This window comes from Mchenga conophoros, linkage group LG10, assembly GCF_057382185.1.
Source record: "Mchenga conophoros isolate Kocher_MC1m ecotype Shallow Benthic linkage group LG10, M_conophoros_male_GT1.1, whole genome shotgun sequence".
NCBI lineage: Eukaryota > Metazoa > Chordata > Actinopteri > Cichliformes > Cichlidae > Mchenga > Mchenga conophoros.
Window position 1 is genome coordinate 17,085,262 of NC_140535.1, and position 115,764 is coordinate 17,201,025.

The window sequence follows — 115,764 nt, forward strand, 5'->3', positions numbered from 1 at the left end:
TCCCTCAAGCAATCTACAGCTCCAGCTGGTCATGCCTGGAAAACCTCCAAAAGAAAGTCTCCCAGATGGTATTCTAATCAGACGCCTGAGCCATCTCGTCAAACTCTTTCTGAGCAAAGGAAAAGCAGCTCTATCCTGAGCTGTGGATGTGCCAGATCCATGGACTATTTGTGAGGCTGGGTCCAACCACCAAAGCCAGGTAAAGTGTTTAAAGAATCCCTCCAGACCTAATTAGTAAAGTGGACGTTTGGAAGGTAGATTGACCGCTAAATCAATAGCCTTGCCTCCTGCTCAGCATCCTTTCTGTGACAGTTTTCAGTGACTCACTGGTCGACCTGTCCAAAGGCCTCTTAGAAGGCAGCAACTCACTCACAACCCAGAGGAAGCAGTCCACCGTTTTCCAACAGTGAACCATGGTCTCAGACTTAACACTACTTTAAGACTTAACACTCACTTTCATACTTTTATACTGTAAGCACATAGAGTAATTTCCACCAAGAAAAAATAACCCTTAAAAAAACAGAGGCATGATATTGTTCTTAAACTGGACACTCTTCTCACCCTGGCTGTGGCCTGGGCTCATATCACAAACAGGAGCAGAGACAAGTGGAAAGTTTGTCAGACTCCAAGCACATGCTGAAAACCTGACTGACCTTGTATGGAGAATACTCACAGATTTCACTCCACTGCAAGTAGGACAGAGGTACTGATAATGTTTAGTTACTTTTTTTTAACTTTAAAAAAACCCAACTTAGTGCATGAACAAAGAGAGAATATTAAGAACAGTGTTAATTACAAACTCTCTTGAACCTTGGCTCTATATGGGCCTATAAGGGTATCAGTGAAGTCACACACAGGCTTTTATGACTGTCTTAAGCTGCTGCTGTGCCAGGAAGGTGATTAAGACTGCATGCATTTACACAAATAGAAGGAATTTGATTTCACTTCATAAGTGACTTGATTGGTGAGCAGCCACAGTGAAAAAAAAAACAGTCTGTTGTATTTAATTTAAATAAGAGAACAAGAGAAAATTCAAAGAGTGATGATGTGACCCATGCATTACAGTAGTTACCAAACAGCGTTAAAGCTATTTTTCTCAAGAAGCATAGCTACCTCAAAAATAGTCACATCACTGCAAAGCTACACTATATATAGGAAGAAGTCTAGTTTTGTTAACTAATGCTTCTTATTAAAAGCGTTTTAAACTAAAAAAGAAAATAATGGACAAAAATGTACTTTTAGTGCCTGTGTTACTTTAGTAACTATGTAATGATAAAAAGTATTAACAGTATTAACAAAAAAGAATTAATATGTGTTATTTAGCTTTCAACACAAATTACTGAAGAAACTGTATATACTTTATGTATTGCATACGTAGAATGGTTAAATTATTCTAGTTATAACTTATAAGAAGCACGTTGTGAGCAGGGACCTCACTCCTGCCTGATGTGTCACACCATCAGGTGTCCTCTGACATAGCTTTAGTTCAGGTATTACCAAACTGCCAGTCAGTGGGAGGTTTATTGTCTTTTTTCATTCCCTGCTCCTTTTTTTGTTTTAATTTCAATTTAATTTGGCTTTTATTGAGTTTGTTGGTTTCAGTTGAATGCAAAATGGATATTCTTTATTAAAAGTATTTGCAAGAAATTCAGTTTAGGTGGTTAGTAACTAACTGCACAAAGAGAACAAGTAGAACACATTTCCACACAAACCTTTTATTCATTTAAAGGAAATGAACTCAGACAGAATTACTTTGAATGTAACATAAATCCAAGGACAATTAACAGCTGAATGTTCGAAAGGAACACAGTACCTGAAAAAAGATTAAGAGGAGCTCTAGTAGTTTGTCCTTGGTCAATGTATCTATTACAGATGGATTTTAATCCAATCTGGGTTATTACATAATTTTTAAGACTCTTTCAACACTACGCACAAATGGTACTTAAGTGTATCATGCTATCAGTCTTCAATTAGTGCCCATAATATCCAGAGCCTCCATTAAACACAGAGGAACATTTAAACCAAAACAGCAAATAATATTCTTCCACAGGATGGAGTCACATGTGTTATTAAAGTTGCTGTAATTGATGTTTTTTATGATAAATGATAGTGACAAAATAACACAACAATAAAATGATGAACCTCAGTATTATTGCCTAAATGCACATCACATTTGTGTCAGTGTTGAATTCTCACTCACTGCCACTACACCCATGAGCAACAATGCTATTATTGCAGGTTTACTGACTGACATTCAGGATTATTTTATTTATCCCTTAATAAAATATCCTCACATGGTTTTGTCATTTTGACAAAATATGTGGGAACAACTTGTTCAGTACCATTAAATATATCCGTATCCACAGTCTCCAACAAGCAGATTATTAGAAAGTAAATCCACCACAATCAAAAGCGTCAAAATCAGAGTCTGCCACTTCAAAGTCAAAGCTGTTAAAGTGGGCGGAGTCGAGTGCAGGAGTGCCAGTGTGGTACCCTCCTGCTGGTCCCATGCTGGAGAAATCTGTGCAGAGTGGCAGATCCGGGGCTTTGGCTTCCAGATTAGAAGATGAGCATGTGCCTAAATAACCCATGGCAGAGGAAGCAGCAGCCCCTCCCATCAGCAGATAAACTGCCTTCATTGCTTGAGCATTATTGATAGTGCCGTGACGCAAACAGCCTGCTGAATATGCACCTCCTTTATGATACTTAGTACGGGAAGAATTCCTGCCTGTTGAAATGAACAGTTTGAAAAACATGTTTTAATAAACTATCTATGCAATATTTTTTACATGAAAATAGAAGAAACACCAGTGCTCACCTTTCTCCTTCGGGGAAGCGCCAGTCATTGGCCCAGGGGAGGATGACTCTGTGTCGCTGACAGGTGGAGTTGGTGGATCTTTATCCAGGATTTGTTCAGGCACAAGATCTCGGAGAGTAATACGTGGTTGTGGCATCTGATGTCGCTTGCAAGGACTGAGAGGTGATGAGAGACTCTGTGGAAAAGAAAATGGAGATGCTGTTAAAGAAAAATAATGTTCCCAACACAATGTCTGCCAGGAATTCAAAGAAATGAATTAATCGACTGATTAAAACACTAAAAAAAATCTAAGGATTAAAAGATTATCTGAAAGCGCAGAGCACATTCTTTATGTAAATCAATCAATCTAATTTCCAAAGAGTCCATAGTGTAGTGTATAGTCTGTGTGTGTACAGAAAATATGATTTTGCATGCTAATAGTGATTTCTCTGAAAATATATTCACACTTTTTCTTTTTCGCCCCACTGACTCTGGTGATTCACAGCCTTCTTTCTAACACCACTACAAGGTCTACATCAGGGGTGGGCAATCTCAGTCCACGAGGGCCGGTGTCCCTGCAGGTTTTAGATCTCACTTTGGGTCAACACACCTGAATCACATGATTAGTTCGTTACCAGGCCTCTGGAGAACTTCAGGACATGTTGAGGAGCTAATTTAGCCATTTAAATCAGCTGTGTTGGTTCGAGGACACATCTAAAACCTGCAGGGACACCGGCCCTCGTGGACTGAGATTGCCCACCCGTGGTCTACATTCATTGTTTTATGTGAAACATCTCTTTGATACATACATTTAATGAATAGCAATGACATACACCAGGCAGAAACATTTAAACTACATGTCTATTGTGTAGGTCTCCCTTTTAATTTTAAAAGCTTTGACCGTTGTGACATGGACTGCCTGCACAGGTGCCCTAGCAGGCGCTTTCAGTACGTATCTCTAAGCTCTAGTTTTTTCAGCACTTGCAGATACATACTTGACTTCAGGAATCCCGATTTGGGGGATTTTAAGGACAAGTCAGCACATTGAACTCTTTTTCAAGTTTCTCATCATTTTTTTCAGTGTGGCTAAGGAAATCCTGCAGCATCCAGGAGTGTAAATAGTCTGCAAGAAGGTTTGATAGGTGGTATGCACCAAAGTAGATGGGGTCACCATGGCTACTCTGACCAATCTGCCATACAAAGCATGGTGTGATGCCCCATGTTCTTTGACATGGGGCATCACATCATTTTTCTTTCATTAATGTGATCAAGTTCATCTATTTTGCTTGATAACAAATTACAATTATTAATAATGATGGTAAACATAGATGGTGAACATAGTAAACATTATTGTAAATAATTATTACACATAATTATAAATAATATAAATATGTTATTAACTTACCTTTTTCACTTTTTTCAGCACGTTCACCCACTGGCTGAAAGTGAAAAAAGCGATTGTTATTACCTTTACGCAAATTCATGTACAACAATGGAATACCTGGAAATTTTGGAATGTGTAGCTAATGTGTCTTTCACCTGACATATATGTTTCAAAATAGTCAAAAAGGCATATTCCCCAAACCACTCAAACTTTGTTATATTAAACTTAAATGTGTGCAGCATTAATCTAAAACAAGGCCCAAGAGTTAGCAGAGAAAGCCCCACAACACCTGCACTCTGCAGAGGTTTCCGCCAGCAGCAGCAGATACTTATTCTGGGGCAGGATCAGAGCAAAGCAGCAATCTCTGCCCCCGCCAGAGGGTAATTTAGGTAGGTCCAAGATCTCCTTGCCTTCCACAATCGCCTCACAACTGTTTTGCAAGAGTACCAGCTGGCTGGGAGGGGATGATGCATCATGGCACACTAGGAGACTGCCTTCAGCAGTTATAAGGAGAAATCTTTTCTTCCACTGTTTGAAAATAAATCCACCTGAACCAGAAATGCAGAGAAAAAGTCAACAGTCATTGTGTAGAAAATGCTTGTTGACAAAATGACAATGTGATAAACAATTCCAATCAGAATCACAAAACCCCCAGAGGATACTGAGAGTGATCAAGATAGCAGAGGGAACATTGTACACGTGGATTAAAGAATGAACACTGTGTCATTCCATCATCCCAGCAGATTAAAGGCAGTCAGATGGTTGGGGGATCAAGCATGAATCAGATCCTGTTGACCACCGTGTGCACATCATATAGTGTAATCGCACGCACACTTTGTGTTTACTTGTTCTATATGCAAATGGTAAACAACATATGGGTATTAAAATACCAACTGTCTAAGCATCTTTTTAGCATTTTTTTCAAACTACAGCTTTAGGTCATGTTTCTATCAACATTTGTCACAGCTTTGGATCTTGAGTGAAACAATGTATATATAGATTCGTCTGTACTTATTTGAAGAAAAACTCATAATATGGTTGCTAATGGATACAAAGATGAGAAGACTGATAGGTTTCTCTTATTAAAATTGTACTCAAGAGCATTGCTAACTTGTCCTATTTATCATCCTTTTTTAACACCATCTCCATGCCATGAGATAATGATGGAAATTATACATGAATATATATAAACAAAATCTGCATTTGCAATAGCATGACAGAAAGTACACAACAAACTGGAAAATTACCGTAAGCCCTACAAAAAGCAACACATACCAACCGCTAGAAAGATCCACACCTGAAGTAAAGATCCGACTCACCATACATCCTGAGCATGCCCTGATGTATCCCCGAGATGTTCATGTTTACAGTCGATGTGTGACTCCAGTGGGCTGAGAGAGAAATGTTTGCACACAGAATGGCCAAAAAGCACATGAGGCTCAATGTGAGTTTTTAATGCTCAGCTTTAATCCCCAGTCAGCTGGGATGCTCCACAGAGTCAAAGTTCAGCAGCATGGTATGAAAATGGGTTGTGATGAGAGAAAGAGTGCTGTAGTGCGTGCAGAGATACTGTGTAAATCAGGATGATTCGACTGTTTTTGAATGTTTGTTTTTAATACCCATTTGCTTTTACATACACCAAATGGATATTACAACTGAAAGTCATTTTAAATCATCAAACCATCACCAGACATCCATTTCTTTTATTAAATACACACCATGAATAGTAAGCCAACAATATAATTAATCAACCAGAGGTTTTGTTGCTGTCATGAAAATAAAAATAATAACATTTTGGGGGGTTTTGGGGACAATTTAGTGCATTGTCATCTTAAACTGTGAATATTTATCAACCTGTGTCTAATCAGACAATAGTTTTTTTGCACTTACATTTACTTAAAAAAAGTAAGTCCACATTTAAAAAAATTGTAGGTTTATTGGAACCTACCAGGGTTTTAAATAGCTGGTTTTAGTAGCTGAAATGCAAACTAACTTGCAATGACTTTGCAAAGTTGCCAACAAATAATCTAAATGTTATCCTTTAATCGACTTTTATTATATAATCTAGTAAAATGCATCCATTGAAAAATAGTTAGAGTAAAGGTTAACTGGTGGGATGCACACTTGGGGATTCAGTGACAGCGAATAAATGCATTTATCATTTCAGGCTAAAGAGGATTACTGTCTAATGAATGGTGAAGTGCTTGATAAAAAACTTTAAAAGCTTAAAAATGGTTGAAGTGAACATTAACCTGGTTTTAATTTTTCCGTCTTTTTCATTCTTTTTGAATTGCAGCTTTCGCTTGCTGCATTTTTGTGTGTGTTTATTAATTGTGTTAAATACAATAACAAAGGCTACTCGAGCCACTGCTGATCAAACTCATCTTTATTACACATACTGTTTAATGCCAAGTCCAAGATCAACTAATAGTGATATTACAGTCAAGCTTACCCTAATGTAATGTACTCTAATGTTTTCACTATCCCAGACTTTTAAATTAATTTAGGAAAAAACATTAAATAAAATTCAACATAAATACTGTAGTATGTGAAGAAATTAAAACTGGAAAAAATCAGCTGTTCTAACAAATAAATATGCTAAAGTTCCAATGATGCCACAACCACCAAAGCATATAATTGAGACTGAATAGTATGTAAGTACAATTAATATGCATGTTTGATATGTGTGGTAGTCTGCTTGAGTTACTGCACATTAACTGGTAAGTTGCTTTCTTTGAAACAGGTTAACTGTGAGTGACATTAGAAAACTAATGAGCAAAATCCATAAATTCTCTAAATTTGTGTCAGAGGCAATGCTTTACAAATAAGTAGCTAAATGACTAAACTTTACAAAAAGACTGGCATGAATTTCCCTTCTAGGGCAAATTCTTATCCCTTCTTATTCCTAATTATCCATAGAAATTATTAAAGTTTTTATTAATAGTCATCTTAATAGTTCACAAACAGGATTTTCTTGATTTTTCTAGACAATTCCAGTTTGCTGTGATATGACATGACAACCTCATTTGTAAAATATTTGAAGGAAATATTTTAAGAGAGCTGATCCTCAAACTGTTTTCTGAAACAGTCTCCAGCTGGGAAGAAGTCCCAACAGCGCTCCTGGTACATCTTCCACACATATGACTCCTGAAAAGACACGATATAAGAACACAAGAGGTAATGTGAGGCCTTGAATGGAGCACACTAACTAAAGAAAAACTGTAATAAAAACCTTCAGACTGACCGGCCCAGTGTGCTCGGTGTCATCTTTGTTGATGAGGTACATTAAAAAGAACCTGAAAAAAAAAGATCCTGTGAATATTTTCTTATTTGTGCATCCATGTAGAGATATACTACAGTTAAGCCCATAAATATTTGGACAGAGACAACTTTTTTCCTAATTTTGCTTCTGTACAATATCACAATGACTTTTAAATGAAACAACTCAGATGTAGTTGAAGTGCAGACTTTCAGGTTTAATTCAGTGGGTTGAACAAAAAGATTGCATAAAAATGTGAGAAACCAAAGCATTTTTAGCACAATCCCTTCATTTCAGGGCCTCAAAAGTAATTGGACAAATTAAATAACTGAGAATAAAATGTTAATTTCTAATACTTGGTTGGAAACCCTTTGCTGGCAATGACAGCCTGAAGTCTTGAACTCATAGATATCATCAGATGCTGGGTTTCCTCCTTTTTAATGCTCTGTCAGGCCTTTACTGCAGCAGCTTTCAGTTGCTGTTTGTTTGTGGACCTTTCTGTCCAAAGTTTAGTCTTCAACAAGTGAAATGCATGCTCAACTGGGTTAAGATCAGGCGACTGACTTGGTAATTCAAGTATATTTTACTTCTTTGCTTTAATAAACTGGTTGGTTGCATTGCCTATATGTTTTGGGTCATTGTCCATCTGTATTATGAAACGCTGCCCTATCAATTTGACTGCATTTAGCTGGATTTACATAAACAGTATGTCTCTGAACACCTCCGAATTCATTCGGCTGCTTCTGTCCTGTCCTGTGTCACATCATCCCAGGGCCACTGGGAGCCATGCATGCCCACACTGCCTTAGCCGTGTTTTAGATGATGTGATATGCTTTGGATCATGAGCTGTTCCACAACTTCTCTATACTTTTTTCTTGTCATCATTCTGGTAAAGGTTTCATTTGTCCAAATAATGTTTTTCCAGAGCTGTGCTTCCTTTTTTAGATATTTTTAGCAAAGTCAAATCTAGCCGTCTTAAGGCTTATGAGTGGCTTGCACCTTGCAGTGAACTTTCTTTATTTGCTTTGATGCAGTCTTCTCTTTATGGTAGACTTGGATATTGATACGCCTATGTCCTGGGAAGGAGTGAAAGAGTTTCTTTTTAACATTGAAATGATTCTGCAATAATCCACAACAGTTGTCTTACTTGGACGTCCAGGTTTTTTGCATTGCTGACTTCACCAGTGATTTCTTTCTTTCTTTCTGTCTCAGGAGTACCAAACTGTAGATTTTGTCACTCCTAATATTGTAGTCATTTCTCAGATGGGTTTTTCTGTTTTTGCAGCTGAAGAATGGCTTGTTTCACGTGAATGGAGAGCTCCTTTGACCACATATTGTCTGTTCAAAGCAAAATCTTCCTAATGCAAACACCACACCACAAATCAACTCCAGCCATTTTATCTGCTTGATTGATATTGATATAACGAAAGAATTGCCCACCTCTGCCTTTGAGTCAATTGTCCAATTACTTTTTTGACACCCTCCCTTTAAAAAGAGAGTAGTACATGCTAAACAGATGAAACTCCTAAACCCTTCACTCAATTTAAATGTTGATACTCTCAAGTGAAAGCAGATAGTCTACACATTATGCCCACACCCATACTATAACTCAAATATGTTTTAGGAAATAGGTAAAAAAAAAAAAACTTTTGTCAGTGTCCAAGTATATATGGACCTAACTGTATACAAGGTAAGACAGAAGAGGGGCACTCACATGTAATTGGCCAGGTTGTGTTCATCAAAAGTGTGAGTCTCAAAGCCATGCGGCGTTGTATCAAAGTAGTCACTTCCAATGCCACATATGAAGCATTTCGTCTGCACAAAAAAACAGTGGTCAATGTGGCATGATAAATGTGTGAAAAATATAAACACTGACCACGACTGTACCTCCATGTCTTCCTTGACTTGCTCTTGTTGGTCTCTGAGTTCTCCAAAGGCGTCAATGATCAGACCTGCAGTACACAATAACACAATCATCACACATGTATATAAAATCTGAACGTGTCCTAAAATCACTTTTCTGTGCCAACAGTAATCCAGATGTTCCTCACACTGTCCCATTGTGTTTCTTTACTTTTAGTTCAAACCAATTATACAATTATAACATTTGATGAGTAATGAAGGATTTGTCTCCCAGGAGAGGATTTTCTATACCCTGAATGATGGCCAGCAGGATAACAATGACGAAGAAAAAGAAAGTAATATCAAAGACCACTCGATAAAGCTCGTATTCATCTCCAGCTGGGTCTTCAATCTCATCTCCAATGCCTCCGCCTGCTCGGACACCCACATACATGTGGAACAGATAACACTGTAAAGTAAAAAAAAAAATGTGGGGAGTGGCAAAGTTGAGAGAGGAAGTACAACGTTTGTTTATCATCCACAATCACGTACAGTCATCATATCGTCACATTTCATATCTGGTTCGTCTTCATCTTCACTCTTGTTGTAAAACTTGCGGAAGAAATTGAAGGCAACTACGGTGTAAAGATACACCACCACAGCCAGCAAGCCCACTGTCATCATGAGCTAGCAGGGAGAAGAAGAAAGAAGAGTGAGCAAAGTGAAGCTTAAACAACATTAGTGCAAGTGAGTATTTCCTGCTCTTGCCTGTTTGCCATTGTGTGTGACTGAGGACAGGATAGTGCGAAGAGTCTTGACACCCATCGCAATATCCAGCAAGTGACAGGCGAAGAAGAAGTTGTTGTAATGCCCAAGCAAAGACATCACCAAGTACCAACAGAGATAAAGAAAAGTCTACAAAGAGATGTGTAAGTATAATTTAGTACAATGTAGTGCAGAAATAGTATAGTATGATATAGTATATAGGTTTGCTTACACCATCTGTGAACACCACACCAAATTTCCAGATCTGGTACTTGATGTCAATAGAAGTCACCCTAAAAGAGACAACATTCTCTTTAATGTGCTTGTTTTAGTTTTCAGAAATCATGCCAAATGTGCATCTGACTGTATACGGTACCATGCAAACACAGAGTTATCTGGTTCTTCCTGTTTCTTCTCATGTTGTTGACTCACATCCAGGGAAGCTAAATCAACCCCCAGGAGCTCAGCAATTCTTTCTCTTCCATAAATGTCTCCGTATTTATCCAGAACCTGGACATGGACATGCCATTACATGTGAACATGCTGTACTGAGCTCAAAGTTAAGACCACTTGAGTCAATCTTAACTCACCTTTCGCTTGACAAATTTATCCCAGTAGTTGTTTGGGAAAGAGCTGCAGGAAAATAGGATCATTTGTCAATTACATAAAGAAAAAAGCTTTTCAGAATTTTCTTGTGAGCCTGCTTCTCACTATTAAAAGCTGTTTTCTGTATCTACGTACGGTGTATTCAGGACTAATCTGTCCCACTGGCCCTTGATGTCATCATCCTCAGGTTGCTCAGTGATGTAGAGGCCATCAAATTCCAGCTTTCTCGCAAGTTCTTTCTCTCTTTTAAAAATAACCAGGGGAATCTGGCAGAAACAATAGCAAGTGCTGTTTCACTGAGGTATGCGGATGATTCAATACAATTGATCAAAATCTGTCAATATTTATGAAGAAATAGAGATGGGAATTGATAAAAATTTAGCAATTCCATTCCATTTTTTTTCCATTATCGACTTTCTGATTCTCATTCGATTCTCTCTGACTTTGCTTTGAGAGTCACCACAATTGCTAAGCAGTATAATTAATTACTCCCAAGTTAAAATTATTTATTATACTACTCTTTATATTACTTTGCTTTCTCTGACCTGAAATGTGCTGGATCATAATTACTACTTAACAGCAGACCTAACAACATGCAGCCCCATACACCAACACAAATCCCAATCCTAATGAGGACTGTGAGATTATTCTGTTATCATATGTTATCTTATATCTGTAGTTAAAGTAGTTGAATTATGTTAACTGCTGTAGGTCATATAATATCCTTTAGTCTAGATTGGGTGCTGTGTATGTAGCTTAGTTTCCATTATATTTTTGAGTTAAAAGAATGTGACCTTTTTTGGATTTGTTAGACAGGTGCGCATTACCCTGTACCCTTGATCTGCTGTGAATGTGTTACACTGTTTCTTGACATTTCATACTGCTGAATCATGAAGAGAATGTTGTGTGCAGAGGACCTTGTGCCGATAATAGAAGAAACAGACCACATTCCATACCCCCACCTTTACAGAGAGCAGAAAGACAGGGAGCCGAGGTCATTACTTAGGTGCCGTAACAGAGAAAGAATGTGAATGTTTAGGCTTTTACAACTAGGTGGGGGCCACTAAAGGCTATAAGAGCTTGAGTAACCCTCCACCAGTTTGAGACATGCTGTGACCCTTTGCAAGCATCTCTCCCGTCCGGACGTTCTTATGCTCTTAAGTGTTGAATTGTATGGAAATAAATGATTGTTGATTGAGCATTTATACACCGAGTATTGTCCTTCCTTCAGCCCAAAGATTAAAAGAATTGGGAGATTTTAACAGGACACATACATGATCTCATTATTTAGGTATGAACACAAAGCTGACAGCACAAAGCAACATTGAAAACCAGCATCAAGAGACTTTAAAGCCATCGCCACAGTATTTCTGCTGTAAGAACATGAACAGGTAGTAATGGAGGCATCAGCCTGACTACTCATCTGTTTGTTACCTGTTGAAGTTCAGGGTCTAGTTACTGGGCTGGGGTCAGCAAACACAGCTTTATCATCACTCTGGGTTCTTGGCTAGCTTAGCATTAGTGTTGATTATTATGGACCTTAGACCATGAGATCCAGTATTTCAAATTCTTATATGTAATTTTGCATATTATAATGTTTAATTAAATACTATTCAAACTACTGCCTCCTCCTAGACTAGCTAAGTAAATGCAACAACAACCATGGAGAAGACTACTGACAGTTCTGCAGATAACAAACATCAACACCCTCCACAGGAAAGCTAAGCTGCATAAGGTCAGTGCTGAGAAGGCTGATATTTTGCAGTGCACTGTATCAAAGCCTATTATTGATAATGTGCTAGGAAGAAATGCACAAGCAACTGCAATCACTGAAGCCTTGAGAGAGCTCTAAATAAAAGTCCACTCAAAAACTTGGGAGAACTTCATAATGAACTGAGGCTGCTGTCAATGCATCGAGAGCAACCACACACAGATGGCTTGGTAATGAGCTATAACTGTCGCCTTCCTAATATCAAGCCACTCATGAACTAGAGACATCGTCAGAAATGTTTACAGTTTTTTCTGATTGCTTAAGCACATTTTTTGTAACTATTGGCTAATTTTGCAAAACTCTTCACACAAATAAGAAAACCTGTCACCCAATAATCAAAACATTGTAGTTCTCTTGCAAAAGCAAACACAGCTAGATTACAGTTTTTTCTGAATGCTTAAACCCTAACTGTGATTCCTGTAGCACAATCTCTAAAACTATTCAGACTTATAGCAAAACCACTCACTGAGTTTGCAAAACTAAAAGCACAAAAACTGCTTTGCACTCAGTTTGCAATTTTGTAACACACACTTTGCAAAACTGTAGGCACAATTCACTGCACAACACTCAATTACCAAATTTCCAACACACTCCTAGCAAAAGTATACACATGTATGGCTATCATTAACACTAATTTGCCAACTGTCTGGCACACTTTCACATGTGAAAACTTTTTTAGATAATTAGTTCACTTTGCAATCAGCCTAAGCACTATAATACAGGTAAGCTGTGTGTGCGGAGTACAATGGAGGGAGCAGAAAGAGTGAGAAGTAGAGGAGGCCGAGGAAGAGGACGTGGAGGTGAAGAAGTAGGATGAAGAGGACGACAAGGACAAGGAGGAGCAAGAGGAAGACGAGGAGGGGGGAGAGGAAGATGAGGAGGGGGGAGAGGAAGATGAGGAGGGTGGAGAGGAAGGGTAGGAAGAGTAAGAAATAGAATTGCTGATGACATCAGAGCTACAATAGTGGACCATGTAATCAACCGTGGAATGACCCTGAGGGTAGCTGGCCAACGGGTCCAGCCTAACTCGAGCCACTACACTGTAGCAAGTACCATAAGGACATCTTGAAATGAGAATCGGTTAGTACAGTCACTTTGCACAAAGATTTGTAGCACTGCCATATGCCAATGAGAAACACACCAACACCATTGATGTAAAAATACTGAAATTGTTACTTTACAGAATTGCTAGATGACCAGATGCTGGGGCAGAGGAAGCATGTTCACTGCAGACCAAGTAACCCATATAGTCATTATGGCGATTGCAAATAATCCTATACTTGGAAATAAACACTTGTGTTTGTTTTGATGTGTTTGAATAAACACCAGTACTTGAAGTTTGGATCCCTCTATGCTTATGGATCTATGACAGAAGTATGAGCTCAAACTGACATAGCCTACCTTGTGCACAGAGAAAGCAAAAGCCAGATGTGTTTTGTATTCATACCATCAGTGTGCAGTTGGCGCATTGTGTGCTTAGTAGATGATGGCTTGTGTGTACTGTTTGATACGGAAACACCATTTTTACGAAGGTGTGAAGAGTTACAGTTTTTTCTGATTGCTTAAGCACATTTTTTGTAACTATTGGCTAATTTTGCAAAACTCTTCACACAAATAAGAAAACCTGTCACCCAATCATCAAAACATTGTAGTTCTCTTGCAAAAGCAAACACAGCTAGATTAACTCTTCACACCTTCGTAAAAATGGTGTTTCCGTATCAAACAGTACACACAAGCCATCATTTTATGTTTATTCAAACACATCAAAACAAACACAAGTGTTTATTTCCAAGTATAGGATTATTTGCAATCGCCATAATGACTATATGGGTTACTTGGTCTGCAGTGAACATGCTTCCTCTGCCCCAGCATCTGGTCATCTAGCAATTCTGTAAAGTAACAATTTCAGTATTTTTACATCAATGGTATTGGTGTGTTTCTCATTGGCATATGGCAGTGCTACAAATCTTTGTGCAAAGTGACTGTACTAACCGATTCTCATTTCAAGATGTCCTTATGGTACTTGCTACAGTGTAGCGGCTCGAGTTAGGCTGGACCCGTTGGCCAGCTACCCTCAGGGTCATTCCACGGTTGATTACATGGTCCACTATTGTAGCTCTGATGTCATCAGCAATTCTATTTCTTACTCTTCCTACCCTTCCTCTCCACCCTCCTCATCTTCCTCTCCCCCCTCCTCATCTTCCTCTCCCCCCTCCTCGTCTTCCTCTTGCTCCTCCTTGTCCTTGTCGTCCTCTTCATCCTACTTCTTCACCTCCACGTCCTCTTCCTCGGCCTCCTCTACTTCTCACTCTTTCTGCTCCCTCCATTGTACTCCGCACACACAGCTTACCTGTATTATAGTGCTTAGGCTGATTGCAAAGTGAACTAATTATCTAAAAAAGTTTTCACATGTGAAAGTGTGCCAGACAGTTGGCAAATTAGTGTTAATGATAGCCATACATGTGTATACTTTTGCTAGGAGTGTGTTGGAAATTTGGTAATTGAGTGTTGTGCAGTGAATTGTGCCTACAGTTTTGCAAAGTGTGTGTTACAAAATTGCAAACTGAGTGCAAAGCAGTTTTTGTGCTTTTAGTTTTGCAAACTCAGTGAGTGGTTTTGCTATAAGTCTGAATAGTTTTAGAGATTGTGCTACAGGAATCACAGTTAGGGTTTAAGCATTCAGAAAAAACTGTAAACTGTTTGAATTGTCTCAGCTGAAAATAAATGTTGTATTTCATTTGGAAATTGGATCCCAAAGTCTGTAGGAAGAATGCAGAGGCACAGAAACCAGTATTGTGTGAAGTCCAGTGTAGCTTCTGCCATCTATGATGATTTGGGGTACCATGATATTTGCTGGTGTTTTTGGTGGTTGGTCCACTGTGTTTCATCTAGTCCAAAGTCAATTTAGGCATCTAGAAATTTTTGGAGTAATTCATGTTTCCATCTGCTAACAAGCTTTATGAAGACACTGATTTCCAACACCTAACACCTATCCATAGTACCAGAAGTACCAGGGTTTTCTGATAATGTTATGGATTGGCTACCCAATGCTGTCCTGACCTTCCTGTTAGGAGGAAGATGAGAAACACCTGAACCAAAAATACAGATGAGAGGAAGGCAACTATCAGAGCAACCTGGGCTTCAAAAAAGACGTCAGCCTACCGACGTGTGTCCAGCCTACCTTCAGGCAGTTGTAGCCAATGATACAGATGAATGAAATGACTGTGTGAAGGATCGCAAGAAAGGACAAAGTAGGCTGCATGTATCCAGTGCTCTCCTCTAAATAGTAATAAATTGGAACATCTTCCTCATCTTCATCTCCTCCACCATTAATTCCAGATCCTTCAAGCTCTTCGCCTGAGCCTTCAAACAACGCAGACCCTTCAAACAGCCCACTTCCCTCAGATAGTCCAGAGCCTTCCATCTCTTCACCCTCAGGCGGGCTGTCCGACACCTAAGAGTTGACAGGGTAAAATGATCAAAGAACAGACAGTAGCCACATTAAACAGACTCATCCCAGTTTCCAGGCAAAAAAGGGATAGATTAAATTAAAGATATTTCTTTTTACCTTATAGAAAAGAAGAATGAAGTTCAGGGCAAATGCGAGGAACAGAGCCAAAAAACGCAGGTTGTAGAAGTTTCTGGAAAGATAGTTCTATAAAAGACAGATAAATATTCTTCAACTGATCAATCACTTGATACTGACATTAAAATTGCACAACAAAATCACTTTTGACACAAATACTACCATAAATTTATTCCTTTGGGTTTCCAGCTCAGTCCAGATTTGAAAACCTCCATCCTTTTTCAGCTTCTTTTCTTTTTTGGCTGCTGATTTCTTTGGTTTTTCTGGTTCTACTTCTTCTTTGCTCTCACATTCTTTCTCTGTTTTCTCTCCAGTTTCAGCACTAAAAAATAAACAGTCTTGAGTTAATGTCATATCAATTCATTCCATCAATTTAAAAATCATGGTGCACTAAAACTTCCATGATCTTTTTCTTAGCTCGGGAAGTTGCTTCAATGCAATGAAAACCAACCCTTTTAATAAAAATGTGCATTCAGATAATCATTAACCTCAAACTGTTCAAAGTTGTTTTTTGTAATCCTCCTGGATTGTCCTGGCTAAAAGGTATAACCTGATTTAGAGCCATGGAAGGGAGAGGGAAATGCTTGAAGCACATTAGTATAGACACAACACCAACTAAAGAGTCTTACTCAGCCTTTTCAGGCTCCGTAGGAGGTTCTTCTACAGGAGGAGGTTCTGGTGGTTTCTGACTAGCATCAGTCTCTTCTGGTGCCTGTAGAAAAAAGAATCTACTGCACAAGACCTGATGTTTTCTATCCACATTTTTGGTAGATGTATAATCACAAACGACTGATAGAGAAGACCAAGCTACTCCTTACCATTTTTCTCTTTGTTATGGGAGTTCCTTCAGGAGTTGGAGGTTCAACTGGTGCCTCCACACCCATATCTCCAAGTCCACCTGGAGCATCCATTCCTGGTATCCTCCCACCCTCTTTTTCTTGGGTATCCTCCTCTTCTTCCTCTCCACTCCCAGTCTCACCAGTATCTGTTACACCTCCAGTGTCCTGTTCCTCCCCTGTCCTTGGCTCCCCTGGTCCATCGCCATGCACATCGTCCTGGGTGGGATCTGGCATGCTGGCTAAAATCTCAGTGACTGTGATATTTTTGGCTCCCTCTACCAAGCCACCTCCAAACAATGTTTGCCAGATGATCATAAAGATACCTTTGCATACATTGTAAATGAAGTGTAGTATACTCATCAGTATGGTCCAGAAAAAAGTGGACAAGGCCACTACAATCTCCTTGAAGGTCATCTTTCTCACTCTACGATACTGTCTGCGAAGGTTGCGGAAGGTGAAAATGCCGAGGAAGCTTAACATGCTGTTTATAAAATCTACAAAGGCAGAGGTTGATTCATGTGGACCTTCCCTTCCATTATTATCCTCATCTCCTCCTCCATTTCCTTCCCCACCTCCTCCACCCTCACCTCCTCCTTCTTCCCCTTCATCTTCTTCTTCCCCCTTTTCCTCTTCCTCCTGCTCTGAAATTTGTGAGGCTATATTCATCTCAAAGATGGTGTCTTCACAGAAGTTGACAAACATCTCCATCTTCTCTGATTCGCCACCCTCATTGACGACATCAAAGATGAACTGCCGTTTGGACTCTCTTACTTGAGGCATCTCCCACTGTCTGCGGTTAACCTCACTGATTTCAAAGTAGATGCGTTCAATCTTTCTACTGGCTCCCATTATTTCAATTCGCCCCAAGAACGGACGGAAGTAGTTCAGCACACTCTCTGCTTGTCCCAGGAAGTTCTGTAGCCTGGTGTCATGAGGGACGTGCTCAGACAGATTGGTGAGCAGCACGGCAATGTTGAAGCCAATGTCTTTGGCGGGTTCCTGGAAGCGACTGGCAAACTCTTCATAATTGATCATGTCATTTTCATCTGCTTCTGAGCAGGACAAAAGAAACTGAATCTCAGAGGGGGAGTACTGCTTTTGACTGTCCATCGCCTTCTGGAAGTCCTTCTTTGAGATCAACCCTCGAGGGTCTGTCACATAATCACGGAAAGCATCTGAAGCCACGATATCTTTCAGTTTGAGGAACATGTCAAAGAACTTGAGTATCATCTCCACATTGCTGGAGGACTCTACCAACATGTCGACCATCTGGCGAGCGATTGTACCATTTACCACATTTCCTGAATAAATACAAAGCAGAATTTAAAAAAACCTGAAACTGGAAAAGGATAAAAAGATGAAAACTGACATAAAAGTGATGAGAAAGTTATTTTACCCTCCAATAAAGACAGCAACATAACAACCATATCTTTCTGTAGGTCAAGAAGCTCCTTCAGCAGACCAATCTGGCTGGAGTCCTGTGACCATGAAAGAAGAACAAGACCTTACAGTAATGACAACAATACTGTCTTGAAACATTAGAGGTTTACATAAAGACACAGTCTTTGGTAAAGTTGAAAGCACAAGTTATACTGTAAGTGTCAGGAACCCAAAACCTTGTTATGATAAGAACTGGACATTCAAAATACTGTGTGTTGTATACAATCACATTCATAACAAAGGAGGATGTTAATGAACCAAATCGTCATGCTGAGAGAATTTATCAAAACGTAACAATGGTTTTTAAAGATGCCATAATGTGAAAATTTTTTCCCCATTTTTGTGATAAAACAGTGCTTAAATCTCATGTACCCCTTTGTGAATATTACATTTCTATGACAGTGAGCATTAGAAGTTAAAGCAGAAGCTTGTGTGTAAATGTAGAGTTAGGTCCATAATTTACTGGACAAAGATACCATTTTTGTAGTTTTGCCTCTGTGTACCACCCCAGAGAATTACCATTTTTATACACAGCTTCTCAGATACTCAAAAGTAATAGAACTAAGGAATATAATTTAACATTTAACGATTGATTATGATACCTGGATTAAAATAATTTACAGACAATGACTCTGTTGCACTGTTCTTGAGTGTAACTAGTGGTAACACTTGTAAACTCTCTGTATTTACATTCAATAAGGCATCTCTTGATTGCAGAGCTTAGGAGTAATGCACTGACTGTGAGTGTTCTTGATTGGGTTAGATGTTGTAAAGTTGTTTTTCTTCATCAATAAGGAAATGCTATCATCATTCACATCAGTTGTCTTTTGTGGTCTCTCAGGCCTTTTGGTGTTGCTGAGCTCGCCACTGCATTCCTTCTTTGTAGGTTTGTACCAGATTTGATTTGGATTTGTCCTAAAGGATTATGTTATTTCTCTGATATGTTTACTTTTTTTACCCTAATGATGATTTTACTTTGATTCAAATCACTTTGAATCAACTTCAGATATCATATCTCCTACATTTGTCATGGAATAGGGAAGGACCAAACCTCACCTGGCCATAAAACTGCTTGTCAGGTAATTATCCAGTACATTTTGAGACAAAGTCGGGACTGTGTAATTCGTCAAGAGGTAAATCCAAATTGTTGTAAAACCCAGTGAATTAAAGCTGAAAGCCAGTTTGATGTAAACTGCACTATGATGGTGCACAGAGGAAAAACTGCAAAAAAATTCATAGATATATAGTTATTTTAAATCGAAGCAACACACAAGCCACAGCTCAACACACTGTAAATGAAAAAAGAAAAAAAAAGTTAAAAAATTGTAATTTCTGTTAAATGTGTGCACACGAAGTAGATGTCACATTAAAGTGTATATACAAAGACAAAATAATTTCATATTAAAGTGTATACTCCAACAGTTGAGGTTAAAAGTCAGGCCCTCCCTCAGGAAGTTTTGTAGTCACCTGCTTCTTTGTCACAAACTGCCTAAGTATAAACTATGTTTATTTTTTAATTATAAGGCCGTTACTTTAAAACTCATGGTGCTAACATAATTCTGAAAATCGCTTTATAGGGTAAAAACTAAAAACAAAAAGACTATTGCAGTGTCTGAAAATATACCGTTTGCTGTTCATGAGGCCTAATGTGCTACAGAAAGGTTTAGTTCACTGTATAGTGTACTGAAAAAAATAAAATAAAATCTGATATATATATCAAACTGTTTTTCTATTTCCTTAAATGACTCAACGTGCTAGTATGTCAGTTTTGTTTGGAAATACACTGTAATCAGCATTGAGTAAATACTGACTCTTACTGAGTTCTGTTTAAAGCAGGTGGATATAAAACAGCCTGATAAGAGAAACCAACACTGAATAAATGAAAAACTAGTAAACACAATACTGCATTAATAAATAAAAAAGTAGATACATACTTTACCCTGCATTGACCATGTGGAAGACAATTTCAATAATAATAAATTATTCAGGTGTTAAACAAAATACACTCACATATGTTTTTTTACATTTTGCGTGTGTGCTTTCTTTCATTTGACAGCAAAACAATGCACACGTTTGATGTAGACTTTGAAACACAATGATAAATGTAAAACAGAGAAGCTGACTGTGAGACTATCAGCTGAAGAGCAAAAGCACATGGTAAGGTAATTTGTTTTAGGTGCGTAATATCTGTTAAAATATGCTGAGCTGGGAACTTACAGATCAAGCATGGATCATCTCTTAATCTGGCCACATGTTTAAAAAGATTATGCATGCAAAAGCTATCAATGATAAATGTTATTAGCCTCAGTTATCTGCAGAGGATTAATGCACTAAACAGAATGGAAATGTCTACATATGTAAATATTTTGACCTTTTGTTTATAGCACTAGCATCACAAATAGCTTTGTGGATTTTAAAAATCATCCAATCAGAAAACGCTTTAACACTGTGTATAGTTATAATAATTCAAAGCAACACAGAAAAAAAATCATGCTCATTATTATATAAAATTTCATTTAAAACTCCTGGTGCTAAACATACCTCTGGCAATAAACAATAGTTTGCTATTTATGTGGTCAAGTATAGATAAGAATTTTTGTTTGGTGTGAGATTTTTGATACTCAACAGTTTTCAGCCTCCTTCATAAACCACACAGGTTTGGACCAGAGGCCTGCCTGTACTCCATTGCTCCTAAGCACTTAAGCACTAATACATGACATAACCCGATACATTTTTAAATGCAGAGCTGCTTAAGGACCCAAAGATCTTCACCACACGACTGGTTTTCAGCTTTGTCTCTAGTGTACAGAGATGTCTTTGGATTCTCTAAAACTTTTAATGCCGTTATTTTCTGTTGATGATGAAATCACCAAATTTAACACACTATTTACACACCAACTATTTCACTGACTGTTGAACGTTTCTCTAACTTATTAAAGTCTGAAAGACTTAAGGAACTCTCTCTGTAAAGCATTTCTTTTCCTTTGTCGGACAACATATAAATTCAATAAATCATATTATAAATAAATTTTTTAAATCGTAGTATTTGATTTACAGTTCCCTTTTTCCCATGTTTTGAACAGTAGTCCAACTTTTTAGTACTTAATTCATAAATAAGTAACTGACCTTTAAGTTCATTTTAAAGTATAACTATATGGTATAGTTTTAAATTAAAATAGTAAATCGTATAGAATCAACTGGGCAAGTCTTATTATTAAATCTCTTAATGTGTATTATATTTAATGCTGATGAACTCTATTTTTTACACCAGGCAATTCACAACAGGAAAAAGTGCAGGTAGTCAAATAACAATGATCTCCCAGAAAGGGAAACCATTGTCACGGAGAGCCTGCATAAATAATACCATAACCCTGAAATGTAAGCAGTCACATGAAACTCACAAAATTATAATTTAATCTTTTACACTAATACTTAGGCAACATGTCAAAATATGACCAAAATGACCAATCAAATACATAATGAAATAAAATCAATTTTTAAGAAATTAGAAATTGTAATATTTTCTGTAATATTGAGGTGTACTGTAAGGTGCTTCTGTCAATTGTTTCACAGAAAAGTTTATGTGTTTACTGTCAGGTTTATAACAACAGAGCTTTTTCATGTGCAATAAAGGAAAGAACCGTTGTAAGGTATAAAACCAGGGGAGGTACTTCAAAAAGATTTTCTTGATACCACGTCTACACTGGGTACCAAAGTTTAACATACTATACAAACAGAATCAGTGTAAAGCAAAAGCTTTTTTTTTTGTAAAGCTGAAGCTTGATTTGGATTTATGCAGAAAATCTACGTCCTAACTTAGGTAGTAACCAGGAACTCATATTTATCCCTACACTGCAACCTTCCACGCCATTTAACTCGTTGTAGTATGCATCCAGCAGACGTGTAGCTACATTTCTTGAAAGGCGCACGTCAGGTTAGGCAGAAAGTTGTGGCGTAGGGTTAAAATGCGGTTGCATTTTATGGCATAAGTTACAGCATAGATGTGATGCAGAAGTATAATTCACATGTAATGGGCATCACACCTTTTATGTTTACCACTGACTTTCTTTCATGGTCACTGAAAATAAAATGCAGCATGAGAGGTCAGGAGGTCAATTGATGATGTTACAGAACAGAGGCAACATTGTCTTCACCTCTACAGAGAAATAAATACATTTAATTTGGAATTAATTCGATTGATTGAATTATATGTATATACCTGTGCCAGCTTCATCATCATGTGGGCAAAGACATGAAGAAAGCCAACAATAGCATCCCACAGCCTGCTGTGGGCTAGGGACTGTTGGTTGCCATTGCATGGACCCTGAAATAAGAGACTATGTGTTATAGGCAAAACAGCAAAAGCATCCAATCTGTATAAAGGTCTGATCTGCTCCAGTGTTACCTGGATATATTCAGTTAGACTGTTGAAAATCTGTTTTGCCACTGTCATAGCTTTGGAGAAATTTTTTTTGCCTGGTTCATCGATGACATCCTTCCCAGAGTAATACCAGTAGAAGTCACTTATAGACTCCTTGAATGAAAAATACCGGTAAGGGGTCATTAGAGAAATTTTGATACCATACTGCAAACACACTTTAGAAGTAAAATTATTGCACAGTTTAAAATGCAATAATGTTTAAAAGAGAAACTCATTTTATGATATTTGTGGCTTCGCAATATCACAAGTCCCACCATAGCCTTAAAACCTTTATTTTCAATCTGTATATGGTGCACTAACTGCAGCCAGTGTACCTGGAGACGGAGAAGGTAGTCCACTGTACAGATGATGACATTGATGGTAGTTGTGCTGCCTGTTTGAGTCCGCAAGTAGTTCTGAAAATCTGCATTAAAATAGACATCATTTTGAATAAGAAGATATGTGCTTCATGAGTGTCTCAATTTATTGTTACTCTCATTTGACACATGAGTAATTCCCACCATTATTGTGACCTTCACAAAGCAACTGCAGGAAACGGAAGAGGTCACAGGTGAACTCATCATCTGACATCACTTTCTCATCTAAAAAGATGAGACAAATGAATGAATCAAAGAGATACATTCGAGCTAAATCAGATTACACGTAACGGTAAAGTCTAACAACTTATCTGAGTATAAGAAATGTGAGGATAATAACTAAAATTCATTACTGAACTTACCATCATGAATACAAGGATTTTAGTATCAGGCACCTCAATAACCACCTCTGACTGAGTGCTGCTCGTTTCAATAAAATTAAGGCTGACTCTTTTTTTTTTTTTTTTCAAATTCAACCCCATTTCCTAAAAAACGTGGGAAGCTTTTTAAAATGTCAGGAAAAAAGACCCTATTCTATTTAATTGGTTTACTTTACAAAACATATGAAATGTTGAAACTGAGATTTTTTTTTAAACATAACTTTTAGAGAACCCTTCAACTTAAGAAAACGCCAGCAAATAGAAAAACAATGCAAAAGCACACAAAACACAATGGAAATTTAATAAAGCACAGTGGAAGTAGAAAAATACTGGTGGCCGTCAGTTCTACACCTCAGCGTACTAGCAGATACACGTGTGGTATCCATTTCAAAATCCTGTATCACATTGTTCTCGAGTTATCGGATTCACAAGATTTTCAGAAAACTTGACCTCTGACCTTATTGTCATTGTTTGTCTGTTAGGTAATTGCTTTGGTGTATTGTGAAGGGCAATGGGGATGGCCTTATCAATAGGAAAAGCTGTAAAATAAAAAGTTCTAAATCTACAAACTTCTTCATATTCTTAAAAGTTGTCCAGCGGGCTGAACTGGAGTCTTTGCTGGGCCAATTCTGGGCCCCAAGCCTTATGTTTGACACACCTGCCATAGCGAAATGTGTGCTTTGCTTGCTAGCCATTGGCTTGTCACCTTCACACTTCTGTGTATTTTGTGAGGTTTGTGCACTTTTGCAGCTTGTATGTGTGTTTTTTTTTAAATTTCCATTGCTTTTATATGCTTTTTCATCGTTTTTCTATTTGATGGTAATTTCTTAAGTTGTAGTGTGTTTGACCTCTCAGAGCCACCATACTTTTGGATGTCATGACTGTCAAAGCTTTGATAGAGTTTAGCAGAAATGTTTATCACAAGTAACAATGTTAACAGTTTGAGTTTGGGAACTGATAACATAAATAATTTTGCATCAGTTCAGGATCTCCTTCGATTGTCTATAAAACTTTTCTTCTTTTTTCATAACATGCTTTCACTGAAGTGCACCCGACTCTAAAACTGAAACTGAAAAGGAACATCTAGAAAACACTGTGTCTAGTTGGCAGCATTGGCTGCTTCAAATTTGTAAATATTGTTCCATGTTAGAGCTGAGGCTTTGTAATGTGGAAAATCATTGGTTTCCACGTTCCCTATTGTACCCCCCCAAACCCTAACAGATGCTGGCTTTATAATTTTGTGCTGAAACAAGCCAGATGGTTGCTCTCCTCTTTAGCCTAGAGGACTCTGCTTCCTCAGCTCCAAAAATAGTTTCTAATTTTCACTCGATAGATCGAGGACAGTTTTTAACTAAACTCCATATTAAGGCCATCTTAAATGTTTGTTTTATTGGGGGGTTTTAAACATGGTTGGGCTATAACTAGCATTTGTAGGTTCAGTTCACTGACAACTGTTTTCAGAAATGCTTCTGAGCCCTTGCAGTGACTTTCATTACATAATCACGCCTGCTATTAAAGCAGTGTTGTGTAATCCATTGTCACCAGAGGGACTGAAGATCACGTCCATTCAATCACAGTTTTGACCCTTGTGAACAGAGTTTTGTGGAGAGTTGCGAGTTTCAATGCTTTCCCTTGTGTTCTCGGGATGCTTCAAATCTTTGAATAACATTAAGTACTGCAGATGATAAAATCTTTTTTTGATAAAATTCTTTCAGTTTTGAACCATATCTCCATTTTCTTTAAGTTTCTTTAGTGATATCATGCATCTTTTTCAGCTGTTTATTGTTGTATCCCAACTTTTTAATTTATTTATTGCTAAAATAAGATTCACAATGAGGATTAAAAAAAAAAAAAGAATACAATTTCTCAGTTCCAAAATTTGATTGCACTCCTTTTGTTTCAGTGTTTAACAATATTATACACACTGTCCCAAATTTTTTTGGAAACAGGGTTTTAATATAAATCAAAGAAATACAAATGACTGCGGTTTGACAAAGTCTGACATACAAGCACATGTCAGGCACCATACACGAGGCCATCAGCATCACATGCATACACTGAATTTAAAGAGAAAAAAAAACAAAAAAACTGAGACAGTAACAAACATTTGGTCACAACATGTATAAACTGAGACAATGATATAGGACTCTTGTACAGACAGAAACAAAGCAATAAAGTGAAATGTTAGCAGCAGTCAGAGGTGAACCCACGATATTACTTGATTTATTAATTTTCTCTTTTCTTTTCAATTTCCCGTTCACCGCTGGCTACATGAAACAAGCACACAAACGCAGAATCATGCAGGATATACAAGCTTCTAAGGTAAATGTCAGAGAGGTTGGGGTTTTGTCCAACAAAAGGCTGAAGGGAATCCAGTGCATGATAGAGTACATCCGAGAAACCACACATTTCTTGTCACATGAAACTTAATTCGAAGGAGATATGTATTTGGATGTGCCACATTTATTCATAAATGTGCCGCAAATTGAAAAAAATAACAATCGAGGAGACTTTAGTTCAATATAGTTTCGTTTATAGCATCTTTTGTGGCCATGTTTCAAGATAGGAATAGCCTCTTTATAAGTCATGTGATTAAGAAATGTGCGAGAAGGTATTAGGGTTGAGAAATGAGGAACTCTATCACTATTCATAACAAATATCGTTCATGAAGGTTTCATTCCCCGTTTGAATAGTAGTTCATGGGCAGAAAAGACCGGATTCCATCCGAGGCTTTTTGGAATGAACAAGACACGTGAGGAAGGGTGCGAGCTGTGAGCATGAAAGATGGAGAGGCATCCAATCCTCTCTTCAATGTTAGAAAGAGAAATGAGGGAGCAAAAAAGGACAGGGGAGTGAAAGAGGAGCAGCAGTAGGACAGAGAGGCAGATGGACAGAAACATGATTTACCCCGATCTAGGTTCAAGTCTGAGGGCCATGAAAGGAGGGACAAGGGAGAGGTGGCAGTGATCGTGGGGAAGGGAGAGAGGATCAGTGTGTTGACAACAGAAGAGGACTAAGAGATGAGGAGGGGGAGATTAACAACATTCCATGGCAAATTCATTCAGCTAGAACTTTAAATTAACCTCCAGAATTAGATGACAAAAGTAGGTGACAAAACTACTAAACATACAGAGGAAAACATTTGAACCAATTTAAGTTAAATCATGAATATGTAATTCTTTAACAGTTATCCAAGGGTTAATAATACTTTATGTTAGGGAACTAATCACTCAATAAATGAAAATTTGTACTGTAATGGCACAGATGGATTTAAACAAAGATGAATTAATAGATGCTTAAAATGTCTTAAATCTGATCATTCATGTGATAAAATGAGCAATGGCATGAATTGGTACTCACTTATTCTTCAGTTGAATTACAGAAAGTGATTTCTCTTGACCTTTCAAAACTCCTTTGAGTCTTTTTTACTTTGCTATTGTGGTTTACACAGGAAAAGAGTCTAAAGTATATGCATTTGATTCCTCCAGTGTCTTTTTACTACTCAAAGCGTATATTACTGTGTAATGCGATGGTATAACAGCAGTATTAACACCAACACCATAATCTGCATTTATAAATGATTCTGATCATCGACTATATAACAGCAGCTGCAGTGTAACAGCTTTTCTGCTGTATCTTCAATGTGAAAAGGTGATGCTTAAGAAAAACAGCATGAAGACTTACTGGTGCCTTCCTCTGAAACCATGCCCAGCCCCTCTGCCTTGTTCTGCCTCTCAAAGGCATTTAGATCCAGGACACTGCACAGAACATAAAGCTTTTTTCCCCCCTGTTTACTATTAAAAATTATAAACCACATTTACACTTTTGTTGAATATTTGAAAACTGACCAGCAAGTCTGCATCAATGCCTGGACACTCAAAAAGAAGCCCACATCCTTCTTGTCCTTTAAGTACTCCAGCATTTTCTGTCAACAAATAAGGGTAATTCAATAAAGGGTCTTCTTTAGAGGTATCTCCAAATTTATAATTACATGTGTTTATATTAAAAAGGCATACCCGCTGAACCTCACTGTTCCCGCCGTTAAGGATAGAAATACCCAGCTTGAGGGTTGTAGACACCATTGGGCCCGTTTCACCTGCAGGAAACAGGAAGCCATGAACACAATGCGGGTAAACAAAGCTGACCAAAGATAAGGATAAAGACTACCTTTGCAGGCACTGATCATTTGCAGGACCATTTCTGCAGCGCCACGATTATGCAGTCTAGACTGCTGGTACAAGAGTCTTTGTTTCTCCATTTCTTTTTCCTGCGGTCAACACAAACATTATGAGGATTTGCTACCATTATATGTCACAGAGAGAAGGTAAAACGATAGGATGGACTATAGAATCAAATTACAAATATATATACAGTGCTGAACAAATCTCTTACACCCAATGTAGGATTTATGCCACAGCTGCTCTAACTGAACAGTATTATTAATTACCAAAATATTTTTATGTTTCTACAATGGTTAATCCACCAGTATGCACAAGCTCTTAAACTGAAATTACATTTTTAATACAAAATTACAATTATTGTTGTTTTCAATCTACTTTTTTTAAATGCATGTTTTTAAAGAAAAGCAGAAAGAATAGAAAATTGTTATTAGCATTTTTATTTTTTATTTTTTTTTTACTAAGATGCCAAATTGTTATATTGCAGAATTGCAAAGAAAAAATCGTTTTACTGATTGACTGTCATTGTGATTAATATCTGACAGTTCAGTTTGTTTTTTGATTAATAAATGTCCACATAATATTTAGTTTTAAACAATTTTTTGACAGATTTTTAAAACATTTGTGTTATCTTTTTTGTGTGAGAGGTGCTAATAAATTTGTTAAGTGCTGTATATATTTGCTAAAAGTCGTAAAACAGTGGTTCATCAAAAAAAGTCCATTCTATCAATTAAGATTTACAATTTAATTTCACATTCACTTGCCTTTCACACAAATCCCTACCGCTTTAAATCATCATCACCAATCAGTTTAACAGTTTTTTTCACTCTATGTTTGTAGAAAAATGAATGTACCTCTAAAAGAAAATCTACATTAATCATTAACCTTTGTGAATTACCAATTAATTATTAATGTCCTTTCATGGATTTACAATAATTTTATCAAGATTCTGATTTTCAGTGTCAATTCAAAACCTGACTCTTGCACACATTCTCTCAATTCACTTCATTAGTCACAGGGTTGTTACACTACTTCTTCACGTTTGCTGGCTGGAGCAAGCGTTAGACTACAGGAAACAGTTCGACTGGCTTAGCATTTCAGCCATGTAGATACCCAAAGTTTCTTAAATGCAGCGGTCCTGCAAAGAAGATACTTTGGATCAAAGCCTTTATTCCTCTGTATCAGAGATATTTCTTTGGCTTTCCATAGCAGTCTGTGCTTACTTTGAGAAATGACTTCAAATATTAATGCAAAATAAACATAACATTTTTCTTCAGCCCTTCTTCTTCTTCTCTCTTTTCTTCTTTAAATCTAAATGGCTTTCAATATTCATCTTTATTCATAACACTGAGCCAATCGCATATTAAATGCCATTTATGGAAAAGAAAAAGAGCAAATGAATATCTCTGAATCCAGAAGGCAAATTGACATTACTCTATCTATCAGCCACGTTATATATCAACTTGTATCATAGTGACCCTAAAACAACAACAACCACTGCTCCCAAGCCCCCCTCCCTCCCTCCCTTCTCCCAACCACCCTCCCCACTCCCAACCACCCTCCCCGCCACCCACGTATGCCTAGCCGAGCTCTACCCGCTATGTGTCGTGCAGGTGGACCTCAAACTTACCCTGCAGTCCCTGACTCTCTAGTGAAGCCTGACTGTGACTTGTGCACTATGTGAATTAAACTTTAAAGCTACGACTATGTGTACGTAGATACAGCTTTTAGTGTTGTATATTCTACACTGGCTTTCACTGTAGTCTGTCAGTATGCTATGTGAGTGGGGGAAGGGAACATTGAACACAAGCATTCAGTTAGCAAAGACTGGTGTTATGAAGCTGAGACCAATTAGATGGAACAATGAGGAAAGAGAGACGGAGAGAAACAAAACAGACAGCTATATAAACTGGGAGGAATGACAGTGTTATAAAATGAGTATATGTTTTTTTAATAGCCATTGGAATTTAAGTGGACTTTAACAGGATATCCAATGTAATTTTAGGTCCAGTTTCTGTATGTCTGACTCCCCAGTTTCATATAACACCTCACAAATGTTTTGGAAGGCATTTTTGAATATTATATACAATATTTTAGTAGTTTAAAGCAATGATACATAATGATGAAGCACAACATCAATGAGCAAACAAACACAGCTCACTGGAAGTATATAATGGTTCAGTGGCAGTTTCTTCTAAGAGCACAATCAGCACTGGGGTATACAATGAACTACTGTGTCTGAGACGCTGTGCACAACTGGACGCAATGAATGTAGTAAAGCCTGCACAGAGCAGCTGCTACTGCCTGTCAATGTTTAAAAATAAATCCCAGCTAGCCTACTCTAATACTTTATAGAGTACCAGAAAATCAGAAAAAGCTACACTTTACTTCTTTACTTGATCTGAAATAGGAGGAATTGTTCATCAACCTGAGCTGATAATGATTTACAAATAGATTAATTAACATCATGATTGTTAATTTGAGTTAGAGTTATTATTATTGTTGATGTTAATTTTACATTTATTAAATCTAATTAGATCCAATCCAGGCGCAATAAATAGTAAATGGTGCATGAAAGTGACTGTAGTCGAGTTGTTTTAAGTTGAAGCATAATAACATTTTGTTGCTGATGAATTTAGGGAGTATACAGTAATTTACACAACTAAAGCATACCTGGATTGGAGCTTTGAGTTTCTAAGTAAAGAAACTCAGAATGAATGAAGCTTAGCATACAAACAAAAGAAACAGCAGAGACAGAACATAAAGAAGCAACAAGACGATACGAGAGAGAGACACAGAGACAGAGAGAAAGAGAGATGTGGTTGTGAATAAATGCTCCAATGATGAGGTCACTCAATGCGTCGAGAGCTACCGCTCCAATGTGTTCCTGGTCCCCAGCCCCTGGCCGCCCATTACCAGTTCTGACTGTCGCACCTCAAAGGACATCTCATCCTCAGCATTTTCTCCCATTTCCTCTCCACCTTCTTCTTCCTCACCAATATGACAACTCTAAATACACAAAGAGGGGAGAATAAACATGGGTGTTTCAGAGTACACAATGCTGTAGTTCTTTGCAAACTTCAGCGCACTTCAACACCTTCTGCGATGACTTACCTTTGCCATAATATCAGCATATGCCATATAAAGATGATCAGTATCCAGTTTACTGAAATGACAGAAGTGCAGATCACAAATTAGAAATAACATGCTGATTTTTTTTCCCACAGGTGCACCACGTCTCTGCATTTCACTGCTGTTGTATCAGTGAGGATCTAACCTCTTCTCTGTAAGAGCAGTACGACTAAAATGGAGAATTAGCTGATGAAGGGGATCTGGCTTTGTTTCCTTCTCCTCTTCCTCATCTCCCTCCTCTTGCTCCATTGCTTTCTGGGATGTTCAATAAAACAAAAGTGTGAGTAACGCTAAAAGGAAAACATCTGTAGATGAAACTACATATGGCACTCACAGATAAGTCGTCTATCATTCTGTCTTCAAATGAGAAGCCTTCAGGATGAAGCCAGTTGCGCCTGTATCCCTCAAGGAACATGTTTGAAGCTCTGTGCCTGAAAAGCCAAAACCAAAACAAAATAGACTAGATACAGTATAGTGCCTTGTGGTTGCATGCCTTCTCCAATCACTCAGATTTAGACCTGGGTCTTTTCAGATTCACAAACATAGAGACGACTTGGATGGACTTAAAATGGATATTTATTGTATTTATACTTAGCTTTTTTTTTTTTTTTTTACATACATGGCTCCATAGCAGTTGCTTTTTTACCTTGGAATGTTATATAGTGGTGTCATCCTAAAGCAAGCGACCACAGCTCTGCGTCGTTGCTTGGACAACAGTTTGTGCCACACCATCTTCTTGGATTTAAACGGATGCTCCGTCTATCAGAAAAGACATGCACTTGTAAAGTGATCAAAAAATTTCTAATGGTACCTGACACTTCCAATTGATTTATATTAACAATATACTTTTTACTTTTTTCCATAACATAGAACTTTCTAAGGTATCTAACCTTATTCTGAGTCTGACAGAATCTTCTAACTTCTGACCAATGCTGCAGGGCAGGAATATACAACGCATTTCACATTGTGGACCGCATGCATCCCACTTTGATTTTAATTGGGCCAGATTGGTGATAATCCCTTTTCTCTCAGAACTTTAACTGCGTATTTAATCTCTGCAATATTGCAACAGAAGAAAATGAAAGAAATCTGTTAGCCCAACTCGTTGAGCTTAAGTTGTAAGTAAGTAAAAGTCTGACACCTCTGGCCTAGACTGACCTGTAATTATAAAAGGTTTTTTTTAAAGTTACAGAAAATGTCCCATTTTATTTATTTAACTTACTGTGGATGTAGTTAAAAACTGTAATTCCTATAGCAGATAATGGAAAAACTGGAACTTTTCTGTCATTTAATTGTTCATCTATTACTTCCTTATATTGGTGTAGTTTGTAGTCTTTGCCAGACTGGTTATGTCTGACACCCCCGCTACAGGAGGAGTAGCAATTCTTTTAACTTATGAAAGAATGGATGGAAACCCGCAATGCCGTGCCATAAGCTTACCAGTATTTCACCCACATAAGCTAAAAACTACTGAGACTAGTAACACCTGAAATTGTTTCAAGTCTTATCCTTTCTTTTCTGTTAGGATATGCTGCCTCTGTTATCCCTGTATTCATATCTATGTAGTACATGCTGTGTAGGCATCTTTGTTGTGTGTATTTTTGAATATCTATATTTGAGACATAGTGCACCTGCTGCACTATAAATTACCAACACTCACCACTTCAAGGTGGTAGAGGACCGCAGAAACCTCCTGCACTCTCTTAACAACTTTCGGTGGGGCATCTGCATCTTCAGCCTTCCCTGCCATCTCCTTGTACAGCGCCATCTGCCAGCGCATGGATGGGTTGTCCACCTTTTCACAACATATGGATACAGAGTTTTCTGAAATATCTTGAGACTGATTATCTGTAGTTACAAATCTCATCCCTGCAGCTATTTTACTACCGGTTCTTTAAGTATACCTTGCCCTGTAGATGCAGGTTATTCTGCAGGAACTCTCTTACTTCTTCATCTGTGTCTCTCTGTAAAGTAAAACATTTTAGCGATTGTTTTCCTCCGTGTATATCATAATACAAATCATACTTCAGATGTTTACTAGAACAAAGTTCAAAATCAGAAAAAAAACTACCAAAGAGTATCGGATCTTGGCCAAGTTGATAAGCTCCTGATCAGCAGGAGAGCACATGTTTAGGCCTATGGGGAGCATCTTTTTCAAGGCAGCCACAATAAGTGAGGTCTGGACTGAGTAACGATCTCCCCGTTTCTTCTTCTTGGTACGCTCAGTATCTGAGCCTCCACCCTGTGAAAAGGACGATAAGGCAGAGAGCATAAACAATATCTAATAATGTGCCAGCAGTACAACAGCTCAGACAAGGACTGATAAGTTTGAATATTTATGTCCTGTTAGAATTGACACTAACTTAACAAACTGATTTAAAATACTGTCTTGAAAAATTACAAAATATTCTGAATATAAGCCTGAATAAAAATATATAAAATGATTGTGATGATACAGCCAATATTCTTTACAACTCGTGATGTGACTGTATTAATGCTAAATACTGAAAGTCATTCAACATTAGCACCAGCTGAGCAATACACAGTGCTGGAAATGTTTTTATTATGCACTGTAGGTCTCTCCAAGTACAAACACACTACTACATCTACTAATAATATAACTTAGAAACATGTTAGAGTCAACAATCGGCACTAAAAAGACAAGTGCCCATATTTAAAGGTCAGAATCCGGTTGTTCCCCAACTATAGTTGTTTTTTTTCTCTGAGCCCAGACTGGTAAGTAGAGGAGAGAGTGAAAATGTATAAGAAAGTGGGAGTATTGCTGCTTTTTGAAGGGGAGGCTGAAAGGAAATGGGTCTTAGAATAAAGTCAGTCAGTCATATTGCACTAACAACGTGCAAGAGAAAATATTTCATTCAAGTCACAATCCATTCAAAGTTCCATGAAAAGGACAGCTAAACAAAACAAACTCACTTTATACTGTAATTGTAAATGAGATTTTCTAGGAACTGTAGCCCTTGGTGAAAGCTCAAGATATTAGATGATGTTAAAGAACAAGATCCTCAGAGTTAGACTTATTAGTAGCATGCTGTTAAAATCACACATCTACAATTAAACAAACTAAAGGAAATGTCTCTTCCCTGTATTTGAGCTCATGCCCTGCTTCTGTGAGAGTTCAGTCCTTCTGTTAGCTGCTCTTTCTAGAGTCCTCCAAAATGTGCAAATGGATGCTATTGCATGAAGTATATAAATACCTTTCATAATATTAATGTTTAGTCTATTACATATTTGCTCTAAGAATTCTACTTTACAGGGTATTTCTTTTTGAACCACAAAACTGAACTGTGTAGATGATTCATATTGATCCTACCCATATTATAGAATCTGTTTCTAGGAAGACCGGTATCATTGTGCTGGTGATTATTTATGTAAACCCTTATCCTGCCTTGTGAAAATAAACGATTGATTCAAAAGACTTGAGCCGTCCTTCATTTCTTTCTATTTTACTTTCAAGATGACAGACTTTCTTGTAATTGGTCTGGAATAATAATTCTCTAATAATCATCTGAGGGTCGTCCACTTTTTTTATTTATTTTTTTTTGGGGGGGGGGGGGGGGGGGGGCAGTGGGTGCTTTTTCCACTTATTTTCAGAAAAACTGGTAGGCCTAAAAAAAGCTATCTACTGTATAATAACACTGTGTAAATGTCATGTCCTTAAGAAATAGGAAAACATTCAGCGAAGAGCTGACACAGGACCTGAGAGATGCATTTTATCCTTCAGTTAATCAATCTATTGTATGTAGATGCATATGGAGGTCAGGAGAGAGGCACAACAGAGCCCAGATCTCAACATTATTGAAGCAATGTGGGATCATCTTGACAGAGAATGGAACAAAAAGGCAGCCAACATCCAAACAAGAGCTTTGAATGTCCTTCAAGAAGCCTGGAGAACTATTCCTGAAGACTAATTAAAGAAATGACAAAAAGTTTGCCTAAGAGAGTTCAGGCTGTGTTGAAGAATAAAGGTGGTCATGTCAAATATGGATTTTCAAGCTTGTTAGAATTGAGAGAATAGAACTTTTTTGCTCTATAAACTGTATTTCCATGTTTACACATACATTAATCACCTATTTTCCTAGCAAAATACATAGAACTGAGGGGTGGCTCGGGACTTTTGCACAGTACTGTACATAAAAGCTTAAATCTTTTTATTAAAGGGGTTTTGCTGAGGCATCACGGTTAGACATTAAAGTGGTCCCAGATGACCAATTTTTTTCATTTTTAATGAAATAAAAAAAAACTCTAAGTGTAAGGTGTATGTTTGTTATGGTGAAGTAGTTTAGAGGATGCAAAGCATTTTGGGGAATATTTTAGGAAATAAGTGTGAATTAATATGTTGGTTAGGTTCATGGTACTTTGAGCACTTTTAAAAAGAGAACCTAACAAATGTTTCAGTAAATCTGCTTCAGTAAACTTTTAGCGTCAAGCTGTGTGTTAGTGTGGGTACTAGGGAGCATAAAAGAAACTAAAACAATGATGTACCATGGCATTTTAAGGGAGGAGATAAGAAAGAGCACAGAGAAGACTAACACCATCCCCTAGTGGACAAAATGCTACATTACAAATACCTACAGCTAAACCATCTTCCATGAAGAGAAACAAAAGGCATACTAGAGGACTCCAACTCAGCTATGATCAAAAAAGAGCAAACTCAGTGACAGCATGATGGCACTGTGCTCCCACTTCCACTTTGATATTTGTGTAAAGCCCAGTGCCATGAGCTGAACTGTACAGCTGAGTACTTTCATCAAACGCCTCCAGACTCCCCCCCACACACACTGGCAGGACTGGGGAAAGCCCGCAGGTGGGGCCTGCCCATTAGTCCAGTGATCCTTTATGAGAACTATATGAGTATCTTTTCCCAGCTTCCCTTATGAACAATTCTGCACTAAAGTCTATGAAGAGATACAATATAAATGAATGATTTTGTGTAAGATATTGTACATTGTACTGACATTGTGTCAGTGTAGACTTAAATCTCAATATAATAAAGTTAATGCCAGTGTAAGTGTATCCAAACCAATCGATAATGAAATATATGGCTAAGACCTTGACTTTTAATTAATATAAATGACCAGATGTGTGTAGTAATAAATTCACACCAGAGTTTTGCTTCATTGCTAAGAGGCTGCAAATCAAGACTTTGGAGAAACAACTACACATAGAGGCCCTTAGAGGTCAGTGGCAGTGAATTAATTCCACATCTCGCTGATTAAAATCTGCAGGATTTTTTTTGTGTGTTTCTGTGTACACAAGTTACGTGTGTTCACATGTGTTTGTGGATATGTAGTGAGTGTACTTTTGTGGATCAGATGTGCCAGTGTGCTGGGGAGGTTGATGAAAAGCTCCCCCAAAGTGAGGTGCCATGCGGTCAGCACAGCGGTCGTGCAAGAACAAAGTCTAACCTCTGTGTCCCCGCCCTGGAAACCCAGCCGCAACACGAAAGAAGAAAACAATGGACAGCCAAAGAGAGAATATCATTAACACAACTGCGAGCCTTCGCAAAGATCTGAATTAAAAATCAAATCTCAAAGAGGTTACAGCAGCTTTCACTATGTTTAAATAAGACCAAAAAACAAAAAATGGTGCGTAAGTGTGTTTTTGTATTAGACTGCTTCCCCGGCTTTCAAATAATTTTTTTTCCCTAAAGCTATTACCATTATGCTAAGAATAACAAAATGCTAATTAAATGACCAATTATAAGTGGCTGAAACTGGTTGGTAATGTCATGAAATCTTCAAATTATACCATAAAATATGGCCACGAGGGAAGGAAGACATACAGTTGTTAAACAATATGTCCTAAAGTTGCCTGATTTGACATGTGGTCTACACTAGCATGTGCTGCCTTTCACTAACTCACCTTGCTCATTTTACTCTTGCTGTCAGCGGTGAGGAATGACATGTTATTGATCTCATTCATCACCACAAAGTTTTGTTCCTCTCGCTTGAAGTTCTGCAGGAGAGAAACAGAAGCATAATTATTGGATGGATTAAGTTTTTATAAACACTTGCAAACAAAAAGACCAAGTGAACATACTCACATGAGATTTGGACCAGAAAATAAAGACCTCTCCAACCATTCGGAAGAGCTCTTCTGCATCTGGGTCAGGACATGTCAGCCACCTCGCTCTGTAGCAGAGTAAATTATTATAAGGCTAAAATCTCTTTATCACAAGTTTATAAAGATTTATATATTGCAATTTTGTCAATATGAGGCAGGATTCATAGCTTGGTGACTCTAACATTATTCTACCTGTTATTGTCCACATAGCGAATAAGTAGAGGGTAAAGGGCATACAAGTCTCTACAGAGGACAGCAAACTCATCACGTATAGTGCCATCTTCCTCATCTCCCTCTGATTTTCCCTCCATCCTTAAATGGTCCTCCTCAGCCACTACCTTTGATGTGCGTTTCTTTAGTTTCTCCATTGTTGGGATGAAGTGAGACTTGAGCATTTCTGGCTTTGCTCTGCTAACAATGGGCTGTGAAAACACTAGTGGAGAAAAGAACTCGTTTTAACAGCCTTGCAAAGGAAACCAAAAAAACACTGGCATGTGAGCAGAGTTTAAAACAGCTCCCACCAGCCAATCTCTTCATCCAGGAGGCTTCATCTATTCCCAGGTTGTTCACTACAATTTTCATGATGCTTCCTAGCAGCTGATTAAGTTGTTCTGACGTGACCTCGGTGCACAGTCGGCCCTCCATCTCAGGAAAATTTTCAGGTCCTCTCTCCCACCAGCGAATGAGGTAGTTACAAAGCATGGGTAAAGTAATTTCAATCACATGAGGCATCTCAGTGTAACGAGCCCCCGACTCTGCCAAGTCCCCAATCTCCTTCAGCAGAGTATCCAGCTCTGGGATGTCTGGACATAATTCCTGGACCTCATTGGGAAGGCCCAAGACTTTAATCCAGAAGAGAAATATTGAAAGATAATTCAAAAACAAGACTTTGCTAGAATTTAAAAAAAAAAGTGTGACAACAGTATTGCACTCACTGGCTCTCTCTCTGGGAGTCTTTGTGGTGTACACAGAGAAAGCATTGAATTCATTTAGATGGGGTTCTAAGTAGGCCACCGGCATAGCTGCTGCAAGGTGTGCCAAACACTCTCCAAGAGCTGGCCTCTGCCTGTAAAGGTAAAAGGACGAGTGCAGCAAATGCTCCAAAATGATCAGTAGTAAATTACTTTACATCTTAAAAAATATGGAGTCACCTCTCAACATGTAGATTTTTCACTGTCCCCAGGGAGTAGATGCTGCACATGATCCGATAGCATGACATCTGCAGATCATCCACTGTATGCAAAAACACAGAGAGACAGAGAGTGTCAGAATTATTAATGAATAACAACGAGGATACAAAACACATGTCGAGACTAAATGTTCTCCCTTGGCCTGCGTGAGTTTTGTCTTAACTTCCTATCACTATCCAATAAAGACTTTAAAGTGGCTGTAGGTGAGTAGTTGTCTGTCTTTCTTTAGTAGTCCTGTGATAGACTGGCAACCTGTTCAGTATCACTTGAATTGGTCACTGGAATTGGATAAGTGGTTAAAAGAACAGATGGATGGAATATAAAGCATGAATAAGCACTCACAGATGACATCATCTCCAAATTGATGCTGAGCAATGTGATCAAACAGGGAGGTAAGTACTGGGAGCAGTGCAATGGTGGTGTAGTTGATGTTCTGAGAGACGCCTTTCACTTGCTGGAAAAAAGAGAAGCAGCACACGATTATGGACTTGGATATATGAGTTCTAATTTGTGAATGCCCATATTAAACATCATGTACCTGATTGCCTTTCGAAACTTTGCCCAATTTGAGATTTTCAACCATCTTCTCAATATCATCAGCAGCACTCTCAAAGAACGATCGTAGCCCTGCTTTAACAATCTCAGGTCCTGACTTCATTACCGTCCTAATGAGGCAAACACAAAAGGTAAAAGGAAAAACATGAAAAATAACTATAATACAGTTTTATAGTGTTATTAAGAAAAAACAAACAAACCTTGCATCCAGTGATCGAGCCAGAATGTGAAGACAGTTAACAATTGCTGGGGCATCCGTTCCTGCAAATATAGAAATAAATCCACGTCATCAGCTACTGTATATCCATAAAAACATGGAGCAATGGGATTTAGGCTAACCCGGGTGACAGAATGGTGCATTGCAGCTCACAAAATACAGAAACACACATAAAAAGAGAAGAGAGAGAAAAGATTCAGAAAGAGTGGTGCTGCAAGTTTGCCATCTTACCAAAGAGAGAAACTCTGTGCCTCACCAAAGCAGACATTTTACAGAAGATACTACAAAGTGAAAGAAAGGAAAAGGAAGAAGAAGAAAACTCAAGAAGAAATCAAAAGCCCATAAAAGGAGAAACATAATATTTGAAAAAAAGATATACAAATATATATATTTCTGTGTCATATCTATAAAACAGAGACATCACCTTGCAATCATCTCCTTCTCCTTATTGGAAGAATGCCCGCCACTACCCAGGACTTTTGCAGGTGTAGACAGAAAGTAGAGGCAGTGATTTTTGAAATACTGGTTTATTAGAGGCATCAAGATCTGAGAGAGAGAATTCAGAGGGTTTTCCACATTTAGTACAGAAATAACAAGTACAAGTATTTTACATTTTACATTCACACAATAGTCTCACCTTGGCAAAGAATTTGATTTCCTGCTCATGGGGAGACTTTTCCACTCGTCCGCTGCTAACCACAGCCTCTGTAAAACAGATTGCAATATACAATAGCACGGACACAGTGGCAAAAATTGAATGTACATCACACTATTTTTCATCTTTGCCCCACAATACCAAGATGTGCGATGAACTCCTGTGCGATTTCCATCCATTTCAGCAGTTTCTGAAGGAAACCATACGCAAACCTCTTTTCAATGGATGATATGTCCGACTCCATGTCTTTAAGGCCTCTAAAGTCGGGGAGAGTTTATATCTCAAAAATTGATATATGATAACAATAAAAGACTTCCTGTTCAGAATTTGTGCCATAATAAAACACTATTTAAGGAGGCCGCAATAATGCCATGTCCATACTGGTTTCTTATAGTGAAAGAATTAATGCTCATAATGCTCATGCTCTTGGTCGTACATCATAATACAGTCAGGCTGTTATGCATCAGTTTATTTCAGTCAAGATGAAGCCTGTAATTAATGTTTGTTTTATGTTGAAAAGACAGAAGATCGAAGTCAGTGGTTAAACTTTTTCTGGTATGCCAAAGGATGTTCACGTGTCCTATCGATTATTTTTATCAATCTACACCAGAAAAAACCACAAAGTTGAATTTTAGCAACAGCAATAGCAAACTCTTTGCTATTGCATGTAATACCATACAAATCAATGCATTTTTAGGAACTACTGATTCAAAAAGTTTTTGAGTAGCTTGAATAAATTTTCTTTATTTTGAACCAAGGTTCAATGTTGTCCATTCTCAACTATTTTATTATTACCTTGTGACAGCGTATCCATTAAGCTGCAAGAACTTCAGCAGCTCGTATGCCTTCTCTCTGTCTCGTGCCTTTTCTTTAGCTGTCAGGGTATCGTAGGGCACGAGCAGAGGATGTGTTCCACCTCCTGCACAAACAAAAGCACATCCAGAACTATTTGGAAAAGACAAATCTTTCTTTCTCTATATTCCACGCTCAAAAGAAATAAAATCACCTTTTGCTTGCAGCTCCAACTTTTTCTTTCTTCCCCAGGTGTTATGGTAATTTTCTGCCAGTTGTTCTGCCATTGACTATAAGCAGATATAAATATTAGTAAGATGCTAAGCTTGCAAAATAGAAGGATGCAACATTTTAACCCCATACCTGCAGATCTCTCGAAAGAGCCATATGGGAGATATCAATGGGCTGTGGACTATAGCCATGGCTTGGATCATAAGTTGCCTAGAACAGAAAGATTGTTATGCACTCTACTATACAACAAGCAACATTATTATTAAGTATTAATGCAGTCAGTCAAGGGCTCTAAACAACTGTATACCTGTGCAGTCTGTGAGATTTTTCGTGATGTTGCCTTCTTCTTCTCTGACTCTTCCTCCTCTCTAGCTTTCTCAATGTTCCATTCCCATGCAATCATGGCTTTGATTGACTCTTTAATTGGCCATCGGTAGATCTCTTTGTCCTTTGAGAAAAGTCGGTGTGAGCAGAAACAAATACACACACTACATCAAGATTCAAGATGATCACTGCATGTCTGTGAACGTACCTTCTCTGAGAATGTCTTGTACGGTCTAAGCATGGGGTGGGTTTTTGCATTTTCATCCAGTGCCTCACCGTATGACCAGTTATTCTGAATCTGAAACATACATGGCCATATACAGCATGAATTACAGCTGTCAGTCATGCTTACTAGGATCCCTTTGTATTTCTTTAGAGTTATATATACTGGTGAATGTATAGCTGCATCAAATTAACCTAATGTGTTGGTCCAGATTTAGCTAAAGACTTATAAACAAAACTTTACCTTTTCAAAGGCCCATTTGTCATGAGTGTATTCAGCATATCTGTTAATAAAGGGATCCAATCTCTCAGGGATGATAGTGCTATGGTTGGAAGAAGCATCAGAGTAAAATTAGCTTTAACTACGAAACAGAGAGATGATTAATTTCTAGCAAAGTAAAAAGCCCCTCACTTTGTTGTATCCACAGGTTTAGGATCAAAGTTTCCCTCTGCATCTACTGATGCCTTTTTCTCTGTCTTGGAGGAGTAGCTGGCATCTACATAGTCAGGAGGAATGGCTCCAGCAATGGCGCAGATGCATGGCATTGAAATTTTGAAAATTTCAGCATCAAATTTCTGGAATCACAATAAAAAATATTACAATATCCATCCATCCATCCATCCATCCATCCATCCATCCATCCATCCATCCATCCAGGATTTAGGGCAGCTGGAGCCCATCCCAGCTGTCATTTAATAAGCCAACTAATAAACTGAAAAAGCAAAATAATTTGCAGGAGTTACCTTGTGAGCTAGTGATTCAAAGATCCCCCAAAACAGTTTGCGTGTAAGATGCAGCTCCTCTTCTGATGCAACTCCAAAATTAGCCCAACCATTAGGGAGGCAATAATATTTCCAACAACGCTCATAGTGATTGGTTAAAAGCTGCAGAACGCAACATAACAAAAGTGAAACAGCTAAACTAAAAGAAAAATATTCTGTTAATAGTGAAAACATTTTACAGGGTCCTCATACCTTTAGAGGCATTTTGGCATACTCATTGAGAATGGGCACATCAAATACCAGCCGCCTTAGCAGATGCTGAAGCATAGATGGACGTAGATGCCTGAAGAAAAAATACATTAACACCTAATCCAAACCTGGCAGTATTAAATGACATGTAAGGCATCCTATCATGTTAAACTCACTTGCACAGAGCCATGAGGCACTCTTCAATAATATCTCTTTGGGCTTTTGTGAAGGCTCGTCCACGAGACAGCCTGTAGATTGTGTGCAACATGGAGTCAATCATTATGGCTCGATGATCACTGCCAGCAAAGAGCGGGGCACACTTGGTGATGAGTGGCAACACAGCTGAGCAGAGGTAGCGGTTCAAAGCCAAAGCCATCTCAGTGGTGCTAAAAGCAACCTGTTGACAAGAAATCTTAGCAGTTATCTTAGTCTGTATAAGCTTTCCATTGTTCCCAGAGAAACAAACAAAAACAGTGTGAACTGTTTGAGCCTTACCGTATCCAGGGAGGAAGCAGCTCTCATGTCAGGCAAAAAGCCCACCTCCAGCACATGGAGAAGGAAATCTTGGTTGTCAATACCATAAACTCTGTCCAAGAACAGCACCATGGGAGCCTTGTGATCTGGCACAAAGCTAGCAGACATCTTTGGTTCAATAACGCTGTTGTCTAAGCACAACATGAAGAAAACATTTGGGGAAAGTAATTAAAATGACTGAAAACCAAGAGAGAAAGGACCTATTAGCACGCTGCTGTGTACAATGTAGGACAACCAGTAAACCATTATTGGTTTTACTGGAGCCATTATTTGGATAATTTGTTGACTGACTGAATACATAACTAATTTATTATGAATTTTCACCTTTTCCAAAAGCTGGAATCTGAAGAGGAAGACTGATGACTCCCACCAGATCTTCTATAGGAACCAGAGACCTCAGAATGGCCCTGATCCTGAGAGCCTCACCTTTACCAGCCTGGATCAACTGTAGAGACAAACACACTATAAACGTTTTTTTCTCTATAAAACTAAAACATTTGGATAAGTTTAGCATGGCAGCTTACATGCATCTCTGGAGCACATCTTCCCAGCAGGTCAATAAGAGCAGAGTAAAAAGACATAATGGCATTTCCCAGGTGAACCCTGTTCTCCTCGTGCTGTTCCTCTCCTCCAAACCTGTCGGTAAAAAACATGTCTCTATCTTTCTGCAACACTAGAGCAGATAATAAAGTCCTTCCAATGAAGCCAAAAAGCTCTTACATGGGAAAGCGTCTATCTTTCTTAACACTAGGGCCATCCCTTGCAGGGTCCTCTGATATTTTGATTGCCTCCTCAATTGCAGCCAGGAGTCCATTACCACCCTCTCCTCTCAAGGCTGGACCAAAGCACTCAGGCCTACGGATGAGGAGGCGCACCACCACATTTGCATTCTCCTCTACACTTTCTCCTACAAGAAATAGAGACCATAGTTCTTATAGGTTATTGATAAGATCGAGAATTAGAAATAATGAGGAAATTAAAATGAAATGTTACAATGAAATGTTGAAAAAAAAAATCTGACCATTGACAAAAACAGCAAAACGAAGAAAGTCAAGATATTTCTCTCCACCACAAGGATTCCAGCCGATGTCAGGATATCCTTTAGCCAGTAGCATTGGACAGCTCTGAAGTCCACATCCGGCTAAATACTTCACTACCTGGAAAGATTATGAGTGTATTCAAGTCAGGTTAAAAAGCTATAGAATTTTGAACAGATAAACTTTGTTTTACCATTTCAAGATCCTGCTCTTGAAGAGCCAATGCCAGCTCGTTATTGTCAATACAAGACGCTGCAGCCACATCCAAGGGGGTGGAGCCACGCATTCCTAAAGTATACAACAAACACAGTGGCCAGGTTTATCACAGTCCATGTATGAGAAAGAAATCATCGAGACTAACACTGGATTTCAACAAAGACAATCACCAAGGCCAATGCCACTGTTCTGGAGAAGGTAGCTGAGATGGTCAAACATGGAACGCTGATTTTGACGACTGATGCGACAGAAGTAGCAGAGGAAACGGCAGCAGTTTGTCACCACTCGAGGAAATCTGATCTCCTGTAGGAATAAAGCAACAGAAGAAGTAACTTAAATAAAGCAGTAGATTTTATTTATTTTATACATTTGTCTTTCCACAAGAAGATGTTTACAATGATGATGAATGAATTAAAAAACATACTTTTGAATCCCCACCGCCGAGTACATTGACCATGACCTCCATGACAGTTTCATGCATGCCCAGAGCTCGCATCAAGTTGGGGTGCTGATAGAAAACTTTGTTACTCATGATGTTCCTAAGAAAGACCAATTAAATTTAGCTTGTATCACACGAACTTATCAATCATTTATTTTAATGCAAGATACTGAGAAATGAGAATGAAAATTTAAATGTCATCAAACCCAATGCTTTGAATTATAAGTCTCTCCTCTTCTGGACCCATCTGGACAATAAGCAGTGAGCGGATCTGGCCCAAGCACTCCAAGAGGTCCATGGTGTCCTGAATGGAAACTGCATTGATGGTGTAGGCCTTAGGAAGGGCACGCATGAGCTCACCGAGTCCATCATACTGCCTGTGAAGGAGGCTGAACATCATACGCACGAGCTCAGGGTTCTGGATAAAAGACTCCTGCGCCCAGTGGATCATAGTATGTGAAATCAACTCCTGCAATGTGCCTGGTGCAAAAAGACAGAAGGTTAAGTAAGAATAAGAATGGTCTTGTATTAAAGTGGCCCTAGTTAGATTTAATTTTGGAAGACAATACTATATATACAATAAAACTCCTGGGAAAAACTGCTTTAATAAAATACATTACTGACAAATGACAGACCACAAATCCACAAATTGGTTATCCTTATGTGCAATAATCATCGTTTTTGCATTTAAACATGTTGAACTTGGTAATAAATACTAAATTGCTTGTTAAAAGCAAAAAAAGGCTTACTTGGTTTTTTGTCTTCTTGTGGCTCAGACTCCACCTCCTCCTTCTTCTCACGAAACTTTTTCACCCTTTCCAGCAATCGAAGGAGCCGTCCACGGACAGAATTATCCACTTCTTCCTCTTGTTCCTCCTCTTCAATGTGAACACCTGAGATCAATGTTTTAAGTAAGTCAATGTAACGGTAGGGACAATTTTTCAATGCACACTTGATGCAGGAAGTGAAAACTGACCACAGTGTGTCAGCAAAGCATTGTGAAAGGCGACCAGAGATTCGCGGACTTCATCAGGAATTGGGGACTCTTCATCCTCAACAGAGTTCTTGAAGTTCATGAGCATGTTGACCTACAGTGAGGTTAGAAACAGGCAAGTATGATAATTTTTTTTACTTTAAGGGATGTTTCATGGTAGTACATGAGTAGCTAAGTCCATTTTATATCAGGCAAAATTATTTTTCCACTTTTCTGTTGAAATAAAACACAGACAAAGAAAAATGTGTAGAAATGTAGCCAGTTTTTAAAAAATATTTTTAGAATTTATTTATACAGTTTAACAATTAACAAATGTACTCTGTTTTCTTCGTACTTGCTCCTGTGGTGGGGAACGAAATTCACGGGTCTTGCGAGCAGTCTCGGCAGCACTCATGGTGAAGGCCTGCATGAGTTCATTATAGCGCTGCCTCTGGTTGGACTGTATCTGGTTGACAAACTGGTCGGAAAATGCAATGATGGCCTCCACTCTATGACGTAGCTCACAGTCACAGAAATACTGCAGCAGAGTGCACATCTAAAGGACAAAAGCAAAGTGAATCAGCATTAATAAAGTTAGATATCAAGCATTCGGAAAGAGAGTTCCTCTGAATACACAAACTGTCATACCTGTAGTTTCACAGACTCTGGTAGCTTCATCTGGAAAAGTCCTTGCTCTAGATGTTCTTCTTTTCCCTCCCCGCCCGTCTCTAAAGCTTTCACTTCTTTCTCTGTTTCCTCAGCTCCTTTCTCACCATTTACCGGGTCTGTCTCAACCACTGTTTCCTCATGTTGCACAATAGATTCACCCTCCTCTATTGCTTCTTCTTCCTCCAGTTCTTCCTCCTCTTCTTCATAACCCAACCCATCATCCTCAAATTCCTCTTCTTCTTCCCCCAGGGCTTCCTGCTCCCCTTCTTTAATCGCTGCTACTTTGGGAAGGTCCTTCTCTTCTTGCACCTTGGCATCCCCCTCACCAGGCTCCTCCGCTTGCTTGCCTCTAAAGACTGTGGGCTCAATCATCTTTAGGATGTGTGTGACATCTTCATCATCAAACACACCCATTATGAGAAGGGTACTGATGAGCTTTAGGATTGGAACGAAATGAAACTCAACACTGCCTCCCACAGGATCTCTCATGGCTTGACCCCCATCCTGCACTGCCTCAGTCAGCATGTTCAGAGCTTTGGTCTTTAGCACCTAAAAATACAATATGTTGATTAAATGTAAGGTATAATGTATATAATATACAGTACAAAGCATGTAAAAATGTGATTATTAGTAAATTCAGAGTTGCCATTAAGTGCAAAGACACCTCAGTCTTACCAGTAAGGGAATGACTGGACTAAGTGTGTAAATATCTTGATCTGTTCCCACAAACCCAACAGAAGAGAAATGAAGTTTTGGACGCAGACATGTAGTTAGGCCGACGCCAGGTAAAGCATGAGACTTGTCGGAGTACAGAGTGATACTACGTGTTTCTTCTGTCATTGGAACTATGAATTCCTTGTTGGTCCCCAGACGATTCCTTTTAGCTGACTCCAGGTGCATGCTGATGAGCAGGTCATAAAAGCCACTCCTCATTGGTCCAGGTAGGTAGGTGTTCTCTATGGCGTAAAAGAGCTGCGATTCATCCACGTGGCTGCACAAAGCATGTGCCACACGGTTGTTTCCCAGTGCACAAACTGAGCTGTATAGCTTCAGAGTATGGTAGTGGAACTTCAGCAAATCCATCCGTTCAGACAGCTCCAAGATGTCAATACACCTATTTAAAGTAAAGAGATTTGCTGAAAAAAACACATCTTAGCATCTTCTAAGAATAAGAGATGAATACAGCAGAGATGCTGACCTGTTTTCCTCGGGGATGTGAAGGGCCATCATAGTGAGTGGCTCCGTACACTCCACCATCCAGCCTAGTCTCTCACTAACACGTCCCATCTCTGGAGCTAGGAAGTTGTTGGGCATTCGGCTCCAGATAACTGGAGTTAACATCTGGACATCCAGTCTAGGAGGACACTGCGGGACTGGATTTTTGCGTTCACTCCGAAACATCGCGGCTGAGATCGGCATGATGTTCTAGCAAGACAAATGAGGCATTAAGAAAGGCTGTTACACAACACAGCCAATAACTGGAAACTGTATTTCCTATTTTGAAGGTTGATTAAATGCAGCAGTTCTTTGCGACTGACCTTGAGCTTGCCTAAATCAAACTGAACCATATTCTGACTGGAAGGCAGAACAAAGACAGCCGGAAACAATTTTGTGGTTGGCTCCACCTGAAGGAAGATAATTTAACACGAATACAGAATTTAACCAGGAATAGAATAGAATAGCTCATTACTGTCATTGCCCATGTACAATGAAATTGTGGGTGCTCCATGCCAATATGAATAGTAAGACAGCAGGAATAAACAACAATATACAGTATACAAGCAAGAGGAAGGCATAATATCAGACTGAAAATGATCTAACCTGATAAAATGTGTTGATCTCTTTTCCATTTCCAGTGAAAGTCATTAGTCCAGTGTCCAAATCAATGAGACAGCCAATCACAAAATCCTCCTGACTGACTCGGGTCTGCTGGGAGCTACTGAACTCCCCTCCCCATACAATATAGCAATTGCTGCGTTTGATACTGTAAAAACAAAGAAGAACCAAGAAACCAGTTGTGTATGTTTATCATATTCAATTGGAAACACAGGCTTTTTTAGGGGAGTGGGGGGGGTCTTTCCATAAGTAACATACCTGTCATGAATGTTGCCTTTGTCATCACCTACAGTGACAGTTACATTTCTGACTTTGCTGATATCGAAATGAGGGTCGTACTGGTGATAGTCAGGTGTTATCCAGCCAACCCACACGCCACTTAGCTCCTGTCCAGCAAACACTCGTACTGAGTAATAGTACTGTTGAGCGAAGGAGAAAAAGAAGCACACAAAAATTATTTAATGTGAAAATCACTGATCATCACTGTTAAAAAAGGCAGTTTTCTTATATAGTTTGTTAATGATTACAAACTGGCAGTAGCACCATAAATGGCAAGTTTAGGCATGAACTTTATACGTTTATGAATATAAAAACTACATAAGTTCAGACATACTGTAGTGGTATTGAGGATGATGTCCATGTCATCCCTGTCATCTGGTACTACATCTTCCACTAAGCGGGGCATGGTGGGTACAACAGGGGTTGGAGTTATTAACGCTGCCTTTTTAGCCTTGAAAAGGAAACTGCAAAGAACAACAGTAATTACGCTACCGCTCACAAACACCGTATCCCATCGATAGATTTGACACATCCACTTCTAAAGTGGTGCTATGTGATTCCATACCCTTTCTTTTTGCTTTTCTCAGTGGAGGCATCTTTCTCGTTTTCTCCATTTTTGATAGCAGGCGTCTCTTTAGGAACTGAGGTTTCCTTCTTCTCTTCCTCCTGCTCCTTGCGAGTAGCAGACTTTTTGAGTATTTCAAAATCAGAGCCTGGGTCCACCTCCAACACTTCATCCTCAGGGATGGTCAAAGTGCGAGTAAGAAGAGTGGTCCCTGCTGGGATTTTAAAAGTCTCATGAAACTCAACTGGCATGCTGAGTCTGAAGAAGAGCAGATCTGTGTTGGCATTCTGAGATCCAAATGTTTTGTGGGTCGCTTTAATACAAGGGGGGGTATCAACTGTCCCGTCAACACGTGACACCTAGTGCACAGACAAACAGGTCTTGATCGTGATCTTGAATTTACGTATTCAGCGTGGAAATAAACCATTGTAACAGGTGATGTACAGTACCTCAATGTGAGGATGATCAGCTGGGACAGGTATAAACTGGGGAAGGCTCTTGCTGAACCACATGGTAATGTCTCTTTTCATGTTGATAGCAAATGGTTCAAACCCTTCCTGTAGGCCACAGATGGTAAAGTATCGAAGACTGCTGACATTCTGACCCAGGTTGATCCTGCCAACCTGAGACAGGCCCAGACTGCACACAGGTATGAAGCCTGGAGGTGTTGGAAACATGCATGAACACACACATGAAACATGGAATACACGTGCAAAGGTACTCACTTTTTATTGTACCTACCTTCTCCTATCTCGATATCCTTAAAAGCCATCTCTGAGCCCGAATCACTGATCAGCATTTCTCCATTGAGTGTGAACATGATGTTCATCTCAGTGAGGTCAATCATACAACCCACCACATCACCAGATTGCCACTGACGGCCAAATGGCTCATTTCCTATGTGCCAGCGTTGGGCCTAAAAACATTATAACTTTGTAGTTTAATACCAGACAGATGTAGGCACCCATCATAGTGTAGACACTATGGTCTCCCACCTTAAAGCCATTGAAGACATACGCCAACTCATCTGCACCAAGTTCAGTGTCTGCACGAACATTGGGCCTGGACCAGCCCACTCTCATCTCTCCAACTGTCACAGCTTCAAACTCAAAGTACCACTTCCCCTGTGTAACAGCGTAAGATTTCTCTGCTCTGAACACTCTGATTTTATCTCCACGGGAGCTGCCTGGTCCATGTCCACCTATAAAAGCACAAACCCACTAATGAACACTTCAACAATTAAAAACCTTGTACATTTCTTTAATAAAGGATCTTCCAAGATGACGTTAAAAACATGATTTACTGCTTTTAAATGGTGGAAACTTACTGCTCTCCTGATCAGGTGGTTCTATGTTGTAACCGTAACCAATCAGAGTGCGAACAGCAGCACAAACCGTGTCTCTGTTGGTCTTTTTTGTCTTTTCATCCAGGAGGTTATAAGGAACCAGACGAGGATTGCGCTTGTTCATAATGTCCTTTACAAAAAAATAATACCAAACATTAAAATATAATTACACACATTTCAATTATTTTTATTATTATTACTAGTAAATCCCTGTGTTACACGTGGGAGAAGGGGGGCATTCTAGCATGCATATGCTATGACTATTATAGTACGATGATATGGAACATTATATTGTGACACATCTGGCATTTTATTTGGAGTCAGTTAGGAGAATTGTTGCTTACTTACTTAACTTATCTCTCAAGTGCACAAATCTAAATGATTTTGGAATTTCTATAAAATATTTGAAAATAGATGCCACAGACATGTTGGCATCAGGATTGATTTATTCGTCTGGGAGGAGATTGCGAACACACACACATCAGGAGACATATGCTACAACCATACTAGTATGATGATAATGATGATTATCATTTTTGTGACTCCATAGAAAGAATGGTGGTACCTGGACAATACTGTATGTCCATCCCTGGCGGACTCGGTCTCTTGCCCAAACATTGTGTCCATTTTCTGCCAGTCTCTCCACTAGAGTGTTTTGATTTGGAGTCAGCTTGACATGGTTAAGGTCCAAAGGGGCCGGCTTGTATCCGTTACTCTGCATGTACCTAATTAACAATGCTATGTGATCAAAATGGGTCCTGGAGAGCCTTTACAGATTGTTATAAAAATAACTTCACAAGTTAAGGTTATTAATGTTTTTGTAGCTCACGTTTTAGGGAGTTTGGTCCTTTTGAGATTCTCTTCTGCTTTCTCATCTCCCATTCCTACATGACAGCCTAGTGCCAACAGAGTCCTGTGAAATGAATCACACAAAATATTAGAAACACAAACAGATGAAAGCCCAGTGCTGTTAATTAAGTGAAGAATTCACCGTACTTCAGTGTCTCTCCAGACATTGCTAAATTATAGTTCTTCTCGGGTTCAGGCAGACTCTGGAAATCTACCAGGCAGGGGTGCAGCTTCTTGTTATCGTCACGAAACTTTTAACAACAAAAAGTGCAAAGATTTTAAAAACAAAACAGCTGATGTATACAACAATATGTTCTTTGGGAACCATAACCAGGACCGAATCACTCACTGGTCCATATGTCCACCCTTGTTCAATGCGGGTAACAGCCCATAACTCGTGGCTATTTTCTGCGAGCTTCTCTCGAATGCGCTCCAAATGAGGTGGAAGCACAATCTGAAATGATACTCAAATAAATCAGCACAGCATGAAGAAAAGAAAATGAAAGCAGTAAAAACTGGATTTTACCTGTATAGTGTCTACTGGGCAAGGTGTGAAGGCTGTATGTGAAAGGGACTGAGTTGGACCCAGCAGATTCCGGACGCCATCAAAATCCTGCTTATACTCTTTGATGGGCTCGATCCGCAAACGGTCCCTGGGTAGCACTGCTTCATAGCACGGAGCGTAGCCTGGAGGTGGGAGAAACTTGAAATGCCCATGACGACCTCCAAGAAGAAATCGCAGTCTTTTGGGGAAAAAAAATGACATTAGTTGGTTTACAAAACAATTATTTAAATACCTATAATGCAATTATTAATAAATAAAATCACAATATCTACTCGATAAATGCACAATATCCTACCTTATGCCTGCAGAGAAGCTCACAACTGGAAAGAACAGTCCATCTAGGTTGAAGTTCTCAAACATTCCCTGAACAGGATGGCCATTTATACGAAAGGAAATGCTGGGCACGCTCAGATCCAAGCAGCAGCTGACCACATCCTCTGCTGCCAGGAGGTGCTGATTTGTTGTGGCGACATGACGTGGAACACGTCCTGCAGACACATAAAGTGAGTAAAATTATATTTTACAGTTTACTATTTCCGAAATTCATACAGAAGACGAATAAGCAAAAGTCTGCACTAGAGTTGGTGCTGAAGATGCAAAAAACTTCTGAAAGTGTGTGTATGGGGATGTTTTTCACATAAGGGATTAAGCTGCTTCCCTTCATTAGACTCTTGATAGGAGTGCCACCAGAGAGACAACTGAATGGTGTTCTTCCACTCCTATAAGGAGCTGCACATGACTGCACAAATGAAAGCCTTGTGGAGACTCCTCTTGGATTTTAAGAGAAAACCAAAATGGAAGATTATTTGGAAACTTTCTGTTAATATCCAAGAACAATCTACCAAAACGTTTATGAAAAAGATTAGAAATAAGGCAAGGTTTTTGAAACATCAATTTTAACCCTCTCAGGCTCAAATTAAACTTTTTGTTGCTAATGCACAACCAAGTCCTGCAGCGGTACTTCTGAGTAAAACAAACTCATAAAATATGTATGTGGGGTAATCAGGTTGTTAGTTTTTATCTGTTGCAAATCGGCAACGCCTGCCTCGAGAGGGTTAAGTAAACAAGGATCGGGCAACTGGAAGTCAAAATACAACATGAACAAAGGCTGGAAGCGAAATGAACAATCCTGTGTACATTTACCATAAACCATAGTAGATTTTACCTGACCAGAGGTGAAGCCCGTCAAAACCATAAGAGTAGAGATCATCTCCAACCCCGTTACCCCCCCAGCCTTCTCCTCCGCCAGGATAAGGACTGTAACCCTCTGTCAGAGCCCAACCTACACGGAGATGATATGGCTGAGCTGTAAGAAACGGCTCTACGTGGTCCACCATCACCTCAAAATACCACTTCTTATACTGAGTGGATCCTTCGCAAGTTCCAAGGAAAACATTGGGTCTCATGCTGAGGTAAGATTACAATAAAGGAGGAGTCAGAGGAGTTGTTTAGATACTTTGGTGAAATCAACAAAGATGAAACATTCACTATAATCTGACCCACCTGGTTACATAGTTGATGATGTTAGTTTGAAGTAGAAGGTCACGTCCTGGTAACAGATTCTCTGTGATGAGATTCTGATTTGACCTTACAGCGACCCCATTACACACACAGAGGGAACAAAGCACATCCAAGACCTGTCAGGAAAAGGTTTATAGAATCTAAGACTCACTGCATTTTATACAGTAAGTATGTCGAGAGCAATAAGTTCACATGCTCCAGGTTTTTGCAGTATGCTCAGAAAACATCGTTGCAGCGTTTCTGACCTTGTGATTGCGTCCATGCTTATCCAGCAGAGAGATGATTGATTTGATGTGATTCTCTTGAATAATATTCAAAACCTCTGGACTCTCAATCAGGACGCAATATAAAACCTCCAGGATTCCTATTCTCGTAAAAAAATATGACAATATATGAATACACTGTAAAGTTTTGGGCTTTATATTAAATTGCAGAAGACCAACATAGTAAATGCATATGTTCTCAGAAAAAAAAAATGCAAATGAATACAGCACAATAAGTTCAGTTTTATCAACCCTCTGTCGTTATAAAACAAAACCAGTTTCCATCAGCTAATAAACAGATTCATGTCCTAGATACCTGAAGATGCTTCCAAACGATCCAGTTTACTGACCAGCCAGTCAAGGTTGTCGCAGAAGAGGGCGCAGTTGGCACGGTTACCTCTGATCAAAGAAGCTGATCAAAGAAAAGATTAGAAATGCAACAGACTCACAAACAAGAAAAGTGTCCAAATGTGGTAACACTAATGATTATTAGTCTAAAACAGTGAACGAGTGAAATAAACCATCATCTGCACATACCTAGCAATTCATACAGTAAGTTCACAATCTCTTTCCATGACTCAGCAGCTTCTTCCCCAGCATACTCTGAGAAATGGGCTGCTGTGTTGTACACATTGAGGCGATCAACGCAGTCCAGAACAAGCGTAATCATTCCCTGTTACAGCAATAAAAACTGAAATAAAAGCACTGACCAAAAATTAAATCTATCAAATAAAATGTTAATCCAGAATTCAGCTGTTCTCATGAAAAGTGAGTTCTCATTATCCAAACTAACCTCTTCCTGAAAAAGGTTCTGTCTGTTTTTTAAGGAGCGGAGCTTGAACTGCTTGTCCTCGTGCTCCAGTTCCTCTTCAGGGGGTCGGAAGTAGAAAATGAGATCCTGCAACGAGAGCACCACTGTGTCCATAGGCAGAGACGGGGCATTGGCAGATTTATTTTTTCCACTTAGAGCATCAAGTCCTCTGGGAACATAAAGAGAATACAGAAGACATGAGAATACCACAACAAATATGACATATATTTTAAAAAAAACAAGAAAATGACTAATATAAAAGATTGAAATAACATGTAAAATGCTACTTGATGAACTGGTTGAAGAGGCCTGTTGTGCTGTAAATCATCCTGGCAGCTTGAGACTCTTCAGTCTGAGATCGAGCAACCGTGAGGGCATCATCCATGTGACCTTCTTTGTGGAGTATGGCCTACGAATCAAACATGGGTGTTCTTCAAACATAAGTATATACTCAACACTCATAAATAGAAGAGTAAATGCTTTCTGCTTTACCTTTCTCTTCAGAGGACCTAGACGTGCAGATTTGGCATCAACAGCAGCATATGTAAGCCACAGGCCAGATGAAACATGCTGTACAAAGCACATGGACTCTCCATACTTGATCTCAGGTATGCCCATGCCCTCCACATCTCGTTTCTGGGTCACTTCAATTTTTTCCTGTAATTTAAATAAAAAGTGTTCCCTTCAAAACTGTTATGAATATCTACACTTGTGCTAAGAGACAGACACTGCCTTTTATAGATTTCACTTTGTACAATAACCTTTGAAATCCTGAAGCAGAAGGCTGACATCTTGGAATTTGCTTTCTCTGGGTCCACCAAGAGAAGTCCTTTCTCCTCATCCAGACAAAGGTATCGGCCTGTTGTTATGTGACGTATCCGGAAAGACTGGCCCCACTTAATGTGGCCTCCACTCCAACTACCAACGGGCACACACAAATGAGCCTCAGCCACAACATGAAGTCGCTCTAGTCATTCCATCAACATGAAGTAATTCCTGCGAGGGAATCATCATACGTACGCAATACGTAGTGGCTCAAGTCTCCATAAGGATCGAGCATGACTGCATACTGGCCCTCCTTCATAGTGAGCAACTCTGGAAAACATGGCAGTCAATGATGTGCAATGTGCATCAGGAAATTTCAAGCTTGAAAATTCCAAAATATTAGGATTTTTCTTATATGCAGCAATCATTTTAGTTCATGTGCACAGTATGACAGTTTAAGAGCTTCCAATGCGGTCTTGACTTCATAGTGCAATTTTAAAGTGTAATATTTTTCATGTAAATGCTTTACTATTGCCAACACGTAAAAACTACACTTAAAGGGAAATGTTAAAACTGACTGAAGTTCCCACAATCCAAGTTTCCTCTGACTGACTGTGGACTGATTTATATTAAAGGTGCTCAAATTTGCCTATACAATGGATGCCACATTTATTCCTACTCATCAATACCTTGCCCCAGTACCCTAAAAGCAGCTCCCTAACAACAAAAGCTTTTTCCAGCACACGATAGACTGTAAAGGGGCATCCACGCAGGAAGCAACTAGCAGTGACAGTGCAACCAAAGACCACTGAAAGTCAGCGACGGGAGATAGGCAGTCTGTATTTACATTTTTGGTCAACTTTGAGACCAGGAATTTAAGAGGCTACCAATAAGAACACATGATACCATTGATTGGCATTTGGCTGGGTAGTAAATAGTTTAGAGGATTACCTAGGCAACCAGAACCTGGATTGACCATCTGTCAAAGACGAAGCAATGGATGACAAGCAAAACTTCACATATGTACGGAGCCCCGCAGGGGGCGAAACTTTTGCGAGATTTCGTAAAACAAACTCGGGATCTCGCAAAAACTAACTCAGGATCTCGCAAAAGTTGAATTCCAACAATGGCGGCAGCTACTTAGTTGTAATATTACTCTTTTTGGGTCACAAAATACACTTTTAAGATATTTTGAGGCGTGAATGTAGTTGTGTAAACGTCAGATATCTGCTCGGTTTACAAGACATCACATATTTGCAAAAGTGCTCCGATGTTTTCGGAGATGTATGAAACTTTTGCGAGATCTCGCAAAAGTTTTGAGACAATGCTAGCTAACATTAGCCATAAGAAAGACCCACGTTGGTGCTTTCAATACAGTCTTATAACACCACACGCTACTAAAAAACAGCAAGCCCTAAAAACATTTTAAAAAGTCTGTGACAGAAATACAGACTTGTAAAGCTAAAACAATTAAAACCTACGAGTTTGGTATTTATGTAGTCAATATCGGATTGCATGTACTGCCATGAAAGACACTGGTCACCTGTGCCGGTCATCCCCTTGATCAGCTGCTGGGATTGCCAAACACTCGTCCATGTGACCGTGGAACAGCCGGAGCACATACCCTCCAGTCAGAAAACCTAGAGACAAAGAGCTAGGTTAGGATTAGGTTTATTGTTTTGTTTTGTTTTTAGCAGAAAGAAAATTACATACCTTCAGCTAGTTCACATCCAGACATTACAGGGGTCATGGTCCACAGAGTTTGCATGAAGGAAGCATCTACCATTAAATCACCACTGGCATAGGACAGGTGCTGCAAAGAGTGCAGATGGTAATATTAGTAATACAGACTGTAAGCTCTGACTTTTGATGCAAGTAAACGCAGTCGTGGTTACCAGGTATCGCTCTGAAGAAACACTGACAAGAATGAGGTCATCTCCGACTCTGACCTTCTCTCCTTCAGACCTTTGCTTAGAGGCTGGATGGATGGTCCACCAGCAGGCCTCTCCTGTAGTGGATATAAAGATTTAAAAAAAAAAAAAAAAACCTAGATCGGAGTCTGATGGACATGTTGAGCAAAAATGTTCGTAGTCACCTGTGGAGTCTTCCTGCAAGCCCACATCAAAAGCCAGTTTGTCTGTCAGTGAGCGCGACGTAGTCAAACAGCTCAAGTACTGCAGTGGAAAGACAGAGATAACGCTTCCAATCAGCTTTAAGAAGACGATATGATGGAAAAGCAACCACGGTAACTGCAAATGTACTCACCATGCTGGAGTGGGTGTGTTTCAGCAGGATGGCATGTCCATACAGGAGGGTTCGATGACCCCCACCTTGTGACGACTGAGTGGAGAAGGTAGAAGAAGATTTAGTGGTTAATGTATTAATGAGATAAGTTGATTGTAATATTGTGAGCAGGTTATCAGAAACAACTTCAATAAATTATGACACACTGAAAACTCAGATTTAAGTACTGGACAAAAGGAAACCTGAGCAAACCTACCCATTTGTCCAAATCGACTGCCTATGGTTGGCAGGTGGGAGATGTATAAAGTTAGAAAAGAAACAACGTGAATATAAGTTGATTGCAGCAAATGATTAAATCAAAGAACTTGTATGTACTATATCACGTGTAACCTTGTAACCTCTAAATCTTACCTCATCCACAGAGGAGTTGGACAACATCTCCTGTAATGCTCGCACAGACAGGGATTGCTCCAAAATGAAGCAGCAGATGGCGAGGTCTGGAGGGACATTCTGAAAGGCACAACAACCAGTCAGCTTGGTGAACAGCAGCAATGCAAGCTCTCAAAGAAGTTATATCATTGCATTGTGTCCTTTAAATACCTGAGCATTCGATGTGGTCTCGAGAAAGCACAGACGATTTCCAAAACCTTCACATGACAGGCACAGCTTGATCTGTTCCTTAAGAATAGATGCAGTGCACTGCAGCACTACATGGTCATCCTACAAGGATAAAATAAGCTTGAAGCAGAGTAGGCATTTTGACAGGAAAACATGCACAGAGGGGTCTGTCAAAATAGCCTTTGAATCAAAGAATAGTTTGGATTTCAAACGGACAATTACAAAAGCAAAGTGTTTCAGATTAACTATTTATTCTGAAACGTTTTTGTTTATGTAGAAAAATATTACAAATGAGCATACACCACATTCTGTCTTTTGAGATTACCTAATTTTCAGTTATGCTAGTAACAGCTAGTTTAGTGTTCTGGTATTGATGTAACAGACATCTATAACCTCACATGCATTTAAGCAAATCTTAGATTTCATGGTGCATCTTACTTTTCATGGGTAAGCATATTTAACTTTTAATTAGTCACCCCGATCGGTCCATATTGACTGTACTATATTTATAAACAGTGACGTAACAACCAAAACAAGAGGTGTCAAACATATTAAGAAGCAACGTAATGTAAATGCATGATTTTTAACACTATATAAAAATTTATATCTATATGTATGCTTTTCTTTGCTTTCACTCCCAACTCCTCCTACACCATCAGGAGTTGGGCAACCACACTTGGCACATAGGTGCATCATGAGTTCTTATTTATATCGGTTTTTATGACATCATCATATTGCCTAGCAGCAGGCTAAAATAACCTGCTTTTAATCACTTTTAACACCGTATAGAACAAATGTAGTATCTTTTTTATACAACAATTGCAGCTAATTTCTTTCCATAAACCTCAGTTACACACGATAAAATATACTATTAACACCATCAGGCTGCCTAGTAACCACCTGGCAACAGGCTAAAATGGCCTGGTTTTTTTTTGCCTTTACATGGCTAGAATTTCTTATTAAAGCATTTTTAACTACAAAAGCTGATTTATACTTCATATATTAAGTATAAAGTATTAAGTGTATTAAGTACATGTTTTTATGAGGTGTTATTGGTACAAAAATACTTAAAATGGGTAACTTTAAGCATTTATATGGCTGTTACACCTTATAAAAGCATCGTGTCCTTTTAATTTAATGGTCAACAGCACAAACAGGCTGAACAACACTGTAGCACAGGTATGTACTGTTTAATTTAACAAACAACTTGCTTAACAACATGAATAATAAAGTTGAGACAAATGAATCAACCTGCAATAAAATGTGATTTTTCAAGCTACTCCCCAAGTTTGAGCCTCTGTGTTGTGTTACTTTTCAGTGCATGTCACTGGCCACAGATGCCTAAGCCCCTTCCTTTGGCTCTGAGACCCCAGCACAGTTATCTATTTCAGGCGGCTGCACCTGCTGTTCACACATCCCTTTCTGGAAAGCAAAAGATATTTAGGATTTGACAGCCAGGAAGAAAATCTCCCCACATTGCACTTGTTCAGTAACGCAATTACTCATGTTTTCAAAGGAGAGAAATATATAAAACCTTACTTTGAGGCAACACAACTCAAAATTTCACACACCGCTGTACTTAAAAATTGCTAAATTTCTTTCTCCCCCTTAATCATAGCACATGCTTACAACAAAGAACACTAAAAGGAGTTTATTGATTGTCAGAAAAAATGCAGCTCTAACACTGTAATTCTACGTTTTCTTTTTTTATATTACTCAGTTTTAGCATGACTTTAAGATAATTATAACGTAATATCATATTAACATAAAAATACAGTCTTATTATTGTCAATTAATTTTATGATCTGATCACAGTCTTTTCATATCTTTAACCTTTGGCATAGTCAAGTCAAGTCTGTCATTTACAACTTTAAAGCAAAAAATACTGTACATCTTGCAGACGACCTTAAAGACCGTTCACCAAAATATTATAGAGCCTTCATAAACTGACAGTCCTACGGGAACCCTGCAGGGTCACAACAGCAGTTTTGATCAGGGCAGCTACTATGCATTTCCCCTCAATGTAGTAATATACCTACACTCACTAGTCATTTTATTAGGTACACCCTACTTTAGTTATCAGTTTGCTCCCCCTTTTGCCTTCAGGACTGCCCTAATTCTTCATGTAATGGATTCAAGGAAGGTGTTGGAAACATTCCTCAAAGATTTTGGTCGATATTGACAGGATAGCATCACACAGTTGCCGTGGATTTGTTGGCTGCACTTCTATGATGTGAATCTGGATTGATGATCTGGTCACTGTGGAGACAATTTGAGTACAAGTAACTCACTGTCACACAGGAAACCAGACTAAGATGATATGAGCTTTTTTTTATATGAGCTTCGTGATATGGCACGTTGCCCTGCTAAGAGTCACAGTGTGGTCTTCTTCCACTATAGCCGATCTTCTTTTAGGTTCAGTATACTACATGCGGAAGAGCATCTTCTTTTGTAATGAATGGTTATTTGAGTTACTGTTACTCTCCTATAAGCTCAAAGCAGTCTCCTCAGCAAGACAGTTTTGCTGGCAGAACTACTGCTCACAGGATATTCTTTCTTTTTTGGACCACTCTGTAAACCCTACAGATGGTGGGAAAATCCCCTTAGGTCAGCAGTTTCTAAAATACTCAACAGTCAAAGAATCCTCTCCAGACACATAAAGAATTATTATGCTTATTATTCCTTTTAGAAGGATGAGTTTCTGCCTGGCTTTGTGGGTGAAGTTGTGGATGGTTTTACTTCACTTTTGGTTTAATCTGAAACTATTCGGTCTAGGAAGCACTTCTGTCTGATGTGTCACAGCCTTCATTTTAACAACCAAAGTTCAGCTACAGTGACAGTGACAGCTATATCTCAGTGAACCTTGGCAGTTGTCGGTTTAGCTTCTCTACTTCTCTTTGAAAACGTAGTGGTAAAACACTCCACTAAAGAGCTAGCACTACTGTAGTAATGCAGTTCTCAAATGGACTGAAGTAAGCAGGTGCTGAAATGGGCCAAGCTTTGAAACTGTTAATCCTCACGCAGTAAATTTAGACCTCAGCTGAGTTCAAGACGAAAAGCAGCAGACTGACAGTGTCACATTGTTGACATATTTTACTTAGTGCTCTGTTTCAAGGCGAGAGACAATGTCAAGTGAAAATGTGTGCTTCTTAGAATTATGTATAGCAGCTGCAAGGTAAAATATTTACAAGAAAACGCATTTAAATTTCAAAGAGTTCACATTGTTCCAATTATCTGTTAAGGGCACCTGTTTAAACACAAAGTAGCAGACTGCAGAACACACACATTTAATCAAGAAGGAACAAAAAAACTGCAAAGATGAGAAATTCTCATAACACAGGATAATGGATAATCAGCATCTGGTTTGTGCTATTTTGAAGGCTAGAGTTACTACACTGCACATGTTCAACCACTATGTTAAACAAGTGCAACATATACGGACCATCCAAATAAAGAGTGTTACATTGAGTTGTCTGATTGCAAGGCCACAATGCCCTTCTGCAGTCAGCTTTGGCCCAGAGATCTAAGAAGGAAATCTGATAGCCCAGCAGAGAGTACTGTAGCAGAGATAAACTTGTTTAAACTAAATACTTGATATAACTATAGTACAGTCAATTATGTAAGAAATTTTAAGTAAAATATACTAAAAACCTTGTAATGTAATAAAAACAAAACAAAATTCAATGTCTGAGTGGGATTCAGTTATATCCACACAGCAGTAAAAAAGAGATACACTTCATAATGTGATAATGATCATCAATAATTAAGCAATTCATGCTTTGGAAACTGCAATCTTTCAACTGGCAGAAGAGCATTGAGTTTTATTTATTTATTCTGTAGGCGTCACAGGACTAAAGAAGTATTTAATCTTGAAGGATACTGGGCAAAAATAAAATGAAAGTGCAACGGGAAGAAGTAACAATTGATGTTTCGTGCCTCTGTATCACACGGGAGTCATGAATCAGTTCTTGTGGCTCTATAGCCAATTAAATAACAAAACATAAACATTGCCATAAAGCCAGTGGGAATGGGACGATGAGACCGATATGTCTACGTGTTAACTGTCAACTGGCACCAGACATTTTCTTCTCTGTGACAAAACAGTTGTATATCAAGTAGCCGATGGGATATAAATAGGAAACAATGCTAACAAAACCAGCCACCTGTGCCTGTCTATCTGTGCTATGTAAAGAAAGCTACCGAACACACTGAACGCTTGTCTAACTATCTGTTATAAAGCAACCACATCATGGACAAGCATAGCCACTACCATTCATTGTTGATGAATAAGTTTACCAACAGTTGACAACTAATCGAGAACAGATAAGGAGCATCACTCACTGTACGCAGAAACTGAATCTCTTCCTCTCCATCTGCACCTTCTGCCATCCTCCCAAGGAATTAAAGGCAAAACCTTTGAGAGAAATGAGAAAGTGTTGGTTTCACAGCTCTGCCACTTGTTGTGCCTGCCACATATGGCAGGACAATGTTGGTGAAGACTTCTGAAGGACAGAGTGTGTCTCCTGCCTCTCCCGGGCTGAGTTATGAGGCAGAGGGATTGACTGTTGATTACAGCATCAAAAAGAGGTGGAGCAAAAACTGAAGCAGCATTTCACATGTTCATATATCAATGCAAGGACACTATAATAAAAACTGAATATAAATCAGGAAGAAGTTAGACAAGAGTTCATCAGACATGACCCCTTATTTATTTTTTTGCCATTATTTTTTTTCTTTTCTCCTTCTTTATGTTCAATAAATAGGAGGGATCTTCACAAGTTACAGGGGAGATACAATTATGTTAAGTGTTTATCTGTTGGGTTATTCTACAACTAGAATACAATTTAGGCTTCATAAACTTTACAAATAAACCCCATACCCTTTATTTTATAATTAGCTGTTATGTATTTAAAGAAAATGATAAATAAACCATAAAAAATCTCAAAGAAAAAGATGTTAACCATGGAATGTTAGGGACTGTGAAAAGAATGCAGTTATATAGATAAATAAAAATTGACATGAATTAGCCTTGTGGAAAATGAGCGTTACATTGGTTACAGTAGCACATTCAAACTGGTCATAAAAGATTGGAAAAATACAAAATATGTCAAACAGGACTAAACTTTGTTAGCACATCACGTGACCATTTGTTTTGTCACTTCTTTTTCCAGACTAAACAGGTTTCAGTGAAAGGATTGCACAGATGTGAGTCACAAATTAGACTGAAACAATTATAAGAGTTATGTATTGAAACCATAATAGTTAATTTATAACTTATTATAATTGTCATATTTACCATGCAATTTGACTAGCAAGAGAAAAACGCCATTTTGCGGGAGTTCTCAAGAGCTAATTTGTATTTTAAAGAATATTTTGGATCTACTTTTTCAACAAATAGGTTTACATTTTGCCTCAGGACAGGTGTAATTTACACAACTATTGTGTTAGAGTCATTTTTAAATTTTTGGGTGGAACAGAAAACTCCTTACCTGCATGCAATAAAATTAGACCCAGACGATTTTATAAGCCGTACTATTAATTCGAACATTTCCATAAAATTAGACAGCTAATTCTGCACAAATAATGAATAACAGTAAATATGTTATTGAAATTACAATTCGGCAAAGTTATTAAGTTTTATGTTTGGTACAGCTACATACCAAGCACATACTTACTAATTTCCTTTAGAGGGCGGCAAAACCTCGGGGGCGAGTATGTCATTAAATATCAATCCGGTTGTTCAGTGTGACGTCACTAGCCGTGTCTGGGCCTAAACTCCGCTGCAGGTCCATATATCAAACATCACTATGGCATTACTGAGAGTTGAAAAACTGTCTAAAGTCTTTCATCTTTAATAAAATGATCAGCGTTCTGCTCTACCAGGTGTAACAATTGAGTTTAACATCCAGGCATCCATAAAAATGGAATTTATGACATTTAACGGAGTTAGAAGTTAGCAGGGAGTTAGCTCGCTAGCTTCTATCTAAATACAATATAGCATGTCCTGACTGCGGGGTTTTGGAAACAAATTAAAGCGTACAGCTATGTTATCACTTCCAGCATAAATGAAGACAGGAAACTAAACAGCAGTGACGTTTGTAGGGTTACTAAAGTTGGGCTAGCTGGTATATAATGATGTGCTACGTGACCGCTAGCGACACAGCTATGTTAGTATAATATAAACAAGCTAATCAAAGGAGCTTGCAAAGAAAAGCGTCTGGACTTCTTTAAGTTACTTGAAGACGTTTCGCCTCTCATCCGAGAAGCTTCTTCAGTTCTAAGGTCAAATGGTGGAGAGTCCCAGATATAAACCTAGTGGGAGTATCCCCCCACAGAGGGACAAAAGGACCCCCTGATGATCCTCTAATCGCCTGAGCCAAGGTGTGAAACTGGGTGTGGGTCCCAATCAGCCAGAGTTTCGGGTGAGTTCATTGTGAAACCTGGCCCCACCCTATCATGCGAATTCCTGAGATCAGATGGCCCAGGATGTGAGTGGGCATTAAGGCGTCTGGGAAGGGATCTCAAAACTGGATTATAGATGGCTTCTTTCACTCCTCTTTCAAACCATCTGTCCTCTCTGTCCAAAATGTGAACATTGGCATCCTCGAAAGAGTGTCCTTTGTGCCAATGTTCACATTTTGGACAGAGAGGACAGATGGTTTGAAAGAGGAGTGAAAGAAGCCATCTATGTCCACTGTGAGCGACCATCTTTGAACAGAGGCGGTGGTTTACGACACCAACTGTCTGCCATCTATAATTCAGTTTTGAGATCCCTTCCCAGACGCCTTAACGCCCACTCACATCCTGGGCCATCTGATCTCAGGAATTCGCATGGTAGGGTGGGGCCAGGTTTCACAATGAACTCACCCGAAACTCTGGCTGATTGGGACCCACACCCAGTTTCACACCTTGGCTCAGGCGATTAGAGGATCATCAGGGGGTCCTTTTGTCCCTCTGTGGGGGGACACTCCCACTAGGTTTATATCTGGGACTCTCCACCATTTGACCTTAGAACTGAAGAAGCTTCTCGGATGAGAGGCGAAACGTCTTCAAGTAACTTAAAGAAGCCCAGACGCTTTTCTTTGCAAGCTCCTTTGACTACGATGACCTGGATGACTGAGAATCTTCACAGACATAAACAAGCTAACTTTTTTCCACTCTATAAAAGTTAACGTGAGGATTCTTGGTGGTCAGGAACAAATGTAATCGCATGGCAGGATGCTGTAAAAGAATCAAACTTCAGCCAGGAGAACAACTGAGATAATCCATCCACAATACGAGGTTAGTCATTCATGTACTGCTGCATGGGCTGGGCTGTTACATCCTAAGGTTTTAAAAACTGAGCTTAAATAAATGATTAGCGGTAATAAAAGCCGAGGGAGGTCAACAGTGATCACTGACTGTTTTAGGAGCTTTTTGAGATTAAATAGAAGAAAATACATAACATTAAACATGTTAACAACACAAAAGCCATATTAAACGCAGACTACTTTAGGCCCGGAAGTAGGATTCGTCACGACAGCACTTAACAATCGGATAGAAGAAGAAAACCGTGCGTCGGTAAAATAGTTCCCTCTTCATTTCAAAACATAGAGCAAAGTCAGGTAAGAGCTACCAACAGTTTTTAATCACTTGCATCTATATGAGCACAGTATTTTTCCATTTTATTCTATTAGCCAGCATACTGCACAGAGTACTATCATTGGTGGCTAACCTAAATCCCAGCTTAGTGAGTAGAGACCGTATATAGACGCGTCATATTGAGCTTCCTGCTAGCTTAGCTTAGCACCTTAGCGTAGTTTGTTATGAGGTGTTTCGTTGCTGTGGATGGTTTTGTTTGCTTGCGCTACAACACTACCCCAAAACTATTTAATGAACAACGTGAATAAGTGAAAAGACGTATTCCGAGGGTTTGTGATCATGTGAAATACTTGAAGGTGGGAACAGAGGAGAATGGACGCCCTTGCACACATGCTTTCGGACCCTCTTGATCCAAAAGAAGAGAACGATGAGCAAATCACCGAGGAGTGCATGCTGGGGAACTGCAGAGTGAGCCTTCCAGAGGACCTCCTGGAGGACGTGAGTTGTTTGGCATTTAGTTGCGAAATTATCCTCTTTTCTGCTGTTTCACGGTTCATATTTTGCTTCACATATCTTCATATGTTGCTGTTCACTTCTTTTTACGACAGCCTGAAATTTTCTTCTCTGTGCTGAGTGAAAGCACTTGGCGTGAAGTACTGACAGATTCCCAGCGGCAGCACCTTCGTCAGTTTCTGCCGCAGTTTCCTGAGAACAATAGTGTGGAGCAGGACAGTACCATCAGTGACCTATTCAATAATAAAAATTTTAACTTTGGGAACCCCCTTCATCTTGCACAAAAACTATTCAGAGGTGCTTACCACTTTACTTTACTGCTGAGAACAGTGAATGATGCTGAATTGATTTTTGAAGCAGTTACTCATCACATCTCTTGTTATCCCAACCCAGATGGTTACTTCAATCCTGAGGTGGTCAAGTACAGACAACTGTGTGCCAAGTCCCAGAGGAAACGACAGGTGCACTGCCTTCAGCAGTATTACCACAGGCTGCTGAAGCAGATCCTCGTCTCCAGAAAGGTATTTGTGTTTTTTAAGTTTGTGGAAGATTGCGCACAGCCTCTTAGCTTCTGTCTGTGTCTGTGAGTTTTGATGTATTTCTTGTTGCAGGAGCTGCTGGACTTTGCAGTACAAAATGGTCTGGACTTTCCACATAAAAGAAGGTTACCAACCAAAACCCATGCAGAAATGCGGGAGGCAAGGGTGACAAGAAGATTGAGTCGCATAATGAAGGAGGTCAAAGCTGAGTGTGGGGACAGCAATGCTTCATCTGATGATGATGGTTTGTCTGGTCTTGGATGAGTGTTTCTAATGCTAATTACATTCTTTTGTAATCTATGAAGCACTTCATTGACAGCTAACATGAATATGAAAAATTGAGAGGAAACTTAAACATACAGATTGATTGATACATCAATTTGAATCATCACAAGACTGACCATACCAGTTCCTTTGGATGCCTTCCAGATATATCACCATGGACTCCGGCACCTCAGTCACCCTCTTCTCCAACACCCACGGTCTCAGTCAGAGTACTACCAAGCCTCTCCACTCAAGACATGAAGAGTACTGGTACGTGATTTGTCGTGTACCCTGAATAATGTTACTGTGTTGTTTAAGCACAGGAAGTGTGTTTTTTTTTAATTTATTTATTTATTTATTTTTATACATAATTTGTTATCATTGTTATTATTATGATTATCATAACAGAAAAAATAGAACTTGGTGAGCAGGATTTGAAAGTCATGCTGCAGAATCATCGTGAGAAGAGGAAGCGACAACCGGTAAGTTGCAAGAGACGGAGACAAAACGCATGATTCTCATAAGGTTTGTTCACTATATCTTTAATGACTTTTTTTTAATTTTATTTATTTATTTATTTTTATTCCTAGGACCATCCAGACTTGATAACCTCTGATATCCACCTTGGAGACATACTTTCAAGAGCAAACATGGGTCGTAAAGGGACTATGCGTGAGTAAATGTGTTTAAAATATCCACTTTTTAAATGTTTTAATGAAACATTAAAAAATTGATGACCGTTTTTGTTAGAAATCTACAAAGAGAACTCCAGAATTTTAAAAAAGCAACAAATAGGGGGTTAAAATTATATCGGAATAGAAGGCCTTAAATACTCATATACAGTCCACCTCAGCTTTCACAGCTTATGTCACAATGAAACACATGAGTTGTACCTCGAGCTTCAAGAAAGACTTATGTAATAGTGAACGTCTGGGGAGGTATACAAAAAAAGTAATGAAAACCTTTATGTCATCCATCTTTCTTAAAAGGGAGCGCATTGGTATGTGGAAACTTTGATACAGAATGTCAGTACTTTCAGATTACACTGTGACACTGATAATATTGTTTGTCTTTGTTTATTTCAATTGTCACAGCACTCTTCGATCTGTCTTTGCCTAAGAAGAAGATCAGAGATGAGAGAAGGAAGAAGAAAATGAGGACGATAAAAGTTGAATCTGAGGACACCTGTGACACTCTTGCACCTCCAGACACCCCATCAGCTCCACCAGCAAACATAATCAACTCCCTGCCAGATGCACCGTCTACCCCGCTAACCAACATTAAGGAGGAGTGAGTCTAGCAAATTGCTGGTGTCAAAATGTAACTGTATAGTCTGGCTAGATGATGGATCCTCTTCTTCTACTTATCAGTATTATTATTATTATTATTATTGCAGAGTTGTGGAGGAGTATCTAAGCAGTCCCGTTCCAGTTGAGGAAATAGTCGCCAGTTTTTTCAGTTTGCTGGAAAACATCTTGAGGACAGAAGGTCCTGCCAGTACTTCAGTGGTAAGCGCTAATTTCGGCCTGCATACATGTTTTAAATTTTGTAACATCCCTGTAGAGAATTTAACACCATTAATTTAATCCCTCAGTTGGAGGAGAAAGTTCAAATATGGCAGTCATCTCCAGCAAGTTCCATTAATGCATGGTTTTCTTCAGCCTCGTGCTGGTCTGACTTGGTTGTTCAAGCCCTGCAGTTTCTTGCAGGAGAGACTAAAGGTGAGTAGCAATGGTCACTCACACTAAAACAGTATTTTTTTTTACCCCGTGTTGGAGTGGGAAGAAATATCCAAGTATTTACCTCTGCACTCTTCTGTTTGTAAATCAGATGGCATGATGGCACTTCCCAGTGGCTTTTCTCCATTTGTGGAATTTTCTGATGAATGTCAACAGTGGAGGTGGATCGGTAAGCACATTCAAACGCAGCAATACCTGGCCTGAAGTAGTGCTTGTTGTTGGTGGTCGTCAAAGGAGATTAACATTCACAATTTCTTTTAGGTCCCACTCAGGATACAGAGAAGGATTTGAGTGCACTGTGTCAGTTGTGGTTAGACTCCAAAGATTTCATTGTCAAGGTAAAAAAAAAAAATATTACTACAAAAAATGCCGTGTGACTTGTACACTTGTGACATTGTACAGCTTGTACAATGCTGTACGTTAGTTGTGTTTTATCAGTTTTATCTCTGACAATATTTAAAAAGGCTTTTTATCTTCAACAGACAGAAAATGAAGAAACATTAGACATGACCTCTCCCACACCGAGACTGTAAGCTTCAGCAATTTATGATTTTTATTGCTAATTTCATGTTTTCTGCTTGTTTCTTGAATTATTGTGACATTAAAGTTATTCTTAAGAAGTGTAATACACGTATATGTAAGCTCCTAATTTTTTTTTTTTTTCCCCCTCTTCACACAGTTCAACTGATTATGTCGTGCGTCCCAGCACTGGAGATGAGAGACAAGTGTTTCAAGTCCAGGTTTGCTTTTGTGCTGCAACGTTTAAAGTGATCTGCACATCTGGCCTGACATACCCTCTCTGAAGTCCACATACTTTTTTTTCTTTTTAATTATTAGGAGCAGCAACGGTACAACCAGCCACATAAGGCTTTCACGTTTAGGATGCATGGCTTTGAATCTGTGGTGGGTCCAGTTAAAGGAGTGTTCGATAAGGAGATGTCACTAAACAAAGCCAGGGAGCACACGCTGCTGCGCTCAGACCGACCACCATACGTCACCATTCTTTCTCTGGGTTAGAGCTTCTGTTTTACGTGGATTCCATTGATGTGGGGACTCACTGCTTTAGCAGCAAAGCCATTCGTATGACTTTTGCCTCTTTTCTTTTTTTCTAGTACGGGATGCAGCAGCCAGATTACCCAATGGGGAGGGAACGAGAGCAGAGATCTGTGAACTGCTGAAAGACTCACAGTTTCTTGCTCCAGATGTCACAAGTGCACAGGCATGAAAGAGTTTTCCCTTCTTTTTTTCCTCTTCATTAAGTTTTTTCTCTGTGTCCCTTATCATTTTTCATAATTACAGATGACTTCTTTGTTGTGTTTGATTATGAATTGACCACTTTTCAGAGACAGACACTGGCTTTAAGCTTTAGCCTTTTAGTGACATTTTCCGTGAGTAAGGAGCTTTGCTTTCCATTTAGGTGAATACAGTTGTCAGCGGGGCTCTGGATAGACTTCACTATGAGAAAGACCCCTGTGTCAAGTATGACATCGGCCGCAAACTGTGGATTTACCTGCACCGCAATCGCAGCCAGGAAGAGTTTGGTAAGCCACAAAGCTTATTTCAAAATATTTCTGGTTTATGGAGCTGCCTTAAAGAACAGTGTCTTGTTTTTACTCAACATCAGGATACAGTACTCTGCTCTGTATGAAGGACATTATCAGAAGACATTAGGAGCCTACTAAAATCTGACCCTTTCTTGCACAATATCTTACTTGTTTGGTTTGCTGGCTCTTGGCCCTGTCCACGTCTCCATGAGGTGTTACAGATTAACTCTAATTATCGCTTTTATTGCACTTGTTGTCCTCAACTCAACTAACATTAACTGGTTTATTTCCTGCTTGATTCTGCTCCTGTTGTGTGCGTGAGTCATGGCACATTTAACATTAGCATCAAGCAAAATGAACTACCTTTATCATCTCTTTCCATGTGAAGAAAAGACATTTCATTTGTAAAAGCCTCTTTAGCTCTGTTAGATACAGTAAATGACTTAATCACTGAGCAGTGGAGGGAAAAAAAACTTATTCTTTGGTTTATTTGTCCTATCCAGAGAGGATCCACCAGGCTCAAGCTGCAGCTGCAAAAGCAAGAAAAGCTCTACAGCAAAAACCGAAACCAGCAGCTAAACCTGTAAGTCCACAGGAAAAAAAACAAACACCCAACAGCATTTACTGGGGGAAATAACCATTTACCAATTATTGTTTTGATTAATCTTTGTTTTTATGGTTTAGAAGTCTGGAAGCAAAGATGGAGGCAACAAAACTGGATTTTTGGAAGCAGGACAGGATATAGGTTCTAATCCCATGTCACCAATCCCGACGACACCCACTCCGAACACACCTGGAACCCCCAAATCACCCTTACCCTCCACAGTCACCACACCAACAAAAACCAGAGTCCCAGATACAATCAAAACCAGCCCAGGGTCAGTGTGCCATATATATATTTTTTTTCTTATTTATATTGTCTAGAACATACGTTTTGATTCATTTGTGCAATTTCAAATCAACTCTTGTCTGTTGCTTCTGCTCCCTCTTGTACGCCTAGTGTTCTTCTTGTGTCCCCTCCATCGTTGCCCCAGCTGGGAACTATTTTGCCCACAAGTCAGGCTTGTCCACCAGCTTCACAGCCAGTTACATCCCACGCAGCTCGTATAGTGAGTCACCTGACGGCAGGTTCTCTTCCACAAGTACGAGTCGTTCCTGCTCAGCCTGGCCTGGGGTCATCGGCAGGAAGTCAGCAAGCCACACTGGTACATCAGACCCCTCACCAGATCCGGATGCCAGTGTCAGTGTCTGCTAAAGGAATTTCACAGGTACCAAAAACAACTAGTAATTTTTAAAAGATGGATGGATGGTTGTTGGAAATGTACAATTAATTCTGTCTGTGTTTGTTGTGTATGTCAACAGGCTGTGGTGTCTGTGCCTTTAAGAAGTCAACCTGCTAGCAGTCCAGTCCAGGTTCCAACTACATTGTCTGTGTCAGCTGTAACTGTGGCCAAACCTCAATCTGGATCACCTGGTAGCCCAGCTACCAACCCTGCTTCTCCAGCTGTGCTGCAAGGAGTCACCAGCCCAAACATCAAACAGGTTGAGCATTTTCTTTTAACTGTATATATTTGGGTATCTACTATCTGAAGGGCCCTTTAATAAAGACGACTACAGTGCAACAGTGGTGCATAGTTATTAACCGTATAGTAGAGATGTTCCCTTAAATGTCAGATGCTTACAGATATACACATGAATAAACAAATTTGACTCCTTACAATCTCAGCGCAACAACTATAGTTGAAATGTAGTTTAACTGAGTAGTATACAGGAAGAGGATGGTGACAGGAAAAAAATCCTTGAAGGCCGTTTACCATTTAATGATCCCATGATTTATTATTTGTATAATTATCATTATAATAATTATTATTTGCAGGTGTCTATCACAGGACAACTGGGAGTAAAGTCTCCAGGAGCAGGAATTCCTATCACAGCTACAAACCTTCGCATCCAAGGCAAAGATGTCCTACGCCTCCCACCATCGTCCATAACCACAGATGCTAAAGGCCAAACAGTGCTGCGGATCACCCCAGACATGATGGCAACACTTGCCAAATCCCCAGTTACGACCGTCAAGCTCACTTCTGACTTTCTGGGCTCTGCCTCCACAGGCGGCAAGAGCATATCAGCCACTCTTCACGTGACACCACCCCATCCTTCACCTTCTTCGGTGTCCAGTGCTGCATCCTGTACTGGGGAAGTACAGACCACTAAAGCAGGACACGTTGCCTCGACCTTGTTAAAGGCTGCAGGAGACACGACCATTCGTTTGATGCCCACGTTGGCCGTCACTGTGGCCGACCAAAAATCTAGGACCTTCTCCACTGTGACTTCCCCAGACAAGACCGGCGCCACAATTCGGATAATGCCGGGCCTGGGTGTAATTCCACAGAAACCAGGTCAGACCATCACAATGACCACCACCACTGGCAGTAAACCTCTCACAGCAAGTACATGTGCTAACGTAGTGACCATGCCTGCCAGTGTTGTGGCCGGTGCTAAAGGGATCACAGTGGCTTCTGGAGCTTCGGGGTCACCTCTGACGCTAGGAACAGCTACAGCTACTGTGCGACAGGTCCCTACTACAGTTGTCACCACACAAACGGTTAGAGAAATATTCAGTGTTATTCATCACTATAACACACTGTTGAATCCAACAATGTTATCTAATGCATGTCTTAAGAAGGGTTTAAGTGTGAGAGTTAACCAAACAGCTTACAGTTACTGAAAAGATTATCCCAACTATGTGTAACTATCTGTTAAAACTAGAGATAGTTAATGTTTTAACGGGTTGGTAATTTATTGATTTACATGGTTTCCTCAAATGAAAACCAGGAACTGATAAGCAAGGAATGCATCCACGTGTTCCTCGCTTTCTCCAAACATACAGTCAGCTTGCATTCAGCAAGTCATTTCACTGCAGACTTTTGTTTTTCTTTAGTGATCTATAATAGGATATTCTCAATAATGGGAATTTTGAATTTTACCTTATTTAAATGATTGCTTTAAGTGTACTGTAAAACCATCAATAACAGGCCCAAACCATTCTGTTCTTTGAACACTGTAGGGGAAGTTACCCGCACGGATCACAGTCCCCCTGTCTGTCCTCAATCAGCCACTGAAGAGCAAGAGTGTTGTAACGACACCCATTGTGAAAGGAAGCCTGAACACAAAGTAAGGCTGCACAGATTTAGACTTTTCGCTTTCATTTTATTGTGAAGGTTAATGCTCTAAGATATAATTTTATTTCAGCAATTTGTGTGTTTTCTTGACATTATAACAGTAGAAGTGCACATTTTTGCAGTTGATCTATATTTATACATTTCTCTCTCCTGTGTGAGCAGTATTAGCAGCCTGGGCAGAAACATCATTCTCACCACCATGCCTGCTGGCACGAAGCTGATTGCAGGAAACAAACCTGTCAGTTTTGTCACAGCGCAACAGTTCCAACAGCTTCAGCAGCAAGGACAGGCCACACAGGTTTTTGTAGATGCTTTTCATTTTTAGCACATATAGTGCTTTCATTTTATAGTTTCTGTTCAGATCAAACAAATACAGAGAATTATCTACCATCTTATACTCTTCAGGTTCGGATCCAGACAGTTCCAGCGCAGCAGGTTCAGCACATGGCTGCAGGCTCCCCAAAATCTGTTTCAACAGTCGTAGTCACAACAGCACCTTCACCAAAATGTACACCTGATACTCCACCGGCTCCACAACAGTGATCTCATCCTGTCAGCCTACAATGACTCATAGATCAAGGATGCTATATATGTACCAGGATTGTTTGTTTTTGTCCAATATTTATCAGAGTTTTAGTTCAGTTTGCAAGTTAAAAAACATAAAAGCCAGAAACCTAATTCTTCCCTGAAAACCCTGCTGCCTTTCTTTTCTTTTTCTCCAAGTATTACATGAAAATTCTGGTCATTTATTAACAAAATGTTACCTCCTGAATTTGTTTCTCCACATTGTTATAAACAAAATATATCATAAGAAAATTCAGCCTGTTTATAATCTTTCCGTAGAAATTCCAGGTGCAAGTTTGTGGGAAAACTGAAAAGTCTACATGGTCTCTTGATAACCTCAAACAACAACTTGTCCGATTGTATTAAAGTACTAATTCAGTTTAATATAAGCAAGTTGTGATTTGTTAATAAAATATTTCAATATGTTGCATTTTTTGTAAAAGCAGGCGATACACAATATGAATTGTCCTTTTTAATATTTACAAACATGATAATAGTTAATTCACATGGATTTCAATCTTATTTTCTTTAGACATTTTTTTTTAAAATAGATAAAATAGATCAAGATTTGAAAAATGAAATCAAAGAGCCATAAACATGCCTTCATTCTTCATCTGACTCTTGAAGCAAAGCTTTTTGAGAGGTCAATTCAGAGGATGTGTTACGCATTCCGATCTCTATGTCTCGTCCCCTTGCCGAGAATTGCACCACAGTCCTGTTGGAACAAACACAAGTGTACATGAAGATTATACAACTAACACTGTTATTGTTGCCTCCTGAAAGCTAATGAATTGTTAATGATAATTATTACCGAAGGACATTAAAATCTAATCAAAAGTTCCAAATGGAGATGAGGTTTAAACGGTATCAGTGCCTCTTAAGCCTAAACCTTTTTCTACCAACAATCGCAAGAGGGTCCATAGATGCAAGACATCACAGCAGTCAGTGTAAAATGTTACCCACCAATAACAGATAAAGAAGACAAGTAATGCAGATTAATACAGGTTACAAGTTACTTGTATTTATCCATCTCCTTAAGGGTTAACTACTAAAATAAGCTGCCACTAGCTGTTGGGTATTTATGAGAAATGTTGAATGTAAACAAAAACATGTTGCCTATATACACATCACCTCAAAAAGCAGGTTTGGATGTCAGAATTCAAAAAAGGTGGCTTTCACCAAGCTTACAAAATGTTCAGGAAGTGATTTATCATGAAGTTTACTTGTCCTTGAAACCGTCCCTGAAAACCTTTGCTTCAGCTATTCTGAAATGTCAAGTGAATAGTGATATCCCATTGAGGCACATTATGCTCTAATGAAAAGCCATTTCAGAGCAAAATATGCAGGCTAAACCCTGATCAAGTTGCATTTTACAGGGAATAATAACCCGAGTACATGTATCATAAATGCAGGTGCACATGTTGTTCTGCCATGTTGTGACAAGATTTTAATTGTACCTGTTTTGCTGAATCCCACTTGTTCTGTTTTCTAACCAAGTCTGTTCAAACTCTGTTATTACACTGATCTGGTTGTAAAATGTGTGCATGTAAAGGATGAGATACTTACAACCAAACTACAACTGCAGTGGAAGTGACTAAAAGCAGGGCCACAGCTAAATGCCAGCAGAAGCACATTGTGACGAACATGACGTTGGCGTGCTCGGTCAAGATCCATTCCACTCCACTTGGTGGGTAAAGTACGAATCCAATCTGAAATGACAAATGTGTGATGAAGAAGCCAACTACCTATTATCATTATAAGCAAATGAATAAAAAAATGTAAGTTGACAAAAAGTTTGCACAAAGAGCAAGATCTAAGGACAGTCCACACAGATGGCACCGAACTGGCCCTGATGTGTGCAGAAATTAATGAAATCTACTGCTTGTCTAGAAAATGTGATTAAACTATACAAGTAAATATTTTAAAAAGTGGTGTTGGTCCTCTAAGTGGTCTTTGTTTTAGTATTCAAGTGCCACGGCGATGCAGTGTTTAGCACAACGAGAAGGTTCCTGGTTTAATCCTCCTGGGGCATTTCTGTGTATAGCAGGCGATCGTGGCTCAAGAGTTGGCAGTTCGCCTTGTAATCGGAAGGTTGCTGGTTCGAGCCCCGGCTTGGACAGTCTCGGTCGTTGTGTCCTTGGGCAAGACACTTTACCCGTTGCCTACTGGTGGTGGTCAGAGGGCCCGGTGGCGCCAGTGTTCGGCAGCCTCGCCTCTGTCAGTGCGCCCCAGGGTGGCTGTGGCTACAACGTAGCTTGCCATCACCAGTGTGTGAATGGGTGGATGACTGAATATGTAAAGCGCTTTGGGGTCCTAGGGACTGGTAAAGCGCTATATAAATACAGGCCATTTACCATTCAGGCCATATATAGTTTGCTTGGTCTCCCTGCAGTCCAAAGACATGCTTGTTAGGTTATTTGGTGATTGTAATTTGCCTGTCAGTGTTTGTGGTTGACTGTCTCTATGTGATGGACTGGCAGCCTGTATAGGGTGTATCCTGTCTCTCATCCTGTGTCAGATGGCTGAACTGGACGGGTGGATAGATGTTGCTGGGTGTATAAACGAGGTGTTCTGCATCAGGATCTCATTTGGCTAATCACCTGGTAGAACCACGAACCCTGTAGGATGAACATGCATGACCCGAACAGCTCTAAAATAATGTTGTCTCTTATGAACATCTCCAGCATGATGCTGGCTGAGCCTCCAAACACCGCCACCAGGAGCAGGGTGTGGATGTGGGCGTCCAGAAGAGGTCGACTGTGCACATGGTAGTAAAACAGAAACCCTGCGTGAAATAGAGTCAAACACAAGATGTAGCTCAAATACACGTTAGCCACCAGGAATTATGGTGAAAAATATTGTGCAACTAAAACCTGGCTTTCTTACAGCTTACCTTCAACAAAAAGAGCTAACGAGAGACCAAAGCGGCCCACTCCTCTTGGCACCAGTTGGAATTTTGTACTTAAAATCAGAGCTATTCCAGAAATCCCAAAGAACAGATACATTGTGCTGTGCTGCCAGTTCATCAACTTAATCCACCCGCCGTCGTTGTAGAGATGAGCATGTGGCCCGTCCACCACAAACTGCTCAACCATAATACCTGTGACAGGACAGCATCAGCGAAATTAGAACAGGTGGACGCACACAACTGATGAATATATATTTACAGGAAAACTGACCAATAAAAGCAGCAAATATCTGGAACCCTCCTTCAATGTAGTCCAGTCTTTTAAAGATTGGCGGCAAAGTCTGTCGTCCTTTAGGCTGGTTTGTCCTCCAGTAGTGTTGAAGAACATATTTCACTGTTAGCCAGAAGCCATAGAGCAGGAAAAAAGAGCCAGGAATAGCGTGTCCTCCAAAGTTGGCCATTATCAGGCCTGAAAAAAGAAGAAATGCGCCTTAGTCATGTCATACATTGCTATACAAGTGTATTTGCCCCCTTCTTGGCTCAAGAGTTGGGAGTTCGCCTTGTAATCGGAAGGTTGCCCGTTCGAGCCCCGGCTCGGATAGTCTCGGTCGTTGTGTCCTTGGGCAAGACACTTCACTCGTTGCCTACTGGTGGTGGTCAGAGTGCCCGGTGGCGCCTCGCCTCTGTCAGTGCGCCCCAGGGTGGCTGTGGCTACAATGTAGCTTGCCATCACCAGTGTGTGAATGGGTGGATGACTGAACGTGTAAAGCGCTTTGGGGTCCTTAGGGACTAGTAAAGCGCTATACAAATACAGGCCATTTACCATTCTTGATTTATTCATTTATTTATTTTTGCATATTCATCACACATGTTTCATATCAAACTAATTCTAATAGTAGACAAAGACACAATTCAGGTTTTACATGATGATTTAATTTATTAAGGGGGAAAAATAAGTTTACTTACCTGGACCTGTGTAAAAAGTAAATGCCCCTTAAACTTGATAACCGGTTGGATCAAAGTTAGGAGCAATTTGTTTTTGGATCACGGTCACTGAGTCTTTCACGTCACTGTGAGGAATTTTGGTCCACTCTTCTTTGCAGAATTGTTTTATTTCAGACACATTTGGGTGGGTTTCAAACACAAACAGTGCATCCCAAAGCATCTCAATCTGATTTAAGCCCAGATTTTGACTAGGCCACTGCAAAACCTTCATTCTGTTTTTTACTTTGGAGCCATAGACAGGTGGACTCGTGTTTCAGATCATTGTCATGCTTAAGTACACTTAAGCTTCAGGGCCTGACCTTCTGGTAGAGAACCGAATTCATGGTTACATCAAGTCTTCCAGGTCTTGAAGCAGCAAATCAGCCCCAGACCGTCGCAATACCACCACCACGTTTTTTTTTCTGTTCTTTTTAGGAATGCTGTGTTGATTTTACGCCAGATGTGAAGGGACTCAAACGTTCCAAAAAGTCAGTCCACACAGTAATTTCCCAAAAGCCTTGGAGATCATAAAGATGTTTCTTGGCAAATTTGAGACAAGCCTTTGTGTTCGTTTTGCTCAGCAGTGGATTTTTCCCCTCCTAAGGATGTCTCTTTCTTATTGCCGAATCATGAACTCTGACCTTAACTGAGGCAGGTGAGGCCTGCAGTTCTTTCCATGTTGTTCTTGCTCTTTTTGTGACCTCCTGGATGACTCATGAATGCACTCTTGGAGTAATTTTGGTAACACTGCTGGGAAGGTTAACCACTGTTTCAAGTTTACTCTATTTGTATATAATGGCTTTGACTGTGGTTCACTGGAATCCCAAAGCCTCAGAAATGACTTTCCAGACTGATGGATATCAATGACTCAGCTGTCTCTTTAGATTGCGTTGTTGTTTTTTGAGATCTTTTAACCTGCTTCACTTTGTCAGATAGGATCTACTTGAGCGGTTTCTTGATCTAACATGTCTCACAGGCCTGTGACGTTTGGCTAAAGAAATTGAAGTCAATAAATGTTGTAATTAAGACAATTCAGGATTTCACAAGGGGAGCAATTCCTCACACAGGGCCAGGTTGGGCTGCTTAGTTCCCCCCTTTCAATGAATGAAATCATCATTTTGTATTCACTCCAGTTATCTTTGACTAATATTAAAATTAGTTTGATGATCTAAAAAAAAATAAGTGTGACAAATATCCAATATATTAATACACCAGGATGAATGCAAATATAGTATATACTAAATGCAGCGTTGAAAGTTCAAAGGTATTAGCTTTGAGGTTAAAGTGCAGGCTCTTAGTTCCGCTTTATTGAGATGATAAGAACCTGGCATTTAAGGGAACGAAATCCAAATAGATAGCAACGTTCACAAAGGGCTTTTTCAAAGCAGCTGGCATTACGTAAAAACAAATACAGTGCTGGAAACTGCTGTCAATAGGGGGAAAGCAGCGATTAATTTATAACATATCCTGTCTGATTAGGGCGGAGCCTGCTGAGCGTGTTCTTTGGTCCGGATGACATTTGTTTTGCAAAACTGAAATTCAAATGAAAGAGGGTTTTTTGACAGAAAACGTGCTGCCTTTCAAATCAGAAAAAACAAACAGTATTAAAAGTTTAACAAGTAATACTTTAACGACTAACTGAAGTCACTAAGAAAATGGGAAAGCGCAATTATATTGTTTTAACTTAAATTCTGCCGCTGACTCATTAAAGTGAAATCTAAAATCAGACGCAGTGAACATGTAACACGGGCTTTTTTCCACTGCTCAAAAGGAAGTCGGTGGTTTATAACAGACCTTAAAACTTCTTCCCCCTGCTTTTAATGTTAGTATTGGAGACACGGGTGTGTTTAAAATCCGCGTGTTCGGTTAGTCAGACAAGTTTTTCCTGATCAGCCCTGCCTGGCGTGATGTTACTGAACACTTTTCACACATTGTCCAACATTTCCAACACTGTCGACGTGTATGGAGGCAGATAGCTGATTTCACCGTCTCAGAGCTAAGTCCAAATAATGTTTCGACACAATAAATACGCGTTTATCTAAAGTCCAGTTAGCCTGTGGCACATCAGCATCTGTACCGAGGTAAATCTTCAACTGAGTACATGCTTGATAAAATCAACATACCTTAATCTCTGCGGCTAATCCCCAAATGCAACAAATTAATGTCGGCAAACCGCCTTGAATGACAGCTCGCTGCTGTTTGGAGACCTGTGCACACCTGCTCCCTGCACCTCTAACCTGCACTGACGGATCACACATAGCCCCACCCCTAGTTTGCATAAGTTTCAGTGACCAAGTGACATCTCCCTGAGAAACGGGCAGAAAAACAGAGGCTGTTTAAAGACGGTGAGCTTTATTCAGCTACTCATTTGACAACAAAAAGATCAATACCGAGAATAATAGAGAGCAACAACTCGGTGACAACTTAAATATGCAGTTTTGCTAATATGTAAACTGTGTGCACAGTGGGAGATGCAGCAGCAGTGGCTTGTTTAAATGAACTTTGCACTCTTTTCAATAAATCTTTATTGCCATTCTTATCGTGCTTAACACACAGTCATTTGACATGTGAGGAAATCGCTACCTAAATGAAAAACGGAATGCTGTTTTAAAATAATCCTAATAAACAAAGTGTCATTGTTTAGGTGTGTGTGTGTGTGTGTGTGTGTGTGTGTGTGTGTGTATTTTGCACAAGAGAGTTATAGGATTTCACAGAACAATTTCTTCTCTCGAAACGGGTTCTCAGATGAAGGCACTGGAGTCACCAACGGGTCCTCTTTGGCATGAGCTTCACAGTAGGCCATCAGTTCAGCTGCTGCTTTGGATACCTGTAAAAGCAGACTGTGTTTAAGTGAGTCAGTGATCATAAAAGGGCAAGATAAGATGTTAAGTATGAGCTCATCTGTTCCAATACACACACAGACACACACACACACATATATATCTGTGTATATATATCTGTGTGTATATATATATATATACTACACAGAATAAGAAAGAGAAGTGGGAGGATCTCTGCATAACTGAGCAAGAGGACAAGTCGATTAAAGTCTCTCGATATCAGATGGCAGGCTCATTAAATGGCACTCATGAAGTCCCTCCAGGATATCTGAGACTGGCCAATAACAGTAAGAAAGAACAAATAAGCAGGAAAACACAGATATTGGACAGAGGCAAATTGGAAAAGTGCTATACACAATGATATCTGAAGTCTAAGGTCTTTAAGTCAAAAAGAACATTTGAGCGAGGGGCTGAAAGAGTGCTTGATATGAGGAAGTGTGATGATTTGATGGTGCGTGCAGTGCCAGGCTGGAGTGAAATCATTGAACCAGGTCATATAGCTCCAAACTATGCAAGAACTTTTTAAAAGGAAGCTGTCAGCTGGCATTCTGTTAAAAGGAGTGGACAGGGGATGGGCGTCCAGGTACACACCGGCTCACTCCTTGGCGGCCGCTTATCGGGGCCTGGAGCCTGGGGCTCGCTCGGGCCACTTCGGAGGTGGGGTGCCCCCGGCCTCTCGGCCTGGGGCTCGGTCACTCAGGCGCAGCTGGCTGCCGGCGGAGCTCACGGGCGCGTCACTGCAACTCCCCCTGGCTTCTGCTCCGCGGCTGCTGAGTGAGCCCTCATCTGGGACTCTCCTCAGCTCTTTCCGGGACAGCTGCCCCTCTGTTGGTCTTCCTTGGTCTCTTGTGTTCTGGGGGCCTCTGGATGTCTGGAGTTTTGATCTCCTCCACACCTGCTTCACGCCCTGGAGGACGGGGCTGTGGCCCCCCCACACCCTCTAGCAGATTATTACATGAAGGAACCTTTTAAAAAACAAAAAACAAGCGCGTCCATGCTCACAGGTGTACACACGGGTGATCACACCCACAAACTACACCCTTTTTGGCTCCTACCTCAAAGCACACTGTGTTCTGTTGATCTTATGTGCTGCACAATAATGTTTAATATTTAGTATTTACTGTCATATTCCCATATATCATTGTGATGCTGTTTATTCTATTACTCTTGTTCTCTTCTGCTTGCTTTCTTTTTTCTTTCTCAGCAGGTGATCCAGGTGATTGATATATGCATTTTTTTTTTCTCTGCCCGTTCTGTTGGTTTTTGTCTTTTGCCCTTCTCCCCCGGTCCCTCTTCTCAGCTGTTTCTCTTTCCCTCTTTCTTTCTCCCCTTCTTTCCCCCAGTCAAGTCTGTCCCGTATTCATTAAGTGAAAATAAAATAAACAATAAAAGGTGAATCAAATGGACCATTACGGCAAGGCTGGGATGGTCAGTTTGGTAAAGTAAATCCGTTGGGCATCTTTCTTTGCCTTTAGACAACAATTCTGATGGCAAAAGAGCCAAACGGGACAGGCCAAAAAAAATAAATAAAAAAAAAAATAAAATAAAATAAAATAAAATAAAATAAAATAAAAGGAGTGGACAGTACCATCATCAGATCTAAACCCTGATTGAACATTTGTGGGTCTCTAAGCTGGAGCACATATCTACAATAATAAAGATTCACACACCTGTAGTTGCTGCAAATAAGCAGTTCTTTGTCAAAAGTATAAATACATCTGATAAATAAAAGCATGTAAAATGTAACTTTTTATTGAAAGTTTCCGAGACACAGTGAAGTACAAAGGAAGAACACGTGGTGCCTTAACTGAAGTGAATACTTGCTCATCTGAAGACTTTTCAATTCACACTGCCTTATTTGTGCCCTTGCTTTGTTTCCAGTCACTGTCTGTGTGGACTCACCATCATCCTCTCTATGTTGACCTCCAGTTTCAACTGCTCTACTGTTTTTCGAGCATCTGCAATCTTGGCCATGTTGTTAGACATCCTGCCCTCTCCCGCTTGGATCAGCCATCATGTAGCAAATTTAAAAACAAGACACAAAAGTACAGATTACCAATAAAGAAATGTGGTTGTAGAAAACAAGTTTGCTCTTATAAAGAGCAATATAAAGAAAATTTGTCACAAATGATCAATGTGAGACATTATTGAAGGTATCTGAGGTGGTGGTTAGAGTCTGTTTCAATTTGTTTGTTAATTCTGCTCCCTGGGTCTCAGCTGCAAGAGGAACAGGGAGGGTCTCAAAGGAGAAGGGCAGGGGAGTGGAGGTAGTGCAGCCCTCCCAAGGGGGCGGCATCCGCTAGCACAGATTGTAAATACACCTTATATTAACATGTTGCTCTCGCACAATATATCTGTCATAAAGTTCACATTTAGTTGTTTTTCAAATCTCAGCTTTTCTTTATAAGTAGATGCTGTTATGTTTTTTTGAGTTTAAAAGACACATTCGAGTACCATCTTAATGATCCTCATAATAGGCGAGTAAATAAAAAGCCAGCAACAGCAGGCCTTTAAAAAAAAAAAAAAACTTTGCTAGAAATAATTAAAAGGAAATTCATTATAAGTCATTTCTAGTGCTAATATAATTCATGCAGCACATAGCAGATATGCCACATAATTCATGTGTAGAAATATTTGAAATAGGCTGCTTCTGTGCATCTGTATAAAAGATGATGATGATGATGATAAAGAAAATTTGCAGTCACTCCATAGTTCCAAACATACTCACAACAAAGACCGACAGCAAACGACTGGCTCCTGGAGCGAAAGTACACTTGTCCTCCGCCACAGCAACTTGTAGCTCCGAATGAAGAGAGATAAATGGCAGAGACGAAGTGGATGTCTTCACTGGGCTTCCAACCTTCACATAATTAGCGGTGGATCTGCCTATGGGATGGGCTCAGTGCAGCAGTGCAACAGTTAAAGGCAACATGTGGTATGACCTTCATTTCTACACTCTCTATCACTCACACATCTGAGATTACACCGAAGACAGAGAGTTAAATGTAGCTTTTAAAAAAGATGGAATATGGCTGAAATAATAGTTGTGTATTTGATCATAACACCTCAACAGAACAGACAGTTATTTTCCGTGACTTTGCATAACATGCTTGTGTATAAAATATCAAAATATCAAACCTTAAATTCTTGGAATTACTGAGTACATTAAAATGAGTTGGACTGGGATTGTTCTAAGACAGAATAATGTTTATGAGAAAGGTATTAAATCAGAATATGTAAAATAATGCTCTATAAACTTTTATTTGAAATTCTCACGTGCTTGTGTTTAAAGAAGCCATGCAACAGAAAACAGTTACTAATCAAGCTCCAAATAAATATTTTAAGAGTCTAATTCTATCACACATAAGAACACTTGAATATAACCTCTGGTAAATTTGCATGTTCAGTGACAGACTTTTTGTCAAGGGGAGGATTTTCTCAGAAACAGAGTTATTTCTCTCATATTTTAGCGATCCTCTTCAAGGCTGCCAGTCTTTCCGGTAGAGCTGACTATTATTCCACAGAGCAGCAGGGAGCAAAGTGGCAGTGTGATGGAGTTAAATGTCAAATGCTTCATTAACATTTGTTTCCCTGTAGTAATTGGTCTTGCTTCATGGACGATATAAGCCTTTATAGCAAAAAGAGCTTCTGGTTCACTTAACCCTCCTCTGTCATTTAAAACGTCTATACAGTAATGTGTGAAAGTCTTGAGTCACCACTCAATTCTTTATTTTTGTTACAAAAATGGAAAATAGGTACAGCTATTTATCAAAATGTGAAATCATAGGGTACATGTAAATACAGACTATAAGGCTAAAACTGAGTTTGTATCATTCTGATGAGCCTGAAAGTGAATGATTTGAAATGACCACCTTTATTCTTGAACCAAACATTTCATATTTGGATTCATCACTCAATAAGACCTGTTGCCAGTCCAGTTATTTTGTAATTTCACACCTCAGCCTTTTCTCCCTGTTTCCCTTCCTTAAGAATGGCTTCTTGACAGCCACCCTCCCACTGAGATCATTTCTGATGAGGCTGCAGTGAAAAGTAGTTGAATCAACTGAAGGTCCAGATGCATTTCTTGAGTCCTGTGTTAGGTCTTTGCTGGACTTTTTTCTATTACCGTACTTAAGGACATTAATTTTAGATATTGTTCATCTGCTCTAGTTAGATTTTTTTTTTAGACCTGACAATTCTTCTTGTGTCCTCCACTTGTCCAGTTTCCTCAGTTTTTTAAGGGCACACTGAACACCATGCTCAATGATGCCAAGGTTTTGGAATCACCCCCTTGGTGGAAAAATACAGTTTTAATTTTAACATAACTGTGTTATCTTTGGTATTTTTAAGATTCAGCTACAAAATTTGAATGTTTTTCAGAATGGAATAACATGTTTTTAAGACAGGCTGCCAGTAACAAAGTGCCTCAAGGTAAAATTTAAAATTTTACCTTGAGGCTGTCTTTTATGTGCAAACACACAGTTCTGGTTCATCTCTTGAGTTAGATATTTGTTTTATAGATCAATGTTAAGTGGCTTAACAAGCAAACAAAACATATTTATCTGAAAATGGTCAGTTTAAGGATTGGACAGAAAACTTGTTAAAAAGCAGCTAATCTCCGAATAATAACTAACAAATAAAAGCCTGAGAATCAGATTCTGTTGGGCAGCTAATCAGTGTTTGCGGGGCAGCAACGTGGAGCAGTGGTTAGCAATGTTGCATCACAGCAAGAAGGTCCTGACTCCCTCACCTGGCCGTGGCCTTTCTGAGTGGAGCTTGCATGCTTTCTTGTTTGCGTGGGTTCTCTCTGGGCACTCCAGCTTCCTCCCACAGTCTAAACACATGCAGTAAATAGAGTTAGGTTCACTGGTGAATCTCAATTGCCCATAGGTGTGAATGTGAGTGCAAATAGTTGTCTGTCTCTCTGTGTTAGCCCTGCATCAGGCTGGATGCCCCCCTCCGCCCACCCAGCAGCTGGGATAGACTCCAGCCTCCCCTGCAACCCCGATAAGGACAAGCGGAAGAGAATGGATGGATGGACAGATTCTGTTGTGCTTCTTATGAATTCAGTGACAACATTTGTAAACTCGATCCATCTGTCCAGTCAACAAAACAACATGTCTCTTCTGACATTCTGTTCATTCATAATAGATGCTACACCATAGGATGAATGAAACCAGAGAGGAGATCTATACACAGCTTCAACTAAGATGTTTTTAAACTCATCTAGAGTTAATGTTTATAATGTGTTTTGACATAGAAATAAGAGCATGCATTGCCAGCTAACCAAACATAGCAAGTGTGCCATTTACTATACAAACAGTAATGAGTTTGGGCGTAGCTGCTGTTTTCTCCATATAAATTGTTGTCATAACGTCTGCTTGATTCTTGTAATCTCTGCTGATTGTCCACAGAGGTCCTCATGGTGACTTACGGTGTGCTGTACACATAAACAGTTCTGTTACACATTCTCATTTTCTTTTGTAACCTTCATTAAGGTCAGTGTGGCTAGGAAACAAGACTGTAAAACATAGTCTTTACTAAGGCAAGAAGAAGATCCAGAAATGACCTATTTAGAAAATATGAGTGCCTTGAATTCATGATGGTGACTGTTGTAAACATATCTAAGCCAGACCAATTTATAAAAAGAGACCCAGTCCTCCTGGATGTCACGCACGATGTATTTTTTGTCATATCATGCTGAAAACAAACCGGTTTTTCAAGTTGTGGCTCTGGTTGCATTTGTGACACATTCATCTGTAATGCATTTAAAGGGCTACAAAAGATTCATAACCATCATTTTCAGGTTTGGAAATATTTGGAAACCAAATAGATTTTTCTTTTGTTCTCGTGTACTTGTTTTTATTATTATTTTCACAGAAAAAAAGTTTAATTAAATAACAATAATAGAAAAAGGAACAATAGAAATTAATAAAATTGTGCGCGTGCGTGTGTGTGTGTGTGTGTGTGTGTGTGTGTGTGTGTGTGTGTGTGTGGGCGCTGGTCATTCACAATCCCTCCGTTTGTAGCATGTTGACATATATATGGCAGGCAGTCAGACATGCCCCGTCTCCTGAGATGTTCAGCACTGAAGTGGCTAAAGTAAATGTTCCTTACTTCACTCAATGATTCACATTTTAGGAGGAAATGTCTCACTTTTAACCTCACCTCTCAAACAGTGATCACATGTTCTTCTAATCTTTCGGTTGCCACGACCTCGTGTGTCTTCCTTGTTCAATTGCCAGTTTGTGGTCCTACATTTGGTTAGGATTTGACTCTGTTTTTCTGTTTCTGACACCTAAGAGACATTCTGCTAATTCATACCTGTTTTTAGGGCCAGATAAACTCTTCTTCCCAGAGAAAGATTTCTTTTCATTTTGTTAGAATTTGGTTTACACTGATAGGTGTTTGGAAAGCAGTGTGGTGAGACAAGTCCGATTATGATTGGCAGAATATCTCTTAGAGACAGACAGTCTCAATACCAACTGACATAGGTTGGTTGGTTCTGGCCTTATCTCTTATCTCTGGGAGAGCCTTGAATTAGAGGGATTCTTGGGGGCTGGATACAAGATTATAAAAAATGTCCCAATTCTGTTCAGCTGGGGTTTGTTAGTGTTTTCCTGTGTACATGTAAACTGTATCTGTAGACAGTCTGTTGGGCGTTTATCCCAACAGGTGTGGCTCTGATGACTCACTGCACCCTTTACTTCTCTACTCTACAGCACAGTGGATAGGATGACACTATCAGATATTTTAAGCCAGATTTTAATTATAATTTAGAAGTTATCTTAATTGCATTTGGGGCTCTTAGGCCTTTTTGTTTTAGTTTTCTTTCACTTCCATGAAATTTCCTAATCTTGTTATGGTTCAGCTCATCTGTAAATCATTTTGAATAACTCACCCACCTAAGTGAAAATCATCTAAAAATGCTGTATACTGCCAAACACAACCTAAATGGCAAGAATAAAGAGGACAAAGTAAGTCCACCAGAAATGAGGAGAAATTCTAAATGTCTCCACAGGATCTGCACGTATCTTAATCAAAAAGAGTGTGCACAGATTTTACCTTCATGGGAGTTGAGCCAGTGGGAAGTCCATTATGAAAACTAGAGAAAGTCAATACTGGATAACTGCCAGTCTCTGATTTGACCACAAATTCCTCTTGAAGATACTGAGAAGGTATCTGTATGAGGGTTAAAGTTGAACCAGAAAATAAACATTGGGGAAACAATATGGAAAGTGAGGGACACTTTTTAAAGTTTAATCTAAAAACTATGGATTGGGGTGGTTTTAAATGTGCTTAAAGCTTGTTTATACACTGACTGGATACTTTTTAGGTACAGCTTGGCAGTGCCGAGTTGAACACCATTTTGCTTTCCAAGCTGTCATACTTTGTGGCATAGATTCAACAGGGTGCTGGAAACATTCCTCATAGAGTATAGCTCATACTGTAATCAATGATTTCATTATTTAGGGGGAAATAGTATTTGGTTTCCTCATATCTAGGGCATTTTTGGGGAAAATAGTGATCTTATTATTATTATTGTTTAGTACAGACCTTCCCAAAGTGTGGGGCCCGTCCCCTAGGGTGCCAAGGTCTCCCCTGCATAATTGCTTTTCCCTTTGTCGGGAGCATGTGCTGGGCTGTTCAAATCACGGACAAACAGTATCCCACATTCTTGATTTTTAGTTCACACACACTTGTTGTAATGACTAACTACTCCTGACATTTTGGAGATGTTAGCTCTGTATACAGTAAAGTTACAGTGGGATACAAATAATATCAGGCTGATCCTGCCACGATTTGTTCCCCCTGTCTAAATCACGGACAAACAGTATCCCACAGCTGTTTATGTTTTTAAACCCATTTTGCACAGACAGGCATTTTTTGAAAAATGTATTGATATAAATGTTGAATATTATTACACAGGAAAAAAACAAATACACGTAAAATAATTACACCATGACGCCTCTGCCTTTGTAAATGGAGGGACAGTATGTGTGTATGTAAGCATGTAAAACCTGAAGATAGATACAAAATACTGTTAATCTGACTTGCTGCCATTCTGCAATTCATCTCATGTAATAACGTGGCGCACAGCATGACGTGAAAAAAGGCACATACCTTTGACGTTGCATGCCGACCTCGGTATTCCTGTCCACACATAAACGCAAAAAAGGAGTTTTAAAAAATCTCCGTTTTCGGTGATTCCAAACTCCGTTTACGTGTGGAGGAAAGGTCCAAACGCACAGAAACAGTTGTGTTTTCAAAATTACCCGTGTAGGTGTGGACGTAGCATAAAAGAGTTAGTAGTTTATTTTCTTACTACCTGTAATTTATTGCAGTTTACTTGTATTTGCTTAATTGTTTACTAAATGTTTGAGGTGTGAAATAAACCGCAATGGAGCAAAATATGGGTGTGTGTGGTTGGAGGATGTATTTGTGTGTGTGCGCGTGCGCGTGTGCGCGCGGGGGAGGGGGGGTGGCGAACATTTTTCTTGTAAAACAAAGGGGGGCCTAGCGAAAACGTTTGGGAACCACTGGTTTAGTACAAGTGTCAAGTTCTGATATTATTTTCTACTGCGTGTAGCTGTTAATGTAGTCCTTATTCAATAGGAGACAGCATAAAGAGCGTAAATTTCAACATTTCAACTCAGAGAGCTTTTTGGAAATCATATAGCTTAGCATTATTTTTATTGCTAAGCTTTATTTTTATTTTATTTTATTGACTGTGCGTGTTTGTTCATTAAAGCACACTCAAAAAATGATTCTTGGCAATTTTGAGTATAATGCAACTGAGATATATCAAATTAAAATGTATTTGTTCAAATAATTAATAATATGGGGAAACATGCTTGGAAAGGATTGAATGTACACAAAACAAATAGATTTTATTTGACAATAAAATAATAATAATAGAGAATTTAATATTATTATTTTTAGTAGTAGTAGCACATCTGCGCAGCATGCTACATGTGAACCTAGCTAGTTGTGTGGCAAACAACTTGTGTACTAAACTTGTTGTTTGTGCTTAGTGCTTTTACCCAGTTATGTGGAAAAAAGAAGTGCTGGACTAACATTTATACATATAATTATCTTTCTACTGACACAAGTTAAGTTCCATCTTTACATAAAAAACAAGCTATCCTGCTTAATTATGAAAACTCAGCCGCCTGCAGGGTGGTACATTATTATTACTGTGGTGGGCGTGTACGAACACTTCGCTGCTAGCTAGAATGAGAAATAAGGTTTATGGCTACAGTAAGCTAAAAAATTTTCTTCGTCTGGCTGCCTGTCGCTTGGTAGCATAAACTCTTTCTAACGTAATTAGACCGTTTTTTGACTCTTTTACAGACGCAGTCTTTGCATTCTAGCAAGCTGGTTAATCCTTAAATTACCAAAAGCTTTGGCATACCAGACTGAGACTAACGGGCAGCAGCGGTGATTCAGCGTGCTAGCTAGTGAGAAAAATCTTGAGAGCCTCCACATCCAGCCTAACATCCATTGATGTTAGCCTATGAGTATCGCCTTCGCATATCGCCAGCGTTGTTAATCGCCGGGTTTCTATCTACCAAGATGTACGGGATGTTGGGATGACAGGAAGATGGCAAACGGGGCTGGAAGTGAGTAACGTTAGAAAATAGCAAATGTCATGACATGCTACCCGTTAGCGTGTGTGTGTTTGTGTGTGTCGTACTTGGATCTTATCGCTTCTAACTTCTCTTCGCTCCCTGCGTGGCAGCCTGCACGGATTATTGGTTGTCATCACGAGTTGACGGCTCTATTTACACTGGTGGTGGCTGCCGTTTGCTATCAGTTATATCAAAGACACTCTCTTTGTGTGTGCAGTTGCATGCTTAAAGTGCCGGTACTGGTGGTTAGCTCGATCATAATGGTAAAAAAAAAAAAGAAGAAAAAAGATCCAGGCCGGAGACGTCCAGCAGAACACAGTCTGTATTAAAAATATACTGCATAAAGTATATGTTATGTTTCGTCCACGTCTGCAGAACACAAGCTGCTTGTCATTGGACCAACAGAACCATGGTCAGTGAGGGAGAAGCTGTGTTTGGCCACATCTGTCATGAAGAGTGGGGACCAGAACTGGTAATGCATGCCTCTTTCAGCTGGTTTAAACGATTCTGTATTATGTGCTCAATAGTGTGAGTCATAATCTGGCACATTAGATGTTGTTAGTTACACATGTAACTAACTTTCGCTTATGATTAGGTTTTAAGATAAGATGTTGTCACTTAGGGTGGTTCTGTTAGTATTCCTGTGCCTGAGTACTTAAAAGGGTTGCTGGTCTGCTTTCCTGTTACAGTACACAGTGACATACAAATAGGATGACTTAACCATGGTTAGTCATGTCATTCTTTATCTGTTACACTGGCATACATGATACAGCCCGGTGCTGGCTGGCTTTAATTTAGTACCAGGTTTGCATGAAGTAACAAATAAAAGAGTAATTATAAATGAAAAAAAAATAGATTTAATATAATTTTGTTCCTGAAATATAAAGATAATAAACCATTGCATAAATAGAACATTGTTTAAGTCTAATAATCTTTAGAACTGTATTTATCTTGGGATGTCTTATGCTTTTTTCATCAGGGTATCGGTCAGTCGTGCCATAAAACCATTTGCAGAACCTGGGCGACCACCTGACTGGTTCTCTCAAAAGGTATGACCAGAGCACCTTATCACAGGGTGAAAAGCAGAGAACACCCTGTACAGGTTGTCAGACTATCGCAGGGCTGCTTTCACAACATTAAAAACTTAATCCATGATCTCTGCAGTAGGTTTCACGCACTCTATTTGAGTGAAGTTGTTCTTGATACTCTTTTGGATCTTCACAGCACTGTGCCTCCAAATACTCAGAGCTCCTGGAAGCGACAGAGGCCCCAAAGTGAGCACATAAGTGACTTCAACTTCAAACATGCTTGTGTAGCTTTACCCCGTTTGATGAATGCATCTAGAGGATATGCAGCGTTACGAGCTGATGCCTTTGTTACCTTCAGGCGGAAGCGCGGCGAGAAAGGTGAGGTGGTGGAGACAGTGGAGGATGTGATAGTTCGCAGACTGACGGCTGAGAGGATCGAGGAACTAAAGAAGCTGATAAAAGAAACGCAGGAGAAGCACAGGTAACCAGCATGAACACATTATTCGTCTAAAAAAGACACACACCTCAAACTGCGTCAGTGAGATGAGCTGACATACTGCTGTTTTCATAGGAAGCTGAAGAGAGAGGCTGAACTGATTCAAGCAGGACATCTGGATTCCAAACTGAAAGAGCTATGGGAGGAAATTCTGCTGTAAGAAGCAACAAATCTATCAACCCTGTTTGTACAGTCATGCACGTCTTTTTCTCCTGCAAACCTTAAACATTGGACTCATTGGACTCTCTTTGTAACAACAAAGGAAATGATCTTTTGTTGTGCATCTGTTAGGAAGAAGAAACTGGAGGAGGAGGAAGCAGAGATGAAAAGAAAAAACACAGATGCTGCTTATCAAGGTATTTCTTTCAATTTCAGGGGTCTTTTTTGAGGAACACATCCATAAAGAATTATATTTCAGTAATTACACAGGTCATCCATAAATAATGAAAATAAAAAAACAATGAGATTATGATTATTAAACTGAGATAACTTTGTGTAGCTAAGTCAGCCTGCTAGTAATATACATGAAAAGTAACTTCTTAGATATATTTGTGCTTAGTGCCACTGAAACCAGAAGAGATTCTTCATATAACAGACATTGTGATACAAGTTACATATACTTCTGTGCAAAAGTGATGAGCCAACCCTCATTTCTATATGTTTTGCTAAGAAAATGGGAAAAAGGTGAAGTGATTTATTGAAACATGCAGCAGAGACATGGGAAAAATATGGTTTGTGCACTTCTAACAAGCTTGAAAGTCAATACTTGGAAATACCACCTTTATTCTTCATAACAGCTCCCCTGGTTAGTTCAAAAGTACAATTTTATGCCTGTGCCTCAAACTATTATCTGGTTGCCAGCTTAGCTCCGTGGGTGAGCAGGCGGCCGGCCAGCAGGCAGTGGCTATGTTTCGAATCCAACCTGTGGCCCTGTCTGTCTCCACTATCAAATAAAGGCAAATGACAAAAAAGTATATTTTATTTGGAGTTTTTTAAACTAAAGAAATGGGGATAATTTGGCTTTCATGATTTATTGGTCAGTTTTAAGTGGGTCAACAAACAAACAAAGTAAAAGTTGTCTAAAATTGGTCAGGTACTGAAAATGAGAGAAAAAGTAGGTGATGTCCAAAGAAAAACTTTGAAATTTATTAAACTGATGATATTGCTCGAGAAAACTTTTATAAATGAGAAGAAAGTCTGGATTCTTTTAAGGAAAATATGAAAAACTGAGATGTGTCTGACAATTAAACTGGGTTAAGAATGGTCGTACAGAAAGCTCATCAAGACTTGATTGGGTATTTTAGAAGTGCTGCACTCTGCAGGAACTGTTTGACCAGAAACTTTAAACTGCTGTTGGCACTAGAAAACATGGGAATAAACAAAGAAAATATCCTTTATTTCAAGGTGATCACCTGTCAAAAGAGATGTCAGCATTTTTCATACTCAGGTTGAGCCAATTGGACAGCCCGTGTAGAGAGCATTGTTTTGAAAAGAAAAGCTTTGCTTTTGTATGACTCACAAGAAAAGGCTCTCTATGCTGCCCGTCCCTCTTTCAGCCAGACAGGTGGCAAAGAACACACCCAAGCGGATACCCAGTGTCACCATGCATTCACCCTCAGGCTGTAGCTCCCCAAGCCAGGAGTTCTCCCCAGGTGACCAACTCGAGTGCTTGACACTGGATCTTACATCTACAAAAAATGTAAGTCTCTGAAGACTCAGAGTTACTTATGACAATGCCTGACATTTCACTTATCCTGCCTCGTTTTCAGACATGTAAAAGTGTTTATTAGTATTTAATAATGGTGTAATGATTCTATAAATATTTTCTGTTTCTGTCATGTTCTTTTAGGGGGAATAAGAAAAAACATAATTGGTAAATTATTTTTACCCCTGGCATTATCACTTGATCATGATTGGGTTGTAGACTACAAATAAACTTTAGTATTCTATTTTATTTTCAATTCACTCTCCACATATAAAGTCTGTAAAAATTGCAGCTTTCATCAGACTAAAATAAATCTTAAAACCGGGCACTAACAAAAATACCAAAATGAACACATGGCTAAATACTGAAGCTCTGTCTTAATCTCTAATACCATTGATTGAAGTCGTTTGCTTCCAGAGAGCTCAGATTCAATAGGCTTGAGTGACAGGCTGTTTAGGTGTCTTTGTGTTATCCTTAATTAGTTTATAACATCCTGAACATTGCAGCAGTAACAGACCCTTTGGCAGACACAGACAGGAAGTGTCAAATATGCTTAATAGAAGGAATGTAATCCACATTCAAGTACCTTTTTCCTTAACAGGAAATGTCAGAGGCCATCAGCTTAGCATTGCACCTTGTCTGTTAGTGCTAGCGCGGCTGCTCAATCAATCGTTCCAAAGCTGCAGTCCAGGCACCAACAGCGTAGCCAAAATGAACACATGGCTAGTTAGAATGCAAATTACAAAAGCTCTTTCAAGCTTCAGTAATTAGCTGTGATAGCAGCATTAATGAAATTTCAAGTTTTTGTCAAAGTTTTCAGGTCGATCCAGGTTGCTCTCCAGTGCATCCATCGGAGTATAAATGTGTGTGAATGTTAGATAGAAGCAATGATATAGAAACAATAACAAAATTATTTCAGAAAACACAACAGTTATCAGATTCAGTATTATTAAACTTTCATATTGAGCCATAGTGCAAACCACTGATGCGTAACAGACTTTGATGTGCTTCAGATTTGTGCTAAAGGTTTGTAAAATGAAGTTAAAACTGAGCGTTATCTTCTAATTAACACACACTATAAAAACTTCAGCAAGGGTTTGAGCTGTTACTGGAGAGAACATCATGCCAAAAAAACCCCAAAACAGTTTAGACTTGGGAAAAAGAATTGTTGTTGCTTCCAAAGCAGATGTATATACAAAGTTATCACAGCCTTTCCAAGTGTCGAGAACTGAAATGAGAGGGATCATCAAGAAATTCAAATAGAGCAACACAGTACCGAACAAGCCTAGCAGAGGTAGAAGCGAAAGATTTCAAAGACTAGGGAAAGAAAACTAGTCAGTGACGTGTCTAAAGACCTTAGAACAACTGCAAAAAGTTTGGAAGTTGGAAATTGTAGTCTCAAAGAAGACGACCACCAGAACGCTGCATAGGAATGGACTGTGAGGCTGCAGACTAAGAAAACTTCTGCAAAAGAGACACCTTCAGGCCAGACTGAAGTATGCTAAGGGCAACCTGGAGAACCCGTTTCTTTGGTCAGATGAGATGAAAGTAGAGCTCTTTGGCCACAGAGATGTTGCTTATGTTTGGAAAAAGAAGGGAGAAGCATACAAGCCAAAGAACACCGTCTGTGTGGAGACTTCAGTGCATCTGGAGCTGAAAATCTTGTCAAGGTGGAAGGAATCATGAAGAAAGAAGGATATGTGAAGATTATGAAAGAAAACCTCCAGCAACAAAACCGAGTCTGGATCGTTGCTTTGCTTTCCAACACAACCTAAAACAATTCTTCTGAAGAACTACCTCCAGAAGACCAAAGCGAACATGCTGAACAACTGGCATGTCGAAGCCCTGTCTTGAATCCTATTGGAAATCTGTGGGGTGAACTGAAGACCAAGGTCCATGCCTGGAGAGCATCAAATCTGAAGGATCTTGAGAGATTCACCAAAGAAAATTGAGCTGAGATTGCTCAGGAGATGCATGCGAGACTAGCTGAAAACTACAACAGTTGACTGCAGGCTGTTATCTAGCAAAAAGGATACACAATTGACCGTTAGCATCAGGGAGCTAATAATTTTAACCCTGGTAGTTTCTGTTTTTATGAAATCATTTTGTTTCTGTGTTAAAGTAAAGTAATGTAATAAAACGTGGGTGTTTTATTCTTAAAAAGTCCTAAAAACTCTTTTCCAGGTGTAACAGCAATTGGGAAATACTTATTTACTAATACTAATATATTTTCATTGGTGGGCTAATAATCCTGTCGATATCTGTAGATTAGAGGGTTACCTAGGCAGCCGGATCTAGGAATGTCTGCAGGCGTCCAGCTGTCAGCTTCAAAATGATGCAAGAGGAGCAAATCATTTCCAATGTAGATGTAGTTTTAGCATCCAGGTCTTCTACAGTAATCACGACTGTAGCACCAGGTTAGCTCCTGCCAGTTAACACTGGCAAACTTGCTAAATGCGTCTTTTTCCCCCACGGACCGATTTCTCCTCATTAACCACCTAATTGACATTTGATTTGTCATTGTGACTTAATTGGCTAATTTACAAAACATTCCATCTATTTTATCATCATACTAGAATTTTAAAATCCCTTTTAAACAAAGTGTGACAAAGTGTGCTATTAAGAAAAATCGCTAAATAGTCACAAATTTAAACTATCTATTTCACCACAACACTCAGCAGATATAATGTCCTTCATTATATGTCCAGTATATACCTAGTAGATGTAATGTAATGTGTTTCTTGTGTGCCACTAATTTAGATTTGGTAAATTCGGGCTCATAATACCTAAAAAAAATAATTTTAGGTGTAACTTACCAGGAGTGCTATATGGGATGTAAGGCATAGAAAATGACTGTTTTTATTTTGGAAATGAGTCTAATACTTTTGACCGTTCCCTTCAGAGACAAAAAAGAAAACATACAGTATTAGAGAACTGATAACAACTACATCTGTAAATCCTAATAAAATGTCATGTTTCCCTCTGTCTGTCTCTAGGCTTCTGGAACAGCCAGGCTAATGACATTTGCTGAGCCTTCTGGTAATGATGACAGCCACGGGTCCCTGCTAGAGGACCCCACCCAAAAGAAGTTACTGTGTCAGAAAGCCACACCACCACCATCTCCCCTCCTGTCAGAGTTACTGAAGAAAGGCAGTATATTGGCCACAAATTCCAGATTGGTTTGTTGAAGGGCTTTAATATATATGCCAGTAATTAACTTGTACAAGACTGCAGGGCAGTCTACCTTTATATGATCACGTAAAGAATTCCTGTGCTTTAGAGCAGCGGTCCCCAACCTTTTTTGCGCCACGGACCGGTTTATCCCCGACAATATTTTCATGGACCGGCCTTTAAGGTGTCGCGGATAAATACAACAAAATAAAACTAGTACCGGTACCGACAAAAAGAAAATTTATTCATAACACACGTGAAAAGACCAAGAAAAACCGAGTAAACGATAAAAAAGATAACAAAATAACGCTGAAAACCGATTAAAAACCCTGAAAACTATACATTTCACACCTGAGCCCGGTACCAAACGACTCACGGACTGGTACCGGTCTGAGGCCCGGGGGTTGGGGACCGCTGCTTTAGAGGGTGTCTAATAATTTGGCTATCCAGTCTGTCTCCTTACAGTTCTCTGTTATCGTTTAAATTTGGATTCTGTTTAAAATCACTGTATATATAAAATTCACTTCACATATCCTGGACTTGAAGAAGAAACCATTTTGCCTTCTCTCTTTATTGGCACTGGCCTTAAAATCCAGTATTGATCAGACACCACTGATGGGATAAAAAAAAACACCAGCTATGCTGCCCTGCCTGTTAATGAGTAACAGATTTATTATTAAACAGCACTGCTTCATGTTTTAGACGTGTTTGATTTGTGTATGCATCTTTATCTCAGATTGGAGATGGTGACGTGTCCACAGGTAATGTGTCAGGAGCACATGACTTGCAGCTGGCTCCACCTTGTCAGCCTCTCTCTCAGGCAGCAGGTACAGATGCTGTGTTTGATCACTGTTGATCTCTGTTAAAATGTCTTGTTACAAAAGCAAATCTTACTTTTTGGATTTCGATAAACAGAAATGTTTCACAAAGCAACAGATTACCATACCAGTAAAAAAAGCATTCAGTAGAACCCCCTTTGACACAGGAAAAAGTGTCCCATAGGTCTTCTTATCTTTAGCTCATTGAACATGTTTTATAATTGTTAGTTTTACTCTTGAACTCTGAATGCATGGGTGCTATCTGGTGATGCCATTGCTGCAAATGTTTGCTAATACTCTGACCATGTGATAGCCTGAGGTGCTTTGTCAGAGCTCTGCACTTCATGTGTTAATGCATGCGTGAATACTTGCATGACAGGTGCCCCGATGTTGTCCCGTCTCCTGGAAGCAGGCCCCGCCCAGTTTTCCCCTCCATTAGGTTTTATGGTCAGTGTAGATTCTGCCTCCAGTGTTCCTCTCTCTGCCACCACTCCTGTTCCTGCTCAATCAAACATCTCAGCAAGTGCAGGTCTGTCCACTTTCTGATCCAACACCCTCACATTCTTAATATCACAAACTTTGCATTGTATACAGAGGATTTAATTGTGACCTGTTGATCAGATCTGTTCTTGGCCACCTGCTCTAAACTAGCAAAGATGTAATAATGCTATACCAAATAAGAATTTAGATTCATGGTGTCGAAATATTAAACAGATAGTAAATCAGTTGTTGCATTCATGCAGAGGTAAATGTGATGGTGCCATCTGTGGCCCCTGGATGCCAGCCTGTCTCCTCTATGGTAGAAGATAAGGTGTCAGAGCTCAGTGAGGACGATGTGACTGTGTCACTGTGTCATGAGCTGGACCTGAAGACAGTGGGGGACATCATCGCCATCATTGAAGAGAAGGTTCTAAAAGTCAACAAACCTTACTGTTTAGGTTACATTAAATAATTTATGAGACCTGTTTGGATTTTTATTTATTTATTTATTTTTTACAATATGAGCATTCATTGTATGCTTCTTTTTGTAGGCTGATGAAGCTGCTGATGCTTTGGATGCAGCTGCAGTTGAGGCTGCTCTGTCCCTTTGTGAAGAAAATGGCCACGCTCTGTCTGCTGCCTGGGATTCTGGGCCTTTCCAGCCTCATGAGCCACACAATCCCACAGTGCCCACTGGGGCTGTACAGTCTTCATCTCTTCACTGTAGCTTGGAGGAGAGGACAGAAGCTTCACTCTCTTCTTTTTGCAACAGTCAAGATAACCATCTTGCAGGATTTCCTGTGGGACTGAGGAGCATTCCTCCCTCTTCCTCATCTGGATGCAACTCAAAGATTTTGGAGCACTACCGCAGTGGAACGCCTCCACAGGCTGCAGCAGTGAGAGAGACCGGAGAGGCGGTTCACTCAAAAACCCAAATGTCATCCAGAAAATGTGAACGTGAGAAGTGGGCACAGCAAATCCCTGAAAAAATCCACGGAGGTACGAACATCCATGCTTAAGCATTTGTACTGCCTTGCCACGTAACATGCAGTTTGCGTCAGACTATGCATTTTGCAAACCTTATTATTCATTTCTACTATCTTGACAGACTCGGTATTAGAAGATAACCCAGTGACAGAAAGGCATCCAAAGGTATAGCACTGTATGAGGACAAAGCGAGCATGATGCTTGTAATTGCTGTACTAAAATTTGCAGTGTGCTCCACAGTAACCCGGCACTTTCAGTTTTGTCTGAATCTGTCTGTGCCTTTATACATTTTTGCAGGAGACGAAGAGGGAGGACGCAATAACTATTGGGGGAGGAGAGAAGGCCTCGGGGACTAACCTGCAAAACAAAGTTAATGGGCCAGAGGTGTGTGGAGAAGAAGTGGGAGATGGGGTGGAAGAATTCCTATCAGAGCCAGACGGCGAAACTGAGCTAGAACCGGCAGCCAGTGAGAGTGAGGATGGATACAGCCTCCATACGGCTTCCTCTTCACTGCAGCTCCACACAACTGCAGACTCCATCCCCAGCAGCCCAGCTTCTTCGCAGTTGTAAGTGAAATGCATTTATACTCTAGATCAGGGGTCTCAAACTTAAATGAGCTGTGGGCCACTGCTGGCACTATCATCTCATTGGAGGACCACTTTAGTGTTCAAGGAGTACAAAACAAACAAACAAGAAAACACCCACAAATATTTCTGAAAATGTGGTGTTTTGTTTGTTTTTTTAAAATGTCAAATATTGTATAACAAGAAAAAACTGCAAATGCGAATGATTTTTTTTCTCACTGAAGCCTTTCATTGAACTACCAAATAAACAAATTGGTACTCTCTTTCTGACCAGACACGTGGCAACACTTCTGCTATAACTTTGTTTGTATTTAACAAAATAAAAATGCAGACATAAGTGTACACATCAGTCAATATACAGGCTGCAAATAGGGGTGACGAGTTTGAGACGCCTGCTCTAGATGGTGCTGATGATGTAAGAATACTGAGTTTGCAGCAGATTAGTTTCTGCATTCATACAACTTCCTTTTTTGACCTTCAACATGCAGTTCTGTGTGCAGTGAGGATCTGGAAGCTCTACAGGCTCACAAAATCTGGAAGAAAGCCATTATGCTTGTGTGGCGAGCAGCAGCCAATCACAGGTCAGAATCTGATTCATAACTTTAACACTAAATGCACAGTCTCCGATATTTTTCTGTAACGCGTCGTGTAAACCTGTTGTAGGTATGCAAATGTCTTCCTTCAGCCAGTAACAGAAGAAATTGCGCCTGGATACCACAGTATTGTGCACAGGTAAGCAAAGAATATTTTTGTATCACTTTACTGGAGCTTTAGAGGAAAAACATCTCAGACAGAACTGTCTTCGCTTCTTGTTCTCCAGGCCCATGGACCTGGCAACCATAAAGAAGAACATCGAGAACGGTCTGATACGGACCACCGCCGAGTTCCAGAGGGACATCATGCTGATGTTTCAGAATGCAGTCATGTACAACAGCCTGGACCACGACGTGTACCACATGGCTCTGGAGATGCAGCGTGACGTGCTGGAGCAGATCCAACAGTTTCTAGCTACCCAGCTCATCATGGAGACGTCAGAATCTGGTATCAGCGCCAAGAGCCTGAGAGGCCGTGAGAGCACGCGCAAACAGGACTCTACTGACAAGGTGCTTCACTAGAGTTTTGACAAAAGCAGAGTACAGAAGAAGAGAAAAGGGTGAGACAACAAAGGTAGAAGAAAGTGATGCCAAACTATTTGATGGCCATTTTCCAAAGCATGACGTTTAATTTTAAATCAGTTATTCTCAGGTAGCCATTGGCTTCGTATGCTATGAAAATCAGGTTGTTCTCCTTCAAACATTCGTTTCGGTGTCTCACTATGGGCGACGCTCTCTCAGCATGTCATTACTCCAGCCAGCATTGGCCACCCTCCTCCCTATCCAGTCTTTTAAGTGATGACGTGATGAACCCTGCGTCCAGGCCCAAACTACTCTGCGTTTAATAAGGCTGCAGTATTTTTAACATGTTTTAATGCTTTGTATCTTGTTCTATTTAATCTCAACAAGCCCCTAAAAACAGTCAGTGATCACTGTTGGCCTCTCTCGGTTTTTATTACCACTAATCATTTTAAAGCTCAGTTTTTAAAACTTTACATGTAACTACAGCTCAGCCCATGCAGTAGTATTTTAATGACTAACCTTGTATTGTGGATGGATTATCTCAGTTTTTCTCCTGACTGAAGTTTGGTCCGTTTACAGGATCCTGCTATGCAACTGCATTTGCCCCTAACCTTCAAGAACCCTCATGTTAACTTTTATCGAATGGAAAAAAGTCACCAGCTATGCTGCCCTGCCTGTTAATGAGTAACAATAACATCCTCCAGCTTCTCTGTTTATATTATGCTAACATAGCTGTGTCGCTAGCGATCACGCAGCACATCATTATATACCAGCTAGCCAAACTTTGGTAACCCTACAAACATCACTGCTGTTTACTTTCCTGTCTTCATTTATGTCAGAAGTGATAGCAGAGCTGTACATCTTAATTTGTTTCAGAAATCCCTCAGTCAGAACATGGTATGTTATATTTAGATGGAAACTAGTGAGCTAACTTCCTGCTAACCTCTAACTCCGTTAAATTTAATAAATTCTGTTTTCATGGATGACTGGATGTTAAACTTAATTGTTACACCTGGTAGAGTATCCATACTAATCATTTTATTACAGATGAATGAATTTAGACAGTTTTTCAACTCTCAGTAATGCTGGAGTGATCATTTGACTTAGGGACCTGCAGCGGAGTTTGGTCCCAGGCACGGCTAATGACGTCAGACTTAAAGACCGGGTAAAAGGGTGTGACACAGCGTCACCCGTCATTCAATTTCCTCTTCTCGCTTCTTCAGAATTTTCCCCTGCGGTTGCAAAATCTCAGGCTCAGATACACATGACGCTTCTGTGGTGTGCCCCGGGCTGCAACACGCCCAAGCGGCTATTTCCACACCAGGTTCATGTGAACACTGTGCTCGCTTTACTCTGAAAAGCCTTCGTCAATTCTAGCCTGCCAGGCTAGCCTGTCGAAGAAGGACCCAATGTTGTCTCCAATTGGCGCACTGATGGAGCACACTGAGTCAGCCACACCAGGCGCCAGCTGGGGCGACGAGATGGATATCATCCTCCCGCTGGTGGACGATGCCTAGGTCAGCTGCGAAGCTATGTTGTCTGATTCCCTTGAGGCTAATGACGAGCTACTCAGCAAATCCTCTGAGGGACCGTTGGAACGTCTCGTCTCGGGTGAGGATGACGACGTTTTCTTTGCCCCCTCTGGTTGGAATTCTGTGACTCAAGGGATCGATTGTGATAACACCGGCACACAGTCCCGTGTCATGGAGCTATTTGATGTTGCAAAACGGGCAGCTGGAAAGCTGGCAGTCCCATGGCCCAACGTGACAACGGAGACCTCCACCTCACGATACGAGGGTAAAGGGCTCCCCAGAGCAAAGCGCACTACTAAGCAGGTACTGCCGCTTTTCCCCGAATGCGTGGACGAGGTCACACGCTGCTGGGCAAAGCCATTTTCGTCACCCAACCCCGTGCAGGGAGCGGCGGCATATGACTGCGCTGGAATGAAGGAGAAGGGCATCTACCAAATCCTCACAGTGGAGAATCTAGTGACTTCTCATCTCCACCCAAACCAGAAACTTTCCATGTCATCTGGTCCGTCCCTGCCCTTCAAGGCCAAACGCCTGCAGTCCTCCCTGGCTGACAAAGCGTATAAATCAGTTGCCACCACTGTGAGGGCATTGAACGCCTCATCGCTCCTGCTAGCCTACTCGACGGAGCTCCAGGACCAGGCTGCTGCGAAGCCCGATGCTAGCGAGCTGTGGGAAGAGCTGGGCATCGTTACGGACCAGTGTCTCCACCTCACTAGAGCAGCAGTACAAGCGGCGGGCAGAGCTCTCAGCATCATCATCCTGCAGGAGAGGGCAAGATGGCTGAACTTGGCGGGGCTTTTGGACAGAGAAAAATGTGACATTCTGGATGAAAGCATCGACCCCGCTGGCCTTTTCGGGACCGCCGTTGCCACCATACAAAGACGGTGCGAGGAGAAAAAGAAAGAGGGAGAGACCCTGCAGCTGTGTCTCACTAGGAAGACCCAGGCTGTGCCCCCGTCTCCACCCAGTTGCCGGAAGTTTGCTCAGAGCCCCAGCCGTCCACCCGGCGTGCCGACGTTTAAAATCCCTCGCCACCCAGCCCCGCAGGTCGCGGTCCAGGGTCCCCTAGGATCGCAGAACCCTAAGACCCACTGCTCAGGGTGCCCCACCACCAGCCAAGCAGTCGGACCGCAAGAAGAAGGACTGTCTTTTTTTTTTTCTTTTCCTTTTTTTGTGTCCCATTTGGATCTTTAGCCATCAGAATTGTTGTCTTAAGGCCAAGAAAGATGCCAAGCGGATTTATTTTACCAAGTGGATCATCATGGCCTTGCCATATTGGTCCATTTGATTTACCTTTATTACAATTATGAATTTATTTTATTTTCGGTTGCTACAAATGGGACAGACATGGCTGGGGGATAGGACAGGGAGAAAGAATGAAAGAAAGAGAGGGAGAGAAAGAAAAACAGAGGGGAGAAGAGACGGTGAGAAAGGGGGGGGAAAGAAAGAAAGAAAAACAAACAAAACACCTGGATCACCTGTATGGAGAAAAAAAAACAGAAGAGAAAGCAAACAAAAAAAAGAGCAACATAATAAAAACAGCACCATCACAATAAACTAGCTAGCAGTAGATAACAGTAGATACTGAATATTAAACGATATTGTGCAGCACACAAGATAGACAGCGCACAATGTGCTTTGAGGCAGCAGCCAAGAAGGGTGTAGTCCGCGTCTGTGAACACCCGTGTGCACACCTGTGTGGATCAGCATACTTGTATTCCAAAGGTTTCTCCATGTAACGATCTGCTAGGGAGTGTGCGGAGCCATAGCCCCGTCCACCAGGGTATAAAGCAGGTATGGAGGAGATCCAGGCCCCAGATATCCAGAGGCCCCAGAGTACAAGGACCCGAGGAGGACCACCAAAAGGGGGGGAACCGTACCACCCTCCTGGGAAGAGCTGAGTAGAGCCCCAAACGAGAGGTCACCCAGCAGCTACGGAGCAGAGGCCAGAGGGGGTTGCGTTGGCGTGCCCGCAGGCTCTGCCGGCAGCCAGCTGTGCCAGAGAGGACCGAGCTTCAAGCCCAGAGGCCTGAGGGCATCCCACCCCCCGGAAGGGGCCCAGCCGGGCCACAGGCGCCAGGCCCCGCCAATCGGCCACCAGGAGTGAGCCAGTACATACATGAGCGCCCAGCCCCAGACGACAAGGACCACCAACACACCAACGTCTGAGGGCATCACCCACCGGCAGGGAGTGTGGTGAGGGGAGATGTAACCCTTCTCTCTGGGGTGGAGGCAAGTTGACCACCTCCTTATCTGCAGTAGCAGGGAGGCCCCGCATCTGAGACCCCAATCTGACGGCCAGCACCTCCTCCCAGCCCCCCAGTCCTGACGGCTAACAGAACCGGGGTGAGTGAAGACCTCAAACCTCCCTACGCCCGCTCATATGTAGTGTCGCTATGTGCTGTTCTAAAGTGCATTTAAAACTCGGGAGAGCCCTCGGGTATTTGTGAAATGCACAGAGGCAGTCATAGCCCCACTGAAGAGGCGGGGCATCCGCATAGCAACATACATAGACGATTGGCTGCTGCTATCAGAGTCAGAAATAATGGGAAGAGAGCACACCAGGTTGACAGTGGATCACCTGATGGCTCTGGGTTTCACCATAAACTATGAAAAGAGTGTCCTGCAGCCAGCTCAGGCCATCTCTTTCATAGGAATAGCTCTAAACTCCACCTCGCACAGAGCGTGTCTCTCGGTGATTACAGTCAAAAAAATGCTATGACATGCCGGCATTTTTCAGGTGGGAAGATATCTCCCATTCAGAAGATGCCTGCAGATGCTGGGATTAATGGTGTCTTCACTGGCAGTCATTCCAGTAGGCAGACTGCATATAAGGGAGTTTGAGCAATGGGTTGCATCACGGAGACTGAATCGAAAGCACCATACCCACCACCATATCAGAGTGACAGCAGATTGCGCTGCAGCACTCCACTGTTGGAGAAATCCCACATTTCTCACTTTGGGGGTGTCACTGGGGCTTTCACAGCCAGAAAGGTGGTGACCACGGACGCGAGTCTCACGGGCTAGTGTGCCACTCATGAGGGCAGAGCAGTGAGCGGCAACTGGGACTCACGACAAAGGGGTGTTCACATAAACTGGCCACAATTACTAGCAGCATTTCTAGCACTGAGACACTTCCTTCCACTGTTAAGAAATCACCATGTTCTGATCAGAACAGACAACACCACTATTGTGGCGTACATTGACAGAGGGCGGGTTACAGTCCCGTCCTTTGCACATGCTTGCTCGCAAACTGATCATGTGTAGCAGCATCAATCTGTTGTCACTGAGAGCTGCTCACATTCCAGGAGCTCCGAACTTGGGAGCAGATTTAATGTCCAGGGGAAACCTGCAGTACGGGGACTGGACCCTGCACCCACAGGTGGTGACCCATATCTGGACCCGCTTTGGCCAGTCACAGGTCGACCTGTTTTCCTCGAGGGAGAACGCTCAGTGTCCACTGTATTTCTCCCTGAGGGACCAGGAGGCTGCGCTAGGGGTAGATGCATTAGCTCACAATTGGCCACATGTTCTGCTTTATGCGTTCCCTCCGTTGGCCTTAATTTCTCCCACTCTTAACCAGAGTGAGAGGGGGCTAACAATAATATTGATCGCCCCAAGGTGGACGATGGTCCCATTGGTTAGCGGAGATTATGCCCCTCTTGTGGAGCGAACCTTGGCCTCTCCTCTGTGACGAGACCTAGTCTCCCAGGCCAGGGGGGAGATTTTTTTTCACCCTCACCCTGTGGGCTTGGCCTGTGAGAGGTTGAATTTGAGTATGGGAGGACTCACCCAGGGTGTTATAGCCACTATTCAGAATGCTAGAGCCCCCTCCACAAGATCATTGTATGAGAACAAGTGGAGATTATTTGAGGAGTGGTGTGGAAAGTCTCACACTCTCTATTTTCAGTGCTCTGTGACAACAATTCTCTCCTTTCTCCAGGAACTGTTAGATAAAGGAAAGGCCTTTTCCACAATTAAAGTATATCTAGCAGCCATTTCAGCCTGCCATGTGGGCTTCGTGGATGGCCCAGTGAGCCATCACCCGCTAGTCCGCTGTTTTATGACAGGGGCACAACGACTCCACCCGGTTTCTAAACCTCTCGTCCCCACATGGGATTTATCCCTGATGCTGGGGGCAGTTTCACAGCCACCATTTGAGACCACTAAGCCAGGTGGAAATAAAAATCCTGTCTTTGAAGACTGCATTGCTCCTGGCTCTCGCATCTGCAAAGCATATCAGCTATATTCATGCACTGTCAATACACAAACAGTGCACCCGATTCACGCGGGATAACTCTAGAGTCACGCTCAGGCCAAATCCGGCCTTTGTGCCCCAAAATCCTTATCTCCAATGCACCCCATTGGAGCTGGAAGCTTTTTGCCCTCCTCCTTTCTCCTCCCCTGAACAGGAGTGCCTAGATGCTGAGGCAATCCAATTGGCTTACTCCAGCACAGCAACCTCTTGGGCCCTTTTTAGGAGTGTCTCTATAGAGGAGATATGTGCAGCGAGCTGGGCTTCACCTTTGACGTTTGACTGTGTTAAGTGTGGGCTAGAGATGACCCCACGAGACCTCCTAAGTTGGCAGTCAGTCGTTCAGATGGGCTTATCTGGCAATATGGGAGTCTGCATATCTTTGATAACATGAGTGAGGTGTCTCACCAGATACCCCTCCTTGCACGAAGCGAGGAAGAGGTGAGCTTATCTTACCTCACTCATGTTATCAGAGAACAGAGGTTACGGAATAGAGTAACCTCAAGTTATTGTCTGAAGCCTTCATGTACTTATAGTTTATCCAAAGCATTCAATGAGTGTTTAATAAGAAAGCAGACTGCTCGATATTAGGTCTAATGAATTGAAGCTACTGTTCAATCAGCTTTAGTTTGATTTATAAAAGATGTTTCTGTGACAAAAAGCACTGCATAAAGAACTGCTAACCTAATAATGATTTTATAACACTTATGCTACAGACCATACTATATAAAATACATATTTTTTCATTTTTAACATTGACTTTCAATGTTACTTACACCCAAAGTATTTGGTGAAAAAAAGTATTTTTCCTCCCGGTCATCTAGTCTGGCAGAATGTCTTTTTCTGTTTCTTTAGATATTCTGATTACAGATAACCCATTTGAAGATAGGAAAGTTTAAAGAGTTAAATAATGATGGGTCATAGCATACTGATGTTAATGGGAACCTCTAAATCACTGAAAGGTAGGAGATGACTGAAATGTCCTGCAGTACCTTGAAAAGTGGCTTGACAACAGTATTCTGTATATCTGTAGCTTACATGATATAAAGATCCTGAGCTAAACATGTGGCATCGTCCTGTAATGTAATGGCAGGGCAGCAACAAAACATAGTAAATGTAGTACTAGTGTTATAGCAGTTAATGTGTGTTTTTAAAGCTTGTCTCCAGTTTTCCTCTAGCTGAATGTACTGTGTTGTCTCTCTCTTTGTATTATTTTGCTCCTGTTTGAGATTTTCAGCACACTACTGAGTTGCAGCTCTTATCTGTCATGTTCCTCTTACAGGACACTGTGTCCATGTCTTCCCCTGCCTTCCTTCTTTCTCTTTTTGTAAGTACCCTCTTTACTACCTTTAAAACTGCAGTTACATATATTCAAACAAAGAAGACAAACAAAGAAGGTTTTATTAAAATACTTCATTTAGTCTCTTAAAGCTCAGACTAAACGTTTTTTCCCCCACTTCCACTGCAGGATGGAGGCACCAGAGGGCGCCGTAGTGCCATAGAAGCTGACCTCAAAATGAAGAAATGAAACCATCAGTATGATATTGTATCAGTATGGTGTCCCTGAGATAAAGTGAAAAGACTGATCTCATTGTCTCTCAGTTGCACAGATTGTGGCTCTGCGTATGGTGCAGTGTAACCTTTGCTTGCACTCTAGATTAAAAGGATAGACTGCAGTGTGGAGATGCTAATTTGTTCTGAGACAGCCATACAGTCGTGGATTACATAAAGTATAATCCCAGATTAGAGTGGGAGCATTCTGAAAGACCATGTCAGACCTTTCATGGATATAGCTGCACATCACTCAGACGTAACCTGCTCTGAAGTTCATGGGGATGTAGAGAGGTTTTAAAAAATGCTCCTATTATACAGTTGGGCTGAATATTGAATTAACTGGGCTTGAAGTTGATCCCCAGATTAGCGTCCAGAAGGCCAAAAGTCTGGCCAGAGGGGCAAGTTGATTTCAAACAGAAGCGTTTTCACTGCAGGTGTAAAACAGATTTTAAAGATCTAATTTTAAGACTTTGATATCCTTTTACTGTAATGTTTGTGTTGGATTTATTTTATCAATGTGACACTTTGGTGAAACAGTACCTACATGCTTATTCTACTACATACTCAGTGCTTTTGATTAAGTGTTACATTTCTAAACTGTTGTTTACTTTAAAGTCTGTAAAAAAAAAAAAAAAAAAAGCTGTTACGTTATACTTGAATTTGCACAAAACGTTTCCACTGTGCCAATCCAAAACCGATCACAGCGGTCACTGTTCGAGCCAATCACAAACTCTCATGCAAGCTACGTGCGCACAAATCAGTGAGAACAGTTGGCTTTTTTTTTTTTTTTGTCAGTGTGAAATTCCCCTTTTTTGTTGCGAGGCTAATGTTTCATGCACCGTAATTGATTTTGGAAGCTTTTAGTATTTTTCAGGACTGGCTTTAAGGAACACTAATACTAAACCCTGTGTGCACACCAACGAAGATGCAGCGTTTTTCACAGCGTTCCCACTTGCTTTTCTTCAATCATGTTCAATATTAATGACCCAATGAATAAAGCTTGTAACTTTTATAGAACCCGAGCCAAGATATTTCCAGGTTAAGTAGCTCATGATGCCTCTCTGTCCTCGCTCTTCCCTGTAAATATGCAAAAGCAAACAAATGTTTGTTTTTCATGTAATTCAAAGTACGAGACGTTCTCAGTTTGTACATTTGGTCTGCTTAACAAACAAGTTGTCTTAGATAAGTGTTTACAGTGCTTTGAGAAGATTTTAAGACTCCACACTTTTTTTTTAATTTTCAAGATTAAAAAAAAACAAAAACCCATCAATATACAATAAATTTCCCATAACCAAGTAAAAAGCATGCCAGATTTTTTCCCCCCCAAAATTTGTCTAAAAGTAAATCACAAGTATTTGATTTTCAAAAGCCTTTAGATCTTTTACTCAGTGCTCTGCAGAAGTTTTGTTGATAGCTTTAAAAGCTTTTTATCTGTTTGGCTAAGTCTACAGACTTTGCACACCTGGATAAAGGCAGGTTATTCCATTTTTCCAGGCAAATCCTTTCAGGCTTTATCAGATTGGATAACTGCCATCTCTAGCTCTCTCTACCAGTGTCATGAGCGTCACATCTGGGTTCTGGCTCAGCCGCTCAAGGACAGTCAGTGGACTGAAGCCACTCTGGCTTTCCCATCTGTGAAGATTACGTCTGAAACTGTTGACCATTGGGCGCTCGGTCACGACCTGGATGAAGGCCCTTCTTGCTGGGCTTCTCTGTTTGGCTGTGGGGCGAACTCCAGGAAGAATCTTAGAGTTTCTACAATTTTTCTATTTCACAAGCGACAGCTCGAGAAACAGTTCTACACTTTTGTCACTATTTAAGCCTCGCCACAATTTTATCTAAAAACTATAGAGTTCTTTGAATCCACTGGCTTGGTTTTTAATCCTGACATGGAGTGAACTGTGGGACCTTTTACTGTTCATGCTTCTGTATAAGGGTTAGAGTGAAGAATGATGGAGGAAAAATACAGCAATTCAAAGTTAAATTACAATGAAATAATTTGAAAAAAGTGAAAACATCTGAAGACTTTGAGTCCAGTTTGAACAATTTGCATCACGGCTACAACGCAAATTAGGTTCAGATCCAGTAAACAGTGAAGCTGAAGCTCACCGTTTGATATTTTTTGTGTGATATAGTTTTTAAATCCATGATTATTTGCTAGAAATTAAGAGCTGGTTCTTAAATGGCAGCTTAACCTGAGCTTGAGGTAAATTTAGGATGCGTTATTCCCCTCTATCATTTTCTAGTTTAACAAGGTGACCAAACTAATGATGCATTCAAAGAGCCACCGTGAAAAAGAAACCAGACAGAAACCAAGAAGATTTTCTGATTATTCTTTAATTTTGTGGTATTTTTGGCTGAAAGCTTAACTTTGCAGTTCTAACTCAAGGGGTATGTCCGCACTGATTAATACCAAACCCTGACTCGTGTGTATCACAGTAAATATAATGTCATTTACATGATTGTGACTTCCAGTGTGGAGCAGAATATATTCTGACAGTTTACATTTATAATTTCAGCAGTTATGAAGATGTATTAGCCAAAAATAATAATGTGGAACTAATTTAAAAAAAAAAAATAAATCACAAAGATGCATGCAACAGTAACAATATGGAGTCACTATGAACTTAAAAAGTGCTTGAGGTGAACCTGAATATCTCACAAGTATGACAACAGCTAAGGCAGTCTGGCAGTCCTAGTGCGCAGCAACAAGTATCAATGTCTGGATAGGGTTTGTGTGAGCTGAGCTTTTTCATTTTATTTATATATATATATATATATATATATATATATATATATATATATATATATATATATATATATATATATATATATATATATATATATATATATATATATATATATATATCTCCATAAGTTACAATCCCCTTAGTGATGACGTGATTTGACCAGACCGTGGCAAGTAAAAGTCCCAATTTTGGTTTCTGTCTGGATGAAATGATCATACCCACAAGTTAGTTGTGGAAAACAAAGTCTCCAAGGAGTTTAACAGTCTCCGTTATTTACAAAATGACACCGGGAGGCAGCAGTGCATCGGAGGACTACGACTGCTAGCACAAAGAGACATGCTTGCTTCTTTGAAAAACTCCCAGCCACTACTGACTGAAGTTACCACTATCGGATTAGGCTGTCTAATCATAGCCATTCAATTCTTATATATGAAGTTTTTCGAAACATTTTCTTTTTTTTTACGTTTATTTTTAAATTATCATTATTGTTATAAAAGATCAGAAGAAATTACGGGTATTGGATTTATAAAATATCTAGATTTGAGCTGAAAACCCATTTTTCTGGAAGCATCTGAGCTTGCAGTTATGAAAGCAAACAAAAAACTGTATTGCAAGCCATTTAAACTCCATAAAACCGTACAAACTGCTTATAGTGAAGGTTCCCCATATACAGCAAGAAACACTGAACTGCCTTTTCTTTCGGCTGAAATGCCATTTCTAAATGACCAACACAATAAACACCTATGCAAGCGCTGACGCAGGGAGCCTGAAGCTCTGCTGTAGGAAGCAGCTCCTTTTTTTGGCAGCACAAACAGAAAACAGCATATTCTGTAAAATATTACTGTGCCTCCTATTGCTCGAGGTCCAAATGAGTGATTTGTCTATGTTTCAATCATAAATAAAATGTTGCAGACTAAAAATAAAAGACTACAGTACACTGTACTTCATTTCTAACAGGAAAGAAAAATGGATGTTTCTTCTATCCACTAAATAAATACACCTAAAATTTGAGCAAGGACACAGAAACATCCAAAATAAATACAGGTGAACTACAAAACCCAACCAGATAAAACATGTATGTGTGAACATACAACTGCCTTTGTAACCCCAAAGGGAGCCCCCTTATGTAATGCCATTTCTATAAGAAAGTTTAAAGGCTCTGAGACGTCGTTCACGCTTCCACAGTGACTGCGCACCTGTCACCGCTACCACCACAGCTAGGGCCGGCAGCTAACATGCAACTTCACTTTCTACCATCGACACGAGGAGAGAAGGCACATCGTTCCCAGCGGCATAATCTCCCACTGGCTGTGCTGTACCCAAAGAGATTTCTTCACAAAGTGGCCAGATTGGATAAATTACACACTTAGGTAAAATACATTATTGTAAAGTCTGTAAAGAAACACTTTCTCCTCTCCGACAGTCCTTATTTTCCTCTCTGACGCCCAACCAATCGATGCAGTTTCTCACAGTTTTCCAGCCTCATTGTCTCCGCCTTCTGCTTTAAGCGGTCGTCTCGGTACAGCTGTCCGAGGTTTGCCAAGTCTGATTCTGCAAAGGAAACAGAATGACAAATATGAAGCTGCAGCAGACTGATAATGTAGCTTACCATAAACAGAGAAATAGATGGACACAGTTGGTTTTATCCTGCAGTCAGAAACATTACTAAAGATTGAGAGCAGGACCCAAAAAAACCCCCAAAAACTGCAGTTCCTCAAATGGTCACTTGAGGCTGGCTACAAAAACTTTCTTTATAACAACTGTAAAGGAGATTCATTTCTATACCACCTGCTAAAGGCTTTCAGTTATGAATGTTGAGGGGTGTGGCTGCTTTAGTGACAGGGAAGTACAGGCACAAGCATCTAAGTATGACTGATCAGCATCACCTAAGCTTATCTGATTCACTGCCCTGAACCCTCTTGACCATGTTTTTGCTGTTGGATCATTTTAATAGTCATCTGACAAAATAAACAACAACAACAAAAAACAAACAAACAAAAAACATGGATTTGAATGTGGTTAAGCCTGCTCTTAGTTTTTGTCTCTGTGAAATGTATCTTACATGTCAGCACTAATTAGCAGGACCCGATGTCTCTGCGAGGCATCCGCGCCGTCTATAGATGCACCAAGCTAGCTAGCATTAGCTACGTCAATCTTTTATCTACAGCATGGGAGTGTGGCTGAAACTCTGGGAAGCAGGTACAATCCTCTACCATCATCAATCCAAGATTTTGGGGGGGGGGGGAAATGAATGCAACTCTGGATGGAAATAAATGTCTTAACACTGTAAAAGCTTATCGAAATTTATGCCACAGCAAATGTGGGCCATCACCAAAGCTAAAGGCAGTCTAATTAAATATTAAATATTTAAATATAAATATTTAATTAAATGTTAAATTAAATATTAAAATATAAATTTTTTTTTTTGGCCCAGCAGTTTATACTCCCCATCCAAACAAAGAACCTGCTTGCTTACTTTGCTGTTTTTCTTTCCAGCAGCTGCTCTGCAGGTGTTCAATATAGTCGTTCTCAATGGTTTTCTCGAGCTCCTCCAGTGCAGCGCCACGGTATTCCTTCTCAAAACCCTTGTCTACATAGTATGGTACACCCATGTGCTGCGTTTCCCTGGACACCACTAGCCCCATGGCTCTGAAACCAAAACCAAACCAAATTAATTCAGTGGATTTACAGCGTCAAGCATGTCAGAACCCTTAGGATGGCTAAAAATCACAGTAGTGAGACCCATATGTTGTCGAACAGACTCACGGTTTATAGAAGAGACTGTAGGGTGGGTTAGTGGCCATCATCTGAGTAAACACTGATATGAGGATTAGCACCAACACGGGGAGAAGCTGCAGAAGAGCTGTGAAGGTGTTCTGTGGGAAGATAGAAATCAGTGCAGTTTACAAAGCATGCAATACTGTATGTAGGCTGCAATGATTACGCCGCACTCATGCCAGCGTGGTATTTCTACGTCTTTGGAATATGAGCAGAAACAATCACTTAAGGGATACAGTCATGTTAAAAAGGAATTCCAGAACCTTTCAGTGCTTTTCTGTAGACTCATGATCAAAGAATTAAAGACGACAACAACATAATATTGAGGCTGTTTAACAGGGATTTCTCCTCATGCTTAGTGAGTCACTGACCTGACTCTGATTTTCCTCCACCACCTCCTCGCGCCTTTCATGAGCACGTCGACGACGAGGCTGATAAAACTGAGAGTAGGAGGCTCCCTGGTTGGTGTACACGTGGATATTTCCTGCAGAGAAACACAGTGCTATGGAATCTGCACTTAAACATAAAAAAAGCATGTAATATACCTAAAATATAGCGGTCAAAATGAACCATAAATACTAATACTGCTGCTCACTGCGTTTTCATTTGTTGGAAGCTCTATTGGAAATATTTAAATTGCAAATTTATTACAAATTGCCCACTAAAAGCCACCTGGAATAGTGACCTTTTCAGTTACCTTCCTCCCGTCATACCTGTGGGAAACCTTCCTCCGAAGAACATGTTGAAGAGCTCCTCGGGGGAAATGTCGGCCTCGAAGTCCCTGTGGAAGCTGCGGTAGTGTCCGTGCCGACTGTGGGTGGATTGCTGGGGTGCGTTCATACTTGCAGACTGATCTCCATACTGATCATACTGCCGCCTCTTCTCTGGATTGCTCAGCACTGCATATGCATTACCTATTGCTGTAGGGAGAGAGGGGATGAAGTCCAAAGCAAAAAAACATAAGCAGCAACAGAGCTGGGAAAAGAGCAAGGCAGCGGATGCAAATAAGCAGCTCCTGTACTAATTGGCCATAGAGGCTTAATAGTGAACAAAATCGGTGCTGATTCTCATGCAAAGAGCTACAAAAAACATTTGACTTTAATGTTCATCTTTGGATCAATATCTGCAGTGTGTCTCATGTCTCTCCCTCTGCACCTCACAGTCAAAAATGAATACAAACTGCCTAAAGAAATACCAAAAAAACATTTAAAAGCTGCAAAAACTTAAAGCCCTGATAAAATCCATTTTAAATGAGACACTACCTGCACGAGGTTTCAGCTGCTGAGCGGACCACAACCTCTGACTTTGGTGAGCTTTCATAAATTTCTGCATTTGGTAGAATACAATGAAGTGGGCAATAAAAGCTCGTTTTGCTTTTTTATCGCCAAAGCTCGTACCTTTGAAAGCATCTGTGGCTCCCGGAGCAAAGTTCTTGTCAGGGTGAAATTTCAGGGCCAACTTCCTGTAGGCCTTCTTCAAATCTTCATCGCTGGCACTTTTGTGCACACCGAGAATCTCATAAAAGTCCTTACAATTCTTTATCCTACAAAAGGGGAGAAAAATTTGGACCACTTCTTTCTGTTACTGCATATCTGTTCCGTTTTGAGTAAAACATAATACTTAGTCAAGAGGCATGTTTTGCCAACAAAGCATTGTTTTGGAGGATGGACACCAATCAATAGCGCATGGTTAAGCTTTGATGAGGAGCATATAACTAAGAATCTCCATGTTACTGGGAATCTCCATAGAGTTTTAGAAGGAAAATACACTATATTGCCAAAAGTATTTGCTTCTCTGCCTTCACACGCTTATGAACTAGAGTGAAAAACTATTCTTAATCCATAAAACTTAATATGTTGTAGGCACACCCTTTGCAATATCTTCAACTCTTCCGGGAAGGTTTATGAGTGTTTAAGGGAATTTTTGACCATTCTTCTAGAAGCACAATTGTGAGGTCAGACACTGATGTTGGACGAGAAGGCCTGGCTCAAAGTCTTCACTCTAATTCATCCCAGACGTGTTCTAACGGGTTGAGGCCAGCACTCTGTCCAAGCCAGTCAAGTTCTTCCAAAACAAACTTGTTCATCCACGTCTTTATGGATCTTGCTTTGTGCACAGTCATGGTGGAACAGGGAGGGGTCATGCCAAAACTGTTCCCACAAAGCTGGGAGCATGAAATTTTCCAGAATGTGTTGGAATACTGAAGTGTTAACAGTTCCTTTGACTGAAACTAAGGATTTCTGGCAATCCCCAAGCCCAGACTTGTCTTTTGGATTGCCAAAAGAAGAAGTGCAATTTGTCACTCCAGTGAACGCATCTCCACTGCTCTAGAGTCCAATGGCAGCGTGCATTATGTCACTGCATCTGACGCTATGCATTGAGCTTGGTGATGTAATGCCTAGATGCAGCTGTTTCCATGGAAACTCATTCCATGAAGCTCTCCGCACATTGTTATTGAGCTAATCTCAAGGCCACAAGAAGTTTGGATGTCTTTAGTGATCGACTCAACAAATAGTTGTAGACCTTTGAGGACTCTTCGCCTCACGTTACATGGTCCCTAAGTGTTCTTCCACTTCGTGGCTGATTAGCTGTCATTCACAGTCACACAGCTGACTGCTGAATATTTATTAAGGAGGAAATTTCATGACTGGGGTTGTTGCACAGGTGGCATCCT

General features: G+C 40.0%; 7 protein-coding genes across 11 annotated transcripts in view; 2 read left to right on the top strand and 5 right to left on the bottom strand.

Moving 5' to 3' along the window:
- Positions 1-1,706: 1,706 nt before the first annotated feature.
- Positions 1,707-5,839, bottom strand: LOC146565647 (uncharacterized). Its single transcript, XM_085288941.1, has 5 exons — positions 5,501-5,839; positions 4,471-4,729; positions 4,203-4,236; positions 2,819-2,993; positions 1,707-2,728 (listed from the first exon to the last, which is right to left on the bottom strand). The coding sequence occupies exons 1-5, from the start codon at positions 5,613-5,615 to the stop codon at positions 2,385-2,387; spliced, it is 927 nt and encodes a 308-aa protein (XP_085145067.1). The 5' UTR covers positions 5,616-5,839; the 3' UTR covers positions 1,707-2,384.
- A 1,349-nt stretch (positions 5,840-7,188) lies between these two features.
- Positions 7,189-62,001, bottom strand: LOC146565648 (ryanodine receptor 1-like). 2 transcript variants are annotated; one of them, XM_085288942.1, is made up of 107 exons: positions 61,889-62,001; positions 57,530-57,649; positions 57,341-57,439; positions 57,186-57,206; positions 56,951-57,025; positions 56,781-56,859; positions 56,581-56,693; positions 56,399-56,498; positions 56,229-56,325; positions 54,941-55,015; positions 54,682-54,838; positions 54,413-54,577; positions 54,208-54,329; positions 53,903-54,089; positions 53,647-53,782; positions 53,426-53,521; positions 53,092-53,210; positions 52,829-52,962; positions 52,491-52,732; positions 51,621-51,813; positions 51,287-51,503; positions 51,110-51,214; positions 50,908-51,011; positions 50,741-50,824; positions 50,477-50,636; positions 49,894-50,041; positions 49,562-49,767; positions 49,308-49,482; positions 49,016-49,224; positions 48,567-48,925; positions 48,336-48,465; positions 47,981-48,141; positions 47,708-47,870; positions 47,425-47,511; positions 47,085-47,311; positions 46,562-47,000; positions 45,866-46,435; positions 45,573-45,773; positions 45,221-45,332; positions 44,994-45,137; positions 44,451-44,724; positions 44,230-44,344; positions 43,976-44,108; positions 43,783-43,877; positions 43,574-43,709; positions 43,273-43,459; positions 43,077-43,188; positions 42,877-42,997; positions 42,514-42,683; positions 42,195-42,415; positions 42,022-42,112; positions 41,791-41,931; positions 41,459-41,622; positions 41,291-41,369; positions 41,033-41,122; positions 40,808-40,948; positions 40,633-40,710; positions 40,484-40,559; positions 40,273-40,396; positions 39,619-39,734; positions 39,460-39,527; positions 39,247-39,368; positions 39,054-39,103; positions 38,806-38,866; positions 38,589-38,715; positions 38,393-38,504; positions 38,012-38,093; positions 37,796-37,926; positions 37,382-37,702; positions 37,053-37,293; positions 36,841-36,928; positions 36,660-36,752; positions 36,203-36,217; positions 32,848-33,018; positions 32,681-32,740; positions 32,437-32,571; positions 31,423-31,535; positions 31,111-31,207; positions 30,922-31,031; positions 30,759-30,810; positions 30,561-30,653; positions 27,634-27,733; positions 27,483-27,562; positions 27,315-27,391; positions 27,151-27,224; positions 26,374-26,391; positions 23,231-23,311; positions 23,045-23,133; positions 22,695-22,823; positions 22,509-22,613; positions 18,246-18,327; positions 16,829-18,150; positions 16,640-16,722; positions 16,173-16,332; positions 15,993-16,079; positions 15,606-15,878; positions 10,789-10,919; positions 10,638-10,680; positions 10,424-10,557; positions 10,280-10,340; positions 10,051-10,197; positions 9,835-9,969; positions 9,595-9,751; positions 9,328-9,392; positions 9,155-9,255; positions 7,426-7,477; positions 7,189-7,328 (listed from the first exon to the last, which is right to left on the bottom strand). In XM_085288942.1, the coding sequence occupies exons 1-107, from the start codon at positions 61,934-61,936 to the stop codon at positions 7,233-7,235; spliced, it is 15,267 nt and encodes a 5,088-aa protein (XP_085145068.1). In that variant the 5' UTR covers positions 61,937-62,001; the 3' UTR covers positions 7,189-7,232. The 2 variants fall into 2 exon arrangements, with proteins under 2 accessions (XP_085145068.1, XP_085145069.1); XM_085288943.1 differs by lacking the exon at positions 26,374-26,391 and having other exon boundaries at positions 30,579-30,653.
- Positions 62,002-64,807: 2,806 nt separating this feature from the next.
- Positions 64,808-73,928, top strand: nfrkb (nuclear factor related to kappaB binding protein). Of its 3 annotated transcripts, none has more exons than XM_085288945.1 (26): positions 64,808-64,828; positions 65,485-65,626; positions 65,737-65,938; positions 66,035-66,162; positions 66,253-66,424; positions 66,610-66,714; positions 66,853-66,926; positions 67,035-67,116; positions 67,539-67,734; positions 67,841-67,952; positions 68,039-68,165; positions 68,275-68,352; positions 68,445-68,521; positions 68,666-68,712; positions 68,863-68,923; positions 69,021-69,195; positions 69,296-69,402; positions 69,601-69,724; positions 70,231-70,310; positions 70,412-70,605; positions 70,728-70,995; positions 71,090-71,269; positions 71,604-72,332; positions 72,795-72,901; positions 73,072-73,207; positions 73,315-73,928. In XM_085288945.1, exons 2-26 carry the CDS (start codon positions 65,501-65,503, stop codon positions 73,450-73,452), a joined length of 3,825 nt encoding a protein of 1,274 aa, XP_085145071.1. In that variant the 5' UTR covers positions 64,808-64,828; positions 65,485-65,500; the 3' UTR covers positions 73,453-73,928. The 3 variants fall into 3 exon arrangements, with proteins under 3 accessions (XP_085145071.1, XP_085145070.1, XP_085145072.1); XM_085288944.1 differs by lacking the exon at positions 64,808-64,828 and adding an exon at positions 65,059-65,151; XM_085288946.1 differs by lacking the exon at positions 64,808-64,828 and adding an exon at positions 65,059-65,151 and having other exon boundaries at positions 70,415-70,605.
- tmem45b (transmembrane protein 45B) lies at positions 72,917-79,645 on the bottom strand. The gene is made up of 6 exons (XM_085288947.1): positions 79,489-79,645; positions 76,653-76,850; positions 76,367-76,573; positions 76,074-76,258; positions 75,040-75,182; positions 72,917-74,188 (listed from the first exon to the last, which is right to left on the bottom strand). Exons 2-6 carry the CDS (start codon positions 76,840-76,842, stop codon positions 74,077-74,079), a joined length of 837 nt encoding a protein of 278 aa, XP_085145073.1. The 5' UTR covers positions 76,843-76,850; positions 79,489-79,645; the 3' UTR covers positions 72,917-74,076.
- An 85-nt stretch (positions 79,646-79,730) lies between these two features.
- On the bottom strand, positions 79,731-83,052 carry gng8 (guanine nucleotide binding protein (G protein), gamma 8). The gene is made up of 3 exons (XM_085288950.1): positions 82,934-83,052; positions 82,108-82,205; positions 79,731-80,192 (listed from the first exon to the last, which is right to left on the bottom strand). The coding sequence occupies exons 2-3, from the start codon at positions 82,189-82,191 to the stop codon at positions 80,064-80,066; spliced, it is 213 nt and encodes a 70-aa protein (XP_085145076.1). The 5' UTR covers positions 82,192-82,205; positions 82,934-83,052; the 3' UTR covers positions 79,731-80,063.
- A 6,359-nt stretch (positions 83,053-89,411) lies between these two features.
- Positions 89,412-110,305, top strand: brd8a (bromodomain containing 8a). Of its 2 annotated transcripts, none has more exons than XR_014894136.1 (20): positions 89,412-89,828; positions 90,213-90,309; positions 90,817-90,886; positions 91,062-91,111; positions 91,224-91,346; positions 91,437-91,517; positions 91,653-91,717; positions 92,918-93,060; positions 96,063-96,245; positions 96,974-97,064; positions 97,435-97,584; positions 97,799-97,962; positions 98,087-98,534; positions 98,644-98,687; positions 98,820-99,088; positions 99,595-99,687; positions 99,770-99,838; positions 99,927-100,259; positions 107,291-107,335; positions 107,477-110,305. XR_014894136.1 is itself a non-coding variant. In XM_085288949.1 (20 exons), exons 1-20 carry the CDS (start codon positions 89,810-89,812, stop codon positions 107,534-107,536), a joined length of 2,547 nt encoding a protein of 848 aa, XP_085145075.1. In that variant the 5' UTR covers positions 89,412-89,809; the 3' UTR covers positions 107,537-110,305. The 2 variants fall into 2 exon arrangements, 1 of the variants encoding a protein (XP_085145075.1); XM_085288949.1 differs by having other exon boundaries at positions 99,927-100,209.
- Positions 110,306-110,759: 454 nt separating this feature from the next.
- Positions 110,760-115,764, bottom strand: part of dnajc18 (DnaJ (Hsp40) homolog, subfamily C, member 18) — a 7,778-nt gene continuing 2,773 nt past the window's right edge. The window contains exons 3-8 of the mRNA XM_085288951.1: positions 114,488-114,633; positions 113,804-114,010; positions 113,462-113,574; positions 113,079-113,188; positions 112,789-112,961; positions 110,760-111,863 (exon numbers count right to left, since the gene is read on the bottom strand). Coding sequence (XP_085145077.1) covers positions 111,739-111,863; positions 112,789-112,961; positions 113,079-113,188; positions 113,462-113,574; positions 113,804-114,010; positions 114,488-114,633 — 874 coding nt within the window. The 3' untranslated portion in view covers positions 110,760-111,738. The remainder of the gene's footprint in view (positions 111,864-112,788; positions 112,962-113,078; positions 113,189-113,461; positions 113,575-113,803; positions 114,011-114,487; positions 114,634-115,764) is intronic.

Excerpts from the sequence above, each read along its gene's own strand:
- nfrkb (XM_085288945.1), top strand. The coding sequence starts at position 65,501 with ATGGACGCCCTTGCACACATGCTTTCGGACCCTCTTGATCCAAAAGAA. Across the intron at positions 65,627-65,736 it reads CAGAGGACCTCCTGGAGGAC|CCTGAAATTTTCTTCTCTGT; the intron begins GTGAGTTGTTTG and ends TTTTTACGACAG. Across the intron at positions 68,353-68,444 it reads TCAACAGTGGAGGTGGATCG|GTCCCACTCAGGATACAGAG; the intron begins GTAAGCACATTC and ends AATTTCTTTTAG.
- gng8 (XM_085288950.1), bottom strand. The coding sequence starts at position 82,191 with ATGTCTAACAACATGGCCAAGATTGCAGATGCTCGAAAAACAGTAGAG. Across the intron at positions 80,193-82,107 it reads TCAACATAGAGAGGATGATG|GTATCCAAAGCAGCAGCTGA; the intron begins GTGAGTCCACAC and ends CTGCTTTTACAG.
- LOC146565647 (XM_085288941.1), bottom strand. The coding sequence starts at position 5,615 with ATGTGCTTTTTGGCCATTCTGTGTGCAAACATTTCTCTCTCAGCCCAC. Across the intron at positions 4,730-5,500 it reads GGGCATGCTCAGGATGTATG|GTGGATTTATTTTCAAACAG; the intron begins GTGAGTCGGATC and ends TTTCTGGTTCAG. Across the intron at positions 2,994-4,202 it reads TGCTGAAAAAAGTGAAAAAG|AGTCTCTCATCACCTCTCAG; the intron begins GTAAGTTAATAA and ends TCTTTTCCACAG.
- LOC146565648 (XM_085288942.1), bottom strand. The coding sequence starts at position 61,936 with ATGGCAGAAGGTGCAGATGGAGAGGAAGAGATTCAGTTTCTGCGTACA. Across the intron at positions 53,522-53,646 it reads CTTACTGTATGAATTGCTAG|CTTCTTTGATCAGAGGTAAC; the intron begins GTATGTGCAGAT and ends TTCTTTGATCAG. Across the intron at positions 36,753-36,840 it reads TTTTCTGGTCCAAATCTCAT|AACTTCAAGCGAGAGGAACA; the intron begins GTGAGTATGTTC and ends TCTCTCCTGCAG.
- tmem45b (XM_085288947.1), bottom strand. The coding sequence starts at position 76,842 with ATGGCCAACTTTGGAGGACACGCTATTCCTGGCTCTTTTTTCCTGCTC. Across the intron at positions 75,183-76,073 it reads AGGGTTCGTGGTTCTACCAG|ATTGGATTCGTACTTTACCC; the intron begins GTGATTAGCCAA and ends TTGTCATTTCAG. Across the intron at positions 74,189-75,039 it reads ACTGCAGTTGTAGTTTGGTT|GACTGTGGTGCAATTCTCGG; the intron begins GTAAGTATCTCA and ends TTGTTCCAACAG.
- brd8a (XM_085288949.1), top strand. Across the intron at positions 91,718-92,917 it reads CACAGATGCTGCTTATCAAG|CCAGACAGGTGGCAAAGAAC; the intron begins GTATTTCTTTCA and ends TCCCTCTTTCAG. Across the intron at positions 96,246-96,973 it reads TGGCCACAAATTCCAGATTG|ATTGGAGATGGTGACGTGTC; the intron begins GTTTGTTGAAGG and ends TCTTTATCTCAG.